General features: G+C 42.4%; 1 protein-coding gene across 1 annotated transcript; it reads right to left on the reverse strand.

Moving 5' to 3' along the window:
• Positions 1-48933: 48933 nt before the first annotated feature.
• Positions 48934-114802, reverse strand: LOC145411165 (carboxypeptidase D-like). The gene is made up of 13 exons (XM_080281220.1): positions 114645-114802; positions 111670-111791; positions 92245-92378; positions 91909-92045; positions 86930-87117; positions 79365-79448; positions 73597-73773; positions 72710-72828; positions 69896-70072; positions 68954-69046; positions 67948-68217; positions 67248-67370; positions 48934-49080 (listed from the first exon to the last, which is right to left on the reverse strand). The coding sequence occupies exons 1-13, from the start codon at positions 114800-114802 to the stop codon at positions 48934-48936; spliced, it is 1929 nt and encodes a 642-aa protein (XP_080137346.1).
• Between the last annotated feature and the right edge of the window lie 10678 nt (positions 114803-125480).

Below are 125480 nucleotides of genomic sequence, written 5' to 3' on the forward strand. Positions count from 1 at the left end.
CACATCACCACCACCACACCACCCACATCACCACCACCACACCACCCACATCACCACCACCACACCACCCACATCACCACCACCACACCACCCACATCACCACCACCACACCACCCACATCACCACCACCACACCACCACCACCACACCACCCACATCACCACCACCACACCACCCACATCACCACCACCACACCACCCACATCACCACCACCACACCAGTCCCACCACCGCACCAGTCCCACCACCACATCACCCCCACCACCACCACCACCACATCACCCCCACCACCACCACCACATCACCCCCACCACCACCACCACATCACCCCCACCACCACCACCACATCACCCCCACCACCACCACCACCACCACATCACCCCCACCACCACCACCACCACCACATCACCCCCACCACCACCACCCCCACCACCACCACCACCACCACCACCACATCACCCCCACCACCACCACCACCACCACCACCACCACCACCACCACCACATCACCCCCACCACCACCACCACCACCACATCACCCCCACCACCACCACCACCACATCACCCCCACCACCACCACCACCACATCACCCCCACCACCACCACCACCACATCACCCCCACCACCACCACCACACCAACCACCATCATCACCACCACACTAACTCCTTCACCACCACCCCCATCACCACCACCCCCATCACCACCACCACCACCCACCAACATTATTATTGGGATTATCATCATTATTATTTCTGTGCCTTTCCCACTGCAGTGAAATAATGTTAGTGTTGTAATGATATACTGTAAAAGAAGCAGAACGTATACATTTCCCAAAATTTTGTTGGAATGGTTATAATGGAGAATATTTTGTTCTTATTAACTGTCTGAAGAGCCTGAATTAATTTGATTTTATTTTTTCAGACTGATTTGGACCTGAAAAGTTGAGGATGACAAGAGAGGACAAGAGGATAAGAGAAGACAGGAGCACAGACGACAAAAGTTGGGGAGAACCACACTAACCACAACTACCACCATCCCAACCATCACAGCCCCCACCCCCACCACCACCCTCAAGTAAGGTTATTCTATCGGATTCAACATGCAGGTATTTTGTACTACGGGTGTCACCTGGCTTTAGATTAATTTTGAAAGGATTTGACTTCTTTATATAATTCAGTGGCAGTTTTTGCCTTTTTGGCTTATAACATCTTTTCGCAAAGTACGTGGTCATAGATTTTCTTTAACGTAGTCTAAAGGATTTTCAAACACTTGTGCCTACACACATACACATAGGAATACATAATCGTACATGCACACTCACACTGATACACAGTCATGCACGCAAACGCGCCTGCGCTCACGGACGCACACGCTAGCACACATGAACATGTACACATTCACACTGATACTTAATATCACATGCGTACGTGCAAGTATCAACTTGCAGTCATACTCAGACGAACTGACATGTTTGCATACATATTTTAATACAAACATACATAAACATAGACATACACAAATATACACATACACGCAAACATACACTCATACATACGTGCATACATGCAAACATTCAAAAGTACCTTCACATATATAACCACACATGTATGCACATATATAGTACATTCTTATATACATACACACACTTGCCCACATTCATATATACCTACATATATGCATGCATACATTCATACATAAGTAGGCTACTGTACATTCGTACATATATACGCACATACATACAGTACGTGCACGCAGTAATACATACATAAATGCATACAGTCGTGTAAAAATACTTATGAAGGTACATGCATAAGAACATACATACATAATACACACCAATGCACATGCACACATCTGCTTGCACACACACGTACATGAACACATGGATATACATACATTTATAAATATAGATTTTGTATGCACGTCAGTGTACTAGCATTCACATACCCAAATGCACTTAAGCATGCACACAAATACCTACACACAATCATACATTAATGGACATACCCATATACACATGAATACAAGCATACAGTACACGTAAATACACACGTACACATACACATAGAAATATACATGCTTACATACATACATACATACGTTCATTCATTCATCCTTATGCCATATCGTTCATAAAAATTTTCATTGCTAAACACATTTTTCCACCTGTTAATCTCTTCACCCCAGTGACCTGTATTATTAAATTCTTTGTTACCTGCAGACGATTTTATTCCCATCATGATAGACTTTTGGAATAGGAGGGGTTGACTGTAACTTTTATTAACCAGAGGATTTTCCTTAGCTGAGTACAACCGTCTGTGGTAGTAGGATTAATTGAAGATAGTTTCTCTCTCTCTCTCTCTCTCTCTCTCTCTCTCTCTCTCTCTCTCTCTCTCTTTCCTGCATTTTACCAGATTACTCCCACTACACTACCCCACCTCTCCCTCCAACACTGCTGCCACCACCTTCCCCTCCGTCACTGCTGCCACCACCTTCCCCTCCGTCACTGCTGCCACCACCTCCCCCTCCAACGTCACTGCTGCCACCACCTCCCCCTCCAACGTCACTGCTGCCACCACCTCCCCCTCCAACGTCACTGCTGCCACCATCTCCCCCTCCAACGTCACTGCTGCCACCACCTCCCCCTCCAACGTCACTGCTGCCACCACCTCCCCCTCCAATTTCGCTACTGCCACCACCTCCCCCTCCAACCTCAATGTTCAACTCTTTTCCTGCTTCCATCTCCCCCTCCAAACATTCATTTCATTCCAAAAACAAATTATTTTCTCCCAAATTGAGTAAAATAACTTATATATCTATCTATTGCCAGACGCCTTAATCCCGTAAGGGGTGGCCACAAACAAATCACCTCCATGTCGCCCTGTCCCCCGCCTTTTCACTGCCCTGCTCCCAGTTCACACTCCTCTCTCATAGACCTCTCCTCTCCATCCCTCCACCTCATCCTTGGCCTCCCCCTCCCTCTCCCCCCTTCCCTCTCCCCCCCTTCCCTCTCCCCCCCTTCCCTCTCCCCCCCTTCCCTCTCCCCCCCTTCCCTCTCCCCCCCTTCCCTCTCCCCCCTTCCCTCTCCCCCTCTCCACCTCACTCACATACTGTACACTCTTCGTCAGTCTCTCACTCTCCATCCTCTCCATATGGACAAACCACCTCAATGTGTTTCTCCTAACGCTTCCTATCACATCCACATCCACACCACAACGTTCCTTCACTTCCTCACTTGTCAGTCTCTCTCTCCAAGTGACTCCACATGCTCCTCTCAAATAACTCATTTCCACTGCGTTCACTCTTGACTTCTGTCCCTCCAACAAGGTCCAAGCTTCACTTCCATACGTTAGAGTTGGTATCACAATGCTGTCATATAGTAACTTCTTTTACTTCTATGCATGCTTCCCTGTTTCTTATCATTGCTTTCAAGGAACCAGCAACCTTTTTCCTTGTTGTACCCTTTCAAGCACTTCACCCTCTTAACTTCCATCCTTGCTCATCATACTCCCCAGGTACTTAAACGCACTCACATTTTCCATTTCCTCCTCATCCAATCTCACTGTACATTCACTGACTTCACTTCTCTCGAAGACCATAACTTTACTCTTCCCAACATTCACCTTTAGATTCCGTTTCTTACACACACTCCCAAACTCATCCACCAAGCCTTGCAGCTCCCCTTCGTCTTCAATTAACAACACGGTATCATCTGCTAACAACAGTACAAAGAGTTTCCAAACACTGCTCTCTCTCATTAGGGCCGCCCCAACATCCACTGCTCTATCTTGTATCTCTTTTATAGCCCCATTCATAGACAGACTGAACAACCATGGAGACATGACACATCCCTGTTTCAATCCAACCTTCAAACAGAAAAATTCACTCAGTTCACTATCCACAAGCACTGCAGCCTTAGCACCCTCATACATACTCCTCACGGCATTCAGTAGCTTCCCATCTACTCCATATATTCTTAATACTTTACACAATCTTTGTCTATCCACTCTGTCATATGCTTTCTCCAAACCCATGAAGGCCGCATACAACTTCTTTCCCTTCTTTAGATACTTTTCCATTAAAGATCTAAGAATGAATATCTGATCTACACAACCTCTTCTCATCCTGAAACTTCCCTATTCTTCTTCTTCTAATTCCTCTGTTATATCCCAACTCTGTCAATAAGTATCTTACCATATACTTTTCTTATTACACTAGACAAATGTCCCTATGATTACCACATACTTCTTTTTCCCCTTTTCCTTTGTACAGGGGAATAATTATACCTGACTTCCAATCCTCTGGGACTCCACCTTCTTCCCAGGCCAATCTGCACATCTTCCACATCTATTCCACTACTATCTCTCCCCCATTCTTCGGCATTTCATCACACACTCCAATTCCTGGGGCTTTCCCCATTTTAACTTTCTTCATTGCGCCCACAACTTCCATCCTACTGATTTCTTCCTGTCTTCTCACATCCCTCCGTCTCCCAGCCATTCCCCAGCCACTTACACTTGCATTATTTTCATTCTTTATGTTCAACAATTCCTTAAAGTGTTCTCTTTATCTCCTCACTTTTTCTCCCTTCTCAGCTAGTGATCTACGATTTTTATCTTTCACTCCCCAACCAACTTCTTTGGCACCCTGACTAACTCTCTTGCCTCTTTCCAGAAAATTTTCTTACATTACCTCCACTTTACACTCAAGTATCTTCCAAACTCCTCATCCACTTTCTTCTTACTCTCTCTTACTAATCTTTTCACCTCTCTCTTTCTCCTACATATAACTCTCTATTGTGTCTCTCAACTTCTTTCGCTCCCCTGTTTCTCATCCACTTACTATATGCTTTCTTCCTTTGTGCCACAGCCTCTCTCACCTCTTCATTCCACCATGCTGTTCCCTGCACCCCCTGTCGTCTTCTCTTCACCCCACACACCATCTCACATGCTACACATATTTCCTCCGTGAATATCTTGCACACATCTTCCACGTCCCCCATCTGTTCCAGTCCATATTTACCCAATCGCTCCCCCACTTCCCTCTTATATTCTGCCTTTTTTCCATCCTCTTGTAACCTTTCCACCCTCCTTGTATAAACTACTTCCTCCTGTCCTTCCCTTCTTCTATTTCTCCATTTCATTTGGACCTTGTGATGGTCAAAAAGTCCACTCCCCCAACCTCTATATACTCTTGCATCCATTACACACCTTCTCATCCTGTCATCCACACACACATAATCAATCATTGCCTTCCGTTCATTCAGTTCACCACCCACCCTTCTCATCACTCGCCACGTATAGCTATGGATCCTATTGTGCCTGAAGAGGGTATTGGCTACAACCAACCCCCTCCCGGCACAAATGTCCACTAAAGCACTGCCATTCTCATCCATCTCTGCCGGCACACTCCGCTCACCAACTACTCCATCCACCTTCACCTGCTGTGACTAAACAGTTGTTCCTTGCCGGGTACATATTTTTTTTTTATTTTTTACCTTGTTACTTAGGCCCAGTTCTCGTCGGGTAAGGAAGCTCCCTAATACCTCTTCCTGAGTGATTTAGTTTGCTTATTACACCTTGCTATCCTCTTCTGTGTTATTTATGTGATTATATTATCGCCATACACTGCATAGATAAAGGCCAAAAGGGTATTAACTTGATATAGCCAAAAAATAAATCTCTAAGGAAGAAGTGTTAGAGATCTCCCTTACCAGACGAGAATGCGTGCCTATAAAACCCTCCAGTTCGAAAAATCCCAGCTGAATAAAACCGTCTAGAGTTATCAAGAATAAGATCAAGCCCTTTCTTAGTGTAATCTTAGAGCTTCCTTAGTTTAAGTCTAGTGCTATCTTAGTGTAATCTTAGCATCTTCTTAGTTACTCTTTATCTCCAGACGATTTTCTACAGTTTAAGGGAGACTATTCGAGCTAGACAGGTTAGATGCAGGCTCGTATTCTGGTCGGCAAAGGAAACTCGCTAACACCTCTTCCTTACCGAGTTATTTTTGGATACGACCGCTGATGTCTTTTGTTATTTATGCAGAGTATGGCTGTGTTTGAAGGATTTGTATAACACAAAACAGGACTGTAAGGTGTCAAACAAAATAAATCGCTTAGGAAAAGGTGTTTGGGGGATTCCTTTAAAAAAATCGCCTCAAGATAGCAAGGGTAAAGATAAATTGTCACTGCCTTCAAAGTCAGCAACCTAATACATCATCCTTAGCGATTTATTTTTGAATATGGCTGGTTTATACTGTTTTGTACGTTATTTATGCAGAGTCTGACGATATTGGAATGATTTGTATAACACGGGAAAGGATGATAATATAAGCAAAGTAAATCGGTTAGAAAAAGGTGTTAGGGAGCCTCCTTATCCGATGGGAGTTCCGGCCAAGGTGGTAGTAAAATCGTCTCGAAGGCTGTGGTGTGTAGCTAGGTGGCACAGGAGGCGTTGCACCTCTTCCTAAGCGATTTATTTTGTCTCTTTCACCTACTGTCGCTTCAAACTGTCATGTAAACTATGTCATGTAAACTATGTCAAGAGTTAGAGAGAATACAAGTGGATATCATGGTTTAATATGCAGAGTAAATCGCTATGGAAAATGCATTACGAAGCCTCCCATGCCACTTTGAATATAAGTCTGTGAATTATGTGGTCGTGTGGTATTTTGGTTGTGTGCGTGCATGTGTGTGTATAGGTCTGTTCATGTATGGTGCTATTCGTTTAGTTTATAAAGGCTCCAACACGCTTGCATACGTCGGCCTTGGTCACATAATGGTGGCTCTCCATGCTGCTCAACCTCTAGCAGCCTCCCTTATCAGTTCTTTATCACTGAGATCTAACATTGACGTTGTCCCCAGTCTGTTTCGTCTGCCTTTCGCAGCCCAAACCTCGACGTTCACACTTCTCACCTTCCGCATCCAACTGTCATCTTTCATCCTCTCAACATGGCCAAACCATCTCAGTCTACCCTTTCTCATCACAACGCTAATACAAGTACATTCAAGTCCCACCCTTCCTCTCAGTTCTTGAGTCGCAATCCTAACTCACACCCAGGCCTTTCATTCAAGTACACACTGCACATCCATCTAACCATTATCATTGTGTGTGTTTCAGCCTGCGAATATCCTCTTCCTTTACAGTCCAGGCCCACCTACCATACAGCATTACGCCCCAAACACATCCTGCATACAAAGGGCCCTTAGCACGGAGGGAGAGCCCTCTCAGTGTCAGGAGAGACAGCAACTCCCAGAATTTCCTCCACCCACTCCTTACCTTAGCTCCCAAATGACAAAACTCATCCACACAGTCAAGAAATTCAGGAGCACGATCAGTCCTTTCACGCATGTCAATCTATAAATGTCGTCACTGACACACTACACATACGAAATCGCCATTATTTTGTAGCCTACCTACACTTATCACAAACACTGCACAAAATGGAATTACTCCCACACCCTTGTGGCAAACAGCACGTGGCCACACTCCCTCTGCTTTGACAGTACCGCCACCAGCCCGAGATATCATCACCCTTATTTTATCCGCACTCACAAACCCTTGCGCCCCAGTCCGTCTCCCCACTCCTAGATCTTTTTCCCGCCTCCCTTCCATTCTCTACAGCTAACACAAAGTCATCATACAACATCTCCCAACGGAGTCCATATCTAAAGTTACGTGAGAGAGCTTCAAGCATCTTGATAAGCCCCTTGATTGATCCCTGAAGGACTACAACATTCACGAGAAACTCATCACTCATATCTCCACTCACTCTCACCTGGGTGCAAGCACCCTTGCAACATTGCCATAGCTACTCTAACCAGCCACGCTTCGATCCCAGGCTTTCACATTGCCCTCCTCGGGAATGCTGTCAATGGCTTTCTCCAAACCAACAAAAACAAAGTACAGCTTCCTTTTGTTTCCAATACATTTTTCCTGAAGTTGCCAGACAATGAATATTGCATCATGACCCCCTTTGCCTGGCATAAACCCATACTGCGTGTCATCAATATTCACTCTTTCCCTTATCATATCTTTCAGGACTCACTCCATACTAAAATTATTTGGTCCAAAAGTTTTTTGCCTTTATCACTTCTTTCCAGGTCCTCACCCTTCCCATTATACACATTTATAGTCACTTTTTTCAGCCAGTCACCTGAGACGACACACTCATATATAATAGAATTTATTAGATCGGTAATTATACCTACTCCTACTGTATATCTCCAGAGGTATTTAACTTTTCAGCAGACAACCCCCACACACACGCCGCCCTCCTCAACTGCGTACTGCATCTTGCGCTGCTCACTGTAGCAGCATCAATCAAAGGCCATGGGCCAGACACTGGATCCACTGACTCCAAACCTTTCCAAAACCTCCCAAACTACTTATTCAGCAACCAGTTAAACTGCTTTCTCCAAGCATCTTTAATATCCTCACTGTCCACCACTAGTTTTCTGTCATCGTTCTTCACACACTGCTCACTTATGATATCCCTGTTTTCTGTCTTCATCTGATTTGCGACCTTAAATACCATATTCTTCCTTTCCGCACTATTGAGACTATGCAGTAAAGTCTCTGAGACTCAGATTTTTGCCATGTATACCTCCCTTCTGGCCCTACACTTCGCAGCCAAGTATTTCTCTCAGTTACCACCCATTTTCCATTCCTGGAAAAGTCTTCTCTACTCCTTAACTACTGCCTGTACACCCTCATCCTACCACCATGCAACTTTGTTCTGCTTGGCCTACTGTCCATCCACACTGCATCAGTAACTCTAAACAAACTGTTTATGGGAGCTATGTGCTGCTTATGAACACTGTCTACAGTTTGCTGTTCAGCCACCTCTCTGTTAATTTCGCTACAGAAGTCATCCCTGACTGCTTGTTTTTTTAACTTTCACGTTTTCCTCCTTGGTGCGTATGTCTTCTTCACCACCCGCTCCTTCAGCACCACGTCACATGTCAGTAACCTGTGCTGCTCCACACACACAGTTCACTCTTTATAACTTTGCATCCTTCACCAACCTTTCAACCCTTTTGACCGGGAAATGATCACTCTGGCTACTGTTACACCCAGACTCATATGTAATCAGCTTACTTTCTCTCTTTCTAATAAGTTTGTTGCACAGAATCATGTTCATTGCCTCCTCAGACTATCCCCCTTCCACATTTCTCGTACCCTGTGTGCATTCCCTGTACACTCCTTCATATCCATGAGCTGTGGCACCCACACGACCATTAAAATCCCCATTCAAAACGACAGTCTCGCCATCCACCTACCACCAACCTTACATATCAAATAATTCCAAAACTGCCTTTTCTTCTTCATCCAAGCCAACCTGTAGGGCATACGCCAAAATTAATGTAACCAGGAGTTTTCCAAGCTATAATCCTTTCATTTTACTCTCATTACATCCATAACACATTCCACCCATTTCTGTTCGACCAGCATGCCCACACGATATCTGTCCACACTTCCCTTCCATAACAACTTATACCTACAATCCTTCCTACCAACCATCGTCACTGACCCTCCCCTGAACCTAACTTCCTGTAGGCTGCAGACATCTGCCTACCTCTTGATGAAAATCTGCACCACTTCCCTACTTTTACCCTTCAAGGTAAATACATTCCAAGATGCCACTCTAAACCCCTTGGGTGAGTTGGATTCCTCAGGCTTACTTTTTATGCTGGCTTTAATTTTGTCATAAAAGGTACTCAGAGGAGGGGATGCACTGCAGGCACTGCCCACCTGCACATCCCCAGCTCCAGACGGGGTCAAGGACCCATAGCATGTCAACCTTGGCCAGTGGCTGTGGTAGTGGTCTCAGGGCATCCTGCCAGGACAGCTACAGGGATACCCCCCTGTGTGCACCTTGGCACTGTAGTTGCCCCACCACCATAAAACCAATGATAGGGCAGCCTCCTGGAACACTACTCCTAGGTAGTAGTAGTAGTTGTAGTAGTAGTAGTTGTTGTTCCCTTGGTAGTCTGGCCGAACAGCCCCGAGTCCCTAAGAAAGACCATTGCCGAGACTGGGCTTTCCCGCAGAGCTCTCAAGGAGTGTATGTTGTGTTGTTGGCGCAGGTGATTGTGTGCAGTGCAGTCTTCCATAATGTGCTTAATAGTATGGGGTGTTGTGTTGCATCCTGGACAGGCATCAGCAACGGAGTTATCCAGCCTCTTCTGATAACTCGAGGGCTGGATGATGCACACATCTCAGCCTGGCCAGGTGGACCCTGTCCTCACGAGGGAGATAGGATTCAAAAGGGTGGATATCAGGAGGCCGTGCATGTAGCTGAGTGTTGTCTTTGAGTGATTGAATGGAGCGGCGAGTGATTTGAGTACGGATATGTTTCTGGAAGTTGGTCTGAGGCGGACGAGGGGGAGGAGTTGATAGTATCTGTGTATGATATCGTGTGCTGGGTGTTGTTTTGATGTTCCTTGGTGTGTGTGGATGTGTTGCCATGTAGTGTAGTGGATGGTGTGGGTTTCTGGAGGCTGCGGCGAGAATGTGGGTGTTACTCTTGTCTAGATGATCCTTTACTTCGAGGACTTTGGTTTCTTGGTGTAGGTGATCTGTGGGTGTAGTATCTGTGCAGCCTGTGATTAATTCTGAGGCCTTGTTCTGTATGGTCTGTATAATGTTATAGTGTGTTTTAGTGAGGTTAGAAGACCAAGCAAGGCTTGCATAATTCATCACAACGTATATATTGTTTGTGTACTGTGGTGGTGGTTTCTTTGTTGTGTCCAAAGGTTGTATGGGCAAGTGACCTTATGGCGTTGAGTCTTGGTGTTAATTTATCTGTAATGTTTGTGAGGTGTTGTTTGAATGACATTGATGTATTATATGTTACACCAAGGATTTTGTGTGTGTTGGGGTGTGTGGGGTGTGTGTGGGTGTGTGGGGTAGGAGAGTGTTGTTTATGGTGAGAACTATGATTCTGCCGTTCATTTTGTGAGAGGAGCTGGGGCTATTTTGAGCCTATTTGTGGTGAACCATTCGTGTAGTGTGTTGATGTAAGGTTGGAGGATGTGTGCAGCCGTGTTTGCGTTTTGGTGTGTATGTGTTATGTCGTCCACGTAGGAAGCTTTGTGTATTTGTGGTGAGTGGGGTTAGGTTATGTCGTGCATGGATAGGTTAAAGGGAGTAGGAGACAAAACAGATCTTTGGGGGACACCATTTGTGAAGTTTCTGATGTTCAAAGACTGACCGGCAAATATTACATGAGCGAATCTGCCTGCTAAACAGTTTGCCAGCCATCAATTTGTTATTGTGCATGTCTGTGTCGAATTGTTTGTTGTGAGGTTGTGGCGGGGGATGGCATCAAATGCATTGCTAATGTCTAGTGTGACTAGGAGTGTTCTGTGTGGTGGTCTAGTTGAATTCATGCCATCAAAAACTTTGTGTAATGTGTAAGAAGAGTGTTTGTGGAGTGTAGTGGCCTAAAACCAAGTTGTGATGGGGCTAGGGGGGTGTGAGGTGTGACTAGTTGTAGTACCAGTCGTTCAGTGACTTTAGAGGGGGTGCAGAGGCGTGTGATGGGGCGATGTGAGAAAGGTAAAGGGGGATCTTTGTTGGGTTTGGGGATAGTGATGACAGTGCCATGCTTTCAGATGTTGGGTATTATGCTGTGTGAATAGCTGTAGCTTGATATGTTGGTGAGTGCTTGTATGCCTTGTGGTCCAAGGTGTTTAAGGTGTATGTTACTTGTGTTGTCTGGTCCACAGGCAGATGAGTGCTTAAGGTAGCTAATGATGTGCTTCGTCTGGTTGTACAGTAAGTGCTGTCTTATGCGTCAGATGACACGTCGGATGTCGCGATAGTTGTTTAGATGGCTGACATGTGAAAAGTGATTGATGAGAATGTTTTGCTTGTTGTGTGTTTGAAGGTATGGTGTCTGTTGTTGTGATGGCAGCGTGTGATAGTGTAGTGTTGCTGTTGGGGGGTGTGATGCTGTTTAGTGCTTTGTAGAGTTTGCTGGTGTTTGTTTTGTGATCAAGTGTTTGGAGATAATTATTTCAATATAGTTTTTGCTGTTTTGATATTTTATTGTTTATCTGAGTGCTGAGTTCTTGCATTTGTTGTATGTGTCTTGTGTATGGGGTGTTGGGGACTGTCGTAGTGTGTCCCGTTGATTGATGAGGCCTTGAATTTCTGGTGTGAGGTTGAAGTTGTGTCTCTTTCTGTTGCCTTTAGGGATGTGTCTTTTTTTGCTACATTTTGAATAATTGTATTGAAAGTGTGCACAGTGGTGTTGATGTTTGTGATGGGTGTACTGTTCTATGTTTCAAAGTGTTGTTCTGTTTCAGTTGTGAAGGCCTAACAGTTGGCTCTCTTATAATTATTGTATGTGTGTCTGTGGCCAGCTGGGGTGATTCTGGTTTTGGTAGTGATGATGATCGTGAGGTGGTCAGAGCCAAAGGTTTTGATCACTCTCCGGGATATGTTGTAGGGGCGAGGTTTTGAGGGCAAAAAGTGATGGCTGGGGATGATGGGAGGAAGAGGGCTTGGTGTGGGATAGCCTATGGGTATGTTGATGGAGGTTATTGAGTATGAAAAGATTATCTGTTTGGGAATGTAGTACGAGCCCTCTGTCTGTGTCAGGGTTGTTGACATGCCAGGCCGACGCCTTGGCGTTGAAATCACCACCCAGGATAATGTTGGGTATGTTAGTGATGTGTTGTATTTATGGAAAGTAATTGTGTGGTACTGTGGGGGACGACAGAGGGGGTATGTATGATATGTGATTTGTTACCAGTGCGTATTTTAATTTATTGTATTTCTGTTGTGGTCTTAAGTGGGGGGAGAAGTGACTTTGTGTGTCCACTAGTATCTGAAAAGTTGATGGATTTGTGGCCCGGGGTGACAAGTCCACCACCACCGCCGTCGGCCCGGTCTTGTCTAGTGGTGGTGAAATCATGAAATGTAGGTGTTTTTTGGTGTTCTGCATAGTTTTGTTTCTTGGAAGTGGCAATGTGTATTTTTTGTTTGATGAATTGTGTGAGTTCTTGTTTTTTGGTGTTTATACCATCTATATTTATTTGAAGAATGTTAATGTTGTGTGTACGATATATGTTGGGTGCTGCAGAACGGGGGGGAGGTGGGGGTGTGGGTGGCGGGGAAGGGGTAGGAGAAGGTCGTGATGGAAATAAGGGATGGGGTGAATTAGACTGGGGTGGAATGGGAGGGGTTGGGGGATTGAATGGTGTGGGAAGGATCGGTGGGTTAGGCTGAGGAGATGTGGAGGAAGTAGGAGTGGGGTCGGTGGGGGGGTTAGAGAGTGGGGGAAAGGAGCATAAGGAGCAGGTCGAGGTGTCTGTGTAATATTTTCTGGATGCAAGTGTTGTGCAGGTGTAATGGGTCCAGTTCTTGCAGGAATTGCATTGAACTGAACCCTTTGTCTGTCGGCTCGAAGTGATAGGTTTTGAGCATGTTGGACATAGGTATTTGTTGGTGGGTCCTGGATTGCTCGCAATGTCCCCGGCTAGAAGGAGCCTTCGAGAAATGACCACCGGGGAGTCATTTCTCAGTGCAGAAAAGATGGTGTTGTTGTGTGTGTTGTGTTCAGAGATGTGGTATTTGCCCGGGCGACCGAAGCCACTCCCAGGTTCTCGGGCCCTGTGAAGGGCCGGTTGGGTTTGTGGTGGTTTGGCCCCCATGTTGTCCTCCTCTGCTTTGACAGCTTCTGAGCGGTAGAATCACGGCAAAGATGCCACCGCCTCAGGTCTACTGCTCCTAGGTTTAGACCCCTCCCTCGGGTAGAAGCTGCAGCCTGGGACCACAGTGCCCCATACCCTCTGACTACAGATCTGAGCCTCATCCCATCCCGGCCACAAAACTACACTGACAGAGCCCACACTATGCCTTCCATCAAGTCCACCACTAGGTAGTGGGGACAAAGTCTTCTGGCCTCACTCCCTTGCTGGCGTCAACCTTTGTGACACAGTGTGTGGTATGCCAAGTGCTTGTAGTGTAGTACATACAACAAAGAAAAATGTTTGCCTAATTGCAATTTTCCTCTACAGAAACCGATGGCAACTGCAGAGTATCAATCCCACAGTCGTAGAAAAACAGCAACCAAAGACGAGACAGTCACCCCAGAAGACAATGAAACTACTGCCGATGAAGAGACAGCAAGAGCAGAAGACAAGATGGCAACCTAGGTTGACAAATGGCAACCTCGGACGGCGAGATGAAAACAGTAAAATTCAAGAGAACATGTTGGTGACCCTGGACAGCAAGAATGGCAACGCAGAGAAGCCATCAAAATCTGGGTCAAAAGTGGCGTAGGAGGCTTTGCAGCATCTTCCTTAGTCATTAATTTTCTTCACACCTAAGCTTTCTCACGCATGCTGTTAATAGTTTTAATATCGTTAGTGTGCCTCAGTAACAAGATTAAAGTGAAATGTGTAGACTAAATCGCTGGGAAGTGTTAGCAAGCCTCCAAAGCCACATACGAGCCTGTAGTTTGTATTATTTGTAGGTGATATTATATTAGGGATGATAGAAGCAGTGATGGCGGCACTTGAATACCATTACTCTGGTACGTAATACACTCCTTAGGCACCTGTAATGTTCCTGTATTTCCCCAGGCGATAGGGAGACTGATGCTAGGGAGAGAAGAGACAGAATCAGAGCCATCTGAGAGAGACCAGAGAGGATATGGGAGTACCAGACAGAACAGGTTTGGGGTTGTATTTTTCTTTGTATTTTTCTTTTAGGGTGTGATTTGTGTTTGAATTGTTCTAGAGTGAGCAGGGTAGGGAGGAGTAGGACAGCAAGCGAGCTGGAGATAGAGACAACTTATTGCACTAGATTCACTGATATACTTCGATAATACCTGAAATATTTTGACATGAAATTCCTCCCCCCCCCTTGTGGCCGGGGGGGCGGGGGAACAATGTTGCCGCACTATGGGGTGGTACTATCACTCTGTGGCCAGGTTGTGCTAGGAAGAATTCCGCCACCGTATTCCATGTGTGTCGCAAAAGGCGACTAAAAGGGAAGGGGTGAGGGAACTAGAGACCCCCTCCTCTGTTTTTCAGTTCCTACAATGAGATAGGGAATAAAAAGGGATGGGGGATTGAGTTATCCCCGTACCCTGAAGATTGGGCCTATGAAAGTGCGTACGATTGAGGCCAAAAGGGAGGAGATTGGGAGAATGCTTGTGAGAAGAAATTTGATTGTTTTGGCATTGAGTCAAACAGATGAAATGGAAAGGGGAGTCTAAGTTTGGAAGTGTGAATGGAAGGATGTCAGGTGTTGATAGAGGAAGGGCGAGAGGTGTGGCTTTGTTAGTGAGCCCGGAAGTGCAGCAGTGTGCGATTGAATGGAAGGAGGTGTCATCGAGACTGATGTGGGTGAAAGCGAAACCTGAGGGTGAGTTGTGGGTATTTGTGAGTGCATATGGGCCTGGTAGCGAAAGGGATGTAGAAGAAAGGGAGTCTTTCTGGAATGATGTTAATGAGTGTCTGCAGAGTTTCGGAGCAAATGTGAATGTGGTAATGATGGGAGATAGGAATGCTAAAGTGGGAAATGTACCAGTTGAAGGTGTAGTTGGTATGTATGGTGTGCCTGGAAGAAATGAAAATAGGGAACGAATGATAGGGATGTGTGTTGAGCGAGAGATGGTGATTGGAAATATCTTAAGGAAGATATAAGTATACATGGGTGAGACAGGTGGGTGGAAGGGTTGTTGATAGAGCATTGATGGACTATGTGGCTGTGTCCAGGAATGTACGAGGAAGATTGCTGGAAGTGTGAGAGTTGATAGGGGAGGGTGGAGGTATGTCTGGCCACTACCTGGTGGAGGGAAAGTTGAGAGTAGGTATGAGATGAGTGAGAGATATGAGAGTTAGGTGTGGCAGGGAGGTTTTGAAAGCGAGTGAGTGAGAGAAAGAGAAAATGACAAAGCATCAGGAGAAGTTGAAAGATGAGTGGCATGTAGTGAAAGATCAGGAAAATGGCAGTGTGGAGGAGGAATGGCAGTTGTTTAAGCAGGCTGTGGTGGGGCATGCGGAAGAGAGGTGTGGTGTGGGCCAAGTGGGTGGTGGTGTAAGAAAGGGAAGTGAATGGTGGTGTGAGGAAGTAACTATGGCTGTGGCTAAGAAGAGAAGTGTGGCTGCAGAGGAAGGATGAGGTGTGATATGAGAGGAATAAGGAAAAGAGGAATGGGACGAGGTGGGCTGTGTGTGATGCTAAAGTAGAAGCAGATGAGAGGTGGGGTAGGTGGTTGACATATTATTCAACAGAATAAGAAAATGTTTTGTAAAGAGGTGAAATGGGTGCGAAAGGGAAAATCTGTATAGGAAGAGCGAGTAAAAACAGAGGATGGAATGATGTTGATTGAGATGGATGCAGTAAGGAAGAGATCGGTGGAGTATTATGAAAGATTGTTAAATGTAGAGAAGGAAAGGGAGGCTGAGACTGTGGCAGATGGAAGGGTGAAAGGAATAAATGTGTTGGGAGAGTTGAATGAGTCTTTGATCATGATGGGGGAAGTGCAGGAGGCAGTAAAGGAGATGAAAGCAAGGAAAGGTGCAGGTATGGATCGATGTGCTGTGGAATGCCTGAAAGGTGGTGGAGCTACTATTGTTGAGTGGTTAGTAAGACTGCTGAATGTGTTTTGTGAGCGGTATGGTGCCGATTGACTGAGCAAGTGCTTGTGTGGCTCCTTTGTATAAAGGTGAGGGTGATAAGTTTGATTGTACTAGCTTTAAGGTTATAAGTCTGTTTAGTGTTGTAGATAAGGTGTATGGTAGAGTGTCAATTAAATGAGTTAGAGAAGGTACAGAGAGAGTGAATGGTGATGAGAAGGGGGCTTTAGGAGAGGGAGGGGATGCGTGGATCAGGTGTTTGCTGTGAGACAGGTGTGTGAAAAGTATTTAGCAAATGGTAAGAATGTGTTTTGGGCGTTCACGGATTTAGAAAAAGCATATGACAAGAACTGATAGGGAGGCTTTGTGAACTGTTTTGAGATTGTATGTACTTGATGGTAGGTTGTTAAAAGGAGTGAAGAGTTTTTATGTAAATAAAGCGTGTGTAAGAGTGGGAAATACTGTATGATTGGTTTCCCGTGAGAGTGGGGCTGTGGCAGGGAAGTGTGATGTCGCCTTTGTTGTATAATATTTATATGGATGGTGGTGTAAGAGAGGTGAATGCGAGTGTGTTGGGTAGAGGTTTGGGTCTGATAATTGCTGATGGTAGAGAGTGGAATCTGAATCAGCTGCTGTTTGTGGATGATACTCCACTGGCGACAGATTCGGGGGAGAGGTTGAGACAGTTGGTAGAGGAGTTTAGAAGGGTGTGTCAGAGGAGGAAACTGAGAGTAAATGAGAATAAGAGTAAAGTGATGAAGTGTACGAGTTTGATAGATGGTAGGAGGATGAATATTGTTTTGAAAGGCGAGTTCCTTGAGGAGGTAGTGTGTTTCAAGTATTTAGGGTCATATGTTGCTGTGAATGGAAGAATAGACATAGAAGTGAAATTTAGAATGAAGAAGAAGGAAGGGTGCTGGGAGGAATGAAGAAAGTGTTCAGATGTCGTTCGCTTAAGGCCCGTCCAGACGATCGAGCAATGCCCGCGGGCACAAGCGAGCAGTTTGCCTGTTGACGGGCTCACCGCTTGTGCTCGCGGGCAAATGTGTAAATTGCCACGGGCAATTTACGCATTTGCCCGCGGGCACAAGCGGTGAGACCGTCAACAGGCAAACTGCTCGCTTGTGCCCGCGGGCATTGCTCGATCGTCTGGACGGGACTTTAGAATGGATGTAGAGAGAAGGCTGTATGAGGGTGTTGTGGTACCGATTGTGTTATATGGGGCTGAAACATGGAATATGGGTGTAGCAGAGAGGAAAAGTTTGAATGTAATGGAGATGAGGTGTCTGAGGAGTGTGTGTGGAGGGACGTGTATGGATCGAGTGAGAAATAATGAAGTGCGAAGGAGAACTGGAGTTGCGTGGGAAATGGCTGATTGAGTTGAGCAGAGAGTTTTCCAATGGTTTGGGCACATGGAGAGAATGGATGAAGAGAAATTGGTGAAAAAGATAACTGGGTCGGATGTGAGAGATATAAGGCTGAAAGGAAGACCACGAATATAATGGATGGACAGTGTGAAGAGAGCGTTAGATGCGAGATGGATGTCTGTTGAGCAAGTAATGGTGGCTGCGCATGATTGGAATGACTGGAGAGAAATTGTGAATGAATAAATGGTGACGCAGCCCTGAGGGGATATTCTCCCGCATTAGGTCTGATCAGCTGATAGGTGAGGTGTGGGTAAGGGGGTGGTTCCATTATAATGTGGCAGGGGTACACCAGCTATGCTGTCGGGCCCCGCTGCGAATGTCGCTTATTACACTGCCCAGTTGACCCTCGTGCTGTGTGGTGCAGTCAGGAACTGTCCCTTCTCGCCTTGGGGCTAAGATACGAATAAATGTGTGTGTGTGTGTGTGTGGTGTGTGTCATCCCGTCTCGGCTACCTCTCCCTCTTTGGGAAATGCAGCCCAGGTATACAGATAGATAGATTAAAAAAATTTTTTGAGAGATGTACTTTTAATATACTTTTAGACAATAGCGCTACCTCCTCCCAGGGTAACTTAATATCCTGCCGTAATAGCTACCAGTGTATTTTGTAAATATGCACTGAAATGTGAATACTTGTAAAAAAATTTAAGATAATAAAAGAAAGTTGTATATCGTTTATTCGACCTCTGATGGTATGGTTAGTATTTCTTAGACTAAGTGGAATTTCGTATAAACTCTACGGATATAAAATCCACCTTTCCAATAAAATTTGTCGAAACCCAGTGTAGTACTGTGTGATATAAACTCTACAGGTGTAAAACCCTTATTTCAGCTTAGATTCAGAATTCACTGATAAAAGAAACAAAACTAAGACTTCCACCACTTATGCTTATTAATAGGTTAGTATCGTAATTTTCTGCTGAATGGATATGGCAGCATGAGTCCTAGGTTCTAGTTACTGTCGTGCTAGGTGACTAACTGTAATAGCCTCATCTTGGCTTTCCTTTATAATCCTCCACAATGCCAGTTTAACGTAGTAACTATAATATTTCTTGCTACTGCCACGCTATATCAAACGGCTTCGGGCAGATACCTGGTGATGTTCCAGTACAATAGTCTTCACGTTTTTTTTTTCCTTAGTTTTATTTCTGTTACTTTTATCTTACAGTTACCCAGGTTTATGCTTTATATAACAGTACCACTACATACCAGCACTATTTATACCATGCTTTATACCAGTACTGTCTAGTTATCCACATTCTAGCAGTTTCATATGTTATCAAAGCTCTTGTTCATAACTGTTCATTTACCAGTGTATGCAGAAAGTCTTCACAACTTAGGTCCATAGTGGAGCAAAAATAAAAGTTCCATCGCTACTTATGGAGCAGATTTGCCAGCTTCACTCATGTTAGTAAGCACTCTGTATACAAAGTCGTATAGCTTAGGTCTATAGTGTACTGTACGTCTATAGAGAAGTAAAAGGTAATATTAAAAGTTCCATTGCTACCTATGGAACAGATTTGCCAGCTTCCTCCTAGTTTGGTATGTGTTCTGTCAAGTTCTCATAACATCGAAGACTTAAGATGAGAGCTGCTTGTGTTAGTAAGAGGGCTGCCTGTGTTAGGAGGGCTCCTTGTGTTAAGAGGGCTGCCCGTGTTAGGAAGAGGGCTGCCTGTGTTAGGAAGAGGGCTGTGTCGGAAAGAGGGTTGGCTGTGTTAGGAAGAAGGATGCCTGTATTAAGAAGAGGGCTGGCTGTGTTAGGAAGAGGGCTGCCAGTGTCATGAGGACGGCCTGTTAGAAAGAGGGCTGCCAGTATTAAGAAGAGGGCTGGCTGTGTTAGGAAGAGGGCTGGCTGTTAGCAAAGCTACTGTAGGTACTTTACAATTGGAACCCTATTGTCTAAGTCATTTTCAGTGTAGTTAATGGTTATTCCTTTTACTTCTGCCATTACTTCAAAAGAGACCCAAATACCGATTCCTTTAGCACTGTTATCAAAGCCATTCTAAACTCTAAGCTTATTTCATAGTCATCCTTGCCAAAATTCATCAGGGTTTTCCAATCAGGTGGATACTCTCCCCTTATCAAAGCTTGCCACCAGCCCTGAATGTGGCCCAAATACTAATTAATCTGAAGGTTGGATTGATTTAGTCAGGGAGTGGTAATGGGACACAGTTTTCCATGGACAAGGAAAAGGAAAGAAAGTTGCAGTTTTTATTCTCTGCATATACATGAAAACTGATACATGATGACTCTTCATTTCTTCATAAGTTGCATTATATTACACCTAAATATTCTGCGTGGCTCTGGAATATCTTAATAACTCTCCCTTAGCGACTTGATCTGTGCAATATACTTCAGTCTCCCCTTGTTTCCTACTGATACCAAATAACTAAAATACAGTACGAGTTCTGGCCGCAACGCTAGTAGGTGCTCGGTAGCACAGTGAGTAGAGCGGCTGTTTGCCTATCTGCTGGACCCGGGTTCAATTCCCGGGAGATAGAGGTTATTTCAAAAACATGGCAGGGTCCGTAGTGGCCTGCCATTAGACCCGGGTTCGACTCCCGGCTAAAATAGAGGTGAATTTGTGGCAGTTTGGCAGTCACTTAGTGATATGCCTGGGCTGGTGGTGTTGAGGGTAGTCACGTAGTGGCTACCTTGGGGAGGGGGAATGTAAAAGCAGGTATACACTTTCACACCCACACATAAGACACTGACACACACACATGCACTTACACAAGACACGCACTTATACAGTACACTGCAGTCACACACATGCACTTACACAAGACACTCACACGCACTAATACACTGCAGTCACATACGCAAGGACACTAGACAGGTACACACAGAACATATGCATAAAGGTAGGGCGAGAAAATAAGGGGGGTTTTACTTCTAAGTCCAAAAAAAGCCATTAATGGCCTTTTTGGACTTCGAAGTAAAACCCCTTTACTTTCCTCGCCCTACCTTTACGCATATGTCCCTGTCTAGTGTCCTTTATCTTGTGTGTGTGATTGCAATGTGTAGGTGCGTGTGTGTGTGGGAGTATGTGTGACTGCAGTGTATAAGTGCATGTGAGTGTCTTGTGTGTATCTACTTTTACATTCCCCCTCCCCAAGGTAGCCACTACGTGACTACCCTCAACACCACCACCCCAGGCAAATCACTAAGTGACTGCCAAACATACACCTCTATTTCAGCCGGGAGTCGAACCCGGTCTAATGGCAGGCCACTACGGACACTGTCATGTTTTTTAAATACCTCTATCTCCCAGGAATCGAACCCGGATCCAGCAGATTGGCATACAGCCGCTCTACTCACTGTGCCACCGAGAACACACTGTTCTTGCGCCTGGGACGTTTACTGTATTTTAGTTATTTGGTATCAGTAAGAAACAAGGGAATACGTAAGTGTTAAGTGTAAAGTAAGTCGCTACTTAAAAGATGTTACGATCCAGAACCACTTATAGTATTTAAAAGTGAATAGTATCGTGTATGTACTTACATAGTAGGGAGCAAATAAAAACTGGAACAGTATTTTTATTTACTTATCTTTTTAAAATATAATTTACAGTACTTTTTTTTAACTCCCTTGTGTTATTTTAATTTACCGTGTCTCTTAGTCTCCTTTAACCCACTCAGCTGGACTAAATCGCCTGACAACAGCTAAAAAGAACATGCTAGGGTTGTGCTGGTCATACAGGGGTTATTGCTGACTATTAACTCTCTCAGGCTCCTATGACTCACTCTCAGCTGAATAAAATCATCTGGTTCAACTGAAATGTCACGCATTGTGCCGAGTATCAGGGGGTTAATAAATGTTTAAGACAGCCTTCTAATGCTCGGGGGTACTCTATGTCCAGCTGACGGGGGAGGGGAGGGGGGGACTATATTATTAGGTTGAACATAAGTCATAGGAGCCTGAGAGAGATAATACGATTCAATATTCACTTTAGTTTGGCGGAAAAAGCTTTTGCCATCTCTGCATCTTGATTTCTGACCTGTAGCGATGCATTAACACTAGAATACGACGCTAGTAAAGTAGAAATGACATGAAAAGGATGCAGGGCCGTAGCATTGTCTGATTTACCACTGAGCTATAGGAAATAAGCTACACTAAAGACGAAAAATTCTGCCCAGTTAGTCTGTAGTTACGACTCTGCATTCAAGATGGAGAGATGGCAATTGTAGGCCAAGTTAAAGGAAAAACACCGGTGTCGTCCGATTGACCAAATCCCTTCGTAGCGATGCAGAGGTGGCGCCATCTTGTGCCTGGAATGCGAGAATTAAAGGTCCATTCAGCACGAGGATGCATATCTGGAATTTTTCAAACTGGAGGGGTTAGATATAGATTTCACGGAGCCCTTCCATAAGACAATGCTACCCATAGCTATATAAAACCGTCTGGAGGTACTAACAATAAAATATAAAACGCCTACATGATTAAAAAACACCTGGCCACCTCCGGGACTCGATACGCGGCTCCTAAAACACAGCGTACTCAACCTGCTGACGTCATTTTTTACTCTTACGTTTTGCTAGGTTTCAGACGATTTCAAAAAGCTTAAGAAAACCCTCTCAGGACGATGGGACAAACACAGTCTTTATTAACCCCCAGACATAGAACGAATTACTCACTTTGTTCTAACTAATATAACACCCATCCAACTCCACCCCAACCCCCTGCACCCACCCAATCCTGATCCTACCCCAATAAACCCCACCCAACCCCGCTCCTACCTATCCCAATCCCGTTCCTACCACACTGTACTCCACTCAATCCCACTCCAACCCCCTCCCTCCTACACAACCCCGTTCCTACGCCACTACACTCCCTCTAACACCATTGCAACCCCCTGAACCCGACCCAATCCCGATCCTACCCTACTGCACCCCACTCAGTCCCGTTCCTACCGCACTACACCTCACCAAACCCCGCTCCTACCCAACTGCAACCCACCCAACCTCGGTCCTACCGCACTGCAGTCCACCAAACAACGCTCCTACCCCACGGTACACCACTGCACCCCACAGAACCCCGATTCTACCCCACTGCACCCCACCCAACCCCAATCCTACCCCACTGCACCCCTTCCAGCCCCGATCCTACCCCACCAAACCCGGATCCTACCCCACTGCACCCCACTCAACACCAACTCTACCCCAATGCACTCCACCCAACCTCGATCCTATCCCACAACACCCCACCTAACCTCTATCCTACCCAACTGCATCATACCTAACCCCGTTCCTACTTCAATGCATCCCACCCAGTCCAGATCTTGCCCCATTGCACCACACCCAGCCCCAATCCTACCTCACTGCACCCCTCCCAACCCCGATCCTACCCCACTGCACCCCACCCAGCCCCAATCCTACCTCACTGCACCCCACCCAACCCCGATCCTACCCCACTGCACCCCACCCAGCCCCAATCCTACCCCACTGCACCCCACCCAGCCCCAATCCTACCCCACTGCACCCCACCCAGCCCCAATTCTACCCAACTGCACTCCTCCCAACCCCGATCCTACCCCACTGCACCCCACCCAGCCCCAATCCTACCCCACTGGACCCCTCCCAACCCCGATTCTACCCCACTGCACCCCACCTAACCCCGATCCTACCCCACTGCACCCCATCCAACCCCGATCCTACCACAGTGAACCCCACCCAACCTGATCCTATCACACTGCACCTCACTTAAATATATGTCTTGAAAAAATCTTGAAAAAATCTTAAAAAAGGGTGATTAAAAAATGTTATCCCTTGCATGGGTTATGGAGTGTGTAGGGAAACAGTGTTGGGTAGGTTTTAGACATGCCGTAGGTTATGTTAGGTCTGGGTAAGGTAGGGTAAGGTAGTGTAGGGTAGGGTACAGTCAGGTAGAGTCAGGTAGCGTTGGGTAGAGTAGACGTCAGTAATGTAAGGGAGCATAGGGTACGGTAGGTTAGGGTAAAGCAGTGTGGGGTAAGTTAGGGTAAAGCAGTAGAGCAGGGTAAATTAGGTTTGGTAAGGTAGAATCAGATAGGGTAGGTCAGGTAGGGTAGGGTATAGTCAGAATGGGTAGATTAGGTAGGATTGTGTACGGTAGGAGAAGGTGGTCAGTAAACGTAGATTGATTTTCTCGTAGTATGATAGTTTAAGGTAAGTTCAGGTAAGGTAGTTTGTATCTGGAACTGGAGAGGTCGCATATCAATTTCACTGAGCCTTTCCATAAAACAAGGCTACCCACAGCTGAACAAAATCGTCTGAAGGTAGCAATAATGAAATATAAAAACGTTTGCGCGATATAAAAACATCTGACCACCTCCGGAACTGAAACCACGGCGCATAGGACACAGCGTTCTGAATCTGTTAACAGCATTTTTGTACTCTTTGCTAGGCTTGAGACGATTTTATTCAGTTTAGGAGACACCCTGGCATCAGACGATTCCCTGCATCATAAGAAAACCCTCTCAGGATGATGGGACAGACATATTAACCCCTTCAGACCGATGGGGCCAGGTGTTATGGAGGCTGATTAACCTTACTGTAAAGTGACATCTGTATTTCTTAATCTAATTTTGTGTGTATAAAATTCATGACGACGAGATAACTACCCTAAGCTCAGTAAATTCGTCTGGTGAGAGAGAGAGAGAGAGAGAGAGAGAGAGAGAGAGAGAGAGAGACAGACAGACAGACAGACAGACAGACAGAGAAAGAGAGACAGAGAGAGAGACAGAGAGAGAGTCACCCTAATGAAATGACTGATGAAATGATGTGAAAATACGTTGTCTCTTGTAATCACTCACTTGCATTGTCCAATATTTAACTCTTCAGCATTCTTCCTCAGACTGCCACTCTCCCTGCCTCCCACCTCCATTCATCTAACGCTGTTCATCCAAGCATGGTGTTGAGTTTGGCTTGTTGTGTTTGCCTTTTCCTTTAGTGTAAACTTTCGTAGGTGGTCAGCCTTTGGTTCCTTCTCTCTGAAAAAAAAATAGCATCCGTATACTGGATTATCAGTGCTTACTGTTAGCAATGATACGTACAAAAACAAGCAGAAAAAGGGGGGCGGGGAGGAAAATGAACATAAAAAAAGGAAAATGACTAAATAAATGAGAGAGACCTGTCATTGGGGTATCCAGTATAATGGTCTTTGGTTCCTTTTTCCTTGCATAAAAAATATACTTAGAAATAATACAGATTGTCTCCAACGTTTCATATTATGTTAGTTCATATTCTCAACACTAAGAGGTTAAAGGGGTTTTGGCGGTCACTAATGGAGGATTTGTGTGCATCAGATACACAAGCCAGGATGCCGCAATTTGAGTTCATAATTCAAGTATCACACACTTACAAAATATAAATGGCATCAAAACATGTGCATTAAAGTCAGAGGTCGTTTTATGTTTTCCTTCCTTCTTCAGGACCATGACGCCTTTTTATCACTACTCTTGGCACACTCTGATGATTATAATTGGCTTAGGAGCGAATTCAGTAGGTAAATGGGTTGTAAACAGTCTTCACTAACTATCAGCTACCAGAGGTTTCTTTTAAGATGGATAAAACTGTTCTGAAGGGCTTAAGCTTATGAAGAAAAAAAATCACAAGCATATTTTGTGGCTCAATCCTATTAGTAATTTCCTCTGATACTTTCACAGTCACTTCCCGTCGTATTCTCTTTTACTCCTTCCCTTCACATACCACCATCTGATTTTCATATAATTAAAAAAAAAAAACTCTTATTGGCTGATCTGTCATCACTTTAGCTTTTCACTTTTTCTTTTAATATCTTCAGATCCTTCCTCCCATCATGATTTAGATAATTTCTTCATTTTATGTTCTTACAGATCCCTTCAATTAGCCTTCATGACACTCAATATTTCCATCACCACACTTTCATTGCTGAAATTCATTCACAGGGGCCTCAAATCACCGCTCTTGTACAACCCAGCCCTTCTTACATCTACTGGTATATACTTTCTGCTCCCACTGCCTATCTTCCACATTTACCTTACTAAGTATTTCGTTGATCCTATTAATCTCCAGTTGTTTTCTGACTTGTTAAACCTCTGCTCACCCGTGGTGGAGGAGGCATTATGTGATTGGTCTATCCGTGCGTGCGTGCGTGCATGCTTGTGTGCGTACGTGCGTGTGTGTGTGTGTGTGTGTGTGTGTGTGTGTGTGTGTGTGTGTGTGTGTGTGTGTGCATGCGTGCGTGTGTGTGTGTGTGTGTGTGTGTGTGTGTGTGTGTGTGTGTGTGTGGGGGTGGGGGTGATGGATTTTTTACTTCCGACTATGTTGAAGACCCAGATGCAGATTACTTAGCATACAGTAGGTCATTGATGATTATGGCCTTGCCGTGGGGACAGTAGCTGAGGCAGAGGATGAAGGAGGACCAGCATGATGATATATTGAATGAAGAAGAATGAGTACCAGTTAGACACAGGAAGCCATTGGTAAACTACATTAATCAATTTTTTGGACATTTGCTTGAAAAAAAATATATATATATATATATATATATATATATATATATATATATATATATATATATATATATATATATATATATATAGTACTTGCATATTAGAGAAGCCCCAGAGAAAATCAGATGTCGGTAAGTCAATACCATGGACCAATCATAAAGATGGTAGGCCTGTTGTGAATGTATTGCCTAGTGACGGATGTTAGGAGAGGCAAGGTCAGCTAATACAGAAATAATGGCATGGGAGTTGTTTATAACATTTAATATGAAGATATTGTAACCCATAATAATATGGTTCAAAGTATACTGTGGATATATACCGAAATTTCTATAAGACAACGCTGAAATACCAACACACGTCAAGGCGACTGATTCCATTGAAAAAAGCTTTTTTGGCCTGCTCTATGCGAAAGGCTTGTTGAGACAATAAATATTGTTATAAACGTCTCTTCATAGAAGGGTTTGGTCACCCAATATTTGTAGCTGTCATGTCAGAAAACGACTTGATTTCTCATATGCCAACAAACTATATTTAAGTTGTATAATTTCACCAAAGGAGGCACTGACAATATGAATCAGATGATCAGTTTTCATATAATACACACTAAATCTCGAAGATGGACAATGAATGCCATTGGCTACATTCTTGACGCTGCCAGAGTAAATTCACAGACAATTTATTCGTTATATAATAAAAAGGACCCAAGAAAAATGGCTTCAATCACATATGGCTGGCAGTTAGTGAAGGCACTGTGTAATCCTCAAACTGAAAGAAGGCAAGTTCAGGCTTGTGGTGTGACCAGGAATACGACAGCAAAGATGAATATGATGCTAGGACAGGGAGAAATAAAGGAGGCCGTCCCAGAAGTAACACATGAGAATAGGTCAGGGAAGCGGTGCAAATGTCATTCTGGCATCGAGTCCTCACACATCACCACAGCCCTCACACACCAACACAGCCCTCACACCAACACAGTCCTCACACACCAACACAGTCCTCACACACCACACATTTCTATAAATTATTATTATATAATGAGGAAAGTGGTTGGTAGGACAGCCCACTGTATGTCTTCGTACGTCCCGTATCCTGATAACACTTTTCTGAGTGTGGGTGAAACTCGCTTAGCTAAACATATTCATTCACTGGAAACAAATATACGGTAGCATTATCATCATCATCATGTTCGGTCCATTTATAGTCCACTGCAGGAATGGACTCTTCACTTTGGAAGATTATAGCCAAGAGGTCCTAATTCACGCCGGCTGAGGACGGGTGGGGAAGGGATATGAATGGTAGAGGTGGGGTGCATGTGATATAGAGAGAAGTGCACAGTTGTTGCGTGTGTTGGCATTCTGTATTTTGATGTTCTGATGTGTGTGTGTGTGTGTGTGTGTGTGTGTGTGTGTGTGTGTGTGTGTGTGTGTGTGTGTGTGTGTGTGTGTGTGTGTGTATCCTCAAGTCCGTAGAGTTTTCGATCATGACAGATACAAAAAGAAACTGGAGGCGTCCCAAAGGGGGGGAGGGGGATCAAAATAGCCGGGAGCCGAAACATATCTAAAGAGGCCAGGAAAATGACCTTGACCTTGACCTCTCTTCACCAATTTCGAACTCGTAGGAGATTTTCATCCCTACGATAATCTTGAGCTCAAGCGAAGATATTGCGGTAACAGACACACAGACCTTGACCTACTTTCACCAATTTCGAACTCGTGGTCGATTTTTTCCCTACTACACACCTGTAATATAATGATATCTTGAGCGGTTGCAAAGTTATCGTGATAACAGATAACAGAGTCAGACAAACTGAAAACAGTACAAGCTTTGCTCTCGCTGCTGGCAAAAATGCAGCACGCAGAAACACTGACGTACTGTTGTAAATATCTTGAGATTTTTTTGATTTTTACATTTGCAGAAAAGGCTATTAAATGACTTTTGTTTCATTCGTCGTACCCGTCACTTCAAGGATACAAAATAGTGCCAATTGTAAACTAGTTTCGAAAGAAAGCTTCAGCTTACCAGTTAATAATAAAAATTATACAGAAGAGATGGTAGGTGGGGGCGCCCATTATCCACCCACTTAGTGTAGTGGGACTCGGTTTTTTCAGGGTAGCTCTACACTGAATGACAAGTCAAAAGATTTCCTGTAAACCAGGAAAGCATTTACAAAGCTGTGGGTGGTAACCTTATAACCAACCAACGCGTGTTCCGTACGTGACAACAAGTGGGTTGGCGAAGGGTTAGTGCTCCTCCCCGGAAAACAACTAACTAAAAATACGAACAAGAAGACTCGGACCAGGACTGGCCAAAAGGTGACGACTAAGGACCGAACAAAGGACATGGTAAGGATAGCTACATGGAATGTAAGGGGTGCAAATGACGAGGTGAAAGAAAGATTGTCCAGGTGCTTGAGGGTGCGAAAGTGGATGTACGTGGATTAACTGAAACTAAATAGCGAGGTGACAGTGTGAGAGAATGGGAGTATGGATGGGGTATATGCGTGGGAGTATGTGAGAATGAGAGGGCAAAGGAAGGAGTATGTTTTGTTGTGAGTAACAGATGGAAGGAGAATATAAGAGAGTATGGAGCAGTTGGCTCAAGGATTCTGTGGGTAACATCGAAAGTTGGACTACAAATGTGGGCGATTGTTTGCATGTATGCGCCAACGCAAGATCGTGCAAGCAGAGTGAGAGAAGAGTTCTGCACAAATGTGGAAGCGTGCATGGGAAAGTTTGAAAGGAATGTGAGACTGTTTTTGATTGGAGATATGAATGGAACAGTAGAGATTGTGAAGGTGGATGGGGTAGTTGGTGAGTGGGGTGTGCCTGCAGAGATGGATGAGAATGGCAGTGTTTTAGTGGACATTTGTGCCGGGAGGGGGTTGGTGATAGCCAATACCCTCTTCAGGCACAAAATGATCCATGGCTATACGTGGCGAGTGATGAGAAGAGTGGGTGGTGAACTGAATGAACGGAAGGCAATGATTGATTATGTGTGTGTAGATGACAGGATAAGAAGGTGTGTAATGCATGCAAGAGTATATAGATGTTGGGGAGTGGACTTTCAGAATCAAAGTCCAAATGAAATGGAGAAATAGAAGAAGGGAAGGACAGGAGGAAGTGGTTCATACTAGGAGGGTGGAAAGGTTACAAGAGGATGGGAAAAAAAAAAAAAAGGCAGAATATAGGCTAAGAGGGAAGTGGAGGAACGATTGGGTAAATATGGACTGGAACAGATGGAGGGCGTGGAAGGTGTGTGCAAGATATTCACAGAAGAAATCTGTGCAGCATGTGAAGTGGTGTGTGGGGTGAAGAGAAGATGAAAGGGCGTGCAGGGAACAGTGTGGTGCAATGAAGAGGTGAGAGAGGCTGTGGCACAAAAGAAGAAATCATATACAGTAGTGAGTGGATGAGAAACAGGGGCGTGGAAGAAGTTGAGAGACGGAAGAAAGAGTTACATGTAAAGAGGAAGAGAGAGGTGAAAAGATTAGTAAGAGAGAGTAAGAAGAGAGTGGATGAGGAATTTGGAAGGAACTTGAATGTAAAGTGGAGGGAATGTAAGAAAATGTTCTGGAAAGAGGTAAAGAGAGTTAGATAGAGCGCCAAAGAAGTTAGCTGGGAAGTGAATGATGAAAATGATAGATTACTAGTGGAGAAGGGACAAAAAGTGAGCAGATGGAGAGAACACTTTAAGGAATTGTTGAACATGGAGAATGAAAGTAATGTGAGTATAAGTGCCTGGGGAATGGCTGGAAGAAGGAGGGATGTGAGAAGAGAGGAGGATATCAGTGGGATGGAAGTTGTGGAAGCAATGAAGAAAATTAAAATGGAGAAAGCCCCAGGAAATGATGGAGTGTGTGGTGAAATGCTGAAGCATGGGGGAGAGATAGTAGTGGAATGGATGTGGAAGATGTACAGATTGGCCTGGGAGGAAGGTAGAGTCCCGGAGGATTGGAAGTTAGGTATAATTATTCCCCTGTACAAAGGAAAAAGGGAAAAAGAAGTGTGTGGTAATCGCAGGGGCATTTGTCTTCTTAGTGAAATAGGAAAAATATATGGTAGGATACTTACTGACAGAGTTAGGGAAATAACAGAGGCATTAGTTGGAGAAGAATAGGGAGGTTTTAGGAAGGGAAGAGGTTGTGTAGATCAGATATTCATTCTTAGATCTTTAGTGGAAAAGTTTCTAGGGAAGGGAAAGAAGTTGTATGCGGCCCTCATGGATTTGGAGAAACATATGACAGGGTGGATAGACAAGGATTGTGGAAAGTATTAAGAATATGTAGAGTTGGTGGAAGTTGTTGAATGCCGTGAAGAGTATTTATGAGGGTGCTAAGGTTGCAGTGCGTGTGGATAGGGAACTGAGTGAATTTTTCTATTTGAAGGTTGGATTGAAACAAGGATGTGTCATGTCTCCATGGTTGTTCAATCTGTATATGGATGGGGTTATAAAAGATACAAGGTAGGGCAGTGGATGCTGGAGCGGCCCTAATGAGGGAGAGCAGTGTTTGGAAACTCTTTGGACTGTTGTTTGTAGATGATACTGTGTTGTTAATTGAAGACGAAAGGGAGCTGCAAGGCTTGGTGAATGAGTTTGGGAGAGTGTGTTAGAAACGGAATCTAAAGGTGAATGTAGGGAAGAGTAAAGTTATGGTCTTCGAGAGAAATGAGGTCAGTGAATGTACAGTGAGGCTGGCTGAGGAGGAAATGGAAAATGTGAGTGCATTTAAGTACTTGGGTAGTGTGATGAGTAAGGATGGAAGTTTAGAGGGTGAAGTGCTTGAAAGTGTACAACAATGAAGAAAGGTTGTAGGTTCCTTGAATGCAGTGATAGGAAACAGGGAAGTGAGCATGGATGTGAAATACGCAACTACATGACAGTACTGTGATACCAACTCTCACGTATGGAAGTGAACCTTGGACCTTGTTGGAGGGACAGAAGTCAAGAGTGAGAGCAGTGGAAATGAGTTATTTGAGAGGAGCATGTGGAGTCACATGAAGAGAGAGACTGGCAAATGAGGAAGTGAAGGAGCGTTGTGGTGTGGATGTAGATGTGATAGGAAGCGTTAGGTGAAATACACTGAGGTGGTTTGGTCAGGTGGAGAGGATGGAGAGCGAAAGACTGACGAGGAGAGTGTATGTGAGTGAGGTGGAGGGAGGCAGAGGGAGGGGGAGGCTAAGGATGAGATGGAGGGATGGAGTGGAGAGGTATATGAGAGAGGGGGGGTGTGAGCTGGGAGCAGGGCAATGAAATGGAGGGGGACAGGGCGACATGGAGGCGATTTGTTTGTGGCCACCCTTTACGGGATTAAGGCATCTGGCAATGGATAGATAGATAGTGATGATGAAATCCAAGTATTTTCGGCCAAGTCGCTAAATACAGTATGTAACTTCCCAATTTGTTCTCTATATTGGTTAGGAAACACTCCCCATTGTTTCCAAAGTTCAGAAAACATTTCTAAGGGTTAAAGAATGATGCTTCGAAAAAATAAAATTTACTTCCGGTTATAAGGGGAAATGAAGTAACATAAGAAATCGGTTCATGAAAAAAAAAAAAAAAAAAAAAAACAGAAAAGGAAAAAGAAAGAAAATGTTTGTACAGTAATCCCTCTAATATCCGGACGCCCAATAACCGAACATCCCCACTAACCGAACCTTATCGTCCTGGGATCAAACATTCCCAAAATGGTCCGAAAATCCAAAAAAATTGGAAAAAAAAATCGATTTTTTGCCGTCCGTAATTTGAACTTGCCGCGCGCACCGCTTGAGAGCATTGTTTTGGTTCGTCATTCCTCCGACGTCCGATAGAGCGCCGCTGCATCCTCCCCACTTCCCGCCTGTCTCTCACCGCGACAAGACCTACGCTCTTCGCCATGGCTTGGGAAAAGTTAATATGCAACACTTAAATTTAATGGAACATTATTTGGACTAAAGTGAACACTGTGAAAAGAACGGACTTCTGTGTGTTAGTGACTAAGTTCAGTGCAAGACTTCAGGAAGAGTGTAGTGCAAGTGCTTCAGGAAATCGTTCTTACTGTCAGAGTCCGAGAGGAGGCGGTTATTCATCGAGGTGGCCAGGGACTTGCTGTAAGTAGCCAAAATGTTTCATGTTGTACTATTTTCCATACTATATTTACCAGAATGTTTCATATTGTATTTTTTCCCATACTATACTTACCAGAAAGTGTCATACTGTACTTCTTTCCATACTAAACTTACCTCATGCATGTGCAGTAGGAATGTGTTTTTCAGAGTTCGGTTAGGTTCGGTTAGGTTAGGTTCGGTTAGAGTCCATAAGTACCAGAATGTTTATTAATGTATGAACATACTTCTAAACCCACATTTTATGTGTCTATTGCATTTATTTCAGTCATTTATGTGCCTTATTGGTGTGATTTGGGTGTTAAATAGGTGCTATGCATGTCCGGAGGGAGTTGTATAGGTGTTTCTCTGTGTTAGGGTCCGTAAGTACAAGTCCATAAGCTGGGGCCCAATATCCGGACAAAACCAATATCCGAACCTACCGATGGCTCTATTGATCCGGATATTGGAGTGATTACTGTACGTGGTTTGTACAATACAGCTCAACTCATGAGGGGGTCGAGCCTCCTGATTAAAAGAAAAAAAAAAGAATATTTGCACATTATGAAGGGTCATTTTAGACTATAAGCAATATATCCTTAGGTAAAATCGCTCATAAAACAAAACCTGCAGTGGACACTCAAACGACTGATGATGATGATGATGATTAATATATATATGTAGAGAGAGAGAGAGAGAGAAAGGAAGAGATGGATAGATAGATGGATATAGATATATATATATAGTAGACCCTCGCCATATCAAACCCTGGTATAATGGATTTCAAGTTTATTGAACGGCACAGAGTCCACTGAACTTTTCGGCTATACCAAGCTCGGACTGATCAATGGGGTGCATCACACGGCCCTTCCAAACCACTGACCACATGCAGGGTGGCTCACAGCAGTTGGCAAGATTGCAGTATCTCCCTTGCAGTTGATTAGGCTGGAGATCTGCTGGCAGGAATGAATGACAAGTTGGACCATATGGGGGCTACTTCTGGTAGGACTGAGTGGGTCCAAACTGTGGACACACTGTATTATCTGTGATCGGCATTATTCTCACGTTGTCAAGTGTTTTCCATTTTGAAGAATGGCTTCTAGTAAGAATCTCCAACTACCTCTTTTTCTGATATAGCCAAGAGGAGGAATACTTCCATTGTTGAGAAGCTTGAGGTGATTAAGGCCCATGAGAGAGGCACAAGCAGGGCTGAACTCATGCTTAAGTATAAACTGAAGGAAGCGACCTTTCACAAGAGTCTTAAGGGGAAATTTAAAATGTGTTCAAGACCAGGAAATTGCCCCACAAGGTGCTGGACAAAACTGTGTATAAGTGGTACAAATAGGAGAGAGCTGAGGTGTCCCTGTTTGTGACCTGGACATCCAACATGCAGCACAGAGAATTTCAAGTGTAGTGATGGCTGGCTGTGGAAGGTCAGAAGGTGCATGGCATTGTTAACAGAACCATAACTTGAAAGCTGCTCATTGCTGTTATTGATGTTGTGGAGTCATTTGTTTAGCATCCTCGGAAACTGATGGAGGAGGGCCTGTATGGGTTCTAAATTTAAAGTGCTGACAAAACTGGGCTCTTCTGCCATGGTGTTCCTCAAAACACCCAGGCTTCCAAAGATATTTTCTGCACTTCATGGCACAAAACAATAAAGGAGAGGTTGTCTATTCTGGCCTGTGCCAATGCTGATGGCTCTCATCACCTATTATAGTAAGCAAGAGCAAGCAGTGTAGGTAACTCAACATCATGGCTAAGCCTCCTGTGAAGTACCATGGAAACAAGTCTGCTTGGTTTACTCAGGATATCATTAATTGCTGGTTCCACCACAGCCTTTACCCTTCCGTGAGGCAGCACTGAAAAAGGTATGGCATCAGTCTGCATGAAATGAAGGCATTGCTGCTGGTGGACAACGCCCCAACTCATCCTTCCACCACCAAACTGTGCAGCAAGGATAGACAAGTCAGAGCCTTGTTTCTGCCACCCAGCCCCACTGCCATGATCCAGCCCATGGACTAGGGAATCATAGAGTGTGCCAAGAGGCACTAAAGAAACCTCTACCTGCAGCAGTGTCTCATTAATTGTGACTGAGGATTGGATGGACCTGGAGGGCTATGAGGACACCTGAGCCAAAATAACGTGCAGAATTTCAAGCACTACACAATTAAGGATACCATCTTCAGGGCAGAAGTGTGGAAGAAAACGCCACTTGTCATGCTGAGAATGGGTGGTGCAACTCCTCAAAACCCCCAAGACTCCAGCACCACAGCATGATTTTGAGGGGTTTGTGCCACTGAGGATGTCAAAATTGCTGACAATTATAGGCCAAATTGCTGGCAGGGGAACCTTGCAGAATCCCAGCCCCCAGCATCTCAGGAATCTACCAGACATGACACCAGAGCCACCAACCATGAGTCATCTTTCCTGAGAGAGATGATGAGTGAAAGTTTACTGACTGTACGGCTTAAATATGAGTGGCAGTGTGGGTAATGTACAGTTATCTAATACACGTGCAGTGTATAACAGATGTGTTTCCTACCCTTTATACTTCGACCTGGTCTGAAAAGACCCTCGCCTCATCACGAGTGTTCAGTTGTAATAAAATATGGTACGGCAATACTGCATGTCATGAAGACGTGCTATGACAAGGATATGAAATACCCATGTGCTGCAAAAGAGCGAAATTATAGGCCAAGTTAGTGAAAAATGGGTATAATTTTCATTTCCAGTACTAGACTATGAGACTGTATTCTTTTCAATCATGTCTCCAAATTCCCACTTGGAGTGTTGACCTGCGGATTTATCGAATCAGACTCCCCCAGTGCGTCTGATGTAGCAAAAAGCTACTGCATGATGCTTAGAGAAAGATTCTGTTACTGGAGAGGGGATGCCTTTGTGTGGTGGCATCGATATAACTACCGTAAGTGGTTCGCTCCCTTGTTATATAAACGTCTCCCAGCTCCCTCCCCAGCTATATCCCAAAAGGAGGAGGATGAGCTGCAGAAGGACAGCATCACCTTGCTGCCAACTGGGTTCACATTCAGATGAGTCAGGGGCCACGACAGTAACAACAGAGAATCATTCTACATAAGCCAAGAAAAAAGTTACTGTTGATTAAGCCGGGCTGGGTTAGTTATACGTTGTTAAAGATAACCCTGAGCAAAGGCCTTGCAAATTGCTAGACTAATATTTAAAATGAGATGGTTAATAAAATTTAAATATAACTGCTCAGTAATTATATTTAAATAAATAAAATACAACTAATTAAATAACAGACATCCACTTTCAGTAACTTGCAGTAACACTTTTTATTAGTTTCAACCGACTCCATGGTGCCTATAGGTTAACTATTTTTACACAGCTGTAAGAAGTAAAACATTTCAAAGTGCATCACTGCTCCTCTAAGTGCTTGGATTATGCTATACTGCATTATCATATTACAGTACCTGTACATTCTTAACAGCACTAAAGAGTAACAAGTCTGCTGAATACAGGATGATTTCCAAACAAACTTATGATCAGCCTCCTGTCATAACTCTTGATCTGTTATCCTGGGATGTAAAAGGGAAGCTTCAGAACTGAACCACAAAAGCCAGGGCAGTTAATTCACATAGTTACATGTACTGTCAGTTTCTTGTTGGTAAGATATAATTTGTATGGGGAAAAAAGAAAAGCAAAAACTTCCCATGTTTTGTTCTTCCTGCACAATGAAATCTGAGCTATGAGTGAAATGATCATGCATCTGCTGGTGAATATCTCCTCAGTACTCTCATCATCTTACAAAAAACATTGCTAATCCTAAACAGTATGTTTCATTTTTTTTTTTACACAAAACTAAGATACTACTTTAAAGCCATAAAATATCAAATCCACTGTGTGTCATAAAACAGTGTGTCATAAAAACAGTCTAATTCTAGATAAAGGCATTTTACACTGTGCATAAGTTGTATTAACATATAAGAAAGTGGCCTATTCTTTGCATATTCTAGTTCATAATTATTACTAAACTGCTTCATCTTTCAGGCTTCATTTAATGTACAAAATTGGATTCCTGTACTATCTATCTATCTATTGCCAGACGCCTTAATCCCTTATATGGGGTGGCCACAAACAAATCGCCTCCACGTCACCCTGTCCCCACCATTTCACTGTCGTGCTCCCAATTCACTCACCCCTCTCTCATATACCTCTCCACTCCATCCCTTCATCTCATCCCTGGCCTTCCCCTCCCTCTCTCCCCCTCCACCTCACTCACATACACTCTCTTCATCAGTCTCTCATTTTCCATCCTCTCCACATGGCCAAACCACCTCAGTGTGTTTCTCCTAACGCTTCCTATCACATCCACATCCACACCACAAAGCTCCTCTTCCTCATTTGTCAGTCTGTCTCTCCATGTGACTCCACAGACTCCTCTCAAGTAACTCATTTCCATTGCTCTCACTCTTCACTTGTGTCCCTTCAACAATGTCCAAGCTTTACTTCCATACGTCAGAGTTGGTATCACAATACTGTTATGTAATAACTTTTTCACTTCCATGTAATTAATTCCTATACCAGGTAACTAAATATTACAAAAATTCAATTCACAAACTGCAATAATGAAACCATCATAAACATGAAAATTAAATTACTTAATATATGATGTGTGTTCACATACCAGCTAGTTTTACAGTACAGTATCAAAACCACAAGCATAGAGAACATATTGAAAAAAAATAAAAAATAAAAATAAAAAATAAATAAATAAACTGATACTTATAACTGTTCTAGTTCTGAAATACAGTAATGTTAAATTTAAGAAAAAGAGTAACAATATACAGTACACTACAGGAATCTTGCCACCCATAATACTTAAGTGTTCATTCATAAGTATAGTAGATATTACTGCATCGAACAAAGTGAACATTAATATTTTACAAGACCAAAACAATATGCAGGCCAAACTTGAGCATGGAATGAACTCATTTTGGCAGCAAACAGTGTTTTAATACTTTCTGGACAGTCCTCTTGAACAAATAATTGAGTAATCATACCTCAAACTTCACATTTAAATATTGTTGTAGCTGCAACTCAGTGAATAATGAAAATATACAATAATGACTTTGCAGCTGAAGTTTACAAATGCTGTAGCCCCTTTTACCATATCATCCACTATTTTACCTATAGAAAATTAACAATAAATAAATACAGTATCATCAGAACCTTGCCACAAAATGAATGTGATGGATTGGATCATGAAAGAAAAAGGAAGTTACTGGAGCAGAACAGCAATAAAATGAATGCTCACTGAACTGGGACATACATCAAATTACTTTTTTTTTTTTTCCCCCAGCCCCACCCCATGTGTGTGTGTGTGTGTGTGTGTGTGTGTGTGTGTGTGTGTGTGTGTGTGTGTGTGTGTGTGTGTGTGTGTGTGTGTGTGTGTGTGTGTGTGTGTGTGTGTGTGTGTGTGTGTGTGTGTGTGTGTGTGTGTGTGTGGTATATAAATATACTTGTCTCAATTTATCTATAGCCAGATGCCATAATCCCACAAGGGATGGCCATTTGTCTTTGAGTTACAGTGTAATCTCTTAAATCACACGATCCTAAATAGTGGCTTCATAATATGTGGCAACATCGTGTAACAGTTTGGAATATCAGTAACTGGCAGAAATTTCATGAAATTTGTGAATGCACCCCCAAAAGTGACACTTTTTTGATGCCGTATGTAATACACGCCCCCATTACCTCCAGCCCGCACATCTAGCTGGGTGTAAACCATATTCAAGCATGACAATTACTAAACCAATCATATTCAAGCATAGCACTTACTATAAGCCAATGACGGCACTTCCCTCCTATGCCAAGCATGAAGGATGCGTGCACTTGACACCCTGGCACCCAGCTCAGTACATTGTCTCCTCTCCATTGTTAGCAAGTGTTTCCAGTGTGGTTTGCGAGAGGATTCCCCCCCCCCACCCCCCGTTGCTTCCAGGTTGTTAGTGCTGTTAGTGTTCGCTTGTGACCAATCTGATGTAGGTTTGGGGGTAAGGGGACAACTATTCCGAGATGACAGACCCATAAGTACAGGTGACCCCGAGATATGATACCCCTACTGTACATGCAATACCCCGGAATAGCAATGGGGGTAGAAACACCACCCAACCCCAACGAATGATGGCCAAACCCCAGTATAAGGATGGGTTTTGTTTTGTTTTTTGTTTTTTTACCAATTTTGATGACATTCAGACTTAACTTTTGTGTTTGGGTTGATCTATAAACTGTTTTTTGACTTAGATTAATGTGTTTTAGTCATAGATGGGGTGAACATTGCCATTTTGGGGTACAGTTTACTAAGTTTGATTTCTTCCAAACTTATACCTGATGATTTTCAGATTTTATTTTTGGTTTTAGGTGAGTTACAAACTGCTTTTAGGCTTAGTTTAGCTTGTTTTAAAGCAATTTGGAGGTTTGGGTTAGCTAGAAACTTGTTTTTGAACTTTTTTGGTGGGTTTGGGCCTTGGTTAGGGGGGGAAACCTAAGGCTCAAAAATGCATTCCAATACTTTACATGTTAAATCTACCTTGAGACACGATACCCTGCCTAGCAATGGTTTTTTAATTAACCAAATGCAACGTTAAACCGGGGTATGCTTGTAATTTTCCCCATAAGATTAGTTATTTCTAACTCGCAGAATTCTCAAATTGTGGCATGTGCTCAGTCTCATAATGCTGCAATTTAGGAGATTTCACTGTAGTTGTTTTATGGGGAGGGGCACTAACCCTTCTCCAACCCACCTGCTGACATGGAGGGAACACGTATGGGTTATTTATATGGTTACCACCCAGCACTGTACGTGTGTGTATATATATATATATATACACACACACACACCAGTATAATGTAAAAATAATGTAAAACACATGAAAACTGAAAATTTGGTAACAACACCAACTGCTTAATGAGGGACTTCCAGGCTGTTGTCCACTACCAAGCTGGCGAGCCTAACTAGGTCCTAGGCCTGAAAAAGTAGCTATGGTGACTATTCTATAAGTCAAGGTAAACATGAGACTTAGAAAGACTACAGACCATGCAAGCAATTAAAATACTCGTTGATAAAAAATATAACATGAGTGAATACTTTCTGACTGGCTATTTTGCCTGTGGATAAATTGGTCTTTGATCTAGCAATCCCTTACACAGTCATATTTTTGTATTACTAATGAGCTCAGTGGAGTTGGCTTTTATATCTATGGTACATTCGTATTGTTTTTCAGAGTAAGCATGGTGCTTTACTGAAGGTTGTCATTGCCTCAGTTTTCTGCAATTTAATATTTACCAATACTGCCACTTGACATTTGTTTCCATTCGGTGTAGGTGACCATCCCAGAGACAGGATAAACCATAGTATGATAGCTCTAAACAGTGCTCCCACTTTTAGGGAATTATCCCCAGATTTGGAACGTTTGAGGAACTTTGGGTCAGGGTGACTCAATGGCACTTTGACAAGGCAAACTGGGATGGATTTAGAAATTATTTTGCTGATATTCCATGGCGGTCTTCTTCTATACTGATGTCAATTCTTCCCAGTCCCAGATTAATTACTTAATACTAGCTGGTATGGATTTATTCATACCAAGTCAACAGTTCACTAAAATATAAAACTCTCCAAAATGGTGATAGCAGCTGTGCCAGAGCAATGGCCCAAAAGTCTTTAGCATATCATTCTCACTTAAAATAAAAAACATCTGAATCACTCTGTCAATTTAAAATTGCTAGAAACCATGCAAAAGCCGTAATTAATCTTGCCAAATCAAACATTCTTCAAAATCAAGCATAAGAACTACTTAACAACCCTAATGACAATAGAATATTCTGGTCAACTCTCAATTCTTTCAATAATAATTTTAACAAGTCATCATCCATTCCCTCACTAAAATCTTCAGACAGCAACATTACAAATGACTTGCATGGGAATGCGAATGTCTTTGCGAGTACATTTGCCAGAAACTCTACCATAAAGGATGTCAGCCAGAATGTCCAAGTACTAGAACTTGACTTTCCCAAAACTGTTCCACTTAAAATACAGACAAGATTCGTAAAATCCATCCTAGACAATTTACCAACCAACAAACCTCCAGTCCCAGATAGAATTCCTCCAAATGTTTTGAAAAAATTTTCCCCAGAACTTGCCTCTGTTCTAGCTAAATTATACAGACTATGCAAACGTACTTCTTCATTCCCTAATTCATGGGGAAGAAAAAAAAATCCACCCAATTCCAAAGAAAGGAAGTTCCTCTGACTCCTCTGATTACAAACCAATTGCTGTCACATCTTCTCTTAGTAAAGTATTTGAAATTTTAATTAATAAGTACACAGTTAAACATCTTGAATCCAACAACTTAATTTGTGACAGACAATATGGTTTTCACCACAAAAGATCCACCACTGACATATTCAATCTCCATCAGTCAATTGACCAACATAGAGAAATTCATTCAGTAGCCCTTGATATTTCTAAAGCTTTCAACAGAGTGCGGCACCGTTCCCTCCTGTCCAAACTCCTTTGCTATGGACTAACGCTTTTTGTTCCTCTGCTGTCCTCATATCTCAGTGATAGAAAAATAAGAATAACAGTAGGTGATGTATATTCCAATTTCCACTCAGTTAACTCCAGCATGCCAGAGGGATCAGTTCTGGTGCCAGCCCTGTTCCTGGTTCATATTAATGAGCTCTTATCTGTCTCCCACAATTCATCCATTCATATGCAGATGACTCAACACTTCACAGTTCATTCACATGCAAACACCCATTTACAAAGTCTAATATCTCTAACTCTCAACTCAGTACAGCCATCTCCATAAATCAAGACTTATCTAAGATCAATGAATGGGGACAAAACAACCTTGTCTCATTTAATGCTAATAAAACCAAATATATACAATTTACTAACAGACAGAAATTGCCAGATTTGTATATTACCTTCATTGCTACTAATATTCCCATTTCCAAAAGTATTGAAATTCTTGGTGTCTCACTTAACAATGCCCTCAGCTGGACCTCTCATATCAGATCACTTGCTAAAACCACTTCAAAGAAACTTGGATTATTGTGCAGAGTCCGTAACTTCTTCACTGACGAGCAGCTAGCTACAAGAGTCACGTATGCTCCCAGCTAGAATATTGCTCACCCTTGTGAAACGGATGTGGAGAGTTTGCACTAAAACAACTAGACAAAATTCAGAACAAAGCTGTTGGAATTATTAATAACCCCACTGTTATAAATAAACTACCTTCACTACAAGTAAGAAGGAATGTTGCCTCCCTTGCATTAGTTTATAGATACTTTTATGGCAAATGCTCAGACGAAGTTGTGTCCATAGTGCCACCTCTCCATGCCTTCCCTCGTGCCACATGGGCATCTGGAAGTGCTCATGACTGGAATGTCACACAGCCATATTGCAGAACTTCTGACTATCAGAATTCTTTTATTCCCGAACTACATTAATCTGGAACTTGCTTCCCCAGAGTTGTTTCCCCCCCAAACTTCAACCTAGAGCTGTTCAAGTCCAACTGTTAAAGATATTTTATGAATGGAGGATGCCAATAATCTGGTGTATGGATTATTATTATTTTTTTTTTTTATTCATTTGTTTTTCTTTCCTCTGTTTTATGAAAAAACAACAACATTGACAACAAAGAAGGCTAATAGGCAGCTCCTGAACTGATTCAGCAGCATCTGAATTTGAGTAATTGCATTTAACCTCTTTAATTCACTATAGTTCATATTGCCAAATATTAACAAAGGACAGACAGAACAAGCTCTGCTCTCATACTGAAGGAATTATTTGATAAGAACACATGGGCTGTTCTCTGATTCAGGACTGTCCCTTTAACCTTTTGAGGTGGCCTGCAATCGTGGCTTTATGGATATGGGTCTCCTGGCCATAATCGTGGCTTGCCTATTGGCGAGGGAGAATATTGTTGTGGTAAGCTGGTGAATGTTGTCAGTGTTTCTCTAAATATTTACTCATTTCCTGGGCATTAGACAATCCTGTTAAGAAGAAATAAACACAGATTTATGATTTTAGGTTAGTAGGAGTGTTTCTCTATCATTTTGTATACAGAAATGCATTTATTTGTGACACCATACACTATGCAACATCTCATCATTTTTACAGCTCTTGCATGGTAAGTAGACCCCTCATAGTTTGAAGACTGATGTGTATTAGTTCCTTACACACGAATATAATATTTTCCCTAAATTTACAAACTTTGTTTTTTTGGTCAAAAAATGCAATTTCTCTGACTGCGCATGCACGAGCCTCTTAGCGATATATTAAATGCTTAAATTTGCAAAATATTACATTCTAGATTATGCAAGGACTGTCAGTACAAAGACTGGTTTAAATAGTGAATAATAGGTAGGCCTTAATTTATATAAGAGATCAGCTACAATGTCCAATTAACCAAATAGAATTTATATAAAGCAAAGCTGTCAAAGGCTGACAATAATATATGTCATTACTATACTTCACACTTTGACACTGGAGTAAAAATAATCTATGACTATTACAAACATGGTAACCAGCAAAGGACTAGTGTAGGACTGAGTTGAGGATGACTCAGCATTTTGAAAGTCCCTCATTTGCAGTGTAGTGGATTTTCCCATCAATTTGTCTGCTTGGCTATTTGGCAAGATTTTGTTCTTTCCTCGTACATACGGCATTTCTGTGTTTATTTTGTTATTCACTGTATTCAGCATAAATTTGTCCCAAAATAATACATCAGAAAAGAAAAACTAGTATGTGTTATGTATGATGCTAGTTCTGCAAAATGCCAACACCTGTCCATTCATTAACACTAATATAATTAAAGTTGAAGCATTTGGTGAAATACTTAATGGGATGCTTGTGCATCTCTTTCATCTACTCTGTATGTCTACTCTGTATGATAAAAAAAAAAAAAAAAATCAAGAGAAGGAGTTGCTCATTCATCAAAAAAGTGATACAATGCTAAGCACTATGTTGAAGTAACTGCATGAAATAACAGTGTAAACCAGTAAAACCTACTAAGATACAGTAGAGTACTGTACAAAGTCATCCAATTTTCTAATTTGTCAGTAGCAATAATACTGCGGTATATTTTCCAGAGTCAGATAAAACCCATTTATTTGCTTTAAAGTTCCTGGATTTAAAAGTCTCTGTTATCACCTAATATTCTATATTCACTCTTTTACAGACCCTGACTTTAGATTAACCCACAGCTAGGCTACTTAATTCAAATATTTAAGGCGAGTGACCAGTTGCTTTTTCCTGAGTGGCATTATGTGAGCAGTATACCCCAACCATCCCTCAGATGTAAACCCTTATGAGCCACATTTGGTTGGAGTGCCTTAACCCACCAGACCACCAAGCATCTATTTGTTGTTATATGGTTACACTAACTTAAAGGCAGGTTATGAAAGGCAGGTGTCAGCTGCTTGGTCAACCTTACATAAAAAACAATAATACACAACTGAAATGTCGGCCTAAATATTTTATATGCATGTTTGCTGTTATCATTACACATACAGACAGTCCTCTCTGTAAGTCAGACATGTGTTCTAAAACAACAATTTCCTTACACTTAGTACTGTAAATAGGGACAAACTAGCAATGCAGATACATAGATAGTAATGAGATTTATGCCAATTATTCATTAACTTGCTGTGGACTTAATAGCAAAATATACTGTAAAGCCTCCTCCCCCCAAAATGACTTATAATGAGGACTTACTGCAGATTTTAATCAATATTTAAGGAAACACCTACAAAAAAAAATTATTATGTATCAAGGAGATGATACAATAACTTCTGGTCCCATACTCTCACTATTTGCATCAACTCATTCTACTGAACATCATTTTACACTGTACCAGGAGTTCTCACACTTTTTCTTACCACGTGCCTCCCTGAGTTATCAGGTCATCAACCTTTACCCTCATGACTGAGACACTGAATACAGAATGGTACTCCATTAATTCATTATAGAACAGTAACACAGTAGTTGTTGTAAAATTGTTGAAATGATAATTACTTTATCAAGCAAACATATTTGAACCCATTGTTATAACACTGTATTAGTGATAAAACAATATTTTAATTACGGCAGCTAATGTTATATTTGGGCTTGAATTATATGCATGCTTTATGGAAACTGGTTTTTAATTTTTCAATATCATCTCACAAATATTATAAAAATAAGTGTATGTTCTATTCTGATTTTTCACCAGCTCTTAATGTACCCACTGGAAACCCTCTTGCTTATCCCTGGGGGTTCATGAACCCCAGTTTGAGAACCCCTGCACTATGCCCTAAAAATTTATGAAGGTTCAGGTCCCTGAACCCTGCAAGTACCTGGTACCAAACAGCACAAGTACTCCTCATGGACCATAAATTACCATGTACCTACACTATAATTTCTGTATAACTATAAGAAATCCATTCCTTGTTTTTATAGTGTAATATAAACAACACACTTTCAAACAAAAAAGCTCATTCCTGTCTGCAAAATGTTATAAATGGATGCTAAACATGTATAAATACAGAACATTCAGTACAGTACAGCAGCAGCAAAAACTCTCTTGGCATGAATCCTCACTCAACTGAATTTATGTCATGAATGAAAAGCAGCAACTGTAAAATTATGAATAGTCAGAACCAAGAAATGTATCCATCATCCAATCCTACGTTGCCCTGTGAGGAGCACAGAAGCCTGGGGCTAGGCAAGTTGGTCCTGACATTTAAGATGACAGTGACCAGCCTCACTCATCCCTGCATGGCATTACATGAGCAATAAACCCCAACCATTCCCAGGATAGAAACCTTCACCAGCTCAATCCGAATGGAGCACCATAACTACCCACTAAACCACCAGGTGCCATAATTTGGTTATATGGTTACCACCCAACACAGTACAGTAAATGGTTTCCTGGTGTACAGGAAACCATTTGGCTTGTCACTCAGTGTAGAGTCACCCACCGGCAGAAGGAAGATGGACGAATAAAGGAAGAAAGACAGAGGGAAAGTAAAGTCACCTGTAGGCAGAAGGACAAGGAAAGAATGAAGGAAAGAAAGACAGAAGAGGATGATAGGAAAGAGGGATGGAGGAAATGAAAGGGCAGACACCCAAGAGCAGCACTACAAGTGAATGGATGGTGAGTGCCCCCACCTACCATGAAATATAACTCCACATATTTAAAGGGTGTACTGCATACTATCCAACAAACAAGCAAAACTGCATATCACCTCTCAGTGTTTATGATGTTCTGTTAGAATGAGCAAAATTACCACAAAACTGGTGAACACTTACACCTACTGTACAAGCAGCCAATTGCCAAACCAGGAATACTGTACTGATAAGTGACACTCCTTCACTTCCCACATTTGCTACAAAAGATTAAGTGCACTATCATGTGCGTGGTATAGGTTGTGACTCCCAGACACAGATACAGTCACCATGGACTCTTGTTTTCATCTGAGCACTGAAAGACAATGACAGCTAAAACACAAATGAAGGTCAGTGCTATAACACCATCTTCCACAGCACAATGACATATCAAGAATCGGAAGGCAACTTCAACTACCGTACAGTATATGTACTGTACAGTGTTTACCAACTTAGCTTGTTCAACCTTTTCCAAATGCAAGCAAAGCTTGTAGGCTGTGTGGATAAGAAAAGAGCCACGCTTGTAATGACATTTACTGTAACCTGAAGACTATCAATGCGTTGCCAACATTACTTTGACCGAAATTCTGGAAGTATTTGGCTGGCTTGCTTGCATTTGTTTATTTAAAAAAGAAAAAAAAAAAAAGCTTAAACACAATCTGGTCATACAATATATGGGCACAACTCAGCACTATAAAATGAGGAAGAGTTTTAAAGTGTGGGGTTCATCAGTGTACAAAATACTACTGTAGCATCACAGCAGGTGGTCTAAGTAGCTGTCCTGTCATACAGGTTACATCCTGCACATAGAGTATATACATAAGGCAATCTACCAAACAACAACACACCCTACAGTACTTCTATATTAAGTTTAGTAACAAGTGCACTGGATCAAAGTAGTGAAGATATAATACAAAGAGTCTGTTTTAATTAAGCAACTCTCTAAAATCCTGCAGTGCTTATAGTTAATCCAATACTGGATGTCTGATTACACAAACTGTAAAATATGTATAACTTTCTACTGCAATGTTTTATTTGGAAATAAAATCTAGACCTTCATGAAAAACATTGGTAATGTAGTACAGTATGGTACATTCAAGTTATTACAGCACCAGTATATCAAAGAGTTTAGAGCTTTTTTTTTTTCTCTCTGGGGGAAGGGGGTTACTGTTAGCTGTTAACAGGAAGTATCATTATGTGCCATCTTTCCAGAATTTAAATGAGGTTCATACTGTACTTCTTTTTCCCCTCTCTTGGATGTGTGTTGGAAACTCAAGCTAATATTTCACTAATGGCCCTGTGGTACACTACTGCAGTGCTTGTAACTGAAAGTGTAAAATGTTTTAACAGTACAAAATGCATTCCTCTTAAGTAATAGCCAACTGCTAATGTGGCTTGCAAAATATATATAATGAATTTTACCCAACACAACAACATGAAATCTGAATTTTCACTAGATGGCAGACTCTACATATCAGCAGAAACTGAAATGACCTTATATGCAACACTAACTCACGAGTTCACAACAGACATTCTTAAATAAATTCAAGTCTCAAACTGTATAACACTACTGTCCATACACCAATTGTATTCCATCATGTTCAGTTTATGATGGTCATGACTAATGATGATCAACAGTGCTACAGCTGATACTGAATGCCTGTCATATTTACTGCCTGACTTGCCAGCACTACAATAACCTCATCAAAGATGTTAAATTTTTCTAATAAGTTAACTGTACAGACAAAACATTACTTACTTTTACAGTACTCACATTATTTCACCCATTTGAATCTAAAGAGGGGGTCAGTGCTTTTAAAAGTCATTAACTTCATTACGATACAATTTACTATTGTTGTATTCACTATATATTATACTTCTTCAGTATTGAATCATGATTAATTTTATTTATATTACTACTGCTAATATCAGACTGTTTTATTCAACTTTGGAAAGATTGTGCTTAATGATGAGATTAGGACTGCCTCCATTAACCAATTATGTAAGGTGGTCTTATTTTTTTTTATTCTTCCTACTCCAAAAATTTTATTTAGCTTAGGTATGCCCTCTCATAGTACAACAGTCAGTTCGACATTATTATTACAGTATCCAAAAATATTTATAGCAAATCATCATCATTATCAACACCACCACTCTCACAAAAATTGATGAACTGAATGGCAAGTCCTTGATACAGAAGTCAACTAACGACTGCTGTCCATATTAAGTTCAGTGCTGAAGAAGTAAATAAACTGCAGGAAAAAAAATACCAACATACTGTACTATGGTACAGGACACAGTAACCTTTATACAAAATGGATACCTACCACAGAACCAACAGTCTACTCAATAAACTTTTTTTATTACCCTCTGAGAGCTCTAATGGTAATATTGCAAAGATTTCAGGCTATTTTTGTGCAGTTCAGTAGATACATTTACTTCACCATATTTCTCCTATTTCAGGTCCCTTTCAGCTAAAAGAGACGTAGGACAGGAAATTTTTGAAATAACTCTCAATCAAAGATCTCAAATATGCAGGATAGATTATTACAGCTGACGCATACTTTCCTAACAATATTAATTCCTCCTCAACCAAAGACCTAAAATATGGTAGATACATTACTGCAGATGACAAACCTAATACTGAACCTCATCAAAGCATCTCAACCAAAGATCTCATATATGGTGAAAGATTACTACAGCAGGCACATTGCTTCCTCATCACATTCAGCTCTTTTTCAACCAAAGATCTCATACTGCAAATAGTTTATACATTATTACAGCTGACACACACACACACACACACACACACACATGCATGCACGCACGCACGTGCACACACACACACACACACACACACACACACACACACACACACACACACACACACACACACACACACACACACACACACACACAAACACACACACACACACACACACACACACACACACACACACACACTGCACTTATTGACAGATTTCAGTGTTTTCAGTCAAAGTCTTAATGCACTGTATGTTGGATACAGTACCACAACCGACACATACTGTACAGTACTTCTACTTCTTCACCAAATTCAACTGTCTCTCAACAAAAATCTAAAGTATGGTAGATATGTTGCTACAGATTATACATACATCTTCACCAGTTTCTATTCCCTCTCAACCAAAGATCTTAAAGACATTGGATATTTGGTTGGATACTGAGGATAAGAATCCCATTATGCCCCCCTGGTTGTTTGGTGCTGCTCCCTGTTGCTGGTGAGGCCCTCCTATGAAACTGTGTCGAGGAGGAAGGTCATTGCGATCCTGAGGTCAGGTGAGGTATCTTAGATTAGACAGTGGGAAAAGATTGTAAAGAGAGGTTAAATTTTGTGGTATGGACAAGGAATTACCAGAACTGTAATCTTTCTTAAACAAAATATTTAATCAATTCAACAGCTAAGGACTACTCTTTGTACAAAGTATTGACAGTAAAATACAGTACTGTATTTGTAAAATTTCAGAATGTAACACAATAAAATTATTTTTTTGTTACTCATAGACTGAAATGAGCAAAGTAAAATCTTTATATGCTATCATATAAAACACTTGGCATTAAATAATAAAGGGACAAAAAACACTGCAAAATATCATAAGCAAAACAAATAGGCACAGGAGTCACATTTATCACAAGCATTTGCACTAATTCATGAAACTTTCTTTAAAAAAAAAAATAAATAAAAAATAAATAAAATAAATGCTTATCACATTCAAGGTGTAACTGAAAAGCGGCAGTCATGTTTTTTAAGCATATGAAAGCTTTTGTGCTGTAAGAGAAAGAATATAATTATATAAGCACTATCAAAGCAGTTGCATGCGGTTACATATTGTCCTACCTCACACAGTACCATAACTCAAATGATACCAAGAAAAGTAATAGCAAAAATCATTGCCAACTTTCTAAGGTGTCATAATTTTTTCTTGCTTTTCATGCAGTCATTACTGCAGTATAAAGGCAATGTCACACTGGGACAAAAGTGGATAACATACGAGCCAGTTTTGCAAGTCATTAGCCAAACTGAGCCACGGTGAGCGACATTTCATTTGCAAGGTGAAATGGATAACAATTTTCACTCACAGCTTGTTGGCGGGATTAGAACTTAAATGAGCCTATATTAATTTTGTAATTGATGAGAAAATATTCTGTTATTCGCAGAAGGAAACTTTAACTAAAATTGTTATGTAAATATAATTTAATTCTTGTGGTTTTTATTCATTTTTATTTTGTAGTGCTGCTTTGGGTTTCTGCCCCTTCCTCTCTTCCATCGTTCCTCTCCCGTCTTTCTTTCCTTCACTCTTTCCTCTTGCCTCTGTCTATGGGGGACTTTACACTCCCTCTTCTGTCTTTCTTTCCTTCATTCTTTCCTCTTCCTTCTGCCTATGGGTAAGTCTATGCTGAGTGACAAGCCAAACGGTTTCCTGTACACCAGGAAACCATTTACTACGCTGGGTGATAACCATATAACCAAATTATGGCATCTGGTGGTTTAATGGGTAATTAAGGAGCTCCAATCAGATTGAGCCTGTGTAGGTTTATATCCAAGGGGTGGTTGGGGTTTATTGCTCACATAATGCCACCCAGAGATGAGTGAGGTTGGTCACTCTCATCTTAAATGTCAGGACCAACTTGCCTAGTCCTGGGTTCTTACGCTCCTCATGGGGCAACATAAGATTGGATGATGGATGGATGGATTTTTTCTCGTAACAGGAAATAAATATCTAGACACTCAGGTGACAAGCCCCAGAGGCCATGTGTTTTGTTTCCAAACAACAAGTAGAAATCAGATTTTGATATGGATTCTGCAGCAAGGCAAACTCTAGTAGACTGCCTTGTGGCTCTGGAGTTGCTGAAATATGTGAGGCGGTTGATGAAACTGAGGAAAAGGGACTAGGTACTCCGTGATGGTTTGTTTACAAATTACCACAAGACGCCAAGGCAGGCGACACTGCTAGTCGTTTCAGCTTGCAAAAACACACGCGTGTGACTGCAACTCGACTTTGCTATCCGTTTCGCCTCGCAAAAGCTGCTCGCATGTTAACCACTTTTGGCCTAGTGTGACGCTGTCTTTAGGACACACACACACACACACACACACATTACTGTACATACTTCATATACATATATATATACAGTATATATATATATATATATATATATATATATATATATATATATATATATATACATATACTGTACAGTATATATATATATATATATATATATATATATATCTACTGCCAGACACCATAATCCCATATAGTAACATTCAAATGATTCAATAAATACTTTGTCCTTTCACACACACAAACTCACAAATGCAGTGACAGCAAGACAGGAAGGACATATTGTACATCACTGCACTCCACAGCTAGACATACCTAAGAGTATCTTTAAACGAGTCAAACATGATGATGTTTTAGTATAGCAAAGCAAGTATAAGCAAAAAAATGTAGTCCTAAGGAGGTAAACATAAAAAAATCAATGATCCATGGAATTCACTGAGGCAAAGCTAATATCAGGTTGTTGTGACATCACCATGGTGGGTAGCAGGGAGATGCCAGATTGTAAATAAACAATCATCCTTCTGTAAGGTGAATTACTTTGCAGGAGTGCCTCTAGTAGTTGAGAGAGGGGATGAAAGTAGACAACAGAATGATGAATACAGAGAACTGGTTGAAACTGAAACATATAATAAAGTAGTGGAGAAAGTGAAAAAACTGGAGAAAGATTTTCATCTTGAAATAGAGGCAATCAGAAAGGAACTAAGCCTACAGAGGAGAAAAAATGAAGATTTAGTAAAGGAAATAAACAGAAAAGACACAACAATAGATGAATTGTCCGCTGAGGTAGAATCAATGGGAAAAAAAAGCAAGTGAAATGGGGTGTACTGTGGTCAAACATGAGAGATTTTTGGAGGAGTTAAAAAATGACACAATATTAAGGAAGCAAGCAGTATGATCGAACATGGCAGTGATACTGAGGAGTAGATAACTATGGCAACTGAAATGATGAGAAATTGCACAGATGAAGTGCAAAATACATATGCTGAGATGGTAAAAAATAAGCAAGAGTTAAAATACAAAAAAGATTAAATCATACGAAAGGAAGTGAAAGAAATTATAAAAAACAGCCCAAAGCTGATCAAGGAGTCAGCTGAGATCACCAAATCTACAGTACTCACTAGTACAGATGAAGAAGAAATAAAAAAAGTATCTCTAAAGACCAAAAGGAGATGGTAAATATAATGAATATATTGAAGGACGTATCTAAGGACATCCGTGAGAAAGATACAGAGGAATACAAAAGGCTAGGGAAATAAGAGAGAAACAAGTCAAGGCCCCTGAAAGTAACCTTCCAAAGTGTGAACACTATAGATGAAATATTGAAAAATGTCAACGAACTCAAGGAATCAGAGGTATTAAGAGAAAGGCTGGATAAAAAGATGCCTAACTCAGGAGGAACGAGGATTACTAAAGGAAAAGAGGGAAGATGCAAAAGCAATAAATGAGAAAATATCAGAAGAGAGAGAGAGAGAGATATATATATATATATTTTTTTTACAAAGCAGTATGGTCACAAGTAAGAAAATGGCACATAAACAGCAGGAACTAAAAAAAAAAAAAGTAAGTTAGTAGACTCAAACTATGTCAATTACAGTATGTAGACAACATGACTATGCTGATGTACCCAAATGTAGATGGAATGGGATCCAAATTATCACAGATAAAAGACTATATCAGAGAAAAGGGCTCATATTATTTGCCTAACTGAAACAGAAGTAACCCCAAGAATATCCGATGACACCCTAAGTACTGTATTGATGAAAACAATACAGTATATGGAGATGTGATAGAAATTTGAAAAAGGGAGGGAATTATGATATTAACAAAGAAAAAACTCCAAGTCAAAGAGACAGAACAGATATACTCTCACAAATGGAATTAATCGCAGTAGAGGTCAACACATCTGAAGGGGAAAATAATGGTGGCAAATTTATAATATGCCACCCAAGACAAACACTTGGGATAAAGGTGAATATGAAAACTTGGCAGAAAGTACAACATAGAGTTTAAGAACCCTACGGCACAGAATGGAATAAAAATCTGAAAGAATTATACTAAAGGAGATTTCAACATAAATGTAAATCAGAATGCTCTAGATATAAGAAGCTATGAAAGCTGTTGGGATTAAAAGCTCCTGGATCTTATACAGGTGTTTTTCCTAACACAGCATGTAAAGGAAAACACCAGATAAAGAGGACCAGAAGAACTACCATGATTAGATCTTATACATACTACACAAGAAAATGAAATTGACAACACAATGTATCTCCCTCCTTTAGGCAAAAGCGACCTGCAGTATTAAATTGCAATTTCAGGTTAGTATATGATATAGTTAGCAATAATAAAAGTTACAAAAACAGCCTACACAACAAATAGGGCAACTATCATGACCTAGAAAAGTATTCAGTAGAAACAGATTGGAAAAAGGGGCTTAGAGGAAAAGATAAAGATGTTATATATAGAAAATTCTGTGAATTTATGAAAGTCCAATATTATCCATCAGCAGAAAGAAACAGAAATAAGGATAAAGAAATGATTTAATACCGAATGCAAAAAAGGAAAAGAGAAATGAGATTTGCTGAGGAATAAATACAGATGACATAATACTGAGAGGGCATAGAACAACTATAAACAGGCAAGAAACTATTATACACCCATACCCCGATTTCTGACACATCGGTAACCGACAATTAGCTAGACCGAACAAAAGAAATGGGGGAACATTCCCACAATCCAAACAGCCATTGATTCACTAGTCCCAACACTCCACCCCTCCCTAGGTTTGAAACAAGCATATCTCTTCTTTCCCCATCCCTCCTCCATCCCCCGCCACGCTCAACACTGCCATGCATGTCTCCCACTTCATACCCCCACCCTCCTCCACCTCAGCTCGTCTCCCAAGTGTGTGTGTGTGTGTGTGTGTGTGTGTGTGTGTAATTCACCGGGTCGGTCAGGATCACTTGATGGTCGTGATTGTCAGCTTTTACCCTCCCGGAAGGGAGCTGAGAGCTCATATAGTCCGATCTAAGGGCAAGGCTGTGACCTTCACACACGCACACACCCGTCCCCTTGCTCAAGGGGGACAGTAACCACCCACTTCGTCAGTGAAACTTTTCACAACCCGAGCGAGGCGCGAACTCCCGTCCACCAGTTGGCAAGTGAGAATGTTACCACTGCACCAGTGAACAGTGTGTGTGTGTGTGTGTGTGTGTGTGTGTGTGTGTGTGTGTGTGTGTGTGTGTGTGTGTGTGTGTGTGTGTGTGTGTGTGTGTGTGTGTGTGTGTGTGTGTGTGTCAGAGAGAGAGAGAGAGAGAGAGAGAGTCAGTGAGTGAGTGAGTAAGAGTGTGTAAGTGAGAGTCAGTGAGACTGAGTGAGAGTGTGAGTCAGTGAGAATGAGTGAGAGAGTGAATCAGTGAGAGTGAGTCAGCGAGACTGAGTGAGTCTGGGTGGGAGGGAGTAGTAAGGCAGTTTGGTTTTCTTGTCTCCATCCCTGTCCCCGTGCCCTCCTCCACCTCTGCTTGTGTCCCTCCCTGTCCCCCCACCATCCCCCACACCCACTTGTCTCTCCCCCCCACTCCAGCACTCCAGCTTGTCTCCCTCCAGTCTCTCCACCCTCCCCCACCCCTGCTGGTCTCCTTCCCCAACCCCCTGCCCACCCCCATTCCTGCTTGGTGCACTGCCAACTGCCTACCTGTCAGTTGCCCAGAAGCATCTCACACCTCAGGTCCCAACCATGTTACCTTCCTGTATGTGATGTTTGCTGTCTCACTTTTTAGCAATAGCACTGTTTATGAGGATAGTAACGTTACCTATGGTGTTTCTGTGTCAGTCTCTGTTGATTAAGTAAGGTATATGAGAGTTTGGGTTTCGGCCGAGACTGCATCTCTGTCTTTTCCTCAATATCTTATGGGGAAAATTGCTTCAATATCCGACATACTCGCTGATAGAACATTCCTACTGGTACACAACACTGCCAGAAATTAGGGTATGGGTGTAAAAGGATAAGAAGAGAAGCTCAAAGGCAGTTTGAGGAACACATTATAAATAAAAGTGCTGATCAACTGAAGCTGTTTTACAGCAACATTCAATGCAAAACTATAGTCAAAGATAAAATACAATCCATCATGGATGAGGGGAAAATCTATATCAATGAAGAAAATATTTGTGAAGTACTAAACAAAAAATTCCAATCTGGAATTACAGAAGAAAGTAGATTTGATAGAGATGAAAAGGAACAAGCATGCCCACACATATTAACAAATGCAATATACAGTAGGCATATGATAAAAAGAGGTCCAAGGACAGTTGAGCAAATTAGACAAGGGAAAAGCAAATGGTTCTGACAAGATTTCTAGCTGGGTATTACATGAATGTGTTGAAAAATTCAGTAGACCAATATATTTAATATTCATGGAATCCTTAAGACAAGGTAAACTACCTGATATTTGGAAGAAAGCAAACATTGTTCCCCTCTTCAAGAAAGGAAATAGACAAAATCCACTTAACTACCAACCAGTATCACTGGCAGGTGTTGTAAGATATTAGAAAAGCTGATAAGAAAAATTTGGTAAATCATGAGGGAAAAAAATAATATGATAACAGAAAAAAGTTAAGGTTTAGAAAGGGAAAATCATGTGTTACTAATTTATTAAGTTACTATGACAGAGTTGCTGGAACACTACAGAAAAGAGAAGGATGGGTAGACAGTATCTATTTGGATTTCAAGAAGGCATTGGACAGAGTACCATACCAAAGACTTTTATGGAAACTGTACCATCAAGGAGGAATCTGTGGTAAGCTGTATTGTATGATGGAAGATTTTCCCAGAAAAAGTAGAATGTGAACAGTACTACAAGGAAACTACTCATCCTGGAGAGCAGTGACTAGTGGAGTCCCACAGTGCTCAGTGCTGGCGCCAATTGTTTTTAGTATATATTAATGACACTGACAGGACCACTGGGTTTGGAAGCTATTTAAATATGTCTGCTGATGATGCAAAAATACAAAGGAGAATTACAAAAACAGACTCTTTCAGACAGCTACAAGAAAAATTAAATAAGGTTAATGAATGGAGCAATAGATGGCATATGGAATTTAGTGTGGACAAATGCCAGGTAATGAAGTTTGGTAAAAGTGAAAAAAGACCAGACTGGGATCATAAGCTAGGAAGTTCAACCCTACATATATCAGAAAACAAGAAAGACCTAGGAGTGATTACCAACAACAGATTATCTCCAGCTGACCACGTCAGTGAGAAAGTATGAAACATGTACACACTGCTTGCAAATGAGAGTAGCATTCACATATATAAATGAAAACATGCTGAGAAAGATAATCACATCATCCATTAGACCAACCCTGGAGTATGCATAAGTAGTCTGGAATTCACATATAAAAAAATACACAGACAAGATTGTAAAGGCACAAAGGGCCGCTACAAGATGAGCACCAAGCTTGAAAGATCGAAGCTATGAAGAAAGACTAGAAAAACTAAACCTACCAACATTACAAGAGACAAGGAAAAGAGGAGACATGATTATGCTATATAAATGCATCACAGGAAAAGAGAAGATTCAAATAAATGAGTATATAATGTATGGGGAAGCAACAAGAGGACACAACAAAAGAACTGCATAAAAAGAGATGTGATAAAGAAGTAAGAAAATTCAGTTTCCCAAATAGAGCAACTGATAGTGAAATTCAATACTGAATGAAATATTCTGTGCCAAAACTATCCATAAATTTAATTATATGTTTGATAAAAATGATTTTAAACACGGGACAGTACGAACTTGACTCATTCCTGTAAAGATACAATTAGGTAAGAATCAGGTAAGAACATACAGCAGTTAAAATATAATTTTTTAATATAAATGCAGTCTGGTCATGCAGGAAGCTATGGTAGTTTTGGAACAAATACAGTCCTCAGACATGTTAGAAATGATGTAAAATTCAGACATACTGCACAGGACACAAGAAGAAACTAAAGAAAAAGAACATAACTATCATAAATGGAAGTACACAGACCAGTGCAAACTACCAGGAGCAAACAGTAACTTGCACATATGGTACACAGTTCAACACAAACTGTGACCAAACAGTAACTTACACAAATAATTTTGCAGTGCTACCATCACAACCAACATTCAATTCCACCACCACCTCCCCAAAATAAGAGCCACCACCACTGTACTACCACCACTGCAGTGCTACCACCAATCATTGTTGACCTCATGCACTTCTAAGGTTTCTCCCTCCCTGCTGTCACCTTGCTGGGATGTCCTGTAGTAACCTCTGAGCAACATATCCAAATGTCTAAGAATCAAACTGCTTGAGCTCGGCTGATGAGTGATATGATCAACATTTCAGTAAATATTAAGTTTGGTCACACAGCCTTATTCATAGATATTACACAAACTAACTTCAAAAAGCCTCCCACACCTGTATGTTCTGGATTTCTGTGTGTGAAGCACTGGGTGGGGGTGGTTCATTTCTCCAGTGATACAAATTGGTGTTCCTCTGCTCTGGATCAGTTGCCCTTCCATACCCAGAAAACAGAGCTTGAATGTGTATAGCCCAGCTGCCCACCTATGTCAGGTGTGTGCAAGCTGGCCCCTACAATACTGTACATAACTATATACAAATACAAACCAAACCTAAGAAGTCGTAATGCAACCATGCAAGTCACATGATACATTTTTAATCCCTTCTTTGGCTAGGTTAAAAACAACATAAATACAATATATGACTTTCACAGCCATGTTATATCATGTTAACTCTGGTATGTTTAATATCTATAAATATGGCTGTGCAATTAACTTAATAATTAACAGTGATTTGCACTTGGCTACTATAAAATTTTACCCGGAAGGTTTATCTGAATGAAACTAGTACATAAAACTCTAAAATACTTCTACTAGATAAAATATTTTACTCATAATATAAAGCCCTGCAAGGAGATATGATGATGAAAATCATTGGTCACAAACATCAAGGAACGTGTCAAAAATATCAAGCTATACTCTGTGCGTGTAAAACATCTAAGATAAAATAGTTACAGTAATAGGCAAAAATGAATAGGTGGGCATAAGCACCCATATCTCTGATGGTTTATATCACAGATTGGTATCATTACCATTCAAACATCAGTGGCAGATCAAGGGAAGGGGGGGTCCTCACTCACCCATTTTTTTCAGATATGTCAGTTTTCATAGGTCCCAAAAAGACACTAAGAAAAATGTAGCAGACAATCCCATTATACCTCCCTCATGGTGTTGGGACCCAAGGCAAGGATACCATAGTCCAGAACATTTCAAGGTAGGGGGCCAGCCTACTTTTCGTTGTACCATTACATTGGTTAAAAAGCCTTAGGTCACATCTTTGGGGATGAACCTGTGAAAGATTGTCGCTGAAACTGAGTGAGACATCCTAACCATTAGACCACCAAGTGCCTTCTTCCTTTTAGTAATGACAACAAACATATCACCATACCCACAATAACCATACAAAATTAATGAAAGGAACAAGCAATGGAGGTTTTCCTGCATGGTAGTTCTAGTATTAATGGGACCCTACTAATAAGATTTTGCCATCAATTTTGTTTCATACTGAGATGTTTTGTACATGCTTGAACTGTAGGTGTCAACTTTATTCACCTGATGGTCCACTCTCCATGCCACACAATCTCTGGCAGCATCTTTGTTCTATCCCTTAACCATGAGATCATTTCCTAGAACCTCATGCCAAGACTTTTTGAGCTCACCTTGCAACATTCAGGACCATATTCTAGGTGGCATAGGAATCTTTGTAGCACTTACTCAACAGCTATATTTCTGCAACATTGTCTTGTATGCAATGCATGTTACTTTAATCATTAATAGTGACAGTCTGCATTTATAACTTATAAGAGAATGTTGAGATATGCAAAATACAGTAAATCCACAGGTTACCAAACTTACGCTTTAGCACACAAAACCTTGTCCATTCTCACTGCCTGATATAGCAACCACAGTATGGATAAATTCTCTTACATTGTAATTTATGTGTGTTAATTTTTTTCACTTCTTTAATTTTGTTACATTTCCTGAATGTTAATATACCTGTACACATTATAGTGAGATTAAGGTATGTTGTATAGAGGAGGCTATTCCATTATTTAATGTCATTCCCTTTGCAACTTAGGTCCAAAAGTGCATAAAATGGGAGCCAGAGTGCCTTAAATACAGATCCTCCTGACTTAGTGGAATATTCAATTTGACACACAGGGTAGTGGCTAAATTCATGATTACTGTATGCTGCTGTGGAAGAGTTATTACAAATTATCCAGTGCCACTTACAATACTACCCTCACTCTCACAGATCCGTTCATTCAATTTTTATTTTTCAGTCTCTTCAGTGGGTAAGAAAATACTGGACCCCCTTTACTAAGTGCTGGATTCATCCCTGAAACATATGGTTGCTGTGTTATCACGACTGGATGTTATCAGAGGTATTGGCACCCACTACAAAAATAATGGACTAACATAGAAAAGTCCATATCTATACAACTTCTGAGCTTATACTGTCTTAACATCTTCCATCCTAGGATGTACTTTATTATTTTTGTTGCCTTCAGATAATGTCATTCTGCTTAGACGAGATTTTCTGAATGAAGAAGTTGGACACAGACTTCTTCCCACTCACAGCAGGACCATTCCCTTCAGCTGAATAAAATCATCCAGTGGCAGCAAGAATAAGAGAAAAAAAAAAAAATACATCCTCAGAGTGAATGGGTCAAGTTTCATTATCTTATTAATGTATTCTGTAAAGCTGAATAACTGCCACTAACAGTAATTGCATATACTCTGTCAGAAAAAAAAAAAATCTTTATAAAACTTGTCTTTCATTGCCACAGTCTAGATAGCATGAAAAACATTGTTTCATGTCAGTCTTTAAAAATGCTACCATTATTAAAAATGTCAACAGAACTATTTGGCACTGGTACAGGTATACTGTAATGTTCTGATATATCAGAAAAATCTACATAGCAACAAAGTAGTTCAATATCAAATTACTAAAATAGTGTATTCTTGTTAAAATACTGGCACCTGTATGTCAAAAGGATCAAGCTAAAAAATACTGTGTTAATACATCTGATAATTCAGAATTCTGATACAGAATATCTTTGCCAAGAGGAATGAAACATACTACCATTACTAAAGCAGGCCTACAGATCTAATACTCTGTACTTTCCAATATCAAGTCAGTTCTGTCCTATACAGGATGTCCTAGCAAAAGACTGGCAAGCTTCAGGAGAATGTTTTTTCTTGGGAGGGGCCAAGTGTGAGTGGTAAATGCTATACAGGGATCAACATGGGTCCAGTTTTCAAATGTTATGGACCTACAATTACTGGTGGCCTTATGAGTGAATTAGGATAAAAGATCATATTCACCCATAAGGTCACAAGTACAGTAACTTTAACCCAGTATCAGTTCAGAATTGGAACCATGTTATTATGCTGGGTGGCATAATATTCTAAATTTGCCCAATAATAACAAAAACTGGGCCCATGGTGATACAGCATTTACTACTTATAATACAAACAAAAGTAACTTCCTCAAGTTTGGTACACTTTTCCTGGGACATCATACATGTGTACTAGTCTCATTCAGAATGTAATTAATGTGATACAAAATATTATAAGTGCAGCAGTGATTCTTAGGGTATTGGACTTGCTCAGAGATGCTTGCTGAGGGAAGAAGTAAGACCTCATGTACTGCCACACCAACACACACACACATACAAACAAATGTACAATATACTGCAGCAGCAGCATGATAATGTACTGTACATGGAAAATGGATTGTGGCCATATCATCACCACAGCCTTGCCAGTTACAGTAGCAAAAGCTCTGTTTGAATGCAATTCAGATAATTTTGTAATTTCCTGTAGCAAGGTTACACTGTAAACAATTATGGTGATCCAACAATACAGGTACTATCATGGATCAGTTCTGAACATCTTGACTAACCTGCTCTAACTGATTATTCAAAAAATGTATTCTGTAATTATTGGAGTATTTATGGCACAAATGAACAAACACTACCAACCAGAACAAAGTATCATCCTTACTTTACATAAAATTATATTGTAAACACTTGATTCTGGCATAGTTAATGCCATACAAAGTAGTGTATAGAGTAATCAACTATAAATATATATTTTTTCAACATTAATGACCCTGTTCATGACAAAACTGATGAAAATATAGCCAACAACACTGCTAGTCTTTGCTGAACTGGTGCTATATCAAACTAAAAGCTAGAACATGGTAATGTACCTAAAAAAAATTATGTGCATTACTACCGTATACTAATGAGGTCTGTGAACCACAGTTATCTGAAATTAATTTCAGCCACTGAATACAAAAACTACCCAGAAACTGATTTTTTCCCCTTAATATATAAGCTAATAATCTTTCACCCACATGCAGGGAACATGCCTGTGAATTAAATTACAGTAAAACATTGATAAGGCTGGATGTAAGAGGGTATGGCTTTTCTGATTATCAAGGCAATTTTTCCCCAGTTTCTTCCTACCACAATCAAACATTATTAAGGCATTATAAGTCCATACAGTATATGTGTACAAGTACAGTAAGAATTTTGAAAAGTATCACTTACTAGCACTGAAACATCTACTGACATAATTACATGTTCATATCAACTTAGCAATTATTTCATAGAACTTTCCAATATACAGTATACTTCAAAACGTCAAAGGTATACCCATTCTGACTTATCTGGTATTATGACTTACCAAATGTGACTTATCAAGGTTTTGCTGTAAACTAATACATCCGCAAGGCAATATGATAATAAGAAAGGTTACTAATGAATACTTATGGTGAGACCTAGTGAAGATGGGTATGTAAGACCAAAAACGGAAGCTGGAAATACATGATATACAACTATAACCAAATACCTGTCAGTCTAATATTAGTACTGTACACTATATTAAATACAAACAGAAAGTTACAGGATTGCAGTATTGGCCTGATGAAACTGCTGAAAAGAAAATGTTAGAGGAAACAGAAAATTATAAATGATAGTATGGATAACAATAGGATTAACAGATGAAGTACCTGTACATAAGTGAATAAAAATACCATATGGAACCACAAATGAGATAAGGATAAACTGACTAAGGCAAACTCTGGTTAAGAGAAAGATTTATAATGTGAAGAAAATAGACAACAAAATATTGGAAGGGAAACCCTAGTAACTTATACAACATACCAGACAAGGAAAGCACAGAAATACAGAATGAAGGTGGTAAGAAAATAGAACATGAAAATAGAAATCTGTGCAGCAGGGATAAAATATGAGAAAATATCTAAAGGAAGAAAGCTCGGAGAGTGCTGAAGCAAACAGGGAGAAATGAAACAAGGGATGATGAAGAGAAGTAAGGAGTGTAGGTAAGAGTGGTAGGGTATGAGATGAGATGAAGGAAATGTGACAAATAATGGTAAAGTGAAATGTAATGTTGACAGAGATGAGGATGAGAAGTTTAAAAGACTGAGGTGGAGAGGTAAACTAGCAAAGGCTATGAAAGAAAGAGAAATGCAACAAGAGCAAAGTGAAGTATGAAACTGTGATAGACGAAAGTGCAGGGTGGTGCTGTGTGAGGAATATAGGTGCAGTAAAATGTGAAGCAGTTGGAGGTGAGTGAGGGAGAGGTGAAGTGGAATGAAAAGCTGAGGGATGTGAAGAAGGATAAAGATGAATGATATGGTAAAATGTGAAGCACAGAAGGGTGAGGGAGAAGGACAGGGAAGTGTGTGGCAGACATGAAGTAAGGTATAGTATGCAGGTAAGAGTGAAGGAGAGGAGTAGATGAGTGTGAGGTAGTGGGGTAAAATTAGGTGTGAACCTGAGACGAGTGAAACAGTGAGGTAAGGATGTATAAGGGAGAAAAGAAAAGTAAAATGTGAAGCAGTAAAAGGTGAGGAACAGAAGTTACAGAGTGTCAGGAGAGGTAAATGAAATGTGAAGATGCAAAGGAGTGCTGAAGTGAGGTCTGAAACAAAAAGAGAGAGGTGCAAGTAACAAAAAATTGTAAAGTGAAATATGAATCAGAGAATGGTGAGGAAGAGACAGATGGAGAGGTAAAGTGAGATGAGAAACAGAGTGGCATGAGTGAGATACGAGAATGTGACAAACTAGCTAAATGTGAGAAGTGAATTTGAAGAGGGTTGAGACAGAAAACTAATGGAGTTTGTTGAAGATAGAGAGGTGCCTACCCCTGGAGTGGGCTGTGTGGGGGGCGGGGAGTGGTGTTGGTTGAGCCTTGAGGGGAGAACATCCGGTTCCGGCTACAAGAGGAGAGAGACAACCAACTACAGTGACCTCCCCAGGCTAGGCACAGGCAGTGAGCATTACATTCATCAATATATTGACATTTTAATGTAGCCTTCCCAAACTTGCACCAGAGTAACTGCAAATAGCACTTCTCCAACATGATTCAGTTTGATGAGGCTTATGCTTAAAGCACTGAAACCACTTGTAACCAGCAGGATTTAATGAACTATTCCAAAACACAAAATCATTTGCTACACTACGAGCTTTTTAACTGCAAGAGCTGATGACCATTTATTACTGTCGTAAAGTACGATACACAATATACCAGTACAGTAATTACAAATATCAGAAGAGTGGATGTGACACGTTAACATGTTTACTGCACTGACGAAAATTTTCTGAAAATCAGGACTTGAATGAGGCAATTTATATTTCTGGAGATATCCTACCATCTAATCTGTGTTCCACAACTAATAATAAACTAGCTTAAAAATTAACATGCAGTGATCTGTGACATGCATAAATAAAACTGAATATCAACTTCTGTCTACTGAAAAGACATCTTGATGCTGCAGAAATGCCAATGCAAGGGAACTGTGAGTATTGCACTAGTGAAACTTGAAACTTAAGGAAAACCATCTGTCCTCTTTAAGAGATAATGACTATAGTGTGTCTTACAGTTACATACCATTTAAGACTCTGTGGTGTAAACTTTTGTGCATACTTTAGGAAGTACATTTAAATAACTGTTAATACTTAATTGTATGAGAGAGAATGTCTTGAGGATTTTTTCAGAATATCAGCAAATTACAGTCATCACATGCTATCCATTTATGAGGGTAAATGTTCAGGACGTATACAGGTAAAATGAATAGCAGGGAAGGAATCCAACAATTTTATCTCCACTGCCTTGCTTACCTCGCTTAAAACACAAATGGCATTAAAACATGCCCAGTGCTACTTTTTTAAAACAACTAATACAGGTGCAGCAAACTCTCAGTTATCCGGCATAATTCAGCCAAGCCCTATGCCAAATAATGTGAAATGCCAGATATTGCATAGTAGCCCTCATCAGCTCAATATTCGGCATCGGACCAGGTAATGCATCACTATCCGTCTCAACCATCTATCCTAACAACTTTCTCAGGAGTAAATGATGAAAACTATGCATAAAATACAATAAATTAATGATTTATCTATCTATCTATAGCCCGATGCCCTAATCCCACAAAGGGTGGCCACAGACAAAACACCTCCAAGTTGCTCTGCCACCCAACATTTGACTGCCCTCCCCCCAACCAACTCACTCCCCCCTCCCTCATATATGATACAATACAGTAATACAGCACTGGTTGGCTACTGTTTATGAGCCAGCTGACACACGTTGACACTAAATATGGCATAGTACTGCCAGTTACATCCCATTTCGGTGCTGCACATCACGAATTGAATATTGCGACGATGGATAATTGAGAGTTTACAAGTAATCCCTCTATTATCCAGATGGTCAATACCCAGACAATCCATTACTCGCACGCTGTGATCTGGCTCTTCGAACCCATTATTCATACATTTTTCCATATTATCTAGACAAAACGCATGCGTCCAGGTGGAAATTATGGCCACACAAACATTTTCACACCTGGCTGGGCAGAAATAACTCAGTGGTGCAACCCTGTTTGGCTGGGTAGTTCTCCCAGCGTCTGCTAGAGACCCCCCTCAGTCATTCTCAGTTCCCGCTCTGAAACAATGTAGCGAACAGCTCCTCTCGGACAGTTGTTATGGAGGTGCATGTGGTAGCTTTTGTGGTTGTTTCCTACCTGCTTCAGGCCTTGTTATTCCTTGCATGCCTCTTCCTAGGGTGTGTGGTGATGGCCCCTCCACCAGGAAAAAGGAAGTAGGTAGTGTTGACATTGGAGAAACGGGAAATCCTGGGTAAGACTGATGCGGGATGGTCGAATCATGAGTGCTGACGTTGGTTTTATTCTAGCTTACTGTGTTGTACCATGATTTTATTCTATTTTACCATGATTTTATCCCACTTTACTGTTATGTTTTGTGTGCCCACCGCATTTTTCTTATGTAGCCGGTTTTTCATGTTTTTATGTCACTGCAGGGTATGGCTCTGCAGTGGTGATTGCTTGTTTGTGGTTGATAGGTCTGCTTGACCATGGTAATTGCTTGGCTATGGTTTATAGGTCTGCTTGACCAGATAGAGAAGTCTTAAACAACAGGGACAAGTGTTGTATGATGTACTGCAGAGGACTTTTACACTTGCTTTTAAAAGTCAGGTTATGTATGAAGGGGGGCCAGGGGAGAAGTCCATTATCCAGATGGAGCCATTACCCAGGCATGCCTTTGGCTTGATTATGTTGGATAATCGAGGGATTACCTTGAAGGGCGAGGTACCAGTATGTTCCATCTATCCATCTTCTGTCAGACACCTCAATCCCATAAAAGATGGCCACAGACAAATTGCCTCCATGTTCCCCCGTTCCCCACCATTTCACTGCCCTAACCCCGGCTCACACCCCACTCTCTCACATATCTCTCCACTCCATCCCTCCATCTCATCCCTGGCCTCTCCCTCCCTCTCTCCCCCTCGACGTCACCCACATACACTCTCCTTTTTAGTCGCTTGCTCTCCATCCTCTCCACATGGCCAAACGACCTCAATGTGTTTCTCCTAATGCTTCCTATCACATCCACATTTCCCCGCTGAGAGGGATCACCTTGATGTGGTGGTGGGGCTTGAAGCGTGGCTGGCAGTGTCACCTACTCTGGAAGCATGCCTACCTATGTAGGGTTCAGCATCCGTTTGCTTTGTGGACCAAGCACCCTCTACCTCACTGGTGGAGGAGGCCTGCTAGTGATGTCAGTCCCTGCCCGTTTGTCATCTAGGGCGGGACTGTTGCCTCCCCACATGTTTGCCATACATGGCATCCCATAATGCTGGGAGACGGGAGTCCTGGGGGTTGAGTGATGCTGCACGATGTGCCCTGGAGCTACCAATACGCCTCTTTGGTCCTTTATTCTGGCTAGAAGGGTGGCCTGGTTGGGCCCAACCAGGTCAATCGGCTGGCCATGCATTGGCTAGGGTCAAGTGGGCACTAAGGGGCCTGGTGGCTCCTATCATCCTGGAGTCACCCTTGCCTAGGTCCCCCGGTGGTTACCCGCGTATACTCTCCTGCTACCTCTGGGGTCACCAGAGATGTTGTCCCTGGCATAAGACCTCCCCTTGTTGGGGTCCGTGGTGGGTGAAGGGGTGGGGGAATGAAGTTTTTTTGGTAGTATATGGATTCCGCAAATAAAAATGTTGTTGACGACAAGGCCTCTGTCCCTGGACTTTCTTTACGATCCTCCACTCTCATAGCCACTCTGGAGCCTTTCCAGGCACCTGGAGACTTTCCTCCTCTGCCCCAGTGTCCTACTGGGACTAGGAGGGGGTCACATCGGGTTCGTTCGGCTCTGGGGTTTGGCCCAAAAGACATGGTGCCAGAAACCTATGCAAAGTATCTGGTAATCAAGAACCCTGTGGCTCAGTACTAGATATTGACATTTTCAGTCTCCACCGCGGTATCGTCTCGGCTTGTGGTAGGGAACCAAAGATCTGTTCCCATGGGGATGGAAGTATCCTTATTAAGGTGACCTCCCCAGAAGAAAGCACCCACTCACAAGCTCTGACTCTAGTTTCTGGTCCCACAGTTGCCTGTTTTCCGCATGCCACTTTCAACAGTTGCAAAGGTATAGTTTTTTCACATGACCTTCTCTGCTACCCAGAGGCACAGATGTTGGAGGAATTAAGATCTTCTGGTGTGGTGGCTGTTGAGTGACTCCACAAGAAAATAGATGGTGTCCTGACCGCGGCTACTACCTTCTTCCTGACTTTCGACAGGTTGACCTTGCCTACTTCTGTGAAGCTGAACTGGTTGTCTCTTCCTGTGAAACCATACTTGCCCACGCCAAAGAGATGCTTCCCTTGTCAGGGATTGAACATGGCAGCCGATTTTGCCGCCGTGCACAGGCAGGCCTTCTTGGTACCTGTGTCTCCTGTGGCAGACCATGCCATACCAGTGACTGTCCAGGACCCCTTAAATGCTATCACTGTAGGAGTCCTCATGCTGTAAACTCTAGAAACTGCCCTCGACACTGCCTGGAAAAGGAGATATTGTCAATTCAAACACTTGAGAAGTTCTCGTTTCCTGAAGTTAAGAAGAGAGCTCAGACTTGCTTCTTCCAGCCCGGGGTTACTTATGCTGCTGTCCTTTCTGGAATGCCAGTGCACCGCCCTGTGTCCCAGAGACTGCCTCGACCTAATGCAGTGACCACTCCATCACCTAGGCTTTGTGGGATGCTGTCCCCATGGTTCATACTGTGTGTGAAACTGATGTTTGCCCGCTCGGTACTCCGAATGCTTCCACTCCCACATCGGTGACTGACGGTTTGCGCACTTCCATGGTGGTGGCGGATATATACGTTGATGTGACTCCTCCCACCTTGTCCAGTATGCCTGAGGCCCTATCTGTATCCGGCAAACATCATCGTGGTCCTTCAGAGTCCTCTGAGCCTGATGACCAGTCACCAAAGGTCTCTGTTGTCAAACCTTATGCCAACCTTTCTTCTATTCCCTCTGCCCTGGAGGCTGAGGGGTCTAGCCAGGTGGAAGCTGCACCTGATCAAACGATCTCCGTTGGCGAACCTAGTGTCAACCTCTCTCATGTTCCCTCTGCCTTGGAGGCTGGGGGGTCTAGCCAGATGGAGGCTGCAGCTGATGGTTTGCCTGTGGTCAGGTCCTCACCTGGGGATGATGTTGGACAGACCATTGGTGCTTCAGTTCTAAAACATACAATGCCATTCTCACAGGGTTCTAATCCTGTGGACACTCCTTCCACTTTTGGGGCTTCTGATGTCGGCATTGGCCATCCTACATCACCCAGGGCAGCCTCAAAGCCAGTTTCCAAGCCAAGTGTTATCATCAGCATAAAGTTAAGAGCTTTATGCTGATGATAAAACACAGAGCACATATCTCTATTCATCCATCTATTCCAACTTGAAATCTAGTTTTCTAGTTTTGAGAAGTACAGTAACCAGGCAGAAAGTAGAGTGTCATGATCAAAAGTTCACTGCCAGTTGTGGCAATGGAAGGTGCTAATATTTCTGATGTGACAGCAATGTGGAAAAACAGCAACACAGGAAAAAAAAAAAAAAAAAAACATGAAAAGGAAGGATACAATACTCTCTGATGTTTGAGATGGGATTAAAAAAACAGAAGGCAAGACACAATGCTGGAAGGATGTTATTGATGAATTTTTTCTGGTGACTATATGCAGGGGCGCACCCAGGAATTTTCTACGGGGGGGCCCATGGTGAGGTGAGGTCAGGTAATCCGATAATTACTGGGAGGTCATATGCAGGTTTAGAGTCAGGGAGCTGCTGGTTCATGTGTTACTCTTTGTTTGTACTTGCCAATTTTTCATGTTTTGCTGTTATCGAAATAAATATATATAAATTTTTAAAGGACCCAGAGAGCTAAGGGGGGGACCCGGGCCAGGGGCCCTTCCCCTGGGTGCACCCCTGAGTATATGTTAAAAGAAAGTACACGGATATAGGAGCTGACAGTTTAAACCGGAGATGGGAATGAGGATGACATGAAAACTGAGGCAGTGTGAGGTTGTGATCAAAAGAAAAGAGGTAGTATGAAAAATTTGCCAAGAGAAAGAGAGAGATAGTACTCACAGGAGAGCGGCGAAGCGTGATGTTGAGGAGGGTGGGGTTGGTTTCCACTACTGTGAACTCCTCCTTGGCAGGGTCATGGCCGGCTGCATACACCTGTGAACAAAAGCAATATAGTTTCATCTGGACTTTAATTTTAAAAATACCTTTCAGCATGAGGATGTTTACTGAGATTAAAGCATAAACTCACTGAGAGATCTCTGGGAGTATCTCTGGGTTGTGGCCAGCTTGTTGGAAGCTGCAGGGTTCCCATGATGGGACTTGGGGCAAGAGTGTAAGCAAATACTGCACTGTACAAGGAATGAAGATTTTTAAAATCAGCCATGTTAATCGCTAATGTATCAAGAGGAGATATGTATAGCTTCAATACAGCAACCTGAAAAAATTAAACAAAAGCATTCAGGGACCGAAATCTAACTGCCCGTCAAAATATGCTGTTGGCTAAGGTACAAGTTACCTACAAACCAGATGCGAAGAAAATTCTCAGGACTCAATACAAGTGAGTCACTGCATTTCACAAAAAGCCAGTGCATGTAAAAAAACGTATGACAGCTGGCATTTGGTGGTCTTGATCAATTCCACACCAAAACTAACAGACCCCTGCACATCCAAATATTTGGTATTTCTTGAAGATTTGGTGAAAATTCATCCACAACTTTACGAGATATTTTAGCAACACACACACACACAGAACTATATCATCTTCCCTTGCTAAAGGGAGGCAATAATTTGGCAATAGGAGGTACAGTATATTTATAATTCACCCTAGTTTGGCTAAAACTTCTGATCCTTCATGTACATGTTCATACGCATTTATAGTAGCTACCATAGTACAATGTAGTAAAAATGGTATATACTGCGCTAGTGCAGTTTCTCTGTTGTACAGGAAAAAAAATATATGGGACATACCAAAATCCCAGCACCACCTGACAGCATCATACTCACCTCAATTGTGTATCTTCCAGGTAGGAGGATGCGCCAGTATTCTCCGTACTTGGTGGTCTGGAAACCAACATCTCGGCCTCGCACCTTCATGGATGCCCCTTCCACTGGCCGACCCAGGTCATCCTTCACAAAGCCTCGCACACCTCGATGCACCTCACCCATGTATCGTACTAAGGCCTGTGTTGTGTTGGAGAGAGACCATCTTCTCATAGTGTCACCAGTGTAACTAGACAACTCCGCTGTCCAGTTATAAAAGAGCCCCACAACTCCCTTTCTATCCCCTGAAGGAGCATGACAGACTGCAGAAAACGGGCAACTTCAACCTGCAGTCCACCAGGTTCATAAACCAAATAAGCATGGGACCACCACCGCAACAACAACAACAAAAACAAACGCAAAGGCTGTAAGCAGTGAGGGATGAAGTAATGTTTGTGGAGCAGACACAGATGGTGTATTAAGGCTTGCGTTAAACAGAGAAGGTTGTGCTACCACTATCAAAATTTCACCAATATTTTTTGCCAGCTGTGGCGCTGTATGGTGTTACGTGGGAAATCTGTGTATGGAACAGACAACAATGGGAAATCACAAAAAGTCTGAAGAATATATGCTAACACTCAAGGAAAAATGAGAAGCGTTCATGAACATAATGCTGGCAGAGGATCACTGGTGAACTTTGCTCATGATAATACATTATGTCGTGACGATGAAGATGGTTACTATGGCCTATGCTTGTTCATAATGGATGGTGCTATCTGAAAATACTGAACTAACTGAATATATATATATATATATATATATATATATATATATATATATATATATATATATATATATATATATATGTGTGTGTGTGTGTGTGTGTGTGTGTGTGTGTGTATATATATATATATATATATATATATGTGTGTGTGTGTGTGTGTGTGTGTTTACCTAGTTGTATTTACCTAGTTGTGATATACAGGAAATAAACTACGTTCGTGGGGTCCCGCCCCTGTTTCTCAACGTCAAATTTTGACTTGAACTCGTTTAAGTTTTTAGACTGGGCGATCTCTTTGTCCAGGCAATACCACAGGTCTATGCATCTATGTAGAAAACTATATTTCTTAATATCCTTCAAGCAACTTGGTTTTTTCAGTTTCATTCCGTGTCCTTTTGTTACTCTCCCACCCATACAAACAAATCTTCTCTGTCAATTTCATCTACTCCCATCATGGCATTGAACTCTGCAATCATGTCGCCTTTCTCGCCCCTTTCTTCTAAGGAAGGCAGAGCCAGCTTTTCCAGTCTCTCTCTCTGATCGACAGATATGCCAGGCTAGGGACCATCTTGGTTGCTGTTCTCTGTATTCTCTCGATCTTGCTTATATCCTTCTTTTTGTGTGGGGACCACACTACTGCCGCATATTCCAACCTGGGGCGGACCATGGCCACTATCAATATTTTCATCATCTCGTCCAAGTAATGACATGCTACTCTTATGTTAGTTAAGAGATTATACGTCTCTCTATCTTGTTAATGTGTTTTTCAGGTGACAAACTATCCTGGACCAGCACTCCCAAATCTTTTTCTTCTCTCACTTTTGTGACTGGTTCATCACCATCAAATAGTTCAGTGATGGACTCTTGGTACTTTTACCCATTTCCAATATTTTACATTTTTTGTGTGTTGAATTTCATTTCCCACATCCGGCTCCAGTCATGAATCTTATTTGGGCAAATCAGAGGGTGGGCGATGATGTGGTAGACCTTGAAGAAGGTGGATTGATGTGGTCAATGAGTGTGATACGGAGAGGTACGGTAGCTAATAAGACAAGCGATCGAGCTGGCTGGGTGAATTTTGTGCAACGGAGTGTATGACCAAGGTTTGGCACCCCTTTTTGACTTGGACAGTTGTTGGACTCTCTGTTGGATAGGCAAGTGTGATGCTGCGAGTGGAATGTTTTTAGACCTATCAGGTGGAGTAGGGATTCTTGGGTCTTGGATGGTGAGTTAATGCAAGGGTGGCTCATTCACCTGGGCAAACTTTTTAGCACTTCATCCAATAATTTTTTTTTTTTCTGGCTCTCGGAACCGTACCTCATCACACCTTCAGGTAGGAAAGGAGATCTGGATGATGATGTTTCAGTATTTCATCTCTACTGCGTTGACTACCATCAGGCATGTGCTTTCTAGTGTTCCCTATCTCTTCCTCTGAATTCCATCTTCACTCCCCTCTCTTGACCCTCTTTCATTACCCTGTTACATCAGCCCGAGCAAAACTTAAATTCCGTGTGTGTGTGTGTGTGTGTGTGTGTGTGTGTGTGTGTGTGTGTGTACAGTAGTAGCTTATCGTATATATCTAACTGTACAGTAGTAATGGTTTGAGCTAGATTTGTGGTGCCCTGTCTCCATATCAACATTTATTCGGTCCATTTTTAAAACAGCATGCTGAAATATATATGCTCACTACCTTATCCCCAGTTGCCTTTACCAACACCATTGTTATGTCCGGGATGTATAAAGTGAAAGGAAAAGAGGGAGGGGAGGGGGGAGGAAAAAGAGGAGATGGATGAAAAAGCAAGGGGGAAGGAAAAATGGGAAAAATGAGGAGCAGGAAGGATAGGAAGAGAGAAGCGTAAAAAGAAATGAAGGAGGGAAGGATGAAATAAGAGTTGAAGAGATGAGGAAAAACGATGATAACATCTGAACTCATCATAATGAAAGAAAGGAAAATAAACAGTATTAATGACTCGTAGTCTGTGGTACACTGTGACTCAGAATATTCTTGTACTGTGACACTCATAATCTGACAGCTCTGTCGCCACTATCTCACTAACCTTTTGGTTGTCTTGCCAGAACTTTGGTAGCTCCGAAGCCATAGGGTATTTGCAGCAAGACATCTCTATAGTGATATCCATACACCCATGCCACACATAGTTGTAATCCTGCATTCCACCTGAAAATGTCACAAAACTCAGGGTTGTATTCTCTTTAGCTAAGAAAGCTCTCTAATTTTTCTTCATACTTTTTTTTTTCCATTTGGCACTTTGATAATCTGTTATATGTCATTTATGCAGTGTATGTCGATATCAGAAAGGTAAAAATATCATACAGACTCCATATGCATAATAAATTGCTAAGAGAGAGGTGTTAGTATGCTTCCTAACCCCACAAGAACATGAACATCAGTGCAAAGGTAAAGATGAATTTGTAACTTCATGATGATGGTGAACAAACAAATGAAAGATATCTACTCGTATGTATCTGTCCACTGTCTGATACCGCATTCCGTGAGGGGTGGACTCAAAACAAGGACCTCTAGGCATTTTGGTTCCTACTCAGAAATGACTCCCCTTTCCACAAAACATACTGAGCTTGTTCCCTCATGGTTTTTGGGTAAAGTGAATGAACACCATTAATAGAGCAGACTGGATTTTGTATTTCTTGTACTGCATGCAACATTTTATTTAGCCTCTTGCTGCGAAAAGGCACTGAAAGATGAGTGGAATATGCACTGAAAGAAGAAGTAAGGGAAGGTGAGGGAGATAAAGGAAAAGAAGGAAGAAGGAAAAAGAATAAGCTGAGGAGTACGAGGCGTGGAGAAAGAAATGATGATGATTCCTTGTTAGACCTACCTCAGATTACAACTTAATTATTTTACTCTGGCTGACACTGTATGATTACTCGCTCACATGGAAGCTTACTCTCTCTCTCTCTCTCTCACCAGTCAAGGGGTACCAAGCAGCCCCGTTTGTGGTGCCATTGGTGAAGGAGGGAGCCCCGGGTTTGCAGGGGAGGCCGAGATGCATGGTGGCGTGGCTGAAGGAGAAGACACCAGCAAGATGGCGAAACACATCCTCGTCGGGAGTAAGGGATGGAGTCGACGTGAACTGCTGGAAAACTGTGTGTGGGGACAGAGAGAGAGAGAGAGAGAGAGAGAGGTGGGGGGGTGGGAATCAGGTACGTGAGGGAGTGTGGAAGGAGTGAGGGTAAGGTACAGAGAAGAAGGAAGGGTTTGCGTATGGAGGGGAGGGAAAAGAGGTGAAGAATGATAAGAATGTGGGCGTAAGGTTAGGCAGTAAAGGGAGGGAAATGTATTGAGGGGGAAAAAGGAATTATGAAGAAAGGTTTACATGAAAGTAGGAGATGGGAGGAAGAGAGGGAAAAGAGAGGTGAGAGGAGATAGGGACAGTGATGGGGAGAGGGGTGGAAGGCGAAGAGGGAAGGGTGAAGTAAGTGAAGTAAGAAGCGTGTAAAGAATGGAAGGGGAAAGGGAGGTGAGGACATTCAGGAAAAGATTGAGGAAAAAGGAAGAAGGGGACATAATCAGGGGAAAGATGTGAGGGATATTGAAAGGGAGGTACAGAAATTTGGAGTGATGAAGAAGGGTGATGGAGGGAAGCAGGGAATAAATATGGAAAATTAGAAGAGAATCATTTGAATAAAAGACAGAATTGGGCGAGGAAGTGAGGGAGTAAACAGAGTGAGGGTAGGAAGAGATAGAGAGGGATTGAAAACAAAAGTGGCAGATGGGATAAAAGGGTGAAGAAGGAAGAGGACACAGGCAGAGAGAGAGAGAGAGAGAGAGAGGGAGGAAGTGGTGTGAAAGAGACAGGATATTGGGGAGGGAAGGGAAAAATGGAATCGTCAGAAGAATTATCAAGATGGGACGCTTTTTCGTAACTCTATTAAATGATTTATACTGAACAAATGACAGGTGAACATATTTTTCTGAAGTTATAAATATACCAAAAATACGGTGATGAGCGTTATTATTTTTCAGTCAAGCGTTATTGCCGAGTTAATAATGTAGTGAAGAGTTGTAGTAGTCATGTTAGGGATGGTGGTTATGAAAGTAGTGATGGATGAGACAGCAATGTTGGTGATAATGATTATAGTAGTTGTGGTAGTAATGGCTGTGGTAGGAGTGGTGATGTTGATAGGTAGAAGAGTTGTGGTGATGGTGGTTGTCGCAGCGGTGGTGGTGATGGCTGATGTAGTAGCGGTGGTGATGACTGTGGTAGCTGTGGTGGCGATGGTTGAGGTAACAATGATGATGATGGCTGTGGTAGGTGGTGATGGTTGTTGTAAATGGTAATGGATGTGGAAGTAGTGGTGCTGATGGCTGTTAGTAGTACTCGTTATGATGGCAGCAGTGGTGATGAATCTAATGATGATGATGCATCATTTAGCTCTAATTTTAGCAAAGGCGGGGCAAAAAGTACGAGCATGTGGCTTTCACAGCTAAGTTAGTGTAGGTCTGGTTGGGTTTGGCATGTGTAATATTAATAAATATGGCTTTGGAACTAAGCATAACGATTACTGTATTTCCTTAGAGGAATAACAGCAAAAGCATTAAAAAAAAGGAAAAGGAGACGCCATTTTGAGTTTATATACTACACGTATATATTAGGGCGTCGGGCTATAGACAGATGGTTAGATGTGGTGATGGTGGCTGTGGTTGCCAGGTTGATGGTGGTGATTAGTGGTGGTTGTTGTAGTCGTGATGATGATGGTTGTGGCTGTAATGACATGTAATAATGGTGGTGGAAGTTTGGGTGGTTGTAGTGGTGATGGTGGCAGTAATGAATGAGGGTGGTAGTAGTTAGAATGACAACCATCATATGAAGAATATCAGAAGCAGACTAAACAATTTTTTTCTTATATGGACCGTCTTACGAAGACAAATTACACTCGTTTCACTAATATACTGGAACTGCACATATACAGGTGGACGGTTATTTAAATCATCTGTAAATTAATAATGATTTTAGTATCCATTAGAAAATTAAGTAATGTAATTAGTTATTCAGAAGTTAAGATTACCAATGTTTATCTAAACACACAATACGGAGATGAGATATAGCAAATAATAATGATACTCTAATAATAATGATAACAGTGCATGCTTTTATTTAAAAAAATATGTAAGTACAGTAATACAAATAGCAGTGCACAAAACTAATAATGTATCATGCACACATAAAAACTGTCAGTGGAGATAATCAATTAGATTTTGATGAAAATTTTCAAGCATACATAAAACTCGATGGAGTCATGCACTTAAAAATGACTAAACTCACATGCAGCAGCCAACACTTACGGTATAACAGACTTTAAAAATTGCTCAAGCTAAACAATAAAATGGAAAGAAAAAGTCATGCAAAATAAAAAATACTAGAAGTGTCATGCAGTGTAGTAGAGACTTGCCTTATAGAGTGTGGTTAGGTTGTAGGTTATTAGTCCAGAGTGGTTTAGCTTCGGAAGGTTTGTCTTCATTATTTTTATGTATAATTAACCTTCGTATTACAGAATCACGATTTTTTTTTATTAATTTTCGTTATAAACACGGAGATAACGGAAGGTTACATCAATCGTACTGACTGCCGTATTCTCATTGGCGTGGAGACATCGTAGCAGTTCTATCTTGGCAATTTACTTTGCTTATGACACCTTAACCCCTTCACTCGACGAACTGATGTTTGGTGGTTACTCGCTACCTACAGTTGACTAAGAAAAATAGCATGTATTCGTCAGGTAGTACTGTAGCAGGAATATATTCGACAACATGTCAGCGGGCTGAAGAGTCTGATATTGTCTTGCACATTCTGTGTCATTGCCACACCCACAGGGCAGTCTAATTCAGTGTTTACCTTACTGTGTCACCCACTGAACTCACTAAAATACTACCATTTTGAAGGATGAAATATGACAAGTTACAGCCAGAGAGTTATATGAGCGTCACGCCTCTGGAGGATGAGCTGAGAGGTAGGGGTATAGATGGTATGTCTGGTGTGCATCTGGAGTGTGTCTGAGGTACGCATGGTGGGCATCTGGGGTGTGTCTGAGGTACGCATGGTGGGCATCTGGGGTGTGTCTGGGGTACGCATGGTATGCATCTGGGGTGTGTCTGGGGTACGCATGGTATGCATCTGGGGTGTGTCTGGGGTACGCATAGTATGCATCTGGGGTGTGTCTGGGGTACACATGTGCATCTGGGGTGTGTCTGAGGTACGCATGGTGTGCATCTGGGGTGTGTCTGAGGTACGCATGGTGTGCATCTGGGGTGTGTCTGAGGTACGCATGGTGTGCATCTGGGGTGTGTCGTAGTGGTGTCCAAACACCACTTACAGTTGGGATGGGATGGATGCAGTTGGGATGGGTGCAGCTATCCAAAGTGTTGTGTTGTTAATATCGACACAGTCTGCATCAGCCACATACAATAAGATAAATTATTAAGGTGTAATAGGCAAAATAAATCACCGAGGAAGAGTTTCTATGAAAACTCTCAAACCAAAGAGAATACCGCCATGACTGTTTTGTCAATCTTCTCTGTCCAAATGCCATTCCGATTTTTAATACTAATATTGTAGTGACATCTGATTAAAAATAACCTCTTCAGTCCAATGGCGTATTTTCTTCTCATTCTTTCTACTTCTAGACGATTTTATTAAGGGCAAGGGAGACCTCTTTATAAGGCCGAGGTTTCGTGAAGATAATCTCTCCACTTCCAAAAAGCTCTCCTAAGCTGAATAAAATCGTCAGCTGGTACTAAGACTGAAGAAAAAATAATAAAGGATTGGAGGATCAGATTATTTGTCCACTCCAATGAAGTGTTATTTATTTAACACTTGCTGCATTCACACCATTTTATTCAGTTTAGGAGAAACTGCTGGAACTAGAGGGTTACATCACAGCCTTCACTGATCCCCTTCACCACAGATCTTCCGTTGACACTTTGCAGCCTTTATTGTGACTGCCAGTTAGCAACAGTTATTCTGACTGCCAGTTAGCAACAGTTATTCTGACTGCCGGTTTGCAACAGTTAATCCCGACTGCCAGTCTGCAACAGTTAATCCCGACTGCCAGTCTGCAACAGTTATTCTGGGTGCCAGCCTGCAACAGTTATTCTGGGTGCCAGCCTGCAACAGTTATTCTGGGTGCCAGCCTGCAACAGTTATTCTGGGTGCCAGCCTGCAACAGTTATTCTGGGTGACACTTCTCAAGTTTTATTCTGGCTGCCATTGGAGAACTGTGTTCAAGTACATGAGTGGCCTATCCTCGTCTCAAGATCAACCACTTCACTCCAGGGACAGACTTCTGCATTCTTGTCTACAGATTTTATTCACCTAAGGTTAGGCTTCAGGAACTGCTAGGCTTAGGTGCTTAAAGCCTTCTTTAACGCTTTCATTCTAAAAGGTCTTTCCCGAGTTGAATAGAATCGTCTGGAAGCAGCGAGAACGAAACAGAAGATAGAAGTCATCGAAATGAACGGGTTAACCCCATGAATCAGATGACCAACTTTTTGTTTCTGTCTTACTATACCAGACTTTAGGCAAGTTTACTTAGTTTAAGAGTAACTACGAGATGGAGATGTTAGACAGATCTCTCATCAACCCTTTTATAACTAGCAGATTCTTTCTAAGCTGAATAAATTTGTCTGTTAGCAACAAGAATAAAATCAGTTAAGATGCCAACAGATTGAACGTGTTATGCTCAGAAGTAGGACGTCGACTGACAAAACATGACTTTCTGCATTTCTCTCTCCAAGCGACACAGAACCGTATTGTGGATGGCATTGGAAACTTCGCAGCACTTCTTCCTCAGCGAAGTGTTTTGCATATTAAACGGTAGTCCTTTTGCGTTCATTGTAACGATTGTCGGAGGGAAATTTACACACGTTTACCTCGCCTGCTTTTCATTTTTTTTTTTTTTTAATAGTTTGAACCATTTTTTTTTTTTCTTTCAATTTGTAAAGGCTATACCAATCATCGCTAGCTTCCCACGCGTTTGTTCCGTGCAATATATACTGTATATCATAAAAAAATGAAAATACAAGAGTAACTTAAGGTCACTTTTCTGTGGTTGTGAATAAAGAAAATTTTTTGTATATTCTCAGCCTTGTGGATTAAAACTGCTCAAGGCTGCTGCAGTATAAGACCTTAACCAAATGCAGAATTTCATCAGTTTTCTAACGGTGTTTCGATTTTTTTTTTTTTTAAATACGACCAACAGTTCCCAAGAAAAAATGAAAGATGATAAAAACCTGGCTAGGCATAACAGCTGAGCCAGTAGCTTTTGACTTGTGACCTCAAGAAGGAGCAGAGTTGTCCTTCTTTCAGTTTGTCATCTGTGTCCCACTATGATGCAGCAGAATATAACATGAACTACTTGGAATTTTTTGTTTCTAGAATAGTTTACATGAGTCTGGCCCATCTTCCGCATTACTGGAAAATGGATTGCTACTGCCACATCACATTCCATGAAAAGGTTAACATTCCTTTAACATCGACTTGCTTTGTATCGCTAACATACAAGAAAATATAAAGGTGTAGTATACAAAATAAGTCGCTAAGGAAGAGGTGTTACGAAATCTCCAAAGCCACTTAAAATACGGCTCGCAAATACACGTCACAAAACGCCCTGGCCAACCACAATGCAGCAACTAAAACACGTCAGCACACGCCCGGCCAGTCAGGAAGGCTCACTCACCCCAGTCAAATTCATCCTCCTCCTCCCTACCACCTTTTCCCTCTGTCTCGTTCAAAATTTGGAGGAGCAGTGACCAGTTGAGGGCTGCGAGTCACCGACAGATCACCGAGAAGGAAATGTGTTGTGAAATATGTTGCAACTAATGGCCACTTCCACAGTTGATTTGTTTTCATGTCAACGAAACGAATCCCCAAAGCTTTGTCAGGAAGGTATGCAGGATTCCTTGGTAACCGCTTTAATAATGCTCACGTTCATGGTTCGTGCGCTTGCTAACTTCAACAACAAAAATTACTGTGGAAGTGGACACAAAGAAAGTTTCACTGGTTAGCATCATAACAAAATGCGGCGACTGTGGATGCGCCCTTAAAACTTCTGCTCAAAATGTGTTGTTGTGTGAAATACTGCAACACTCAGTAGCCTACTCAGAAATGTATGTTGCACTCAGAATGTGTCTTTATGAGAAGTACTGCAACACTGAATAGCCTGGTGAACTGGTGCATCTTGCCCTCAAAATATGTCGTGAAAGATGTTGCAACATTCAACACAATAGCATCTTGCACTCAGAATGTGCTATTAAACGTGATCACTGCCGGGATGGACAGTGCAACATTTTGTACCAAAACTTTTCAGTTTAAAATTCCACTCTCACAATATACGAGACCAACGAAAGCCATGTATTCTTAATCGTTTACCCTTGAGAGTCTGTAATATCGAGAATCAATTTTCTTAATAAGGGAAGAATATTAATATTCTTAATGACAGGTCTAGCATTTTGGTAAGCCAAGTTGAAAATGAACTTGGGAATACGAAATATAATATAAAAAAAAGTTCTGCTAATGGTTAGAAAACTCGGTTTTATTAAGTATTAGACATATACTTCAAATATCCCCTTCAAAGTAGGCCTCGTGTGCATCCACACACGTCATCCAATTTCCTGCTGCTCGTGAAAGCATTACTGAAATTTTTCTTCAGTTCACTCAGCATTTCAAATTAAATGTCATCATTCGTGTCATAATGCACTTCTTTCACACAGGCTTAAGTATGGTGAAACAGAAGTTGCCTGGTGCTTATATGGAGAATGTGGAACTGTTGCAATATTTTTCTTGGCCAAAAACTGATACGAAATGATCGCAGCGTGGTTAAGTACACTGTCGTGGTGAATCAGCCACCTGCCATCTCAGTCTTCGCGTTGTTTGTCGTGCTGCCCAACTCAGAAATGTCGAAACTTCGAAATGAAAAGATGCATTAACAGAACATCTCGGAGAAACTCTATTTGGATAATTCCTTTCATGTCGAAAAATGTGAGCACCATGACATTCTTCTGCAGTCTTACTGATGAGGTTTTGGAGGTCTTGTTCACACTAGAGCTCTCCATTGGAAGCTCTGTCTTTTGTTCTCTCGGTCATATCGGTAAACTCAAGTTTCATCACCTGCTGTATCCTGGCATAAGAATGCTGGATCCGATGCACGTCAGTTAGCATGGCATGAGGAAGAAATGACACAGTGCTTCCATTGATCATCTTTGAAAATGTGTGGAACAAATTTGCCTAAGAAAAATCGACAGTGATTCGTCACGTAACGTTGTCCTTGCTACAGTGCACTGGTGAGATTTTATAATACGACAGTGCACTAGTGAGATTTGTTGTATGACAGTGCACTGGTGAGATATATATAGTACTGTCCAGTGCTATATGGCAGCTAGTGACTGATGGTTAACTAGTAAAGATGTGAATCACTGGCCATGCTTGCGTACACTATATCAAAGCTTTTTCATTACACTTCTTATATTTTTAATGGCTGATTTAAAAGAATTCAGCAGACTGTGCTTTGAAGATAAACCGAGTCATTCTCCCTCCAGTGATCAGAACACATCAGCCAACAAATGTACTAATAATAACAGGCTATATTGTACTAAATGACTAAATGTGGTGGATATTGAGTTTTTAAAATTACATTCCTCTGCTGGCAAGAGTTATAATTATGATTTTCTTTTCACATTCCGGCAACAGTTTCTTTATCAACCAGTTTTGTGGTTTGTGGGCAAATCTTAGGGTATATTCTGTTCTATTTGGTCGGTTGTGTTCGTTTTTGAAAATACGCATGCAGGTGATTATACAAAAAATTTAATATGTATTGTTCTATGTAATCTCAATACGGACAAAAATTAGCAGTGCCATGGGATGTACTTAATAAAGAAATATATATTCCATCATTCATTAAGGAAAAAAAAATATGAACGCTTACAGTAAAAAACTCAAAATAAATATGCTTGGTTTTTCGCTAATGGGGACTGGGCAAGGCAAAGGCTAAGATTCACCAACAAATTTATGATCAGTTCCCTCTCGTAATTATGATTTGTTTTTGTAGTAAGGGCAAGGAAAGGGTAGAATTTCCCCATATCTTAACTATGACTTGTTTTTGCAGTAAGGACGAGGGGTGTAGACTCTTCCATTCTGTTTACTGGCTAAATTTTGCTTTGCAGCAAGGACAAGCGTGAATGGTAAATATTTACTTGATATAGGAGTGTTCAGATTGACTGCTGAGAAGGACACCCAGTACTCAGAAAGCTATATCCGCCCAGGCTCACATACGAATGCCTATACTCACTAGCTCGAGGCAGAATTTAACTGGTTCTCTTAGAAAGAAGGCTTGAAGTCTTGGCCTACTGTACTCATACCGGTACCACAGATAAAAACCCATGTGCACTCTTTCTCTCCCTTTATCCATCCTATTCTCAGGTATTGAGGAACCAGGAGGAATTACTGGCAGCCGCATCATAGGGGAGAAAATACTGAACGCCACATCATCGGCAGAAGACACAGTAGGTTTTACTGATATGCGTTCGACCACAACTGCATTATTAGTGAGAGAGCTACACACCAGAGGGACATCATAAGTGACAGCTACCTACCAACTGCTTCCAATACCAACCACAACTTCCCTAACAAACCAAACTTATCACGCCAAATGGCAACATTTGGTGGCAGCAGTGGGATGCGGCTTTCTGAGTACTGCATTCCTGGGTATGTTTGTTGCAGCATGTCTGTCTGCATATTCTTATTCAGCTGCATACATTTACAGTATACCACATATACATGGAGATTGTAAAATCTTTTCATGAACGGGGTGGGAGAGTGTAGAATTTTCCTGCCTTGTTCTTTTTGAAAAAAAAAAAAAAAAATCTTAGTTACAAGAGAATAATTGTCCTAAGCTGCTCTTATTGCTGCAGGAATCCCAAGAAACAGTAGGTGCAGAAGCTTCCACAGTCGCTTATTCTTCCTGCAAAATACAAATCTTAGTTAAGAGAGAAAAATGATTGAGTTACCGTTTAGTGTTATAGAAAAGACAAGAACCGAAGGAGACAGAAAGTTGCCGTTATGCTCGTTCTTCCTACAAAAACAGATCATAGTTACGAGAGGAAAATACTTGTTATAGGAGAGATCAGAAATGAGAACACAGACTCTTCCCACGTTTTTCGTTCTTCCTGCAAAAACAAATCTAAAGTTGCGAGAGGATATTGGTCGTAAATTCGCTGTGAATCTATGCCATGTTCCATAACTATATTACTGTAGTTGGTCGTGGAAATACCTGCGCACAGGGGCTTCAAGTCGCAGTCGCTAACTTAACGAGAGAAACGAGAAGATTAAGTTAGTACAGTGGGCAGTGGTGGGTGGCAGTTGTGGGTGTCTGTTGGTTGCTGCGGTAAACAGTTGTATTACAAGTGGCTCTGCTGTAGAGATCTTGTAGCACCTCCTTCTCAGCGATTTATTTTGCCTATTGCATCTTAATATTCTACTTACATGTTACTGCTATAAACCACGTCGATATGAAAACTATGTAACATGCGATACCTGGTACGTCGTAGGCAAAATATATCGCTATGGAATAAGTGCTACGAAGCTTACTACTATGCCACTTAGAATATTGCCCGTAGGCCGTGCTGGTGGGAGCAGTGGGGAGTCTCCACTCTTGAATAACGGTAGCCGTACCCTTCTTACTTTACCTTGGCCTAAAATTGCCCACCACTGAGTTGTAGCAACAGATTGAAACTAAAATATTATGCTAGTCACGATGATATGCTATCTAAATGATGTGGTCTCAGCATTATATGCACCATTTTGCCATTAAGCTACGTGAAATAAGCCGAAAAACGGACGAAAATCCGAGTCAAATTAAGACGAAAGAACGATAGTCTTAAACCAGTATCACTGACATTTTGCAGCTTTACTGTACAAACCTAATACATTATCACTGCCACCTGTCCGAGACGTCATGTGCACTAGTTTGAACTGCACATCAGATAAGAAGAAAAATGAAAGGAGACCCTCAAGTTTTTTCTCCCCGAAACTCAGCTTTTGAAAACAGCACCTGGACTTTAAATATCTCTCTATCTATCTATTTCCAGACGCCTCAATCCCTTTTACGGGATGGCCACAAACAAATCGCCTCCACGTCACCCTTTCCCCCGCCATTTCACTGCCCTGCTCCCAATTCACACCCCCCTCTCCCATATACCTTTCCACTTCATCCCCCCATCTCATCCTTGGCCTTCCACTCCCTCTCTCCCCCTCCACCTCACTCACATACACTCTCCTCGTCAGTCTCTCACTCTCCATCCTCCCCACATGGCCAAACCACCTCAGTGTGTTTCTCCTAACGCTTCCTGTCACATCCACATACACACCACAACGCTCCTTCACCTCCTCATTCGTCAGTCTCTCTCTCCATGTGACTCCACAGGCACTTCGCAAATAACTCATTTCCACTGCTCTCACTCTTGACTTGTGTCCCTCCAACAACGTCCAAGGTTCACTTCCATACGTTAGAGTTGGAATCACAGTACTGTCATGTAGTAACTTTTTCACTTCCATGCTCTCTTCCCTGTTTCTTATCACTGCCTTCAAGGAACCAGCAACCTTTCTTCCTTGTTGTACTCTTTCAAGCACTTCACCCTCCAAACTTCCAACCTTACTCATCACACTACCCGGTTGCATATCACAGTCCTGAGAGAGTAGTTGTTTTCCTTGTCAGTTACGGCAATGAAATAGACAGAATTTCATTTCTTATGGCTTTCACAGCCTGATTATGGCATTGACGTAATCATAAAAAGTATTGGACACTTTGGGTAATGTTTAGACTTTACAATTAATGTTTTTCATTACTGGGGATAATATTTAGCCTTTACTCACCGTTATATATATATATATATATATATATATATATATATATATATATATATATATATATATATATATATATATATATATAAAGTGTTTATCTTATCAATGACATGCATTGTTTTCAATGGATTAGATTAGGAAAGGAAGAGGTGTTTTCTCCCGTCCTTTACTTAACGTTATCTCAAAGGCAGAATAACTGATAGGCCTACATTAATTCTTAAAGTTGTTCTTTGTTTTGATTAGTTATCAAATTACTGTAAAGAGAGTTGCTACAACTACAGCAGTTATCAACCATAAAAACGTGAAGAAACGTTCAGAAATAATAGGCTGATGCTTGATAAATGGCGCTGTTGGATGCTGCAAAAACTAATTCTCCCACTAACACAGCCATTAAGCTGAGACTATCCAACACCATTTCCCAAACCATTAATCTATTAGTATGCGTGTTTTCAAATTTACCACTGACCTGTAAAAATTGTGTGCATGTTTCTGCGCATCATGAAACCCTTCCCTACCAGAACAAAAGTTTTTATTCACGGCCTCAAACACTCTCGTATTCTTAACTCTTCTGTCACCCAAATGTCTTTTGTATTCTATTTTTGATGCCACCAGACAATGTTGTTCAGCTTAGGACAGACTGCTCGAAGGCAGTGATTTAGCCAACATTAACACCATTCATTTACTACGGAAGTGGGATATAATCGGCTGGCAGCAACAAGAATAAAATGAAAAACACGTTCTGGGACTGAAGGTGTTAAAACAGAATGGGAATGTGTAAGCAATGCCCCGTTTTCTACAGCCATTTATGCTTCACATGAGATTATGATGTGGCTGGCTTTTGTAACGCGCTGCTGGTGTTGTATGGAAATGACTTCACGTACTGGCACCGATCTAACTGGGAGACTCCGCTGTCCGGTTCAACAAACGTCTCTCACCTCTCTCCGAATCTCCCGAAAACAAGATGCTGGGCTGCAGGAGAACGGCAGCCTCAGTCTGCAGTCCCCCGGATTTACGTTTCAGATGAACCTGGAGCCACAGCAACAAAAGCTTGTCGCTGCATGCACTGTGTAACATGTGGTGCCGACTAACCACATACTCACAGTTGTTTCGTAAACAAGTCAGAAAATGTGGGCTTACATACACATTTTCCATTCTCTTTTAATAACACGGCTAACAGACTCCTGATTAAGCAATGAAGAATACACCTGACTTTTAAGAAGAGACATGTCTATGTGTGTTAGTATTAATTTGGAAATAAAAGCTATTTACTTATATATTTTATACAGATCACACTGTCCCACATAACTTCTCATAGCACTTTAGGTACAGTAACAAACATATAACTGTCATATTCTTCCTTACTCCCTTTTGCAGCCTCTGTCATTACTTAAATTACATCTCATCTCAACCACAGTCTGCCCTTGCCACGGTAATGTTACATGGTTTATCATACTTAGTGTTAAATACTCCCTTATCATTAGGCTAACTCCTGCTACTTAATTCAAATTCACGTTATTACTCAGTTGTGCCACCAGGGAGCGTTTTGGAAATCCTCGGGTAACAAAAATATACATGACTAAAAGTATTATTTATATGCATATATTATATATATCATGTATACTACCTATTACATGTAATATATACTACATATACATATTATATATATATATATATATATATATATATATATAGATAGATAGATAGATAGATAGATAGATAGATAGATAGATATAGATATAGATAGATAGATAGATGGATAGGTAGAGATATAGATATAGATATTTACATATATATATACATACATATATATATATATATATATATATATATATATATATATATATATATATTTTTATATATATATAGATTGATTGATTGATTGATTGATTGATTGTAAAATGTTAACCACCTCACTCTGATGACGCATTTTATATTCTATTATTGCCACCATCAGGCGATTTTAGTCAGATTAGGATACAATTTTCGGACCAAAGGAATTAGATATTGCTTTCATTGATTCCTTCACTATAAAAAGTCTCCAGTTAGAGTAATAAAATTGTTTAGACGTAGCAAGAATAAGACAGTGTAATACGTCACCTGATCCAGTGGGTTTGCTTTATTTGATATCAAAATTCGTTCAACAAAAATTTTACATTAGTAGTACTAGTAGTAGTAGTAGTACTAGTAGCACTAATAGTAGTTGTTATAATAGCAGTAGTAGTAGTTGTAGTAGCAGTAGTAGTAGTGGTAGTAGTATAACTACTCTATTGTACAAGATTTTATGTTGAAAATTTTGCTTGTTTGGTAACTCAGGATTTCCAAAACGCGCCCTCCGTTTGTGTAAGTATCCCCTATAAAGAACCCTGAATTTTCTTGGCGACTCACTAGTGTTTGGAGAATTGTCGAAGGGGTAGGAGGCGACCAGAGCGCCCCCGTGGAGGTTGGCAGAGAGTACAAATTGAATCTTGGACACCCACTGCTTCACCGCCTCGGCTTCGGGCTGGTTTCGCTTGTTGTTTTGCTTGAAGTAATCCGGGAAGTTTCGGTTGAGATCGAAGCCTCGTGAGTTATATCTGAAAAATCAATTAATTATACGAACATTCTAGCGTCAGGCAACAAGTCCATATTTCACACAGGCAAAGGCAGGTGAAGGCAGGGAGGGAAAAAGGGAATGAAATGTCAGAGAAATGAGATATACGAGGTAGACAGGAATCATTTTTTTTTTTTTTTTTTAACTGGAAAGGACGCTGATGTGGCTGAGAAGGGACATGAGACAAGGAATGGAAAAGGTGGGAGATAAACGCAGAACGTCGCTGATGTTTAATGTCAGGACCAACTTGCCTAGCCCCGGGCTCCTACGCTTCTCATGGGGCAACACAGGATTAGATGATGATGATGATGATGATGATGATGATGATGATGATGATGATGATAATAATAATAATAATAATAATAATAATAATAATAATAATAATGATGATGATGATGATGATGATGATGATGATGGTGATGATTGTGACCGTGAATGCAAAATAAAAAAGGCAAAGGGAGAAAGGCTGAGATACATGTAACAGTAATGTATAACGAGCCAATTTTCTGTTACTGAATGGGACAGGCTGACAGGTGATTAATCAAGGTAGAGAAAGGTGGGAAAAGTGTTCATCCTGCAGGGGTCTATCATGGGCTACTGATGATGATGATGATGATGATGATGGGTAAAGGAAAAGGAAATGAAGAAATTACAAGTCATATACTACAAATCTTTTCCACTAATACGTATATTGCCATAAATAATCGCATTCGGGACACCAGTGAGGGAACAGAAAGAGTTATTTGGGGTGTGTTATTGTAAAGACATAAATGTTATAAAAATAAAAAAAAAGTATGGCCAATTTAATGACTTCCGAAAAAATTATTTAATCAACCTGAACTCTCTCCCTCTCTCTCTCTCTCTCTCTCTCTCTCTCTCTCTCTCTCTGGTGCGTCGCTGCCTACTCTCATGCTATGGTCTACACAGGTGACAACGAACACAGGTGTCATACATGTGCATTAACTTCCGCGAATGTAACGAGAGCGAGTACCACAGCGTACACGGATGCCATAACGTACATGAGTGTCAGTATGTACGCGGGTGCCATCCTGTACTAAGCGCACAGATGCCTTACCGTACATGAGTGTCATAACGTACATGGGTGTTGTAATGTGCGTATAAATGTCAATACGTACATGGGTGCCGCAAAGTACATAAGTGTCATATATGGGTACCCTAATGTACACGTGAATCCCAGCACATACATGGGTGCCATAATGTACATGAGTGTTATAACGTACACGGATGCCGTAATGTACATGAGTGTCAACGTACACGGGTGCCGTAATGTACATGAGTGTCAACGTACACGGATGCCGTAATGTACATGAGTGTCAACGTACACGGGTGCCGTAATGTACATGAGTGTCAACATACACGGGTGCCGTAATGTACATGAGTGTCAACGTACACGGGTGCCGTAATGTACATGACTATCAACATACACGGGTGCCGTAATGTACATGAGTGGCAACGTACACGGGTGCCGTAATGTACATGGCAACGTACACGGGTGCCGTAATGTACATGAGTGTCATAACGCACATGGGTGCCGTAATGTACATAAGTGTCGTAACGTACACGAGTGCCGTAATGTATATGTGTCAACGTACACGGGTGTAATGTACATGAGTGTCATAAAGCACACGGGTGCCGTAAAGTACATGAGTGTCAACGTACATGGGTGCCGTTATGTACATGAGTGTTATAACGTACAGACCCTTAGTACCCTTAATGTTACTACATGTTTAAGTTGTTTGGTTACTTCAATACACGTCTTCGTTTATGATTACACTTCACTCTCTTCGTGTATGTTGATGCAGACCGTGGCGATATTAAAACGATATAAATAACATACAAAGGAATTTAAGGTGCATCATGAATAATAAACCGTTAAGAAACAAGTGCCACAAAACATTAAATGCAAGAAAGAAGGAACCAAAGGCCAGGAGCCCGAAAAACTGTTCCAAGAAAAAAACAAAAACAAGATAACAGAGAGCCAGATTCAAGATCCGTTCATAAGACCATTAAACCAAAAGTGTACACTGAAGCAAGTACCAAAAACATACACGAGTGGCAGAAGCGTACACAGAAGGGGCCACCATAACATAACCCGGACGGAACCTGTTGCCTGCCCTCGCTTCCCCGCAACCCGGATGTAAGCGAGTTACGACAGAATAAACCAGGAGGAACTGTCTGATGAGGAAATTTGGCCAAACAGTTTTACGTGAGTCTTTAGTGTGTTTATTTTTAGTTTTATAATTGTGTTGCTCTAGTAATACCTGAAGGGCGGCTATTGCTATTTATTTTTGCCTTAGTAATTTAAGAGATAATATTTTGGGACAACCCTCCTATGTGGAAAGATATGATCATGACCTATCCTGTCTCTGAGCTCGGATGGCTGATGTGATGTAGAATAACTTAATACATCATCATGAAATTTCTGCCAAAGGAGACTGACACAAACAAAACAAGTGCTTTGGCTAAAACTACAGTATAAATCGAACATTTCCGGAGGCAAGAATTAACTCAGCTTCGTAGCACCTTCATGAAAAAGGACGAAAAGAAATATATATGTGCCAGGTGTTAAAAACTCGGCTCCATTTTCGGGGATATTAACCAACGAAAGCAATGTATTCTCCCCTGTTATATTTTTGTTACGAAGCTTTTTCAATACGTCAATAATGTACGACAGTATTTTGCCACACAGGTTCTCACATCAACAGAGAAAAATCACGGTAATTTAACACGTACTCGGGACGGACAAGCAGTTAACGATGGTGGCCTCTGGCGGCAGGCAGCTTTACAAGTTCCCCATGCATGTGAAAGGACCGTCCTTCGTGGAGTTCGAACTAATATTTTTTGGTGTATCTGTATATAAGTTTGTTGTTTATAATAATGTTACAATTTGATTTTGTAACCGAAGGATAATTATAGCTACCTCAAGTTCTATTCCCTCAAGTAATTATTAAGCGGAAATTCTAACAGGAACAACGAATGTTGATTATATATTTTTAGGTTAATTGAGATGCTAAGTGGCGGATGTTATTGTCATTATAATTAACTTTCTACCAAGTAATATACTGTTTACTCTCAGTTCTCCCGTACTGGATATTTCGTGATATAATAATTCAGCATATATTTTAGAACAATATTATACGAGGAAATACTTTTATACTATTTGCGATTATTCGGGACGGCAAGGAATGCGCCAACGCATTCTACTTTTCCTGGTCTAGGGTCAGTCCCAGCGAGGCAGACATTTAAGAGAATGTAATAACAGTATGTCCAGTCCTGCGATCTCATATACAGTATTCGTACTTTTTCGTTGTCTGTTTGATAACATACAGACGCCCACTCACTGTCACACCCATTACAACACACTCCACACGCACTTCTCCTTCTACACTTCAGAATCCCACCACAACTATATGTGTGCGGGCGTGTCGCAGTGGGTGGGGTGGGCTACGTCTCCAGAGAGAGGAAGGTGTGTTCCTAGGAACTAAGTATCAGTTGTCCTTCAAGACCCATAAAACAAGGTCTGAACCTGTATAGTAGACCTGACCCGACCGTATAAGGCATGTGCAAGCCGCCCGCTACAGCACAGAGAGAGAGAGAGAGAGAGAGAGAGAGAGAGAGAGAGAGAGAATCAGTTGTTGTATAAGAGGAAATGTTGAGTTATTCCTGTTATTGATTTATTGGAACATTGGGTATGCAAGTGTGTGTGTGTGTGTGTGTGTGTGTGTGTGTGTGTGTGTGTGTGTGTGTGTGTGTGTGTGTGTGTGTGTGTGTGTGTGTGTGTGTGTGTAAATTTCGTTGATAGACCTGAACTGATAGGCCGCGAATATATGAAAGCATATGAAAGGACATGCTACCAGCACCCACTTAACTGTCCGTCATAGTTGAGATCCAGTATTTATGTATATATATATATATATATATATATATAGGGGAGGCGTGGCTGAATCGGTAGAGAGGCAGCCTGCGGTCCTAGTGGTCCCAGGATCGAATCCCGGCTGGGGCAGGGAACAGTTTGAGGATTTGAATTTCCTAAAAACAGACTTTTCTGATCTACCAGATGACCCGCCGACATGTCGTAAAAATACCCCCGCTAATACCAATACACCAATCCTGTATGAGACAGCCCTAGCATGTATTCAGTATGGATGGTGGGTGTTAGCGCCGAAGTGGTGACATGTGGAGGTGTAGGAGGACTACTGGGCCTTGGGATAGGTCAGTCCCCCCAAGCAATAGGCTCTGAAGCCTTTGCCCAGAGTCGGACACATAAAAAAATATATATATATATATATATATATATATATATATATATATATATATATACACACACACGAGTATATAGGCATTGATATAGAACAGTGGGTAAAGCCTTGCACAAGAAGTCATGTCTGATGTACAGGGAAGGCCTCACGCATATTCCACCCAGGAATGTCAAAACAATATCCTTTTTGCCTAGACAATACAAGAAATTCATGATACTGCAGGATAACCAACTTGAGCCACTTATCTGACGTCATGGAAACTACCCATGGAAGGATACCACACACACACACACACACACACACACACACACACACACACACACAGTTGGTGAAACACTTTCACATGCACTTCTCAGACACCCCTTCCCTTTTCGTACTTCGTCAGCATATGGAAAGGTTAAAAAATTTGGGTATCAGCCTCCCTACAAGGAAAATGTCTGTTCATGAAGTGTAATTATTATGAAGTGACACAGATACATGCATATGCTGCTCACCTGCCCTGTCCACCCTGGCACGTTCCCTCCCTGGCCACCTCAAATCCATCAGGGTTCATGGATGGCATGATGTGCAGGCGGGTGTTGTCCAGCAGCCACCGTACGTATTCATCACTGTCGTAGCTCTTGGCCAGGTACTGCACACACATACACACACACAACAACAACGATATTATTATCTCGTCACTCACCACCATGCCTCATACCTTCAGTTAAACATATATACTAACTAAAACGAAAGTCTATCGGTAAATTACAGTATTTTACATCCGATATTCCGCATGTTTGGATGTGTGTACCAAGTGCTGCCAGACTGCTTTATTCAGTGTACAGTACCTGAATCAAGTGCAGTAGCATTTCTCTGCCGACAGCCTCATTGCCGTGCATGTTGGCCACGTACTTAACATTGGGTTGACCCACGATGTGTTCATAGGGGGACGACGACACCACCATCACCCACAGATCACGACCTGGGGGGGGGGGACAGCCCGGGTTAGCTGAGTAAGAGTATAAAGAAATATGACTGCGGTTCTTCTACATTGCCTCAAAGTAGTGTATCACCCTAATGGCGATACCACCGTACGCACAGATCACGGCCTGGCTGGGATGGGCAAAAGGATGATAGTTTGTTGCAATGAGTATAAAGAAGTAAAAGATATAAGGGAAAGCAAACAACAACAGATACAGCACTGGTCCTTCCCATGGTGTGCATTAGGGAGTAGGCCAGGACTGAAATGACTCTACTGGCAGATAAATAAACTAGATATACAGTAGTGCAACATGGGTCAATGGCCGGTAGTTAAGGTCACTGGTAAAGAAACAGACAAAAGGGATAACGGAGACAGATAAGGCTGAATGTACACAATTAAGAAGGAATGGCCGACAGCAATGGAATAATAACAAACAATAACCAACAGGAATATGGTTAAATGAGGATAAATGGCAAATAAATATGAGGAAATGGACGATAGATAAGATAAATGAGGGGAAGAAGGGGATGAGGATTTATGAGGGGAGGAGAGCAGAGGAAATGAGGATGGATGGGAGGGGGAGGGGGGAATACGTGAAGGGAGAGTTGGCGGGGAGGAAGGTAGGAGGAGATGGGTAGGGTGTAAAGCAAGGAGGTACGTGAAGTAGAGAGTGGGGATGGGGAAGAAGAGAGGGAGGATGGGGAAGGAGAGAGGGAGGTTAGGGAAGTGGGTAAGACAGGTGAGGGGAAGGAGGGAAGCAAAAGAGGAAAGGGTAGGGGAGAGAGGTAGGCGGTAGGTGAAGGAGGGGAAGAGAAAGAGGCAGAATGATGGATGGGGAGGATAGGGATTGGGTGAGGGAAGAAGGGAGGGGGGAAGAAGTGGAAGGGAGAGGGATGGTGACGGAGAGAGGAAGGAAGGAAGGGGGATTGGGGGAAAGAGGGATGGGGAAGGAAAAGAGGTGAAAGGAGACATGAAGGACGTAGGAAGACTGAGAGGCGGGGAGAGGGAGGGAAAGGGAGCAGAAGGAAAGAGAAGTTGGGAGGAAGAGAAGGTGAAGAGGGGAGGGGAGAGAAGAATAGCAAGTAAAGGTGAAATAGAGGAAGGATTGGGAGGGGACGGAAGGAGGGATGGAGGAAGATGGTTAGGACAGGTGACGGGAAGGAGTGGAGGGAAGGAGGGACTGGGGAAGTGAATGGGAAGTGAGAAGGCGGGAAGTCAGAGGAAGGAAGGGAAGTGAGGAGAGACAAAAAGAAAGGCGAAGAGGGAATGTCAGAGGAAAGGAACGAACGCAAAGACGGGAGGTGAAAGGGGAGAGGAAGGATGGGATGGCAGGAAAGGAGGAAGATAAATTACGACACGTGAGGGAGGATGCGTTGGGAGAGAGAGAGAGAGAGACGGGGGGAGGAGGGGAAGAAAGTGCGAGAGGAGATGGAGGAGAAAGTGAGAAAAAAGAGAAGTGTGGAGGAAGTGGAGAAAAAAAGTGAGCGAAACTGCGAAGGGACAGGGAAGGTACAATTGAATTTGCCGCCGTAGGTGTAGTTTATTGGACACCCGTTGCTCATCCGGCGAGGGGGGGCGTCACAATGATGATTCATGAGTGACCAAGATGAGTTATTTCGTCGAGATTCCTTCCAGCTAACGTATAAATATTTTGCCCCTGATTCACACTTGCCCCTTGGTACAGTACGGTACATATTAATTACAAAAATATAAAGAAAGCATATTGTTTTAGGCATTCTTGTAAAACACACGGCAGTACAAACATCCATAATCCTACCTAGTGATGTAGATTCAGTTCCAAAAATATCCTGATGGCACACTGGTACAGACAAGTTATTCAAAGCGCAGTAACAATATATCTGCATCAACCAACCTACTGATACAGACACAGTAGAAATAACAAGGCTGTGATTTTCTTTTCAATTCTTTATTACTGAATCTGATTTGCCCCGTCAGAATGAGAGAGACAGGGGAAGGGAGGAATTAAGAGGCGAGGGGAGGCAGGATTAGTGGTAGGGTGGGGAAGGGGTGCGGCGTCCGTGGAAGAATGAAATAGATGAAAAGTAAGATATTGTAGTGATCAAAAACCAAGAGAAAGGGGGCAAGAAAGAGGAGGAAGGAGAGAGAAAGACGGACGAGAAAGAAGGAAAGACAGAGAAAGAAGGAAGGGAGAAACAGGGACGAGAAAAAAAAAAAAAGGAAACAAAGGAGAGACGAAGGGAGATGTAAAATGCGGAAAAGAGAGAGAGAGAGAGAGAGAGTGAAGAGGGGGAGGGATGAGGAGGGAGGTGGTAAGGAGGTAATGGGAGGTAGAGAGGGTGCGGGGACGGAGAGAGATGAAAGGAAGAAGGGAGAAGAGGACAGAATGGAAGAGGAAATAACTAGCGGGGGGAAGAGAGGGGAGAGGAGGGAAGAAGAAATGAGAACACGGGTAGAGGACAGGCAGAAGGGAATAAAAGGGAATACAACGAGTACAAAGGAAAGCAAACAGCAACGGACCTTATGGTCATTTCGAGGCTGCCTGTTACAGAGTAGACCATGACTACGAGATCTAATTCTACATGCTGAAGGATAAGGATAGTAAAGCAAAAAGGCTTCCCCCGCTTCCAAACCCTCTAGTTAAAACTGGCAGGAAAAAGTGAGAAGGGCCACCATGCAGCATGGAAAAACTGACATGGAAATTTCATTGGAAAGACTGAAAGGAAAAAGTTACATTCTATGACACTATATCCGTAAGCTACCAGTCTGAATCACCAGAATGAGAAAGTAATAAAGTAAAATGAGTAATCAAATAAATAATTACGGCATGACATTATGTACAGGTACTTTGGGTTAATGGGGCTTCTGTGGACACACTGTGGAAACTGCACAGTGTGGATGTTCAGGGGTGGTGCGGCAGCCTTGCCTGGCGCTTTTGAGGTCAATCAGGCCCCAGATCCGTTCACTCCACTGTGACAAGGAACTTTCCCATCCGGAAGACGTACACATGTTATCTCCTGAAGCAGTGATCTCTGGTACATTTAAAAAATCCTCATGGTCGTCACTTAACTAACAGGGACCCTCAGTGATTCACAGCCCATCACAGGTCGAAAGAGTAGTGACCGTTAATTCAGGGCTATCAGTGCAGATCATAGGATGGAAAGGGACGTAGATGGGAGATAAGAGAGAGGAGATATGGAAGAGAAAGAGAGGGGGGGGGAAGGTGGAGAGGTAGAGGAAGAGGAAAGAGGAAGCAGGAAGAAGGAGAGGAAGAGAGGAAATGGAAGAGGAAGGATGATTAATATGACAGTGAAGAGGTAAGGAGACGGAGGCTGAAGGGAAGGGGAGAAGAAAGAGAGAAGAGGAGAGGGTGAAGGAAGAAAGGAAGGGGAATATATGGAAAAGCAGAGGAAAGGATGGTGGGAAGAATGATAGGAAACGAGGAATGGGAGAGAGGAGGAGGGATGGAGAAAAGGAAAGAGTGGGAATGATTAAGGGTACAGTGAGAAGTTGGGGAGATCAGTAGAGAGAGGATGGAGCGAGGAAAGGAGGGAGGGAGAGGAAAGAGGTAAGGAGGGATGGAAGAGGAAAGAGTAGAGAGGTGAGGGAGGTAAGATATGGAAGAGGAGATAAAGGAGGTAAGGAGAGCAAGGAAGAAGGGATGGTAGAAAGATGTGAGGTAGGGAACAAAGAAGCAGAGAAAGGGAAACGGGGAGGAGAGGGAAGAAGAGAGACAAGTTGAGACGAAAGAGGAAGTGAAGAAAGGAAGGAAAGATATAACGGTGGGAAGGGAAGGGAGAGGTAAGGAAGGAAGAGGAGAGTAGGGAGGGAGGGGAGGTGGGGGAGGAAAGGGAAGAGGGTGGAAGATTAATGTGACAGCGAGGAGTGAAGGATATGATACGCAGATGGAGGCGGGGGGGGGAGGGAAAGAGAGAAAGAGAAGGAAAGCAAGAAGAGTAAAAGGGAAAAAAGGGTAAAAGAGATGAAGGAAGGAAATGGAGAATAAGGAAGGAAGAGGTGAGATGGAAGAAGAGGGAAGAAAGGGAAAGATAGAGAAGGGAGAAGAGAGGCAGGAAGGGAAGGTCAGTGAAGGAGGGAAGAAAGGGGAATGAGTTACGAGAAGAGGAGAGAAGGAAAGAGAGATAAGGTTCAAGAGAGAAGATGGAGGAAAGGAAATGAGAGAGAGAGAGACAGACAGAGACAGAGAGAGAGAGAGACGATTTTAATAACTCCCCTTCCCCCCGATGATGTGCATTTCACTGTACTCTCGCTGATCTGAAACGGTATTATTTAGCTTCCGAGAGGGATTTGGCAGTTGAGGGGTTAAGTACAGCCCACATTGACCCCTTCAGTATTAGGGGTGTGTCGTGTGGTGAAGAGGCGTGGGCTGGCAATAACAACTACGTTAATACTTACTGGAGTGCAGGGTGTAGGCTTGGAAGAGACCCACCGTATTGGAAGAAAGAGGAACCAGAGGCTCCCCCAAGGGGGAAATCACATCAGCAGCGAGCTGATACATATCTAGAACGGCTCGGAGTATAACCTTGACCTTGACCTACTTTCACCAATTTCGAACTCATGGTAGATTTTCATCCCTACTACAAACCTGTAAAATTCTGTGATAATAACTTGAGCGGTGACGAAGTTATCGGGCTAAAAGATACACACGCAGACAGACAAATTGGAAACAATACCAGTTTCGCTATAGCGGCCGGTCTTGACAATAGTAATAATAATAACAATAAGAATAAGAACAAGAATAATAATAATAAGAAGAAGAAGAAGTGGTGCCAGACACAACAAACCTCGCCCAACAGCAGTTATTTTATTGCTGTTAAATACCGACTCGTTTCTGCCATTTAGGGTCAGTGCACAATTAAGTCTAGGGTAATGGTGCAAACGTTTTCAAGTTACACCCTTTGAAAATCCGTGACTTTGAGTTTGGCCTTTCAAAGTCACTCTTGGTCAAAGGTTCCAGTTAAAAACCCGTAAGAGATTTCCTATATTCTGATAATAGCAAATATCTCTATCTTCAACCAGTTTCGAGTTAGCCCCCTGAATATCCGTGACCTTGAGTCTGACCTTTCAGGATCACCCAAGGTCAAAGGTCTTGGTGCCAAATGAAATCCCATATTACGAGTTCCTGAATGTTCATAATAGTAAATATCACCATCTTCAACCGTTTTCAAGTTATAGCCCTCTGAAAATCCGTGACCTTGATTTTGACCTTTCAAGTTCACTCGATTACCTCCGAAATTTAATCACTTTCTCTGGGGACAATACCCACATGAAAGTTTGTTGCGAACAAACAAACAAACTCGACCAAAAACAATATCTCGTCGGACTCCGTCCGGGCGAGGTCAAAATAATAATAATAATAATAATAATAAACCCTGCGAAAAGAAACATGGACAGCATCTTAATAAAGATATAAATCAGCAAATATTATATACGAGAATCAGTAATAACCACTAAACAAAATACTGGTAAGCAGACGAAAAAGAAACAAAATGAAAATTAAAGGAACACCAAAAGAAAATAAGAAAAACAACATCAAACGAAAGAAAAGAAAAGGAAAAAACAAACAGTAGAAATATCTATCTGTCTATCTATAGCCAGACGCTATAATCCCGTACGGGGTGGCCGTTTGTCTGTGGGTTTGTTGTTTTACGAGGAGGGGCACTAACCCTCCACCAACCCATTTGTTTCCTTGTTTACAGGAAACCATTAGGCTTGTCACGCAATGTAAAGCCACCTGAAAAGGATAGAAAAGTAATAAAAAGTGACAGGAAAGATGGGAGAATAGAACGAAAGGAGGACAGACATAGAAAAAGAATGATAAAGCTGAAGGAAGAAGTATTCAGCACTACATCAAGTGAGTGGATGTAGGGCGCCACCACCTACCACCAGCAGAAACACGACAGACGAAAAACTTAAGTGGCCTTTAGAATATGCAAAAAACGATGAAATAGTAAATACCACAAAGCTTAACATAAACATGCTAAATAATAAAAACAGCAGAAAAACACTCTACGAACAAAGGAAAATGCCACACAAACTATCTATCTATCTATCTATCTATTGCCAGACGCCTTAATCCCGTAAGGAGAGGCCAAAAAACAATCCCCTCCATGTCGCCCTGTCCCCTGTCAATACGCTGCCCTCTCCCTAACCCACACACCCCTCCCTCATATCTCTCCACTCCAACCTCTCATAAACGGTGCCCCTCTCCATCTCCACCCCTCCACCTCACTCACATATACTCTCCTCGTTAGTCTCTCACTCTCCATCCTCTCCACATGACTAAGCAAACGCAGAGGAAAATAAGCATCAACTACATAATAATAATAATAATAATAATAATAATAAGCGAAAACCAAGAGATATTTTGGTGTGTCGGGAGGGACAACTCTAGGACCCTCCCCACCTGCCCTCCTACCCTTCCTCCCTCCTCCCTTGCTGAATAAGTCAATATTACTCTCTCTATCTCTCTCTCTCTGTTACCCTTCCCATCCCTTGCTAACTTTGAGAGAGAGAGAGAGAGAGTGTGTGTGTGTGTGTGTGTGTGTGTGTGTGTGTGTGTGTGTGTGTGTGTGTGTGTGTGTGTGTGTGTGTGTGTGTGTGTGTGTGTGTGTGTGTGTGTGTGTGTGTGTGTGTGTGTGTGTGTGTGTGTGTGTGTGTGTAGGTCTTTGTCTTGAGTATTTGGAAAGAAAGATGGAGATTTTGAGAGAGAGAGAGAGAGAGAGAGAGGTAGTTTTGGTAAGAGCGCTTGAGTTCCGAGAAGAGGGGAGAGAGTGTAAAGAGAAAGGATGAGAGGGTTGAGAGCAAGAGCTAATGAGAGAGAGAGAGAGAGAGAGAGAGAGAGAGAGAGAGAGAGAGAGAGAGAGAGAAAGAGAGAGAGAGAAAGAGAGAGAGAGGTAGTTTTGGTAAGAGCGCTTGAGTTCCGAGAAGAGGGGAGAGAGTGTAAAGAGAAAGGATGAGAGGGTTGAGAGCAAGAGCTAATGAGAGAGAGAGAGAGAGAGAGAGAGAGAGAGAGAGAGAGAGAGGTAGTTTTGGTAAGAGCGCTTGAGTTCCGAGAAGAGGGGAGAGAGTGTAAAGAGAAAGGATGAGAGGGTTGAGAGCAAGAGCTAATAAGAGAGAGAGAGAGAGAGAGAGAGAGAGAGAGAGAGAGAGAGAGAGAGTCAAAGGAATACCGAATGAGGCTTTCGTAAACACACACACACACACACACACACACACACACACACAACCTCATTCCTGTTTTTATTGTGGTTATTGCTGTTTTTCTCTATGGCTTAATGGTGGTTTATTGTGATGCAGTGGCGTTCCCCTTTCGCCCAGGGAGCTGTGTTTTGGCCTGGTTTGTTTGTCTGCCTGTCTGCTTGTCCTTCTGTCTATCTGTCTGTCTGTCTGTCTTTCTTTCTGTCTGTCTGCCTGCATTACCATGGAAAAATACATGATACAACAGCACCAGTTCTGCGTAATGATGAAGGACGCGCATAGGAATAAGTGTGTAATTATTTGGGGTAAAAAGATAAGGGATCAAGGTCAAGATTATAAATAGCAAGATAAAATGTGTGTGTGTGTGTGTGTGTGTGTGTGTGTGTGTGTGTGTGTGTGTGTGTGTGTGTGTGTGTGTGTGTGTGTGTGTGTGTGTGTGTGTGTGTGTGTGTGTTTCATTCTAATCACAATACTGTAAACACAAAACTGAATGTAGAGGGTGTGCCCATGTGGTGGAGGTAGGATTCCTGGGTCTTGAATGGTGAGCGAATGAATGTGTGGCCCATTTAACTGGACACGCTTTCAGTTAGTGCTCCCATTATCTTATTTTTATCTTTTCATTGTTTTCTGAATCTTCCCTCGACATTCTCCCCCTCCTGCGGACGGGAAAAAGGCGGGATGATGATGATGATGAAGGTGATGATTATAACACAGAAATCAGTGCAGGAGGGGGGCATGTTGAAGTAAATGAGAGGGGAGTCTTTGAGGCAGGGCAGCGTGGAGTGGCAGGTCTAATTATAAAGGTTGTTTTCTCCTCCGCGGGTGCTGGAGAGGGACTGACTAACACCGAGTTGGGCGGCTTAGTCACCCGGTTATACAAACGCCCTTCACCCACTTCCTTCTGCCCCAACAGGAGGATGGTCAACTGCAGGAGGAGAGAAAATTTAGCTTTGCATCCCATTCGGTTCATATGCTTATATGCCTGAGACAACAACAACAACAACAACAACAAAGACACCTCCAGTTATTACGCCATCACCGCTTCTGAACCTCTTCTCAATGATGCGTATTTTTTTATTTATTCTGGCTGCCTCCACACTTAGGAAACACCTTTCATACTGAAGTTGTTAAAAAGGGCATTATTTAACCCCCCAGTCAGAAGTCTCTCCAGCCAAATATAATCGTGTGTATACCAATAGCACTGGAAAATACGTGACGGGACTGAAGGGGTTAAGCCACCGTTGTTCAGTACACTGCCACTGCTGTTTACGTCGTCGTTGATAAAGCATCCGCCTTTGCTAATTACCTATGCCACCGTCACCACTGTTTATACCACTCATCAGTTACACCACCGCTGGTATTTACACCAGGTCGTCAATTACACCTGCTGGTGTATACACAAGTGTCGCTGATTACATTACTGGTTATACATATAATTATAACTGCTGTGAAACTAAATACAGAAAACATTATTTGTTTATGCTCACTTGCTGCAGTAGATATTCAGGCTAAGTATAATCTCGCTCCAGATTGTACTAACGGAAGCTGCCCTCATTATATACACGAATGATTCCTTTTGTCATCACACTTCCTTTACTCGAAGTCTAGCTATCTTAAGTAAATTATTATTTCAGTGCTTTCTTACCAGAAAACCTGGTTGTCACTTGACAATAATTACCCCTGTCACAAATGAGGAGAAAGTCAGTGGGTCAACCAGCTGGGTTTGGGGTGCCAGCAATCCCTGAGGAGCTATAACACTGTCTGATTTTGTCCCTCTTTTCCTTTCAACTTTGTTACAAAGTCGGTGCCAGCGTTAAAACACCCACAGTAGTTTTGTCTTAAAGCAGTATGTCGTACCTTCTTACACACAGAAAAACCAGCGATTTGTTTTACTCCCAGCACCTTCGTTTCATTAACCTTTCCGCACGGGAATGTACGGGAAACTCAGTGTTTGAAATGCAGGGGGGGGGGGTCGGCTTGGGGTTTTGACTCCCTCAAATACAGTGGAGACTCATGGAAACAGACCAGTATTTCTCAACCTTTCTTGGCTGCGACCCACATTCTGGTAATGGGGTAAGCTCGGCGACCCATGACGTCAGATGGATAAACTGCACCGGTAAAATATCCAGGTTAATAAAGGTGATGGTGAAATGGTTTATAGGTAATATGGGATGTTTACCTTAGGACGCGTCCACACGTGTGGTCGAACATGTGATGACAACGCGACTGGCAACGTGTCTGGATACATGTACGAGTATTCAGCAGTATTTGGACGGATGTACTGTATGCAAACATGTTTCAGTTAAGCTCTGAACTTACTGGCAGCAGAGATAATGGGATGAGGTAGCTAGGATTTCATCATGATGTTGCCAACATAATTTGGACTCTGCTGTTCCAAGCATATTTTTACCTTGTTCTTTATTGTGTTGTTTACATGTTGCCAGTACTTGTTCTTGCACACGTGTGGACGCGCACTTATTCATACCTCAGTATAAAATTACAAAATATGTTTTTGTTGTTGTTCAACTCCGGTCATGCCTGCTTCATCAGACATGTCGAAGGTCGTCGCATACGTTCCCTACACCATTGATAGTGTGTCTGTCTTAATGTGTTCAGGAGTGCCTCATAATGTTGGTTAACTTGTGCGAATCTATTCTACAGGCACGGCACGTATCATCTTTGTCATTACTCATTTAAGACGGTAACTGAAAAGGACTGGATCATATCCTGATCTAGGCCTAGCTAGGTGAATTCGATCAACTCTATGGGTGGGTATTGGGAAGGAGGAGGGGTTTGATGTATAGTGTTCTAATCCAGGTGCCGTACTGCATTACACTTGAAAAGAGTATGTAGTTTTTCTTCATTGCGAATGTTGGAGTGTCTGGAGGTGGGATGTTGTCAAAGAGGGTCTGGTAGAGTTTGTGTGTCGATGTTTTTTTTTTTCTTTTTAATGTCCAGTTGTGTTGCGCTGCTCTGTCATGTAATGACAAGGGTGTTCAGTGTCAGCACAGGCTACCGCGGAGAATTGTTTGCCTCTCATATCAAGATACTGTCTAACAAAAAGGACTTTGGTTTCAATATGTAAGCAAACTGTGGGAGTGTTGTTGGTGCAGCTGTGATGATGCGTATGGTGTTGTTATATATTCTCCGCATGATGTTGTGGTGGGGGTTAAACAGGATGGAGGTCCTTTTCGGCGAGGCACAGGGCATCAGTAATCTAATATATTGCCTGTAGAGTAATGAGAATGTTTCTTTTAACGGACAGAGTCAGCCCGTATAATTGCCCTGAATGTGTTGAGTCTGGGGGTGTTCATTCTCTTGAAGTACCCAGTAGTTGAAGTTGAATCCACTGTCAAATGTCATGCCAAGGATCTTAATGGAGGGTGTTCGTGACGCGGTTACGTTGTTAAGTGTGATGTTAGGGGAGCCCCCGTGTTGATACTTGCTGCTGGTGACGAGGGTGGTGGTCGATTTAGCTATGGCGATCGTCAGTTTGTTTTCCCCGACCCATGCCTGAAGTCTTATTGCAGTGTGCAGGTTGTGTCTGCAATGTGGTGTGTGGTTGTTGTAGTTATATCATCTGCATATAGGGCTGGGGTAAAGGAATATCATGCATATATATATTGAAATGCGTGTGTGAAAGAACGAAACCATGTGGAACTCTGTTATGGAAGTTTTGTGTTCCTGATGAGTTGCCCTGGAATGCAACATGTTCTTGTCTACCAAGTCAGTAGTTGGCAAGCCAGTGTTTGATGTTGTCCATGCTTGTGTTGTAGATTTTGGTGATTTAGTTTGTGTCAGGGGATAGCATCAAAGGCTTTACTTTATGTCACTTCTTGTAAGAATTACACGTTGTGCGGCAAAGGCTAAGTAAAGCATGAGAGAGTTGGAGACGGCCGAAAAGAAAAGAAAAAAGAAAATAAACACTCAAGACCCAATAAAAGACAAGGAAAGACCCAGGAGTGAGAATAACAGACGGAAGGTTGGAGACACAGGAGGGCGGGAGGGGGTTGAGGAGGAAAGGGATGAAGAAAAAAAAAACTCAGGAAAATAAGTAAAGGAATGTGCAAACAAATATGAAGTAAACGACAACAAGCCAGTGCCTGGAGGTGTGGAGAGGAGGTTAAGGTGCCGGAAATGAGCAGGGAGAGAGAAAAAGAGGAAGGTGGGGCGGGGTGAGGGGAAATGAAACAATGGCATAATTGAAGTGCAAGATGAGAGTGCCTAGGGGTAGTAAGGCTCAGGAAATGACAAGGATTTCAGTATTCCCTCTCTCTCCCTCTCTCTCTCTCTCTCTCTCTCTCTCTCTCTCTCTCTCTCTCTCTCTCTATTACACTTCCCTTCCTCTGCTAAAATAATTTACAGATATATATAATTATGTATGTATGGAGTCTCTGTGGCACAGTGGTAGAGTGTGCGTTTTCGACATGGAAGAACGAGGGTTCGCGCCCCGCCAGGGTAATAATCTTTGGGAGCGTTCTTCCGGCCACGTACTGCTTTGGCGGACATAGTGTATAGAGAGAGAGAGAGAGAGAGAGGAGGTGGGGAGGAGGAAAGGGAGGTTATTATGCCCCAACCCTGGCTCCTGGTTTTTCTTAATTTTGTCACTTTTTCCATATATCTTCACTGCCTTTCATCTCTATCCCCCCCGCCCCCCCCCCGCCTCTCTCTCTCTCTCTCTCTCTCTCTCTCTCTCTCTCTCTCTCTCTCTCTCTAATATTGACATGCGTGTGGTAGTCTGCCTAAGTCTGCCTCACCCCCTGCTTCACCCTCTCAGTTCAGCTTCATCCTCTCAGCCCTGCCTCACTTCCTGCCTCACTCCCTACCTCTTCCCTTCCTTAGTTAATGCTTCACTCCCTTATCCCTTGCCTCACACTCTGCCTTACCCTCCAACTTTTGCCCGACTCCCTCCTCATCCCTCATCCTTTGCCTCACACCCTGCCCATCCCCTCTTCTTTTCCCTCACTTCCTGCCTCACCCTTCATCCTTTGCCTCACACTCTGCCTCACCCTCCTTGGTTCTGCCTCACTCCCTCTTCACACTATTGTACCTCAACACTTGCTTCATCCCTGCCTCACCCTCTCTGTCCGGCTTCATCCCATCCTTGCCCCCTGGCTCACCCCTGCCTCACCCTCCTACCCTCCTGCTTCATCCCTGCCTCACCTTCTGCCTCACCATTTACATCACTTTTCCCTTACTTCCTGCCTCACCCCCTCCATGTCCCCTGGATCAACCGTGTGTCACCCGTGCCTCACACCTGCCTCACCTCTTGCCTGACCCTTAACTTCACCTGTGTCTCACCCTTGCCTCACCCTTGTCTCACTCCTGCCTCACCACTGTACACCTGCCTCACGCCTATCTCACTCGTGCCTCAAGCCTATCTCACTCGTGCCTCACGCCTATCTCACTCCTGCCTCGTCACTGACTCCTGTCTCACCCGTTTCACTCCAGCCTCACACTGTCTCACCCCTGCCTCACTCCTGTCTCATTCCTGCCTCACCACTTCCTCATCACTCTCACTCCGGCCTCACCCCTGCCTCACCATTCTCACTCCTGCCTCAACTGTCTCACTCCTGCCTCACCCCTACCTCACTCCTGCCTCACCACTGTCTCACTCCTGCCTCGCTCCCTCTACAATTTGCTCACCCCTGTCTCACTCTTGCCTCACCTGTCACATATGCCTCACCAATGTCTCACTCCTGCCTCACCCCTGTCTCACTCTTGCCTCACCTGTCACATCTGCCTCACCTGTCACATATGCCTCACCACTGTCTCACTCTTGCCTCACCAATGTCACCCCTGCCTCACCCCTCTCTCACACCTGTCTCATTCTCTGCCTCCCCCCTTCTTCACCCCTGCTTCACATCTTGCCTCACCCTACCTCCCATCCTGCCTTAGCCGCCTAACCCTGCCTCACGCACTTCATCCCTGCCTCACCTGAGTGGATTATTGCTCTGCCTACCTGCTCTCTCTCTCTCTCTCTCTCTCTGGGGGTCTATTTGGGCCGCAGTAGGACAGGAGACAAAAGACACTCGCACAATGACTTCCCTCCCTCCCCCTCTCTCTCTCTCTCTCTCTCTCTCTCTCTCTCTCTCGTATTGAGGGAACTGATAAGTTACTTCCTTCCTGTCTTAAGTGGTCTCTCTTGAGCATTTTATCTCTCTCTCTCTCTCTCTCTCTCTCTCTCTCTCTCACACAAAGGCTGTAGCACCTCACTTCCCCTCTCTTTATTCCTCACTTTTTTATCTCACTTTCTCTCACAATGTGGCTCCTGCAATCCACTTCCTCTCTCTTTAAATCTCACTCTTTTTATATTCAGACTCCATTCACTCCTCTCTCACTTTCTTACACGGTTTCTCACTTTATTTCCTGCTTTCTTTACACTGGGAATTAGATTTATTGTTCATCTCTCTCTCTCTCTCTCTCTCTCTCTCTCTCTCTCTCTCTCTCCTCCTCCTCCTCCTCCGCCTCCTCCTCCTCCTCCTCCTCTTTCTCTGGTAACCCCTTTCTCCCAATACCGCGATTCTCTTAGTGCATAACCAATTGTAGTGCTGGTCAATAATTCCTTTACACTCCCAGACTTCCACGCTACTGAAGGCATATTACTTCTGATTCCACTATCGATTCAGTACAGCAAGATGCCATTGTGTCTGGGGAGGGTTGAACAGAGGACGCAGTTATGAAGTGCCACTGCTTGTTAAATTCATTGTTATTCTGCTTCGTGCTTTGAGTGCTGTTGAATTCTGTAGGACTGGGGTTAAATGTTTATTATTATTATTATTATTATTTGTGGTAGTAGTAGTAGTAGTAGTAGTAGTAGTAGTAGTAGTAGGAGGAGGAGGAGGAGGAGGAGGAGGAGGAGGAGGAGGAGGAGGAGGAGTATCATCATCATCATCATCATCATCATCATCATCATCATCATCATCATCGTTTACATGCCTGCCATTCTGGATTAATGCTGCAAGATCTCAACCCACTGTTTAACTCCGTCCACATCCAGTGCCTCAAATTGCTCCCTCTCCCTCTTGAATGCTGAACTACGACAGAACATTAACACTAGAACACTGTCACTAAAACGAGGTAGCACTACGGAAAAGAGTAGAGCCGTAGAATTGTTTTAATCTACCCATGAGCTGCGGGGAAATACACTCCCATATAACGAAAATCTCTGCCAGGTTGGTGTGTACGAACTATAGATTTCCAAGACGACATTTGCATCTCGTTCTATCTGCCTTCACGAGATTTTTTTCCAGTGCGATTTTACTTTTCTTCTTCCTTCCTTCCTCCCTCCCTTCCTTCCTTCCTTCCTTCCTCCCTCCCTTCCTTCCTTCCTTCCTCCCTCCCTCCCTTCCTTCCTTCTTCGGTAATACAGAGGTTGATGGAGCTGTATCTCATCCCTGACCTTCGAAAAATCTCTCCCGGACTGAAGCAAATAGTGTGATGGCAGCAGGAATAAAAGGAAATTGATATCCTCGGGCTGAATCTCTCTCTCTCTCTCTCTCTCTCTCTCTCTCTCTCTCTCTCATAATGAAGCATGATTGAATCCCATCTGATTATTGCCGAACCCGTTGAGCCCAATTTTATTTTTCTAATCTTTGCCATCTCGTTACGATTTTATTCAGCTCAGACGTTTGATCTGGAGGGGTTTGATATGACCCTGACGAGCGCCTTAATTACCCAATACCTCGCTTAAGTGTATTAAAATCATGGGGCAACAGCAACAATAAACTAAACAAATATGACGTGACGCAGATTCGTTACGTTCCCCCACTGCTGGAGGCGATGTAGGGGAACTTTTGGCGTCGGCTGTACCTGTTTAGTGATCCGTGGAACAATGTGACTTACAATTGTGTGACGCTCTGTAGTTTTGGTTTCCTAAAATCAAAGGCCTTAAATATTCGTAACCGTTACCAATCTACGTAACAATGCGACGAGATTATCTAGGTCCATATCCACGTCCAGGAACAATTACGTAACTTTGTAGCTGTGATCGTACCAGGGAGCAGTGACTTTGTAGGACGTGTAGCATGCAACTCTCTGTACCTGTATTATCCTAGAAAGCTGTGTTATAATTTGTGGCGTTGATCAGACTATGTTACACCTTGACTATAAATTATCCTTGTAACATTCTGTACCCGTATTTTTCAATGCTTTGCCCTTGTAACGGTAACCAGACTGTGTAACACTTCCCTCTTAACATTCCACTCCTTTCCTGTGTAACTTTGTAGCTGTGACGATACGTAACAGTGTGTCTTTATCGCCGTGAAACCTCTTGTATTAATATTGTCCTTAATACAGTAACTACTTCTGTATCTCCATGTAACTTTCTGTATCAATACTGCCCATGAGAACTGTGTAAGTCTATGTACCGCTGGCCAGACTATGTAACCAAGTGTGTCTTTGTACAGTTCACTGAGTAGTGTAGCTTGAATGATCCCCACCCCTTCCCCACACACACTCCCCTCCCCTCCTCTCTCTCTCTCTCTTTCTCTCTCTCTCTCTCTCTCTCTCTCTCTCGAATGCTCCCCCTGCTGTTTCTCCTCACCCCGTCCCTCTTCCCCGTTCTCTCACTTCTTCCCTCCTCTTCTTTCCTCTCTTCACACTTCCCCCTTATCTCCCAGCCTCTCACCTCCCTCCCTGCCCATTACCCAAGCTTCACCTCTCCCCTCATCCCTCCCCTCTCCTCTCCTCCCCTCACACCTCGTCCCTTCCATTCACCTCACCCTCTTCCTTCCGCCTTGCCACCCTTTCCTGCACCCCTTCCCTTCGTCCTTCCATTACCCCTACTCTCTCTCCCTCTCTCTCTCTCTTATTTCTCTCTAAGTTCCCATACCTTTTCTCTCCTCTCTCATTTGTCTCTTCCCCCTCCTTCCTCCATTCTCTTCACCTTCCTCTCACCCCTATCCCTCTTCCTTCCCTTTTAACACCTCCTCCACTCATTTTTACCTGTCTTCCTTACACTTCTTTTCACCCCTCCCCATTCTTCCCCTTCTCCCCTCCCCTCCCCATTCTTTCCCTTCTTCCCTCCCTTCCCCTCCTCTCCTCTTCATCTCCTTCTCACCCCTCAGTTCCTCTTCATCGCCTCCTCTTCCCTCTGTTCCTCTTCCTCCCACCATCTCGCCTCTCCTTTTTCCTCTTACTCACACTCTCTACTTCTTTTAAAGCCCGCACTTCCCTTACCTCTCCCCCTCCATTCCCTCTTCTCTCCTTTCTCCCCATCGCCTTTCCTCTCCCTTCCTCTCGACTCCCTCCCCCTCCTCTGTAAATGGAAGTGACGTATGCAAATCCTCCTCTATACTCCCACACTCTCATCTTCCTTCCTTCCTTTTACACCCTTTTGTCTTCCGCCATCTTCTCTCTCTCTCTCTCACTCTCTCTCTCTCTCTCTCTCTCTCTCTCTCTCTCTCTCTCTCTCTTCCATTCTTCATTATTTCCGAATATCTACTTCTCTCTCTCTCTCTCTCTCTCTCCTTCCCTTCCTTCCTTCCCTCCTTCAGTGTCGCTTTTCTTTCTTCTTCCTTCATGCTTCCGTCTTTCCTCCTCCTCCTGCTCCTCCTCCTTATCTTCCCTCATTTCTCTCAGTCTCACTGTAATTCTCTCTCCATCTCTCCATTTTCCTCCCATCTGCTCCTTCCCCCCTCTCATTCTTCCTTATTTCTCCAGTTTACTTTGTTCTCTCTCTCTCTCTCTCTCTCTCTCTCTCTCTCTCTCTCTCACACACACACACACACACACACACACACACACCGCCACTCCCAACACAAAACATACTTTACCGTAAGGCCTTACTTTTTTTTTTTTTCCAATATACATTTACTTAAGCCAATGACTCCTCTGGGGGCGTTCAGCGTTTTTATACATCGACATTTATTTTTTTTAGGTGTATACATTTATGCAGATTTCAGTTCAATGCATTTTCTTCATTCAGTAATATTTATGGTGGAGGAGGCATTAAGCGATTGGTTTGTCCGTGCGTGCGTCCGTCCGATTACACTTTTCTGGTCATGATAATTTCTCTCCTGAACCCATGTACAGATTTCCACCAAACTTTTGTCAGTGATCCAGTATGAGGAGATAATGGGCTGATTAGGTCAGCTAGGTCGAGGTCAAAGGTCAAGGTCACATGAGGTCGACTTTGTTTATTCTTGTGGCCACGATATCTCCTGAACCCCTGGACGGATTTTGACCTTGCTTTTGCCAGTGCTACAGTATGAAGGTAGGATGAACTGATTAGGTAAGCAAGGTCAAAGGGTCAGAGGTCAAGGTCATATGGGTGTGGGCGCGATATCTCCTGAACCCCTCAATGGATTTCGACCAAACTTCTGTCTGCGATACAGTATGAAGGAACGATGAACTGATTAGGTCAGCAAAGGTTATGACATATGGGGTCGACTTAATTTATCTTTAGTCTCATTTCAACCCACAATGACCCATGTCAAGGAGGTTGTGTGGCGAGTCCGATCGCAAGGCCCGGCGAGTCATACCGAGCGACGCTTTGCCTCGACTAATCGGGACCCTAGTTCTTGGCGTTTCATTTAAAATGCAGTACTGTATATGTTTTGAAGATATATAAGTTAGAGCAATATATATTTTTCATAACAACATACAGTTTGGAGGCAATGTACAGTAGATAACGATTTGTAGTGATAGCCACTGCTTTAGGTACCAGGCCCTGGAAAAAGACACCTTCACGTGGTGACACCAACATAACTGGGCGGCTCTGCTGTCTGATCATACACACATCCCTCAGCTCCTTCCCTATACCCCAAAAGAAAGTTGGTGGACTGCAGGAGGGGGCAGCTGCAGCCTGCAGTCCACTGGGTTTCACGTTCAGATGAACTTGCATTTACTACTACTACTACTACTAATTCTTCTACTGCTGCTGCTGCTGCTGTTACTATTACTACTACTACTACTACTACTATTACTACTACTACTTCTACTACTACTGCTACTACTACTACTACTATTACTACTACTACTACTACTACTACTAGTGTAATATGCATTTTTATTTTATAAATTTAAACAATGTATATATTTATTGAGGGATATATATTTTACCGGCAATACCCATGTTGTAGGATTTCTTTTTTTTTTAATCCCACAGCAGCATACTATACAAGTATTTACAGGCGTATATATTCACTCGGGGTATATAGTTTGGTAACTCAGTATGATTTTGTATATTACCTGTGCTACTGCCTTCGCCAATGACGTTATGTTTTTGCCCGCTTGGTTGCTTACCGGAATCGAAAGATTTGGCAAGCATGTTGGTCAGTTCCGTATGTTTGTCTTTATTTGACTGCTCTCTGCAGGTCGCAATTTTGCGCCAATCGTTCGGAAAACAGCAATAAGATGGTAGATATCCCTAAACCCTGGAAGCCTACTGTTTTTCATCAAAATCGGTCAAAGGCCCTGGGCTGTACCGTCATGTGCCGTCATGTTTTACTGTGATATTTCATTTACTTTGTAATCATCTGATGACGGGAAATCATTTGAAATTTTTTTTTTGTTTGTCACAGTGGGTGTTCCCTGCACGGGGGGTATGGTTACGGAAAAGCCAATGCCTAGGTTACCGTAGGCGGAGTAATTCACGCTATAGGAGTGCACACCATCGCCTGTGCAAGCGTTTTAAATTGTAGAAAATCTCAGGCCACGTTTCGGGTTTGAAATCTGGTCTGTTAGCGCACAGTTTTCTTCGGCTGGAGATGTACCACTGCACTGCTGAGAGCCCGTAGTGCAGGGTGCCTCGGGAGGAAAGGGCGTAAGTTTGGGATGTGATAGACGAATTCCAAGGCTATAATACCATGGGTCCACATCCACTGTTATGAACCTACAGTTAACAGGGGACCTTATGGGTGAAGTGGCCTCTAAATTTACCAGTTAAATCATTAGTAACTGTAGCTCCGTAACGGCTGAAATTTAGAACCAAGTTGATACAGCATTTTTTACGTCGAATTCGCTCATCTATCATTTCCCAAAATTATGTCCTTTCCTCCCTGGACACCCAAGAAACCCTGGACACCTTGTATTGTATGTATGTATGGATGGATAGATGGATGGATGGATGTGGCAATGATTGACCCACCTTGGACTGACTTCCCTATGGAGTACAGTGCAGTGAGGTTAGGGTAGGTTGCACTCATGGCCCTCAGGAACTCCGTCATGCTGGTGTAGTTGTGGTAGTCGAAGTTCAGGGACCCGGCAGCACTGTGGAGGAGGAGACGGGGTGGTGGTGAGTAGTGGAGATGCATAGACAGATGGAAAATTATTTGTAGGAATGGGTAAACAAACACACATCTATCTACCTAACTCTGTGTGTGTGTGTGTGTGTGTGTGTGTGTGTGTGTGTGTGTGTGTGTGTGTGTGTGTGTGTGTGTGTGTGTGTGTGTGTGTGTGTGTGTGTGTGTGTGTGTGTGTGTGTGTGTGTGTGTGTGTGTGTGTGTGTGTGTGTGTGTGTGTGTGTGTGTGTGTGTGTGTGTGTGTGTGTACATACTATATTACTGTTCATCAAAAAGGAGAAAGCAGGAGTGAAGTAGGATTTGGCAAGAAGGGAACTTCATATGAAACTAAGATACGAGAAAGTGTATTGATTTTTGGCACCGTAATCAGCTGGCATTATATAAGACAGAGAGGCGAAAGAATAAGGTGACTATAGGAAAAAACATGAGCATTTTTGTGCAGACAGAAGAGGTAGAACTAGGATATATGTGGCATCTCTAATCCAGCTCTAAATAATGATCCACTCTCTCTTACTTACTGCACCAGTAAAGCACAAACACGTTATATTTCAGTAGTAACTAAGTTGTTTTCGGTACGAATTTCTTTTTACGCATCAATTCATCAGGTGTAATTTGCTGACATTCTATTAATAAGGTAATTTTCACCACTCAAGTGCTATGCGGCTTTTATATAACTGAATTCATTGCTTTAAGTTACAGTATTATTATGTGTTCAGAGAAAGTGTTTCATGAGAGAGAGACAGACAGACAGACAGACTAACACACTCCTCACACACCCGTCACAACTTCCTCTAACTTCTAAGCCTCCAACATCCCCAAGAGAGACAGAAGGAGGGACGGATGGAGGGAAGGAGAGAGGAAGGAAAGGGGGGGAAGGAGAATCAGGAAGAAAGGGGAAAAGCAAGAGGAAAAAAAGTGCAAGAAAGAGAAAAGGAAGGGAGGAGGAGGAGGAGGAGTAGGAAAGTTTATAAGAAAAAATTTGAGAGGAAAAAAGAAGAAGAGAGAGAATGGGAGAAATGGAAAGTGGGAAACGAGAGAGAGAGAGAGAGAGAGAGAGAGAGAGAGAGAGAGAGGAATATAAAAAGAATTAGGTGGGTATTCTCCCCACGACACAATTTTCCAAATGGAAGAGAGAGAGAGAGAGAGAGAGAGAGTTAAAGAGAATCAGCCCTGGGAAAGAGAGGAGGGGATGCGAGGCGTGGGAGGGAGGGAGAGGAAAAAAGAGGAGGGAGAGAGGGAGGGAGAAGGAGAGAGAAAAAGAGGGACTGAAGGAAAAAGAGTCAAGGAAGAGAGTGAGAGAGAAAGAGAGAGAGAGGCAGAAGAGCGTAACGGACGTGGAAGAAAGGAGGAAGAGAGAGAGAGAGAGAGAAGGGGAGAGGGAGAAATAGGAAAGATAAGGAGAGGAGGAAGTGATACAGTCTAAGGGACAAGCAATACTTCAACTGGTCTTACGATCCATACCCAGACTGTACCTTGGATGAAGTGAGGATAGAAGGGAGAAGGGGAGGGATGAAAAGGCAAAGAGAACTATTACGGAAAGAAAGAAGGAAGGAGGTAGTGGGAGGGAGGATGTGAGGAAGGGGAGAAAGGCGTACGAGATGGGAGAAGGGAAGGTCAGGGAGAGGAAACAAAGGCTGAAGCAGTCTAAAGTGGCACAAGAAGGAGCCAGGGAACAGCGCAATACCCGTGCCCAATAAATGCTCCTTGACACTGCCCTGCTACCTTGACCTCTGACCGTATGATCTCAAACTCAATTTTCTGCATCTTTCCCTGACCCTCAACTCTTGCATCAAGTGTGGTGAAAAAAGGATAACAAATGTTTAAATTAACCTTGCTGTGTCATGTCAACCTCTGGCCTATTGTTTTCAGAATCAGATCACGTACCGTTGGCTGATTCTCAACTCTTCCATTAAGTTTTGCCTGTAACTGGATCCATACTGTTTGTGTTGTGCTGCTCACACACTGATACACAGACGGTCACTCAGCTAGTCAGCAACACAGACAAACAGACGAAAAGACAGACAGACAGGCAGTCAGTCAGTTAGTCAGACAGACAGAGAGAGAAAGACTGACTGACTGACAGACTGATACACACACACACACACACACACACACACACACACACACACACACACACACACACGCACGCACGCACGCACGCACGCACGCACTCATTGCTCCGCACGCGGATGCAATGAAGGAAGGGGAGGGAGAGAGATTGATAGATAGATAGATAGATAGATAAACACAGAGAGAGAGAGAGAGAGAGAGAGAGAGAAAGAGAGGGTGGGTGGGTTGTGTTTGTATACTCATAAGTAGTTAAATGGCTTGAAGGAGACACAACATGGAAAAGAATGTGTGTGTGTGTGTGTGTGTGTGTGTGTGTGTGTGTGTGTGTGTGTGTGTGTGTGTGTGTGTGTGTGTGTGTGTGTGTGTGTGTGTGTGTGTGTGTGTGTGTGTGTGTGTGCATATCGGTCAGTTATACGTAAAAGAAACCCATCACCAGTACAATATGGCCATGTAGGACTTAGTGAACTGTGGTATTCTTAGCTTAGGAGAGGTTCTAACACGTGCTCCATTGCGATTTATTTTTAAATTTGTTCGCTTAATTATGCTGTTGTGTGTTACTGGTGCAAACTACTTCCGTGTTAAAAATGGTGTGCATAACAAATATAACAAGGAGCAGTTTACAGAATGAATAAGTGAAGAAGAGGCTTTACGTAGCATCCCAAGTCAACTGGAATATATCGTAAAAAATAAAATAAAACAATATGCCTAAACGACACCATCCGAGCACACAAACCCGCCCTCTTATACTCACTTGACAAGGTTGACGTCGTAGTACTGTGGGTCGTACTGAAGGAGGTAGTTTGAGGGTGGTGTGTGTATGTCCTGGCCGCGGATGTACTGTATGGCGGTCAGGTACACGTAGAAGAACCCCACCACCAGCATCATCAAGTACCACATAGCTGGCTTCATCTTGCACCACGCCCTGCCGACCAGACAACGAGGCCTTGGTTAGAGATAGTGAATGAATGTGAGAGATGATACTGGCAGAGCTGATGAGATAGTATGACATTGTGAGGTAAAGATCAGATAGCACGTCATGTGGGAAATACGGTGTTATTGTTTTTATCTTACACACACAGTCATAAAAAAAAAGGGGGGGTGGGACACATCATTCACAACAGTTACCCCTTCCCCCTCTCGTACTTGGCCAACATGGAGAAGGATTAACTGCCTACCACTCTCCCTCCGAGGTAAAGTTCCATTAATTTTCTGCTGTGGAGTGTCACTGCAATAGTTACTGACTTTGCATTTGGATTTGGAAGCCCGCCAATCTTCGGAGATGCAACTGTCCACCCAAACACCATTAAATAGGATTCTCTCTCTCTCTCTCTCTCTCTCTCTCTCTCTCACACACACACACACACACACACACACACACACACACACACACACACACAGACGCAAAATCTCTTATTCAAAACTAGTGTAGCTAAATTGTATTACAGAGTTGGCAGGGGGACTGACATTCGTACACACACACACACACACACACACACACACACACACACACACACACACAAAGGTTAGAGACAAATCCCTAATACGCAATTTCTGTATCTGTCCTTAACCCCATCAGTTCAATTACTTATTTTTATTTTATTCTCGGAACTAACGCATACTTCTTTCAAGGATTTTTTTTCGTGAGGCTTTTGTATATATTTTCCCTTTTGTAAATCTACCTACAGTCATCTATTTGCATTCGGAGCGTTAAATACAGTCGTCAATATCCACTTTTATAACACCTCTCTCATCTGCATCAAATCGTCCTGGGATTACGATGACGGTATCAAAGTTTATTCTTGGCGTCACCAGACATTTTTATTTAGCTTATGGGAGCTTTATCGAAGCAAAACTGGCTCACCACTTCGCTCCAGCATCCTGTTTCTTATTTTTTTATTCACCCTTTGCTACTTACACATGGCTGTAATCATCTTAGTGAAAATTTCCGAGCTGGAGGAATTTTGTAAACTGTCCATTATCTCTTTCACTACGAGGACGCGTTCCCAAACCAGTTAAATTGACTGGTGATGACAGGAACAAGATAACAAACACGCTCGTCGACCGCGTGACCTGCGCCGTGCCATGACACCATTAGTGGAAAAGAAATGAGCGTAGTTAACACAGGAATGGGTAGGATGGGCTGGAGTGTTGGTCGGTGGTGGGCTTTGAGTAGGAAAACAGACTCTGTGAAAGTGTGCGTTGTAGGATTAAGGGTGTGTGGACGGTAAGGGATTGTTTCAAAATGGCTGTGTCGGGGGAAGAGGTAAAGAAATAAATGTGGGTAATAAAGAAATGTGTGAGGAGGGACCATGAGGGTATACCTTGTAAAAATGGATGTTGTAGGAGTAATGGTGTGTGCTCTTTCAGGGCTCAGTATAAACAACAAGCTCGCGTTCCTCTAATTAGCTTTGTGTTTTGTACTCAGGCAAAAATTAGTCATCAGAGGAAAATGGATTCATGGTGTACGCTACTAATCCTTCGCTGCCAGATGCATCTCCTAATCTGAGTATAATCGTGTGGAGGTAGTACCATTTAAATTAACTCCTTTCACTCTGCTTCATTCTTGCTGTCTCCGGACCATTGTGTTAATTTCAGGAGACACTTTTTTAAAGGATGTATTAGAAATTGCTCTCGTTCTTCTCTTCACTGCTTGGACTGAATAAAGTCGTTGAACAGAATCGTCTGGCTGTAGCGTGATGAAAAATCAGTGGTATGTCATCAGACTAAATGGGTTATACTAGTCATGGCAGTGAATGTGTAACAGTCACTGGAGGGTTTGATCCGAAGATATTTTGAGGCTGAAATAGTTTTTATGCCAATGCTTTGTATACTGACAAATACTGGCAGGGAAACTGTGGAGATAAAAATGCGGTAGTGAGGGGGAAAAAATTTTACTGGAGAAAGCAAACATACAATGTGTTTTGACTTTAAAGATTCGTGAATTGTTCCGGTGGAAGTGTTGTACTCACATACGGAAATACTTATTGTGAAAATATAACAGCAGTTTCCACCCGACTCGCATCCTCTTCTGGTATGAACAGAAACGGAAAATCTCGCTATATACATATGGAAGCGGGGAGAGAAGGGGAATATATATGGAAGAGGGAGAGAAGGGGATTAAATATGGAAAAAGAAGGGAAGGGCATTAATTATGGAAGAGGGAGGGAAGGGGATTAAATATGAAAGAGGGAGGGAAGGGCATTAAATATGGAAGAGGGAGGGAAAGGGATTAAATATGGAAGAGGGAGGGAGAGGGATTAAATATGGAAGAGGGGGGGAAGGGGATTAAATATGGAAGAGGGGGGGAAGGGGATTAAATATGGAAGAGGAAGGGAAGGGGATTAAATATGGCTGAAGGATGCAACCTGGTGGATCCTTAACTGACAATGGATTTTTTTTTTTTTTTTTTTTTTTTTTTTTTTTTTTTTTTGCATATGAGTTCCTTCGATCATATTAAGTGGGTTTCATATGCTACATAGTATACCCAGTAATAGTTTTTAAAAAAGTAGCTTGCTGCTGTATGGCAATGCTGGCAGATTGGTTCGTGTACAGATACCTGTGCTTTTATTATCAGAGTATTGGTAGACACTGCATGTTGGGTTGACACCGACACGCCCATAAGTCTTAACAGATACATATAATCCTTCGAGAGACCTAAACATAGATGTATTATTATTATTATTATTATTATTATTATTATTAAGGCTTTTAGGTATCTAGCCTTCTCCTGGGGAGGAGAGGAAAGAATCGTAAGAGGCGACTAAAAGGGTCCTTTTGTCTCCAGTCATTCTCTCTTTAATGTCTTCTTCATCTCTTCTGTCATACCTCTCTTCTTGATATTTCCGTGTTTCTTCCGGCCTTTATTTTCCCTCTGCTTCTATCAGGTTAGACATTTGGCTTCATGGCATGAATAGTTACTGACCCTTACTGACGCCGACCCTGCCTTCCTTCCTGAATGAAGCCTTTCAACCACCTGGCCAATCAAGCTACTTCATTACTAAGCCACTTTCAACGCCAGGCCACTGTAACGCTAAGACCCCTTCAGCGCGAAGGCCACTTCAACACCAAGACCACTTCAGTGCCAAGGCCACATCAACACCAAGACCACTTCAAAGCCAAAGTCACTTCAATGCCAAGGCCACATCAACACCAAAACCACTTCAATGCCAAGGCCACTTCAATGCCAAGGCCACTTCAATGCCAAGGCCACTTCAACACCAAGACCACTTCAACGTCAAGACCACTTCTACACAAAAACCACTTTGGCATCTCCGCTTCTGTTCCACTGGTAGTCATATACCTTTGCTTTGAACTAACGCCATATGGTCTGTGATACCTGGCGCTAGGAATCCATGATCCAAATTAATTCAAGCATTTAGCCTTAATCCTCAAGCTCCTCTACTCATGTACCTAATATATCCGCAAAAGTAGCTAAAACAGTACGCTAAGACACTAAAACACAATATAAAAAAAAAAAAAAAACATTTCTCCATATTCTTTCTTCTTCTGTTCTTTTTTAAGGCCCTTCTAGCTCTAAAATGGCAAAAATCGATCACTCTGGTCTTTCAAAGGGAGGTCTCATTCTCCACTGGGTCGGAAGCACGGTTAGATACTGCCCGAAAAAGGTCAAAGGTATTTTTTTTTTTTTTTTTTTTTTTTATGTGTCCGACTCTGGGCAAAGGCTTCAGGGCCTATATCTCGGGGGCAGTAGCCTATCCCAAGGCCCAGTAGTCCTCCTACATCTCCACATGTCACCACTTCGGCGCTAACACCCACCGTCCATATTGAATACATGCTAGGGCTGTCTCATACAGGACTGGTGTATTGGTCGGGAATAGGTCAACTTTTACAGTTTTGATCCGCTTTAAATTTGGGGAACAATTGGTCCAAATTTAAGGTCGCAGGGGTGTTTAAATTTCTGGAACAATCAAACTTTAAGGTCATAGAATCGTATCAAACATCCAGCTATTTAACTCAAAAAGTTGGTGTTCAATTTGGATTAAACTTAGTGGAACGATCTAGGGTTGGTCACAGATTAAATTGTTTAATTTTGAGAATACTAGGACAAAGGTTAAGATCACAGGGTAAGGCCGTTAAAACAATTTTTAAAATCCAGTTTGAACGAAACTTAGTGAAGGAGTTGAATGTCATGCAAGAATGAATTATGTCAAGTTTAAGAACAATTAATCAAAGGTCAGGGTCACAGACCTAGGTCAAAAGTTCGGTCATATACCGATTGCAAGGCATGGGTGTTGAAGTCTCTCAGTGGTCCTCGTTATTTTCTCCAGAAAATTTTTTTTTATCCCAAGAGAGACTTTTCGAACTGGAGTGGGTTAGAGGCTTCATTAGTCCCTTCACCGCTATGGCACTCTTAAACTGAAAAACTTTGATAAGCCTTTGGAGTTTTCTTAAACATAGGTTTTAAGAAATCAGTAAAACAAGTATAAAACACATTTAATAAAATTTATGATGATGCAGGGACAACAGTGCGCCAAAAACCATCAGGACAAAGTTGAGGCATTAAAGTGACATCCTTCCTCCCCCCCTCCAGTACGTGCCATTATTGTGTAACATAAGTGTACCCGAAAAATGCCACGCCAAAACGGAAAGACGTCCCTCACCTGCACTGTTACGAAAGGAAGAGGATTATTATATATGTGCTGAATTCGTACTCCATCACAATTCATACCTGAAGAGAATCGAAGTCAGGTTGAAGTGTTGCATCTCCTCAGTAAACTACATGTAAGTGGGGATAATATTTACATTTAAACACAAAAACGACAAGCAACAAAGAAAAGTAGAACAGTGAAAATGAGGAAAGGAGAAACTACCTTGATAACACGAGAGAGAGAGAGAGAGAGAGAGAGAGAGAGAGTCAGATATTCAGATTTAACGGTTCTCACTAGGTGGTTCAGCCTTAACAGAAAGACACTCTCCCTAATTACAATTATTGGAGAGAGAGAGAGAGAGAGAGAGAGAGAGAGAGAGAGAGAGAGAGAGAGAGAGAGATTTAAGGATGAGTAACGAGAAGAGAATGAGGTGAGTGGATGGGTGACATCGAGTGAGCATAAATGGGGTGGACCCATCCGGAACTGCTTGGGTGAAGGGGGGAGGGGGTAACGAGAGGGGTATGGAAGAGGGAAGGGAGGACGGGGTGAAGGGAGGACGAAAGATGGAAGGGAGGGCGAGGAGAAAGAGGGTGTGGGGAGGAGAGAGGAGAGGAGGGGGGAAGGTTTGGAGTAGATGGGCAAGAGGGGAAAGGAGGAGAGAGTAAGGGAGAGGTTAGGAAGGAGGGGAAAAGAGGGAAGAGTTGGATGGCGGGAGAGGGGGGGAGGGGGGAAGGGGAAAGAGATGGAGGGATGCAAGTAAGACTGGGAGAGAGGTGGATGGAGGCGGGAATATTGCATTACCTTCCCCTCCCTACCCCGCCCTTCTTCCCTCACACACGGAACTAGCGACTGGTGCAGGAGTGGGGAGGGGGTGGGGGGAGGTGATGAGTGATCTGGCAATTACAGGTGAAATGAAGTGAGGTAATGAGTGAGATGAGTCTAGAGGGGGTGTGCTTGGATGGACCAGCCCCGTGAATAAAACAGAATTATGTGGTCGTAGTAATATATATGTGTGTGTGTGTGTGTGTGTGTGTGTGTGTGTGTGTGTGTGTGTGTGTGTGTGTGTGTGTGTGTGTGTGTGTAATATTTTTGCTACCACCAGACGCCTTTATAGAGGTTATGGGATACCTCCTGTAGTAAATCGGTTAACGAAGGCTGTATCCAAGGCTTCCGTTTTATTAGTCTTCTCTACACTGGATAAACAGCTTGGAGAAAGGATGGCAAGAAAAAGAGCTCGGAGACAGCACAGCAAAAAATATATTACTTTATCGTCGTGGAAGGGTGAGAGGAGATGAGGTAAAAGGTGAGGTGAGTTTATTTAACCCCTTCAGCCCGAGGTGGTGATCTCTCCTAAAGCTGAATATAATCGTGTGGCGCGACGGAGAAGGAAACTAGGACGTGCCGGGGAGAGAGAGAGAGAGAGAGAGAGAGAGAGAGAGAGAGACGAACGCTGGTGAAAGGACAGGAAATGAGTCAGGGATTATATTTATCATGGATCCTAACTCCTTCACAACCATCATTTGTTGTTCAAGTGTGTTACTCTTTCTTTCTGCCTATTCTATTCAGTCCTGGAAGGTGTACTGTAATGGAAGGGTTTACTAAGGCCACATCTAACCTGTCCACCAGTCTGAAAGGTCCCCCCTGGGCTACCTGCAATCGCCAAAAGGTATAAAAAAAACAAGCAAATAAAATAAAATAAATAAATAATGCACCATAGGACTGGGAATAATTTTCTAGGCTAAGCATTTCTCGATGACAGTTAACTCGTATGAAATTTTTATTTGCTTCAAAGTTAACTTTAATTCAATTGTGAAGTGCTCCAGGGCAACAAGAGTCAACATACAAGTATAAACTAGAAAGCACTCCCGAAGCGCATACCTCCGCAAATGTCATTCCCATTCAAAAGGCTTCGGATCCGTGGAGACAGGATCCGCATCCGGCCCTGGATCCGCCCCCAAATTTAACCAATTCTCTCTTGACCCGTGGCCCACGCTTCCACAAAATTTCATTGATAATCACAGAGAACTTTTAGAGATACTGTGCGGGATACTCAGGATCCGGATCCGCCACAAAATTTTATCACTTCTTCTTTGACCCATGGCCCACCCTTCCACATAATTTCATTTAAATTCATTGGGAACCTTTTGAAATACCATCTGGACAAACAGACAGACAGACACACAAACACAGATGAATACATAACCTCCTCCAACTTCGCTGGCGGAGGTAACGATCTTATCCAAACCCTGACCACAGAATGGTTTGAATGTAGGGTTATTCCTACTAGAGGGGATGGTTGTGGTGTTCGTTAACCCTTTCACTACTGGGGTACCATACTATGCTGAATATAGTCGTCTAGAGATAACAGGAATAAAATGTGGGAATCATTTGGAAGGGGTTGATAAGAGGCAAAATGAGGCGAGGTGAAAGGTGAAATGAGTCTAACACTTCACCGTGATATATTATTCATTTCAATTTTGCTACTCTCGACGACGATGTTTAGCTTGAGAGAAACATTTGAACTGGACGGGTTACATTTAGCTTTCATTTACCCCGTCATTACCTCGTCATTAGAAGAAGTACGGTCGGTGCTAAAAAAAAAAATCTTATGTAGGTAGCAAGAAGGGATCAGTGAAACACGTCTTGGGAGTGAAGGGATGGTGGTCACTCCTAATAATATCGTCCGGCAAGAACAAAGACGGTCTCGAGAACAAGTACTAATGGAGGCGAGACGAAAGGACAGGTGAAAGGGGGTGACATGGCAGGATGTGAGTCAGGTACTTAACACCTAATACGATCACCCACTGTTATTTCTTTTTTATGCTACTTTCACACAACGTATTTTATTTACTTTCTTGCTACTTTCCTATTGTTTGATTCAGCTCAGGATGGACTTTTCAAGGTGGTGAGGTTAGATACAGCCTACATCAAGTCGTTCACCACGGTACATCTTACATAAGCTGTATAAAATCGTGTGGATTTAACGAGAGAAAACTGTAAACAACATCAAGGTACTGAATGGTTTAATGCATTCAATACGGTGACGTCTTTTACTATTAAATTTTTGCTGTCACCATACTATTTTATTTGCCCTGTATGAAAGCCCTCACAGTGCAGGGTTAGGTGAAAACTTAACTGCCCATCACTACAAGAAATCGTGTTCAATGTGAACTGAGTCAGGCATAAAAGAAAATTATCACGGTCCCTCATTCATCAACATACGTGTGAAATCTATCATGCTGTTGAAGGGATTAAATGATGAGATGATGTGAAGTGAAGGGTGAGATGAGTTTCGAGACTTTCTGTTGCTGTGATCCCAGGCTCAAGCGCATCTGAACCTCATGAACTGCAGGATGGAGTGCCCTTCTGCAGTTCACGATCAGCCTCTCAGAAAACATGAAGTGAGCTGAGAAACGTCTGTGTAATTAGGCAGCGGATCCGCCCGTTTTATCAGAGCCACAGTGTCAAGGCGTCACTTCCCAGTACTAGGGCATGCTGTAAGGAGGTGATATGACGGGAAATGAGTCAGGTACTTAATTGGTGGCATGAGGTGTGAGTGAAGGGTGACACGAGACTGAGAAATGAGCAGACAGCAGGTGATATGGGTGTAGTGACGAGTGATATGGAGAGAGAGAGAGAGAGAGAGAGAGAGAGAAAATGTGTGTGAAGTGAAAAAGAAGTGCAGGTGAGGTGATTACGTTAAGAGACAGGTAAAAGGTGAATGAGGTGAGTTTAGAGGAGTGAATTGAAAGGTGTCAGAGAGTTAAGTGAGTAATTAAGATGAGTAAAAGACGTGACTAAACTAAGATATATGGAGAGATAAACATGTCAGATAGATAAATACATAAGTAGAGAGACGAACATATAGATAGACATACATAGAGAGGGAGAGAGAGAGAGAGAGAGAGAGAGAGAGAGAGAGAGAGTTAGAGAGAGTAAAGTGGGAGAGTGAGAGAGGCAAGCTATCTGTCACCTTTAACACCACAACGTTGGCCTCTCTTTGCTCGATTTTTTATCAGTGCTCTCTCTCTCTCTCTCTCTCTCTCTCTCTCTCTCTCTCTCTCTCTCTCTCACCCTGACTGAAGATCCTTAGTGGTGATCGCATACAGGTAATAGGATAAAGCCTGTCGACGAGAGAGAGAGAGAGAGAGAGAGAGAGAGAGAGAGAGAGAGAGAGAATTAAATTAAGAAGAAAGAGAGAGACAGACAAAGCAAGAAAGATGGATGTGCGCCATGAAAGGGAAATGAGCAGCGGTAGGAGAGGGGATGTGGGAGAGTGGAGGGAAAAGGAGTGGAAAAGTTAGAAAAGAAAAGAGAAGGGAGGGACGGAGGGGGTGGAAAGTGAGAGAGAGAGAGAGAGAGAGAGAGAGAGAGAGAGAGAGGGTGGATTGTTGCCATCAAAATCTAATGGGGGGATGAAATAGCGTTAAAACAGTGGAGATAGTGAGGGAGTGAGGGAGAGGGAGAAGTTAGGAGGGATGAAAATGGGGAGAGAGAGATAACAGAGGGTGGGGAGAGTAAGGAGGGGAGAAAGTGAGCAGGGAGGAGGATGGGGAAAGGGAAATGGAAAGGGAAGAGCGAGAAAGAGAGGAAGAAAGACAGACAAACGGAGGGGGAAGAGAAAAAAAACAGGAGGGAGAAGGAATGAAATGCAACTGAGACAGGGATGATGGATGATGAGGAATTGGTGTGGAGTGACGAAGGGGAAGGCTGAGTGGGGCGAAAAAGGCTAAGGAATGGAGGGGGATACAATTGTGGAGTGAGAAAGTAAGGAAAGGAAGAGGGAAAGAAGAGAGGGCGAAAGGAAGGGGGAAGGAATGAGATGAATTGGGGAGGGTGATGAGGTTCGACTGAGAGAGAGCGAGAGAGAGAAGGAGGGGGATATGAGGATATACAGTAGATATGAGCAAGGGGAGAGAAGTTAGCAGAGGGAATAGCCAGCTGTAGACAGAGTCATAATCTTGACTATACTTTGGGGAGGTTTTAAATTTTAAGGCGAGGGGAATATGCTTTTTACATTTTTTTTTTAAGATGTGATGTGATAAATGCCATCCCGTGTATATATATATAGAGATAGATAGATAGATAGATAGACAGATAGACAGACAGATAATATATATATATGCATAAAACTGAAAGGCATTTAACTGCCGGGTGTTGGCAGGTAATTTACCTCTGAGCTTCCCTACCCTGGCGTGACTGACTGACTGACGAACTGTTTTATATCATTTACCTAGTCGTGTTCTCCCCCCCCCCTCTCTCTCTCTCTCTCTCTCTCCGACTTACCCCTTTATCCTCCCTCCCCAACTCTCTTTTCCTATCTCCTTCCTTCCTTCCCCTACTCTTTCGTTCCTTCATCTCCTTGTCTCCCCCCTTCCCCATTTCTCCCTTTCCCTTCTCTCTCCTCGCTCCCTAACTCTCCTTCCTCCTTTCCTCCCCCACCAGGCCCAATCTCCCGCCTCTCCCTTTAATCCCATTCCACATATTTTAGGAGTAATTTCCAGCGGCGCCTCACATCTCTTCGCTCGCGTCCGGAGCACTTTGGACATTTTCCTTTTTTTTTCACGTTTTCCATTACTTTTTGCTCGCTCCCAAAAATACTTAGCACATTTTTTACACAATCCACTTGTTCCTCTTCTCATGCCTTCTCACCCTCTTAGAATGTATCTAGCGTTTCACATTACAAAGCATATTTCCATACCCATTATCTCAATCAGTATGCTTCGTACGTTTTCCGGATTTTTTCATACGTCTCTCATGCAACAATGGTCTCGTTTTATACCTTATCGTTCAATTTTCATATGTACACCAGAACTGTGGAAAAATGTAGATCATTCTAGAACAATGTAAGGATGGGGAAGAGGCTAGAGTGAGTTCAGTTGGTTTTCAGTTCAGTCTGAGTGTAGTGCAGTGTCAGCAGTGAAGTGTTGTTGGCAAACAGCGAAGTGTTAATGAAGTTTGTATATAATCGGGACTTG

This window comes from Coenobita brevimanus, chromosome 88, assembly GCF_032717465.1.
Source record: "Coenobita brevimanus isolate Jiangsu-jjx chromosome 88, ASM3271746v2, whole genome shotgun sequence".
Lineage (NCBI taxonomy): Eukaryota > Metazoa > Arthropoda > Malacostraca > Decapoda > Coenobitidae > Coenobita > Coenobita brevimanus.

Excerpts from the sequence above, each read along its gene's own strand:
- LOC145411165 (XM_080281220.1), bottom strand. The coding sequence starts at position 114,802 with ATGAAGCCAGCTATGTGGTACTTGATGATGCTGGTGGTGGGGTTCTTC. Across the intron at positions 92,046-92,244 it reads TGCTACTGCACTTGATTCAG|TACCTGGCCAAGAGCTACGA; the intron begins GTACTGTACACT and ends ATGTGTGTGCAG. Across the intron at positions 69,047-69,895 it reads CTGGAAGATACACAATTGAG|GTGTATGCAGCCGGCCATGA; the intron begins GTGAGTATGATG and ends TTTTGTTCACAG.